This window comes from Vanellus vanellus (assembly GCF_965231255.1).
Source record: "Vanellus vanellus genome assembly, chromosome: 4".
Lineage (NCBI taxonomy): Eukaryota > Metazoa > Chordata > Aves > Charadriiformes > Charadriidae > Vanellus > Vanellus vanellus.
In genome coordinates, this window is record NC_138909.1 from 30,367,283 (window position 1) to 30,486,418 (window position 119,136).

Genomic DNA, 119,136 nt, shown 5'->3' on the forward strand with positions numbered 1-119,136 from the left:
TAGCCTTTCTTCAGTTAAACTTAGAGGCAGGTGTGCAGGTGTTTATTGGGGTTTTGATCTTTGTGATAACTCCTTAAAGTAAGTTTAGTCACTGTGGCAGTGAAGTGTCAGTTGAAATCAGGCTTTTAAATCTGCCTGATTAAGGCACTGAAGTGTTTCTGTGTACTTAGACTTAAACACTTGCCCATTTTCTAAGAAACATATGTCAAACAGCGTATCAGACTATACCAAAAAGGTATTACATTAACTTCTGGATCATTGTTATGTCTATTTAATAGAAAAACTTACACTAAGCATATATATCTAATGATACTATGCCTTTGGTATTGGTCATTGACCAGGATGGATGTTGGATGTGGAGAGAGCTATTAGGCTGTTTGTATGCTGGTTTTTGTGGATTCTGGTGTAACTGGTTGCCTGCCCTGATTCTGCAGGTGTGCAAAGCAAGTCAGGTTTGTTTAGTAGGACCATTCATAGCTGAATACAGCAGTCCCTGCCTGTTTTCCAGCTTACTGTGTCAGCTAATCATCTTTGCAATTAAAGTAAGCTTTTTGAACTAAATTTCTTCAAACTATTTCTGTTCTAGATCATTGGCCTCAAGCTGAGTAATGTTTATAAAGGCTTTGATATTTCTGAATAAACCAGTAATGCTTGTATGCATGGAAAGGTAAAGATGAATCAGTTTCCGGAGTGGTAACCTGAGATTGTCTATGTGTATGTAATTTGGGAGCTCTGGGGCAAGGCTTGCTAAAATGAGTGTAATTCAGAAACATAGGTAGTGCTGCCCTTTTGAAAAGAGCGTTGAGATTAAACTGAGTGCTGTTGTGAGAAGTATATAGTATTGGGTTTGTTTAATTTCACTACAAGACTGACTGGAATATTATTCAGGGTAGCAGCATCTTGTTCATCTGGAAAGGTAATTGATAGTTGGGTTTTTTTTTTTTGGTATGATCTCAGGTTTTTGAGCCTGAGCCTACTTAAGCGAGCAACTGACTTGCACTGTAATATGAAAACTTCAGGTAGGTTGATTTGAGGCTCTTCACTGCTCAAATAATTGCTATGTTTCTGGAAGACTTGAGTGAAAATTAAATGACATTTACTTTATCAAATATGACCTATGCTTTTAATTCATTGCTAGAAGAAGCAAGTGACCGTGAACCCAGTGTTCTCCAACTTGAAAATCACTTTGTGCTGCATATGAATGTGCTTCTGATTATAATGGTTTAGTTTGTATTCTTATACTATGGGAGAAAGCTGAGAGCTCTCCATTCTGTTTAATAATGAAACAGCCACAGGCTCAGAAGAGGCAAAAGCGGTAAAAGTTTAACTACCTAGTTTTGGTACAAAATATTCAGTGTCGTTAAACTTCCAGCTAAATGGGTAGTCATTGTCAATGTTTGTGTTTAGTAAGCCTGATAAGACTAAAGAGTAAATGTCTGAAGCATCAATTCAGAAGTGGTTTTGTATGGTAAACCAGCAGAGGAAGGAAAGAAAGCAGAAACTTGCTGTGTCCAGAGAGGTGTAAAAATGTGCCAAAATATAGCCTGGGAAGAAGGGGTAAAAAATGAGGAATATTTGTGCATTAACAGCTTCTGGGTGTCCTGTAAGTCTTGGGCTGTGCAATGCTTTTCATTGTCGCTTTCCGTTTGTCCTGCTGTGCTCTTGCTGTCTTGCGTTTCAGGCTGTCTCTAGCTCAGGAAACTTAATTTTTAAAGTTACCCAAATCCTGGGAACTTGAAGTAGTAGCTTTTAGCAAAGCTTGGACTGAGCTACCTAATAGCATCTTTTCTGTCAGAAATGCTTGGAGATAATATTCTGGACTCTGTGGGACCCTTACTACAAGCAAAAAAAAAACAAACCCAAAAAACAACGCATTTCAGCCTAGTAAAGCGACATGGATCTTCCCTTTGATATGTGACCTCCCTTGTTTACAAGAAGCTTTACTCTTGAGTCTGGGCTTGATGGATTTAAAACTATATTTTAAGAACATGCTGTACTGAAGTAGCAAACCAAATAGTTGAGCTTAATAGTTAAAGCCCATAGAACTTTCAGACTGCCTAGCACTTAACTTTTAGATGACTTTGCCCTCTTAAGAACAGTCAGTGGTTTCTGCAGGGTTTTTTTTGTGAGAAGGCTTTAGTTAGGTCTTAAGGGATTTTTTTTTTTTTTTATGCAGAATTTGTGCCTTTTCATATTTTGCAATAAACAGAGAAATGAAAATGACATCACCAGTAAGGAAATTACTTATTTCACCTTGAGACATTTCATACCTGTCAATCCAAACTAGACTTGGAGAGCAGGAGTGCAGAGCGTATTAGCAAGCAGTGTGAAACCAGTCCCAGCCCTGGCTATCGAATGCACCTGCTGGACCTCTCCATCATCATTTCAAAGCTCCAAAAGCTGTTAAATCTTGAAGACTTTGATTTTGATGTCTTTGGAGGACACTTGCCACTGTAGCTGCTTGAGCAGACTTTCTCTGCCTTTTAGATCTTAAAGTTTTGTATTCCACCAGAACTTGTTTTCAGGCATCCAGCTCTGGCACTACAGCAAAGCCTTTAATAAGCACTTAAATTCCTTTCCCTGTGATAAAAACCATGGTCACTTCTGCTCTTGCCTGGTGGCTGCCTGGCGCTTTTCCAAAAGGCAATGGGATGCCCTACTAGCCTTCCTGTTTTGAAATAAAGCAGGTTCTGATGTCCAGAGCTAAATGTGAATTGTGGCTGAGCACATGATGACTGCTATGCTTCCGAGCGTTGACTTGTTATTTTGTGTGATGCCTTAAATGTAAAAACATCCTAGCTGAAGTCAGTCTGTTGGTATTGATTTGCCTGCTAACCAAACATAACTCAGATTTTATTTTTCTTTAATTCCCTACTAGTACTGAGCATGTGACAAGCTTAGCTGTGAATTTGTGGGGTTTATGACTGCCTGTGCTTTTCCCATACCCGTTTTTCTAAACCCTGACACTTTTCAAGCCTTATTAAAACATGTTTAATAAAGGGAAAAATTACACTGAGACTAGTCACTGCTTTTTTGGTCACTATGATACCATGGAGAATTCCAGGTGTTGCTAAACCCAGATAAAAGAGTGTGTGAATTCTATGGCATAATAATCTGCTTATGGGATTTTCACTTTTTTTATCTCTAGCCATGTAAGTATGATAATAGTGAAAACGATACTTGAAAGTATGTGTGCGAATATATCATATATAAAGCAAAAATTACTCATCTATTTTTTCTATTTTTTTCAAAGTAGAAAACTGTGTTGTTATTTCTAAAAGGTTTATTTGGATGACTTTCTGTAATGAATTATTGGATTTTGCTTACAATAGGTAGTCTAGATCAATCTTCTTTTCCGTATGTTGTGCCTATTAATGTTACCGAGGAATTGGAGCCAGCCTCATCAGTAAGGTTTGGCATTCTTTGAAGTAAAGCTAGTTTTTGAGCCTTATCTTCCTCCATATGTACAGGGTAGTTATCCTAGTGCATCTTGCCCTGAGCCGTACAAATATGCAGAAAGTATAATGGGAAATTGGAAGGTACTATATTTCTGTAGCTTGAATGAAAATAAAGCTTCTGAGGAACTGAATGTCTCAGCTTCTTGACTCTGTATGGGATGTAGAGAAATGCAAATTGAAGATAAACGAGTAAGGTTCTGCTTTGAAATGTACATTCACTCTTCAGTTTGGAGTTTGTGTGTTGCTACGGCTTCTGCTGCTCACCCACAGATCAGCCTTGTTCCAAACAAAACCTACATAACATGATGGCACAGGTACTGCTGACTGGTCTTCTGTTGTTTACCATAGCCTCTCCAGCAGAAAGAGTTGTCTAAATATGTTTGTATAGTGGTACCAGCTAGCAGATAATTGCAGGTGATCTAGTAGGAGCTCCCATGTTCCAGTTGTGCCACCCCATTGGTGTTAAACATCTGGAGGCAGTACTTTGAACTTGCAGAAGGGGTTTTAGTCTGTGTGCTATCCATTATGGGCTTTAAGGGCAGAACAAAACTGTCTCTGTAGGCATATAATTGCACAGCTGTACACTTAATACTGGAGATACTTTGGATACAAGAGTAGATGTTTGACTCTGCTGTAAACTGATCCCAATACGTGGCTTCAGTTCATCTCGTGTTTGAAGTGGGAGTGCTCCTGCATGGTGAGGAAGTGGGGACTGCTGACTTCCAGAGGTGGAGATGCTGCTTCAGAGTTTCCCAGGACCTGCAGAATTCATCCTTGAGTTCATTCCCCAGGGGCATGGGAGAAATAGCTGCAGGCTGCCATCCGGGGATAGATGCATTCCAGATTGGTTGGGTGAAAAATAAAAAGCTTGAAAGGCCTCTTAAGTCTTTCTGAATTCATGAATAGAGGTGTATTTTCCCCGTACACACACAGTGGAGGGTGGGGGTGAGGTGGGGATGAAGGGCAGAACTGAGACTTGATTTTTCTCAGGCCGTGGGGATTGTTCAAAGGTATTTTGGTGAGAAATAAAAATTGAAGGTGAGCTTACAGCACCAAGAAGCGTAGCTGAAATCAATGTAATTTTAAGGTGAATTCCCTTTGCATGGAACTGGTATTCCTTTAACTACTGCAAAAGTAGCTCCAAATCCTCAAATTAATATTCTGTAAAGTTTGTGAATGTGACTTAAGGTCATATGGATTTGTCTTGTTTTTACCTTCACCAAACTGGACATTTACCAGTGTTTTGGAGGTTTGTAGTAGTGGTGCAGACTTGTCATAAGCTGCAACAGCAGTGAACTGTGTTAGGAATGTACTGCAAAAAAAAAATCCTGTTTGGATATAGGTGACTTCTTAGGCAGCAGATGGTTCTTTCACAGTTGTGTGAAACGTGAAAATGAGGGGAAAAAAGGAAGAATTGGATTTTTCTAACATTTTTTGATAGTTTTCCTTAGGCGTTGTTTCCTTGTAGATGCAGTGCAGTTCAGGCATCCTTTGGCAGTTGCGCAGCAGTGTGTGCAGTGGGTCTCTCCCTGCAGTGGGACTGGTGGCCCTGCTGAGGGGATACCCTGACTGAGACGCAGCTGGAAGCTGCTTGTGTGTTTTACGTTTTTGCTATGGGTGCTATTGGTTATCTTCATTAGGTTCCAGGACTGAGAGATGAGTTTTTCACTTCTACGCTCTGAGCTCATCTCCTCCAACTATACTTTTATTACAGTGTAAAAACAAGCCCCGGGTTCTGGTGGACCTGATGTTATTGCACAAACCCTGTCACTTGCGTGGCTTTTCATATTGTGGTACAATCCAGGATGAGTATTCATGTGAATTCCTCGGTGTTCTGCCAGAACATGATTAATTCTGAATTGAACACAACCCCAACAACCTTTCCTCATGTATGCTTTTGAGGCTACATCTTAATTGCACTGAAGTGTATGGTTTAGGGTCATCTCTAGTAAAATTACCTTGAGGCAACTCAGTCCTCCTTCTTGTCTTTTTTTTATAGTTTCTTAGTTTCTCTAGGTTTGAACAACAGAGACTCGGCTTTTCTGAAATGCTGTAGTGCATATACCTTCATTATAATCCAGCTAAGTTTTAGCTATAGCCTAGGTATGCCTTCCCGCCCCCCAGAGGAAGCAGAGACTGGAATTTGCAGCAGAATTGGCATATGTGGGGAAGGGAATAAAATGCTTGGGCAGTGTGAGCTGTTTGCAGTGAGATCATTTGCTGGCTGTCCTGTTTCTGCCTGCTGCGCCTTGCAGTGCTGGGCTTAGAGTTTGTAAGGAGGTTTGTATGGACACTTAACTATGCTTGAGTATACTTAGAGCTTAAAAAGCGTGGTTTCTTCCCCATGTTGTCAGTTTTGAGAGGCTTTATTTTTGCCCACTTTATAACAGCTTCTAAGGATTTCTCCAGCATTGTTGAGCTGTGCTCAAGGATAATTGTATTGGCAGCACCAGAACACTAAAATATTTGTGTGGTTCTTGAACAGTGTGTTGGTTAATGCACCTGCATGCAGGCAGGGCTGGCTACAGCTGGACTTGGCTCCCTTGGGAAGGAGGAGAAGAAAAGATTCCTACCTGCCTGGTGCATCTATTTAGGGTTGGTTGAGTGTTTTCGGTTTGTGTTTTTTTTTGTGTTTGTTTTGTTGTTGTTGTTGTTGTTTGTGTGTATTTTTTTTTTTCAAAATTGAGTTGTGACATTAAAATGGAGACTGCACTTAGTTATGATAGTCTTTCAGTTGTGCCCATGAATATCTTCTTTGGAAGGTGGCCAGCATCAGGTAGAGCAGGCTCACGGGAGTATACCAAAGGGCAGGGAAACTATTACTCAGCGGTGACTGAGCTGCTGGGGCAGTGGAACAGCTCCTGCTGGATCCAAGACATCAACCCAAAATACTATTAAAAGCTGTAGGGTTTGTCCTAAGCATTGTAATTCCTCCTTTCCATAGATTTGAGCCTAAATACCTCAGAACGTTAACCTTTCAGGTAGACATTTCATACCTTGCTCTGCATGGTTCAGAGGCTGGTATAAGCTGTGCTCTTACAATTGGCACAATTTTGCTAAAGTAGCAGAAGAGCTGTTTGTGTGAGGAGGGCAGCAGCACAGTGCTGTCTTGCATGAGGGGAGCTGTGTGGAGAGCGTGTTTGTGCCAGCGAGAGTGCCTCCAGCACTGGGCTCTTACCAGCAGCCCTGGCTGTGCGCTTCTCTCTTCAGGTAGACTTTTGCTTAGTTAAAATGCAGCTGCTGGGCTGTAAGCAATAAAAAGTCCTTCACTGGACGTAAAGTTTCAAAACAGCTCAGAGGCACAGCGTCTGTGAGCTGTTCCATGCCTTGCGATGGCATTGGGGGATAGATGACTCACTGTAGCTTTTGTACCAGAGTATTCAGCACGTATCATCTCTATGTTCATTCCAGTGAGGAAACAAGTATTAATGATGGTGATGAAGACATACTGAAGGCAGCTGAGCCAAGCTGGGCCTTGGGCAGATGCTGAACCTGAAATCAGACATGAGAGAGATTGAACAAGTTTTACAGCTCGTCCTCAGTTGGCCTCAAATCCTTGTGACAGAGCAGCTGCTCTGTGAGGTCGCTATGGTGCATGGAACACTTTCATCAGTTGCTTACCTCGATGTGATGTTTCAGGTTTTTCTGATTTGCCCCATGCTGCTCCCTTACTAAAGCCAACAGGCATCAGAGTTTGTGAAATGGTTTTGTTGGACAGGGCAGTTCATATTTTCCAAGTTGCAGTCTGAGCTCTCCCTTGAGCATGAGACAATTGACTGTAAAGGCCTCTTAACTGCAGAAGACTAAATGGGGGGTGAAGGGGAATGAGGTTGCAGTTCTGTGCAGTGAAGTCCCTGTGTAAACATCAGTACTCAACCAGAAATGAAAAGGCTTTTGCTCTCTGGACAGAGCTTGCCCCAGCATTAGTCCAATGTGCTCCGCAGGTGTTAGCAGATGGCTCTGGGGTTATGTGAAAGTAGGAAAGGCAGAGAAAAACAAGTTTCTGTGACTTCCTGGTAGTCTGCCTAAGTCCATTGAGGTCTTAATGGCTGTGTGGGGAGTGCTGGGCTAGCAAACGCAATCCATGGGCTTCCCTTCCTGTCTTCTACCTGTGTCTTTGTGATATTTTACAAAGGGATAATTCAATTGAGTTTGAGATCTTGTAGAAGGGGAAACAATTCGGATAAGCTGCTACTTAAACCTTTTGTTACAGTCATTTAGTGAGACCTAGTGATTTTTTTTTTTTTTTTTTTTTTGGCAAATATCAGTGAACACTGACAACTGAGTTCTTGTTCTCCAGTAATTTCAGCCCTGTGGCTTCATGTTCATTTAGTCGGTTCTGTTCTTGCCACATTGCTACCCATGCAGAAGACAGTCGTTGGCAGCTTAAAAAACTTAGCCTGTTGGGTGGTTTTTTTCCTTTCAGTGAAGTTTTTTGTGCTTTGTCATTAAGCGACATGGGGACAGTCTACTGTAGTCTAGATTTTGCTGCAGTGGCTATAAAAAGGAGCAGGGATAGGAATGTGTGGATTAAGAATTTTGCCCTGGATAAAGGAACTCCTCAGTGGCAAAAAACTGGCAAATATTAGGAAGATCTAGCAGGACGATGTGCTCCCTCAGGGAGACGGTATGCCAGCAGCACAGGTTAGAAAGCTCCGGTCCAGCCAGGCTGCGAACTCCCTCTCTGACTCCAGTACCACCCCTCAATTTTGGGCATCCTCGCTTCCATGTGCACAGCAGAGCTGAGCTGCTGAGGGAATGTGGCCATGATATTTCCCTGCGGCTGGCTGTGGATCGCACACCAAGGAGTGTTTGAGAGCTTCACCAGGTGTGTGTATCCTTTCCAGATATGCTCTGGAAAGGCTAAACAGCTGGGCCTGTTCCCACCTCCTTCCTGGCTGAAATGATTGGATGCTAATTCAAATACTTCCAAGAGCACATTTTCCAGGTGCTGGCCTCTAGCTATTGTCTGCCCTCAAGCAGTAATAAAATAGGAACATATAAAATTTCAAGTGGTAAACACATGTGAAGGTACACATTCTGCACTGTGACAGTAGGCAGCGTGTCCAGAATGGAACTCCTCTAAAAAGCACAGACAAGGTAAGGTAGAAACCAGCAGTGCCTTGCCTTTTCCCAACAGTTGGTATTGTGTTTATCTGTCATGTGTTTAGGATCACATAAAACCTTCACTGTGTTTTCCTGTACGGCTGTTCATATCTGCCCCAGCAAGAAGGACACATTTGGAAAAATCAATAGACTTCAGCTGCAGGGGGATATGACATGAGGTAGCTTGTGCACTGAGCCCTTTAGAGAGCTTGGTTTTTTTTTTTAGTGGCATGAGATGAGCAAGAGGAAAATAGCTGAAAATGTTTTTGTGCCTTGCCACAGTCCAAATCAAGAAATGCCATAGTTACAGCACTCCTCTGTAGCTGTCCTGATTAGAAAAGTAACTTTTAAACCATGGCAGACGTTTTTGAAAATGTTGATAGCAGTTTTCAGCATTCAGTTTGATGTGACTGTTGCTCTTCCTTCAGTTCAGGAAGACAAAAATGTGATCTTTTCATTCATATGGTTAACTGTTGTCTATTACTACGGGTTGTGGTATAAGTAGAAAAAATGAACTATGTGTAACACTGGACTGGGCTGAAAGGAATTTTCTCTCATTAAACTCATGTTTCATAGACTAAAATGTCACTAAAAAGGGGACTAAAAAGTAAAAGGTTTTACTTTTCTTCATGTGGTGAAATCCAGGGCCTGTTTATCCTTTGGAGACAATTTAAGAAACAAAAAATCACCCAAACACAGGGGTTTCATTACTGCTAGTATAGCTACAAAAAAATATACTTTATTACTTAGGCACTCCATACAGAAAATTGCTTTTTTGGCTCACTTGGGAGCCAGGAGCTTTGCTGTTTGCCTGCCTTTGGCATACACTGTATACTTTACCATGCCTATTTTAAACTTGGGGCTAAAAGCAAAGGTGTTCTCCTATCTAGTGACTTGGTTAAAATATTGACCTCACTTTGTGTCCTGTTTCCAACAGTGGTTAATAACATGATTAGAAAACAGCTTAAGAAATGAAAGATCTGTAGTGTGATCTTTCCTCTGGGACACCTTGTCAACTTTTGGCAAAAAACCCTGCACCTAGATGATTGTGTTTAACAGCTACTTATTGATTTGTCTCCATTAATTTGGTGAGTCCATTTCTGAATGAATTTATAGCATTTATCTTAGATGTTCCCATGGTAACTGAATTTCCAGCATAGAGATGCATTGTGAGAAGGCAATTCCATCTGTATCATCCTCCATAGTAGCTTCCCACAAGCAAACCTGTCTCAGATGGAGCCTCCCCTTCCAATTCAGTCTGGTGGCAGACATGCCAGAACTACCACTTCACAAAAGAAGGTGGAGATACTAATGTTTGCTTTGGATTATTTTTTTATTAAACTATGCTTTCTACCAATCCTGTTTACATCTTAGTTTGCATCTCCCCTTCTGTTGGGTTGTTCTGAGTTGCTGAGTACTGCAAATCTGGTTAACAACTTAATTTCTTCCATCTAGGGCAATGCAAAACATACAGTTACGGCATGTAAATAGAAGTCTTGCAGTTTAGCAGACTGTGCCTTAAAATGAATGAAATTACAGAAGCAGAATATCAGAATTTGAATTAGAAGAAGTAACTCTCTCTGATAATTAGCAGCACTTTTCCAAAATAGTACCAGCTGCCCCCCTCCAAGTCCCCCTCACCTCATAAAGAGGACCAGGTTTGTTTCAAACACAAGCCTTATTTTTTGATCCTGGTAATAGTTGGATCATTAAGCCTGGATTTCACTTGGTAGAGCTGCCCATAGTTACTGTGTGCTTTTCACTTTGCTGCTGTTAAGTCCTCTTTCAGTTAAAAATATGCAAATTCAAATGGTGTGTACTTGCAAAGGAACCTTCTCTCCTGTGTTGTGCCTGTTGTGTTAGCTATTTTCAAACAGCCCCATGGGTTCTTGATTACTTCAGGAACCTTGTGACCCAATAAATTAGACAGCCATAAACAAAGCCAGCTTAATTTCTTCACGTCAGGCATTTTGCCATGGAAAGTCAGCATTAGCTGGCTCAACTCTGTTGTCAAACAGAAGAGGTACTGGGAGAGAGATGACTCATCATGTAAACTCATCTTTTTCTGTCACGGCAAAGGAGCTTTAAGATGTTTCCCTTTCTCTCTGCTCTGCAGACTGGGAACTGCACCAACCTGACTGGCAAGGCCCGGGTGCAGGGCAGGTTCGCTTTGAAGCATATTTGAGGTATATTTCCATGGGGGTGGCTCCCCAGGTGAGAACATGCCTGTGTCTTCACGCTACCTTCTTCCAGAGTTTAGGCTGCCTCCTCCAGAAAAAAAATGCTTCGCAGGCTTTTGAGGTAGCTACAGTAGCTCTTTCTATTAAAGCTGACCTTCAAAGGAATAAATGCTGTCAGCTGGGTCCTGTTTCATCTACTTTGTGCTATATGAAGATAGGCTGAAGTGAGAGAGATGCTTGAGGATGTCCTGATTATTGGTTTCTCTTATGCTTGCTCTTTACATCACCAATTAAGATCTTGTCTACCCTGGATGACAGAATGGTAGACCTGGAAATGTAGCAAAACTGAATTCACAAGATTAAAAATTGGATCTGCTTGAGGGGAAGGGTCTCTTCTTTGATTGTTCTAGAATAAATGAATTAATGGTGAAGCATGCAAAAATGAAGGAATTACTGTTAATATAAATACTAATATGTACAAATCCCCCACTTTCTCATAGATATTGATTTTACTTTTTAGGGAATCCACCCTGTTACTGGAGCCTGAATTTCAGGTGCAGAGTTTCCATGTTTGAGGGAGTCTATGTCTGCAAAGGAGTAAAAGCCTCAGCTTGGTCTAATTGCTACAACTCTCCTATGTAGAATTATTCATTTTTCTCTGCCAAAGAAATGTCTTATCAGACTTTGATGTATCATGTTGCCTGCTGAAATAAAACTTAACTCCTTCTTAGACAAATTTAGTTGAAGACAGAAATACTTCCAAAACCAATTGTGCTTTATTTGTGTGCAAGTTTTATCAAGAAGGGATGTTTAATTAATATCTCATCTTGCCTCCATAAAATTAACTTTCACACATCTTTACTGTAGTCTGTTAATAAAGCTTTTCTTAAGCTTACAAAAATACCAGCCATTCCACATAATAGCTTTTTTAATATATTTTTTTTATATTCTAAGGGTAAGGGGATACAAATCTTTGAAGAAGTGATAGAAGACAAGCCCAAATAACATAAAATTCCAGCTGCAATCTACTTTCCTTTGAAAACAGTGTGTGTGTGAAAACTGTAAGATTTATAGATACACCAAGTTTGCATTTTATTTCAGTTCTCAAATTTAACTGAAGTAACTGTATTTGTGTTATGGACCTAGATGTAATGCATAGGCTGTGCTTAGTGTCTTTATCTTTGATAAAGTTTCTTAGAAGAGACCTGTAATGGTAGCGGTAAACTGTGAGCACGAGATTGAAAGCTAAATGTGAAAACTGGATGTGACTGCTGCTGAGTCATGCTGACAGCTCAGCCTGGTTTGCTTTACCCAAGGTTCAAAGTGGAATGAGGCATCTTTTTGAGCACGGGGGTAAAAGTGAGGAAGTCCTGCGGGCACTACCAGTGCTCAGTCATGCTTGTTGCTGAACCTGCTGCGCTAGCCTCTGAGCCGACAATAAGGGAAAGGATTTGGCTGCTGATCCTTCGTTTTCTAGTACTGGGTGTAGGATTTTGGCTTTTTGACTCTGTGCATAACATTTTATTAAAACAATCTGAACAGTTCCTTTGCTGCCAGATATTGCTAAGGGTGTAAACAAATTTTCATTGACTTCAGGGATTGTGCCCAAAGTGCGTGGCTTGTTGTTGGTCTATAATTTTCCCTAAATGTGATTAAGCATCCTTGCACTGGAGGCTGCCGTTGCTGCTAAGGGACTCTGGGAACACATGGTATACTACTTAAATGTGAGTGTACTGTGAATGGATGAGCTTATTTTCTTCTTGCATCCAGTCAGGTTAAAACTTAGTCATGCCAATGGAAAAGGGACATGAAATCACAAGACAAAAATGTGTTTTCCCCCCGAGCAATCATTTGTGGTATCTGTCACAGCATGGTCTTCTGCAAATGTACATCTGCTATAGGAAATGGCTCCATGAAAAAGTTACATAGCGATGGATGTTCCGTGTCTTTAGGTGGGTTTACCCAAGAGGGGAAGGATGTACTGCCTGTTCTCTGACTTTATGGATGCACATTTGGTCAGGGAAAAAAAGATATTATTAGTGTGTGATAGTTCATATCCCATCAAGGGTAGAGCTTTTTGCGCTTTTGGTATGAGTCACACTGGACTAAGCACTGCATGGTGCCAATCAGTTGTTTCATCCTGTTTACTCTTGTTAAAACTACAGCTGCTATCTCACCTCCTTTGCCTTGTCTTAGATAACATAAGCTAAGATCACACCTTTTCTCACAGCCAAAGACAAGGCCCACTTTTACAGTGCATGTACCTCCTGCTGGTCTGAAGCCATACAGCAAATAACTGATCTGATCTGCAGCTGCTGTCAGTATGATTTTGTGGAAGTCCAGGTTTGAAACTCACCTGGCTGCCTGATGCCACCAGGCTTCCCTTTGGATATATTAATTGGATCTGACTTTAGCTTTATTTACTAGTAGGCTTGTTTTACTATTCCAAGTAAGTGGTAGCCCCTTGCTAGAGCAGAACATGTGGTATTTGTCAGAAAGAGACAGCTTTAAGGCTGCCAGATAACCTGACCAGCCTGCTGCTCTGCAAACAACTTTGTGGGCCCTTCTGATAAAGATAAAGCAACTGCACTGAAGACGATTAGAAGATGCTTGTGTCTGTAGGAGAGCAAGGCTCTCAGTGGCAGACTAGGACTGTTCTGGCATACGACTACCCTTAAAGAAAAGTACTTAAAACTTATGAACATTTATAACATTTCGCCCATCCATAAAAAGGGCCAGAAGGAGGATCCAGGGAACTACAGGCCAGTCAGTCTGACATCGGTGCCTGGGAAGGTCATGGAGTAGATCATCCTCAGTGCCATCACACGGCACATGCAAGAGAACAGGGTGATCAGGCCCAGTCAGCATGGCTTTGTGAAAGGCAGGTCATGCCTGTCAAACCTGATCTCCTTCTATGACAAGGTGACCCACTTGCTGGACAAGGGAAAAGCTGTGGATGTTATCTACCTGGATTTTTGCAAGGCTTTTGACACCGTTTCCCATAGCATTCTCCTGGAGAAACTGGCTGCTCATGGCCTGGACAGGTATACTCTTCGTTGGGTAAAAAACTGGCTGGATGGCCGTGTCCAGAGAGTGGTGGTAAATGGAGTTAAATCCAGTTGGTGTCCAGTGACGAGTGGTGTCCCCCAGGGATCGGTGCTGGGGCCCGTTCTCTTTAATATCTTTATCAACGATCTGGATGAGGGGATCGAGTGCACCCTCAGTAAGTTCGCAGACGACACTAAACTAGGGGGGCGTGTTGATCTGCTTGAGGGTAGATTGGCTCTGCAGAGGGATCTGGACAGGCTGGACAGATGGGCTGAGGCCAATGGTATGAGGTTCAACAAGGCCAAGTGTCGGGTCCTGCACTTGGGTCACAACAACCCCATGCAGCGCTACAGACTGGGGGCGGAGTGGCTCGAAAGCTGCCTGGCAGAAAAGGACCTGGGGGTGTTGGTGGACAACCGGCTGAGCATGAGCCTGCAATGTGCCCAGGCAGCCAAGAAGGCCAACACCATCCTGGCCTGCATCAGGACTAGTGTGGTGAGCTGGACTAGGGAAGTAATCATCCCCCTGTACTCGGCACTGGTGAGGCCTCACCTCGAGTACTGTGTTCAGTTTTGGGCCCCTCACTACAAGAAGGACATTGAGGTGTTGGAGCGTGTCCAGAGAAGGGCTACAAAGCTGGTGAAGGGTCTGGAGGACAAACCTTATGAGGAACGACTGAGGGATCTGGGGTTGTTTAGCCTGGAGAAGAGGAGGCTGAGGGGAGACCTTATCACCCTCTACAACTACCTGAAAGGAGGTTTTAGAGAGATGGGAGCTGACCTCTTCTCCCTGGCGACAAGTGATAGGACAAGAGGAAATGGGTTCAAGTTATGTCAGGGCAGGTTTAGATTAGATGTTAGGAAGCATTTTTTCACTGAAAGGGTTATTAAACATTGGAATAAGCTGCCCAGAGAGGTGGTGGATTCACCATCCCTGGAGGTGTTTAAGAAAAGGGTAGATGAGCTGCTTAGGGACATGGTTTAGGAGTGGTGGTGTTTTTATCAGGGTAGGTTAATGGTTGGACTTGATGATCTTAAAGGTCCCTTCCAACCTCACTGATTCTATGATTCTAACATCTTGTTACTGATGATGACGCCCATCTGCAGTTTTTTACTGTCACTGAATGTCGTCAAGACCCAGATGCTCATTATTTCATTGTCATCAGAATCACTGCTTTAGTTTGCAAGCCTGCAAGAAACCCTCCATGGCTCTGCAACAAAATAAACAATACCAAGCTCCTTCCAGACCTATCTGGGTGTTGCTTATCACAGGGTTACTCATATAGATCTTGCTTGTACTAGAAAAGGTGTCCATCCCTAGTACAAGGCATCAGGACTGAGTGCAGCTGGATCCATGGAACTTCTGGTTCCATTAGCTCTGTGCAATCTGTTTCAGAAACTCATTTTAAGCCTTACAGGATTAATATAAGCTTTTCCATTTAGGGATTATATGGACCTATGAGCTCATGCTGGTGCCATTTTGCTAGTACTCATGCTATTTAAAAATTGTATTGTAGATCAAACTTGAAGGGACTCAAGAGACTCAAGTATTATGTCATTCAACCTTGTACAGGTGGGCCAAGTTTATCTGGTATGCATCTATAATGAAAGCCCTGAGAAGAAGAGCAGAGATCTGTTTTCTCATTACAATGACAGCAAGAGAGAAGCTATGCCTTTAGGTTAAACCTGTCAGGTTTCACCATTGCAGAGAGGTAAGGAAAGCAACACCTTCATCCTCCCAGCAAATCATGCAAATTGAAAAGCAAAGACCACAAAGCAGATGAGGCTGAAGGGAGGATCTGGGTCTAAGGAACAAACAGGTCAAACAGAGAAGCACTGTGTCCTGCAAATATTTGCTGCGAAGAAACATGGGAAGGCATAAAAGCAGTCTGAAAATTTGAGTATTTGCCATCTGCAGAAAGAGAGAAGGGGGATCAGAGTGCAGGTATTGCTCTTTTTTCTCTGGCTCTATTGCAAGAGGGCAAAGATAGGTTGCAGATGAAGCTGCTACCTTCCCCTGTTTCCAGGGGATATGGGAAACCTAGTAGCATCTTTGCATTGCTTTCATCTCTGTACAGTTCCACTCATTTCAAATTCTTTTAGAAGATCTGTGGACTGTTCTTGTCTGCCCTTGCCTTTCCCCACTTAATTTTTGTGGGAGGAATGGATCAGTTTTTCTTGACATGAATCAGTCTGCTGCCTTTAAATCAGCTTCAACTGATGTGAGACTCAAGGGGTGACAGCTGGGAGACTGCTTAGCTTCAAGCACGGCTGGAATTGTTCTGTGACCTGAAGAGGGTGGTGAATGTATTTTGCTCTCTGGGTAGCAGAATGCCATGCATTAAAGGAGATAGAAAATAGGTATGTGGGAGGAAGCCCTTACTCAAACAGTTAATACACCTAAACGTGAAGAAAGAGGATTTGGTGTCAAAGTACATCTGTTGCCCATGGTTTGATGCAGTCAGCGTGGCATGTATTGCTAAACCTTTATTCTAGCTGTTGTGGACACCTACGTTTCCAGGATTTTTCTTGGCTGCTGCTGCTTTTGAAACTTACTGCTTCTGACATGCAGGAATACTTTTATTTCAATGTGTGTATGAACCTGCAGGATGGGAGTGTTGATAGCACACAGCTGACCATGCTGTGCTGAAAGCTTTAGGGCAGCAGAATTTCAACTCCTGGCTGTAATGGTAGTTTCCAAGAAAAAGAATCAAACTGGACAGCTCTAATCAAGTCCTCTCCTAAAGAGATTCTTGTCCTAGTCTACTTTTCTTTGCTATATAAAGGAAAACATACATACTTTTCCCTTTGTATTTAGAGAGCAGGCATGGATTAGACTTGCTAAGCAATAATCAGCTTTCACTGGTTTAAAATTAACTAAAACAGCACTGTTGTTTTTTTTTCGCTCAGCTGGTGGCAGTAGGGGTCAGAAGGTGTCTGGAGGCAGTGGCTCAGGCTTTTGTGCAGGGTAAAGAGAGAAATGACCTGCAGTAAGGTCTTTCCATTGCCAGAGGCACGGTGTCATGTCCACCCTGGATAAGTTTTACTGACCTAGTCTCTCGGCTGCCAGGATGGCTGTATGGGAGAGGTGAAGTCTGGGCTGTGGTGGGAGGGTGAGGTGTCATCCTGATGGGGATGGAAAAGCATGTCCTTAGAGTTGGTGGAGGGCCAGCAACAGCAGGTGCCCTGGGCTACTGTCCTCACCCTATTCCCTTAAAGAGAATGTCCTGTTGATGCTCTTCTTGCCTCTCCTATACTGGGCTGACAGCGAGCTATTTATTTTGAGTTGTAGTTGAAACAGGTATGTTAGGGATTTTAAGCCCCTGGCCATCGCAGTGGGTAAGGTCACCAAGAGGCTTTCACAGCCTTCATTTCCTTTGCTCCTCTGCTAAAGTGCTAAGAACTTCAATGTTTCTGACAGAGGATGCTGTACCACAGCTAGACTGAATGTTTCTCAGTCCTTCTGAAGGCTTGCACTATGCGCTCACCCTTACCCTGCAAGCCCATGAAGAGGAAATGTGTTCTTGTTACATTACCTGACCTTTTGTCAGCACTTCCTTTTAGCTCTGTGTAACCATGTTCCTATCACTGCCCATGGGCTCTGTGTGCCAACAAAAGGAGGCTGAAGCCTGTGCGTGCCCCAACACAGCTGCTCTGTAGGGCTGAGGATGTTTGGTCTTACCTGGTCTCCTCTAATTAAATTGTTTTATTTTGATTTTGTGTTTGGGTGTGGGGTAGGAATGTGTTTTAACATTGTGATATCTGGAACCCTATAGTGTATCTTTAGTGTGTATCTCCAGGCTCATGTCATGCTGTGTTTGGATTTGGTTCTTTTTTTTCCGTGGCTTGTGGTTTTGGTGGGTTGGTTTTTTTGTTGTTTTTTTTTGTTTGGTTGGTTGGTTGTTTTTTTTTTTTTTTTTTGGCAGAGCATCGGCTAAAGTTTTCCTTTTCCCACTATTAAGCAGTTGGGCCAATGACCTCTTCCCGAAATCACAACTGAGATCCATTTTCCATGTTAAAACAGCAACTGTGTAATAGTTTACACCATAGCACAAAGCTGTGCCTAGCGGGCAATGCTCACATTCTCAGTTTCTTCTGTTGGCCAAGACGTGCTGGGAGATGTAACGTAAGTCTAAAAACCTCCACAGGAAGGCCTGTCTGTGTGTGAAGCATCTCTGAATCTCCTCTTTAAGACAGCACTGAATAGAAGGCATTTTCCCTTTTCTAGCATTAGGGGGAGCACAGCTGTTAAGAGAAAAACAAAATTATAAAAAGAAAAAAAAAGATACAGAAAAATAATTTCTTAACCTTATGAGTCCAATTTCAACCCTGTCCCTATATTATGGTCTGTTTATAATCCCTGTTCCACCAGTAACAAAGCTTCTACAGATGACCAAGATTGTAGGACCTTGCTCTCAGGGACATCAAGCAGAGAGGAGGAGTATATAATTTTTCAGTCACCCAGAAAGAGGCAGATATAACTGAGTGGCACTAGCAATTGTTGAAAACTTGTTTGGCATTCCAGATGCCTTGTCAACAACAGCGCTTACAACAGCCATTCAAAAATGGTATTACACCACCAGGATTGTCTCAGAGATGTTGCATTGTATAGGCCATCCTTTCTTGTTTTAGCTTCCAGTGGTGTAATTGGTGATTGTACATAGGGTCTTGGCTGCAGAGGAGAATATTCTTCTCTTTTTCTAAGCCCTCGGCTCTGCAGATTGGTTTTGTGCTTTGGTGGGAATAATGCCCAATAAGCTCTGTGGTAAAACATCTCCACCCTCAGCCAAAATCGCAAAACTCCTATTGATCTGCTTTTAGCTGGGATTTCATGTGTGGGCTTAAAGTTTGTAGGCCTGTGTAATTCCTCTGCCTTTGCCTCCACTGGTTTGTGCTTGCTTCCTCCACGCATGAAAAGTACCTTATTGATCAGTTCTCCTTAAACCTGTGGGGATACTTGCTGGCTACTCTGTGAGCAAGGCTAGCAGAATCAGGCCCTGTAAGCATAAAAGACACCAGATAATGACATTTAGGCCAAATATTCTATAAAGGATATTTTACTTCATATTGTTTTCTATGACTTTGCACATACTTTAATCATTGGAATGGACAGGCTGATCGCTTGGCTGATTCTCCTAGATTCAACACCTAAAAATAAATGTTTAAACGTGACATAATCCTGGAGCTAAGGCTGCTCTCTGAGTGTTCTTTGGAAGCCAGAAGTCCAAGTTGGAGCTTGCTGCTTTGTGGAAGAGCAGAGCGGATCCTCTGAGAGCTGGCAATGACGTGCAAGATTTGGTTTCTAAAGAAAGACCAAAAGGGAGCATGGTAGTTTGTTTCAGCTCTTTCCAGTGATGTGATCGGTTAATTCTTGTTGATGTTACTGGTTTGGTTCTATCAGGTTCACAGGAACACATCAGCATCCATACATCTCAAGCTAGCCCATTCGCTAGCTAGCATGTTCAATTATTTTCTTTAAGAATATACTGATGCTAGTATCACCAAGAGAAGTGAAGGACAAAGGGTTTAAGAAGAACGATTCCTCCCAAGGGAAGAGTCTGGGTTGTCCAAAACAGGCATGCCCGGGTGGCAAGCAATGGTACTGCTAGCTGCAGGAAGATTATGCAAAGAGGACAAATTGTAACTGGTATATGTGGATCCTTCCTTGGTAGCATTACTCAGGAGGTAATTTCTATGAGACTTGTGATTGCAGTGCTTGGAGAAGTCAGAGACAGTTGGGAAGGGCAAGGAAGAAGGCCAGAAAGAAAAAAACTTTGTAGCTCACCCTAAGAAGGACACAAAGGCAACACGTGCCCCAGAGCGACAGTGCCATGAAAGCTATGACAGAAGTCACCAGTGGGAAGGGATACTCTTCTTTCCCCCCTCCTTTTTTTTTTTTTTTTTTTTTTTTTTTTTAATTTAGTTCAAAAGAATGGCAGGAGCATGAGGCAAACTGTTATTTATGGAGCAGGGAAGAGAGACATATGAGGACATCTGTTTTAAGGAGCTGCTTCAAAAATAACCACAGGAGAGAAGTGTGTTTGTAGAGCCCAGCAGGCAACCTGCAGAGTAGTAGAAAGTAAGACAGCAGTGGTGCTCTGAGTGCAGACAGCCCCAGATGGCTGCAGGATTGTGTACATTTGTACTTGTTGCCAGACCCCCCCACCCTGACCCCGGTGGGTGATTTACAAATTGAAGGAGGTGCTGTTTCCATGTTTTCTGCCCAAGAACATTGATCCCTTCTCTGTTGCACTCCTTCCGGGCTCCGTTTTCTTAAGTTAGCAGCTTTTAAATTCCAGTTTCAAGTCTTTAAAAAATAACCCTGTGTCAACGAATATCCAAAACGTATGGCAGAGGAATGCAGATTTGGATACTACTCTATCCAAAAGTTGAGGCCCTGTTCACCTGGAAAAAATAGAAAGCAGACTGAGAGATTTTGAAGCAGGATGCTCATGTCTAACATTCTGCCCTAGCCTCTTACTGAGTACAGGAACAGGCAGAAAACCTGGCCACTGATTTACTGAGATGCTGTAAGAAAGTCCATTAAAGCCAACCTGTTGCCTCAGCTTCCCAGTGGGTAAAACAGGGAAGTAAAAAGCAGGGCTTTTCTACTCATTTTCCTTCTGAGGTCTGTGGTTTCAGACAGCTCTGGAAGTGCTGTGGTGTAGGATTCAACACAAATATCAGGTGTGATCCATCAGTGAAATGAGAGGGGCAGAGCCAGATGGCATGAAGCAGCCATCCCACCGGGAAGCATAATGTTGCAGGCACTGGGCAGTTAATTTCTCCTTTTAGCCAGGTGAGACAGCATATTTGGTAAAGACCAGATGAAATATGAGCATAATTGCTCATTGCGAGATTCAACATCTCCACGGCACACCACTCCTTAGAAAAGAATTCTGACAAAATATTAATGATGAATTTGTATCCCTATCAACTTTCCAGTTTTTGGTAGCAGAATCAATGGCCAACACGACTTCAAAGGAACAAACAGATGTATCCTCCCTGCTTTTCTAGCTATCCACCGCAGGTAATAGAAACTTTACACAAATAGAAGTGAGAGTTTGAGATATAGTAGCTGATATCACTCTAGTAGGAAACAGCTGTATTTCTTTTCTATACTAGTGGCTGTCAGCAAGTAACACTGACTGAGCTGACTTCGGATATCCCCTGCCTCAAGGGAAGCATTATCCTCTGTACTCCCTCCTGTGTTTTCTGATAAAGAACAAATGTCTGCTAAAATCAGTTCAAGCTGCAGTAACTACTTGGAATGAAACTTTGTTTTCAATTACAAAAATTCTCACTTACAGCACAAAGTAACTATTTGGAATTTCACAGAATTATTTCATATTTACCTGGCTATGCCTGGTATAAACATGACTGTACTTTGTCCAGTGTTTTGTAGCTGAGTACGACCTGCACTGCAGTTTCATGTGTGTGTAAGCCAAGAATGGGATGTGCTTTGGACAAAATTTGATATTTCAAAATAGTTCAGTAGCAGTCAAAATAGCTTGGAGTAAAATGTAGCAATAGGGAATTTAATATGATGCTGTTACTCCATAGGTTAACAAACATAGATGGAAATCAACTGCTTGTCACTATGTAGAAGAGGCAGTATGTTTCATCTTAGTTGCTCTAAGTAAAGGACTTACATTTATAGTTGGGTAAACAGATAATTTGCTTTATGTTTTTACTAAGGTTCAATTCACGTTGAAACTAATGGTCATTTAATGTCCAGACTGCTTAGGCTATCCCACTGGATACTTTTTCTCTGTGCCTAAGCAAGTTGCATATCAGTCCATACAGGACTTGCATTTGACTGCTTTCAAGGAGACATGGACTTCCAAGCACTGAGATGGTTTTTGGAATGGGAGCCCTGGCATATCAGGCTGAATACCAAGAGGTATTCAGGCATACACATTCTATTTTTTTATTCTTTCCTTGAAGTATTTAATGGTTTACTATTTTGATGTCTCTTCAGGCCTTGCCAAGATTAAGCTTTTTCTATTAGTTTGTAACCACATAGAAAATATAAAACAGTTTACTCTCAATAAATTTGGTAGGTGTTTTATCTGAGCTTGGACTAAGCATATGGCTTTCTTTGTGTAGCCATTTGATTGCATCATTCTTGTTTCTGTTCTGACAATTTGGCTTACACCTCTCATTTCCTTGTGTGAAATGGAACCTGAATGTATTGCGCCATTCTGTTGTGCGTATCCTCTGGACATGCTGTTATCTGCTATGGAACTGTGGAAAACCATCCAAAATTGTCCCTGAAAACTGCTGTACAGGTGCAGGCAGGGTGGCAAGGACACAGATATATTCTGAAAAAAAAAAAAAAAGACTGTCAGAATAAGCACTGTAAGCAGGCAACTGTATGCAGGTGTACTTCTGTAGTACAGAACATTGACCATGGCTCCCCCTTGTCAACCTAGCAAAAGCTGACCTTGTGTTTCACATGGTTACTTCTCCTGCCAGCATTTCTCCCGGTTTGGCTGCAGGGTTCTATGCACTTTAGCTTGCTCCCTAGATGTCTCACTGCTGCTGAGTCCTGCACTTATCAAAATTTGGGAAGGGGTAGGTGAAATGTCACTTTCTCCCTCTACGGTGTACATGGAGGCCCTGTGGGCACCCCCATGGAAGGCAGACTTCAGCAAGCTGCACAGCAGTGTAATTTGCCACTAGATGGCTGGACCTCCTCTTTATCCGGTTTTGTTACCAGCTCAGAGGTACAGTGCCTAGAGCAGAACAATGGACTCGTTGTAAGATCTCTGCCCATCCCCTTTATAGCTTAACACTTTTAAAGAGCTGATGCTTTTAGCAAATTCATCTTTATGATGAATAGTTCAAACTTTTCAACGATACTGAAAGAGCAGTGCTAGTATCTGCGAAAATGATAGATGTTTTGAAAGACAAAAAGAAAAAGCTGTTTACTCCTGTTCTTTTTTCCATTCCATTGCACGTGTAATACAACTTTCATTGAGACTTTAATTCATGGGTGTCAGGGTTTTAACAGTTCATCGCTTGGGCTGGAATACAGCATAATAAAGTCCTGAGAAGTTGTGATATAGCAGCCACATATTTTGGTCTTATGAATTTGGTAACGTAAAATTTGTAAAACTTTTCGAAACTGACATTTATGTCACTGTGATTTGGGGCAGAAATGTCTATCCTGAGCAAAATTAGCTTTCCAGGTCCAAAGAAAAATTATTTTGGTCACGGTCAGTCTCTTCAAAGAGATTAATACTTCTGGGTGAAAAACGTCAACTTTCCTGATGACTGCAGACTGATAAATTAAAAATATAGAGCAAGGAGGCCTACTTCAAAAGGCAGATGTTCTCCTGCCTGAAAGAAGACAAGAGGAATAGACAAAGCAGGCATCTGTTTCTTGAAGATATCACTGTTTTTTCCCCCTGTATCTCTTCTTCACATTTTCAGGTCCATTATTTGTAGTTACTGGGTCCACATTGTGTGTTTATAGATATACTTGTATCCTTGAATTCAAAACAACAGAGAGGTACATTTTGAAATTAAAATTACTTTAGTTGTTTTTGCTATTGCAACAGTAGCATTTTGTGCTTACCACTTGCAGGAATAAAGAGGAGACCTGGTCCCTGCCTCCAAGGTAGTATAATCTAAAATATCAAACCTGGAAATCTCGGAGCACTTTAACATCTTTGTGAGAGACTGAAGATACGCTGAAGATGTGCCTGAAGATGGTGGTACATGAAATGGTAAGATGGAGATGAATCTGGAAATAGGTCTGGGGTGGGAATTTCTTTTCTTTTCCAAATATTGTCTCAGGTATGTATCAGTCAGTTCCATTTTCTTAAAGCACTATGACAGCAAAAAAGCTCATGGTATAATTAGTGCGGTAGAAGAAGAGCAGGAAATTAAAACTAACTCCACCCATCCAAACTCACAGAGAAACACAGGTAGTGAAGCATACAGCAAATGACAAGCCTCTGAAAAAAACAGACTTCAAAAGTAATTGTTCAACCCAACAAGAATATTCTTATCGGCAGGAAGGTTTCTGGTTTTGTTAATATAACAGGAGAGAGTAAAAAAGGCTTGGAAACTTCCACTTACCGGACTTGCAAACAAATAAATTGTATATTTTTCTGAAGTGCCTTCATTTTAAAGGTACCTGAAGGGTAATATGTCCAGGTTATTCATGAAGTGTAACATTGCACTTGGAAATAGTCCAGAAACAAAGTCTGGACCCAGTTTACTTGCTCTTTGAACTCTTCAAAATACTGGAGTTTCCAAGTAAGTAGAGGAAACGTGTGGCCAGCTTGAGTCTTATCTTCTGCTACTTGATCTTATCACAAATATCATGGTGTTGCTGAGCATAGAGGACTATCTGCCAAAGATGCAGCATTACTACAGGCATCGTGTATTCTTCCTGTAACACTATGGGAAGTAAAAAGCCCTAACAACACAATATGGTTTTGCGATGACTCTAGTACTGCTATTTTATGCCTTTTGGGAATGTTTAAAAAATGTTTTTTATTTACCTTGTTGCTAAGCAGGTCCACTGATGTACTATAAGAATATTGCTGTAAAATACCTGTTCACTGGTACTATTAAAAGTGCTATATTTGCTGTGACAGCTGTCTTTGCATAACATCTGAGAAATCAAAAGTGTCAATACCAAAGGTAAAGGAAACTCTGGTATCTTCGATCCTGCTATGTGGTAACTGTTGTCAGATGTGAAGAGAAGATGTGTATGAAGAACCGGACACAAAATTGTGAGGAAATCAAGTCAAATGTATTAACCACCTTCCTTTGGGATTATCAGCTCACTTGCAGAACTCTTCTACAGTCCTAATAAATGGTTAGATGGCCTGGAATACGCTCTGTCATGTAGTCTGACAGACAGGAGTCACCGATATCACAACAAAGATGGTAGTCCTTTTTGGCACTACTATTGCCATAGCTTGGATGAGCGAGCATGTTCCTGCCAGAGGTTAGGAGGTGGCTCCCTTGCAGCTGGACTGCACTGCAGATCTGGGGCCTTCTCCAGCAGGTGCTAACTCCCTTGAGGACCTTGTCACTCTCCCCAGCAGGTTTTTGGATCAGCTCTCTGCTGTGAAGGCAATGACATAGAGTCCCTTCAGATCACAGCATGTGTACAGCCATTTGAATCAAAAAACAATGGAAAAAGTGTTGCTTAGATTTAAAATGAGAGCTTGTTGCACAGTCGGCTTTTCCCACTCTGTTCTCAGCAACATGGCTTAAGGCCCTGCCTGCAGAGAGGTCTGGGGGCTGAACTCTTGACCAGGCTGGCCAAACATCTACTCCAACACCTTTTAGCTCAACTCTTGGCCAGACCAAGGCTGAAAGCTTTGCTAAAAGCTGGGCTGTGAGATTAATTGGTCTGCTAGCCTCCCGTTCCACCACTCTGACCGCAATTTGCATTTAAAGCCTACAACAACCAGATTTGTAGTCTCATGTGCTCTCATCCTACCTCCTGCTTCTACTCCCTGACCTTCTGAGAAGTTTACAGATCTGCCTGGAAAGAGATGCCAGACTGATTCCTGAGGGATTGTTCATGTGGATAACTCTGATCCAGGCTCTCAGGAAAAACAAAAATCTGCACAGGACCAGGGATGGGGAAAGGTCAGGTGGCTTAGGGTTGAGTAAAGGAAACCCTTGGAGGGAAACATACTCAAAGATTACTTAAAATGGTGGATTTGCAGAAAATCTTATCACCATTAAAAACACACTCAGAGGAAATCCTCACTCTCCTGACTGCTATTACAGAGTAAACAACATATGTTAAACCTCTGAGCTGTGAAGTGAGGGTGTCCTGTGTTATTTGATGAAGAATGGCTGAGAGTAACTCAGAGGGCCTTGAAAAACCTAATGGACCCTAACTTATGAAAATCATATGGTGCTCCATCATAGGATAAATGTTGGTTGCCCTTTTGGACAAGAATTACACCAGAACCTTCAGGTATATGCAAGCAATAGTCTGTGTTTGGAAAGGGAACAGTTTCCAAATTTGCAGAGGTTGTCCAGTGCCTTTAGCAATACAAGTTAGAAGGATAGATTTTGTATATACTGGAGTTTGAGTTTATATCCATACTGACTTCCATGGTCCTGTAGCACCAGTAACGAAATGGGAGGCGCCTGCCCATATTCTGATTGTAGCAGAAGGCCCCTAATTCAGGACTGCAAATCTGTGTCTCTTTTGTAGAATAATGCATATGTTTTATCTCATTAAGCCCCGTCACTGTCCTGTGTATAAAATGATGGTAAGAAGTGCCTTATAGTTATTGTACTTTGGAGCTGGTTTGGATGTGAGAGGGTTTGGAAGCACAGTCACTGTGTGACAATGAGCTATGGACCAGGTACGTCATACTGTTCCTGCATCACTGTTGTACAGACTTGTCAGGGGAATTAATAAGAGCTCTCCAAAAATCTCCAGAACAGGGGCTTACTGAGGCACTACACTACAGAAACAGAGCTGTGTTTCTGAATGATTGCCCCAAGCAGCCCCATGGTGCAGCTGCAGCCCCGGCTACTCCCTTGCCTCTGCACAGCCTGAGGGAGGAAGCGTGCCACCACTCCCACCCCTTCCTCTCACAAGCAGCAGAGGTATCAGCTCCTGGTTCGAGGTGCCTGGCACAAAAAATACTCTTCCTTCTCTCACAGGAAAGAAAGAACAAGGTGTATTATTCTTCCCTATGGTTTCAAAGCAGCATTTCTGGCACTAACGGTCTGCGTATCTCATTTTACATATGTTTGCTCCAAAGGGACTTCGGAGGCTGCGTCTTCATGTCTATCTGCTTAGACTGCTGCAAGACTTGGCTGGGCTAATCTTGAACAAACCAGCTTGCAGACTGCAAGCAGCAGAGCTTGGCTGAGTAGACTTTGTGACCATTATTGCTGATACTTGGTAATTCTCTTTTAAGTAATTTGCATCCCGGTTAGTAGCTCTCATCTGTTGCAAAAGTTGCCAAATGCTGGTGGGAACTGGAGTGAATACAACTTGCAGTTTCTTTATATAGTTATTTTTACTTTAAGAACACTTGAAAAAATGGATCCTTTCACCAAAAGTACAGCATTTGGAGAAAGAAAATTAAGGCACAGATACAGATTCTCTTGAGAAAGTAAAATCAGACCTAATCCAATTGGTTATTGGTTATTATTTGGTATGCCTTAACTTCAGATTCTGGCCCCTAACTCTGTAGATGTATAGACATGCTTAATGCTTTGTCAATCATCCTAATGACAATGTTGTTATCAGATTATAATTATGTTGCGTTGGTCCTCCAAGAAGACATTATTACCCAGGATTGAGAGCTAAATTCAGGTGCGAATTAGGGCTTGTCCCCCCAAGAAAGTGGCAGGACAATTAGCCCAGCTGAAGTGCATCTATACTAATGCACGCAGCATGGGAAATAAACAGGAGGAGCTGGAGGCCATTGTACAGCAAGGAAACTATGATATAGTTGCTATCACAGAAACGTGGTGGGAGGACATACACAAGTGGAGTGCTGTAATTGATGGCTACCAACTCTTCAAAAAGGATAGGCAAGGAAGGAGAGGTGGTGGGGTGGCCCTCTAGGGGCAGTTTTGAATGTCTGGAACTTAACAGTGTGGATGACAGTGTTGAGTGTGTATGGATAAGAATTAAGGGGAAGGCCAATAAGGCAGACATCGTGATGGGAGTTTGTTATAGACCTCCCAATCAGGATGTAGAAACCGATGAAGTATTCTATAAGCAGCTGGCAGAGGTCTCACGATCATCTGCCCTTATTCTTGTGGGGGACTTCAACTTCCCAGACGTCTGCTGGAAATACTACTCAGCAGAGAGGGAACAGTCATGGAGGTTCCTGGAGTGTGTGGAAGATAACTTCCTAACACAGCTGGTGAAGGAACCAACTAGGGGACGTGCCCTACTGGACCTACTGTTTGTTAACAGAGAAGGTCTTGTGGGGGATGTAAAGGTTGGAGGTCGCCTTGGGCAGAGTGATCACGAAATGATAGAATTTTCAATTCTTGATCAAGTAAGGCGGGGAGCCAGCAGAACTGCCACCTTGGATTTCTGAAGGGCAGACTTTAGCCTGTTTAGAAGCATGGTTGAGAGTGTCCCTTGGGAGGCAGTTTTGAAGAGCAAAGGTGCCCAGGAAGGCTGGGCATACTTCAAGCAGGTGCTCTTAAAAGCGCAGGAGAAGGCCATCCCCTTGTCTCGAAAAACGAGCAGATGGGGAAGACGACCAGCCTGGCTAAATAGAGAACTTTGGCTGGACCTCAGGAAAAAAAGGAAAGTTTACATTCTCTGGAAAAAGGGGTTGGCAACTTATGAGGACTATCAAGATATAACAAAGCTATGTAGGGGGAAAATGAGAAGGGCCAAAGCTCAATCGGAACTCAGCTTGGCCACTGCAGTTAAAGACAATAAGAAGAGATTCTTTGAGTATATCAATAGAAAAAGGAAGACTAGGGAAAATGTAGGCCCACTGGTGAATGAGACAGGTGCCCTAGTGGTGGAAGACACAGAGAAGGCAGAGTTACTGAATGCCTTCTTTTCTTCGGTCTTCACTGCTAAAGCTGTCCCTCATGAATCCCATACTCTGAAGGCAAGGGGGAAGGTCTGGAGAGAGGAAGATTTTCCCTCAGTTGAGGAGGACCGTGTCAGAGACCACTTGGCCAAGCTGGACATTCACAAGTCCATGGGCCCTGATGGCATGCATCCGCGAGTGCTGAGAGAGCTGGCGGATGTTATTGCTAGACCACTCTCCATCGTCTTTGAACGGTCATGGAGAACAGGAGAGGTGCCTGAGGACTGGAGGAAGGCTGACATCACTCCGATCTTCAAAAAAGGCAAGAAGGAGGACCCAGGGAACTACAGACCAGTTAGTCTCACCTCTGTCCCTGGGAAGGTAATGGAGCAACTCATTCTGGATGTCATCTCCAAACACGTTGAGGAACAGGAAGTTATTGGAAGTGGTCAACATGGATTTACAAAGGGTAAATCATGCTTGACCAATCTGATAGCTTTCTATGATGTTATAACTGGTTGGCTGGATGAGGGGAGAGTCATGGATGTCATCTACCTTGACTTTAGCAAGGCTTTTGACACTGTCTCCCATGACATCCTCATTAGGAAGCTGAGGAAATATGGGCTAGATGAGGTGACAGTGAGGTGGATTGAGAGTTGGCTGCGGGACAGAACTCAGAGGGTTGTGGTCAGCGGCACAGAGTCTAGTTGGAGGCCTGTAACCAGTGGTGTCCCCTAGGGGTCAATACTCAGTCCAATTTTGTTTAGTATATTCATTAATGACCTGGATGAGGGGACAGAGTGTATCCTCAGCAAGTTTGCTGATGATACCAAACTGGGTGGGGTGGCTGACACCCCAGAGGGCCGTGCTGCCATCTAGGGTGACCTGGACAGGCTGGAGAGCTGGGCAGAGAAGAACCTGATGAGCTTCAACAAAACCAAGTGCAAGGTCCTGCACCTGGGGAGGAAGAATGCTAGGCACCAGTATAGGTTAGGGGCGGACCTGCTGGGAAGTAGCTCGGAGGAGAAGGATCTGGGGGTTGTGGTAGACAGTAAATTATCCATGGCCCAGCAATGTGCCCTTGTTGCCAAAAAGGCCAATGGAATCCTGGGCTGCGTAGGGAAGAGTGTGGCCAGTAGGTCGAGGGAGGTCATTCTCCCCCTCTACTCGGCACTGGTGAGGCCACAACCGGAATACTGTGTCCAGTTTTGGGCTCCCCAGTTCAAGAGGGACAGGGCACTGCTGGAGCGAGTCCAGCGAAGGGCAACTAAGATGATTAAGGGCTTGGAGCATCTGCCTTATGAGGAAAGGCTGAGAGAGCTGGGACTCTTTAGCCTGGAGAAGAGAAGGCTGAGGGGAGACCTTATTATGGCATACAAGTATCTAAAGGGTGGGTTGAAGGAGGATGGAGCCAGGCTCTTTTCAATGGTTCCAAGTGACAGGACGAGGGGCAATGGGCACAAGTTAGAACACAGGAATTTCCGTTCAAATACACGGAAGCACTTCTTTAAGGTGAGGGTGACAGAGCACTGGCACAGGCTGCCCAGGGAGGTTGTGGAGTCCCCTTCTCTGGAGATTTTCAAGACCCGCCTGGATGCAGTCCTGAGTAATGTGCTCTAGGCAATCCTGCTTTAGCAGGGGAGTTGGACTAGATGATCTCTAGAGGTCCCTTCCAACTCTGAAAATTCTGTGAAATTTCATACTGAAAAGCAGCTCAATTCTCACCAGAAAGCCACTAACCAGTGATAGCCATAACAGTAATTAGTCAGTACTTGCACTTGTGAATTAATTGAAAAGATTTTTGTTAGTCTTGTGGGAAGCTGAAGTCATGTTCACAGCTAGGACATGGCATGTAATTCCACCAAGGCCAATACCACCTATATCACCACTTGAGTTTGGTACTATAAAATTCTTCTCTCGGAACTCCTTTTACACCTAAAAAATGACCCCTCATCAGTGGTCACTCATTTAATAAGCAGAAAACAAAGTGTTTTCATGGTTGCAAAACTATCAAATGAACACAAATGGCATTACAAGCTAGCATGACATTTAGATTGAAAAATATTCTGAGGTAGATAATACCTCTGACTCTATAAATCTTGTATGTCAGAAAGCTCTATGGCTTCCCAGTGGAAAAATATTGCTATCCTAAGAATTTCAACTAAAATGAAGCATCTAGGAAATAACTAGACTTATGGACATAGACATTGAACTTTTCTTAGACCACAACTCTTTATCTCACTAAATGTGGCACGTGGTGAGATTAGCAATGCGATAACTCATGGAACTACAGTCTTCAATGTGCTGCTTAGCGATTTCTCATCTCAAGTCACTCAGACTTGCATTTCTTTTTCCCTGGAAAATGTCAAAGAATTCATAGATCAAAAAACAGGAGCTGACACAAAGACAGGTGGCAGATCTAAGAAATGATTGAATTGAGGAATTGGAATAAGAGCTCTTGACTTGGTGGGGAATAAGAATTTCAGAGTCTGCAACTATATCCCTTTTAAGAAAGGAACTTCTCAAATTTCCTGCACTTACTAGCATTAGACTTGGCCAGTCTTTGGTCAGAAGTTGTCCATTGATATCTACATCTTAGAGATAGGAGGTAGATTTAATCATTCAGATGGGACTTTTTCTCAGATGTCAGTAGTAAGTCAAAGCATTGCATAGTGTTACAAAGCACTGTGCTACTAGAAATATTGCTTTGTCATTGAAATACTGTCCATTAGTACTCCTGTGACTAGTCAAGATGAATTATAAACTAACAGAATTTGAATAACTGTCTTGCCATACTGCAAGGAAAGGTAATATTACTCCTGCTTAGTATTGCCTCAGGCTTTTGTGCCAAAACATCACACAGTGAATTTAAAGTGCTGTCACAGTCATCTTACTCAGCTTCTAGACCTAGGTGGCCAAAGCATGTAAGAAGTGATCCACAAGAGATGGCACAAAGCCAAGGGATTTTTTTTTTTTTTATCTCTGTTTGTTTAGGACAGGAGACAAAATGTGTTTGTAAACCAGAGAGGCTGCTGCAGGTGCAAAGGACTCTGTTCCAGCTGGCATTCTGAAAGATCAATTACCTACATCAAAGCTGTTCTGCTGCCTTTGCTGTCTGGTTGCTCATTTCTGAGGCTGCACAGGAACCGTACACACAAAGTGAATTTAAAAGAGCAGAGCTCTATGTTCAATACCCTCTTCAGGTAAGAAGTCTAACCATTAACACCAGACATCCTAAGTTCTCCTTAAGCTGATCAGATGATGGGACAACGTGAAATGCTTTTGACTTTAAAATGCCACTTGGCAGTGACAATACTGTTCTCGATTGAGAAAGCAAGTGAAGTCATGTAATATGATGCTATAATTGAGGCAAGTTGCATTTCTTTTTAAGTTGTTGATTGGGAATGAATGGATTAATAGGTAAACCATCTGAGATTGTTACTGAATTTATCATAATATTACTTTGCAATATTTTCTTGTTGCCTATCCAGCATTAAAATGCTAGAGGGTGCCAACACGTGGTGTTAGTAGGGTGTTATGACAGTAATATTATAAATGTTTGTACAGGTTGTCACCAATATTTGAAGCCACTTGTAAAAAAGGCACCTTAATATAACACATTATTAGCATACCCTACTGTAAGTGGTGATGCGCTTTTACTCATTGGTACAGAACCTATGCATTACTAATTATTCACCATTTTCTACCCTCTTCCCATGGACGGTCTCGCAAAGACACAGTGTTAACAATACTCTTAATAGACACAGGGCTAATGTTCATGTGGTGACCTATACAGTCATAGTTAAATTGTATAGACATGTTGTATTAATTTCTCATTTATCAATATCATTGCTTATTTTCATGGATCCATTTCAGCAGATGCTTTTTCTTCTAAACATCTACCAGACCTGACAGACAAATATTTCCCTTCTCTCAAAAGAGACACATGATCAAGGCCCCATAACTGACATGAAGTGATCTTAAACCAAAGACTATCTTTTGTAGTTCTAACAATATCATACTTTCAAAATGTGTTACCTTGCAATCTTATAGAGATGGGAAATGTAATTTATTACAAAGAAGTCTTCCATGATTTGAATTAAAAGTATTGCACTTATAGCTGGACCAGGAAACTCTGAAGACTCGAAACATTGAAATGATGATATTCTTCAGCAAAGAAATCATAGAATCATAGAATGGTTTAGGTTGGAACAGACCTTGAAGATCATCGAGTTCCAAACCCCCTGCCACGGGCTGGGACACCTCCCACTAGACCAGGTTGCCCAAGACCACCTCCAGCCTGGCCTTGAACGCCTCCAGGGATAGGGCCTCAACAACCTCTCTGGGCAACCCGTTCCAGTGCCTTACCACCCTCAAAGTGAAAAACTTCTTCCTAACTTTTAATCTGAACCTGCCCTCTTCCAGTTTTAAGCCATTCCCCCTCATCCTATCACTAGATGCCCTAGTGAAAAGCCCTTCCCCAGCTCTCCTGTAGGCCCCCTTTAGGTACTGGAAGACCGCAATAAGATCTCCTCAGAGCCTTCTCTCCTCAGGCTGAACAGCCCCAACTCTTTCAGCTTCTCCTCATAGGAGAGGTGCTCCAGCCCTCTGATCATCCTTGTGGCTCTCCTCTGGACACACTCCAGCAGGTCCATGTCCTTCTTATGTTGGGGACTGCAGAGCTGGATGCAGTACTCCAGGTGGGGTCTCATGAGAGTGCAGTAAAGGGGCAGAATCACCTCCTTTGACCTGCTGGCCACACCACTTCTGATGCAGCCCAGGATACAGTTGGCCTTCTGGGCTGTGATCCCACATTGCTGGCTCATGTTGAGCTTTTCGTCAATCAGTACACCCAGGTCCTTCTCCTCAGGGCTGTTCTCCAGACATTCCCCGCTGAGCCTGTATTTGTGCTTGGGATTGCCCTGACCCAGATGTAGGACTTTGCACTTGGCCTTGTTGAACTGCATGAGGTTGGCTTGGGCCCACCTCTGCAGCCTGTCCAGGTCCCTCTGGATGGCATCCCTCCCCTCCTGCGTGTCTACCTTGCCAAACAGCTTGGTATCATCAGCAGACTTGCTGAGGGTGCACTCAACCCCACTGTCCATGTTGCTGACAAAGATGTTGAACAGTACAGGTCCCAGTACTGACCCCTGAAGAACGCCACGTGTCACTGCTTTCCACTTGGACATCGAGCCGTTGACCGCAACTCTTTGAGTGCGGCTGTCCAGTCAGTCCTTTATCCACCAAGTGGTCCATTTGTCGAATCCATGTCTCTTCAATTTAGAGACCAGGATATCGTGTGGGACAGTGTCAAATGCTTTGCACAAGTCCAGGTAGATGACATCAGTTGATCTTCCCTTGTCCACTGCTGCTGTAACCCCTTCGTAGAAGGCCACCAAATTTGTCAGGCATGACTTGCCCTTGGTGAAGCCATGCTGGCTGTCACCAATCACCTCCTTGTTTTCTATGTGTTTCTATGAGTTTCCAGGATGATCTGGTCCATGATCTTGCCAGGCACAGAGGTGAGACTGACTGGTCTGTAGTTCCCTGGGTCTTCCTTATTTCCCTTTTTGAAAATAGGGGTTATCTTTCCCCTTTTCCAGTAGGCAGGAACCTCGCCAGACAGCCACGACTTCTCAAATATGATGGCTAGTGGCTTAGTGACTTCATCTGCCAGTTCCTTCAGGACCCGTGGATGTATCTCATCAGGTCCCATGGACTTGTGCACCTTCAGGTTCCTCAGGTGGTCTCGCACTTGATCTTTACCTACAGTGGGCGGTTCTTAATTTTCCCAATCCTCGCCTTTGCATTCTGCATCATGGGTAGTGTGGCTGCAGTCCTTGCCAGTGAAGACTGAGGCAAAAAAGTCATTGAGTACCTCAGCTCTGTCTCTGTCCTGGGTAACCAGTTCTTGCGTTTCCTTCTGGAGAGGGCCCACATTTTCTCTATTTTTTCTTTTCTCACTGACATACTTAAAGAAGGATTTTTTGTTTGTCTTGATGTCCCTGGCCAGATTTAGTTCTATCTGGGCTTTAGCTTGTCTAGCCTGATCCCTGGCTGCTCAAACTATTCTGCTGTATTCGTCCCAGGCTACCTGCCCCTGTTTCCACTCCCTATAGGCCTCCCTTTTCCTTTTGGTCAGTCTAGCCAGCACATTTCAAAGCGAATGGCTGCAGGCCCTCACCAGCACCCTGTTCCTCTTTCCTTGGTACAATACCTCTTGGCTGGTCACAGGCAAACCTGATAATACCCTCTTCCCCTGTCGAATCCAGTTTAAAGCTCTGTTAATGATCCCTGCTAATTTTGGGGCAAAAACCCCTTCTCCCCCTTTGAGTGAGCCAACCCCCATCTGCTGCCAGCAGGCCTGGTGCTGCATAGGCCATTCTGTTGTTGAAAAACTCAAAATTGTGGCGGTGACACCAGCCATGAAGTCACATATTAACAGACTGAGCTCGTCTGTTCCTTTCAATGTCATAGCCCGCAATGGGAAGTAGGGACAAAAAAATGATCTGTGCTTCAGATCCCTGTAGTAATTGACCCAAGGCCCTGATATCTCTTTTAATCATCCTTGCACTCTGATCTGCACATTCGTCACGCCCCACATGGAACAGAAGCAGCAGGTAGTAGTCCGAGGACTGAACCAGGCTAGGGAATCTCTTTGTGATGTCCCTGACCCGTGCACCAGGGAGGCAGCAGACTTCCCTAAGAGTTAAATGCTGTTAATGCCAGCCCATGTGGACTCTGAATCCCAAACAGTGTATGAATACAACTAAGCCACATAACTTTACAGTTGGCAGATTCAACATAAATTCAGAGTATGTTAAAATATAAACCCAGAAAACATTGTAAAATAGCTCTTCATGGGCTCCTGTGCATGTAGTGCACACGAGTTCACGTGGGAGGTGATCTGAAGGCTCCCATTCTGAATAACCTCCACACTAGAATTATGGTCTCGCTCCTTCTCATTACCGCAGCCAACCTAGAACCGTTCTGCCCTCCTGGCTTTACTCCCCACGCATACTATGGAGCGCTGTCCTCACACCACCCAGGCCGTGTTATTCCTCGCTGCCTCGGCATTGCTCGGCCTGTGTCATCCCCTTCTGTCGGAGGGAGGGGGGCCGCCCCCCGGCCTGACACCTCTGGGTTTTGTGTAAGGCCACGGGCTGGGGCAGCCCTCCGGGGACTCGGCTGAGGGAGGCGTCGCGGGAAGAAAAAATGGAAGAAACCTCGACTCTGACTTACAAACCCGTTAAGGAGGACGCGGGCTCGTCGCATACCCTTACGGCCTCACGGGTACCTAACGCAAAACGACCGGCCCTCAGCTCAGCGCTGACAGCCGTGGCCCCTCACACCCACCCCGCCGGGGCTGCCCGCAACGGCCGCCCCAACGGCCACCCTGAGGTCCGCCGGCCCCCTTATGTAACTCAGGCGGCGGCGGCTGCTGCCACCGCCCGGGCGCCCTCCACCCTGTCGGCCGCAGACAAAGGCCGGCAGGCACAGCCCCGCGGCCATCAGCCCCTCCAACGGACCACCCCACCCCGCCGGGCCGCGCACCCCGCCGCTGGGTCGGCACCGCAGAGCCGCCCCCGCCCCGCCCCCAGAGGCGCCTCGGGCCGGCGGCCGCGCAGTCGGATTGGCGGGACGCGACGCCAACCACCTCTCCAGGACGACCAGTGGCGCGCCTTTCCCCGCCCCCTCCCGCGGGGCGGGGCGCGCGCGGCGGCCGTTGCTGTTGTGGGGGCGGAGGGGGGGGGGGTAGAGCGGAGCGTTGAGCAAGAGGGTTAGGGGCGGCTGGTGGCTCCGGCAGGGTAGTGGTGCGCCGCGCCGGCGGCCAGCTCCGCGCCTCTGCCCGGGCACCTCCGGCGGCTCTTTCCCCGGCGGTCGACCCTCTCCATTTTCCCCGCCTCCCGCTGTGAGTAGCCGGGGCCTCCTCCATGCGGGAGAAGAGGAGGAGGAGGAGGTGGGAGCTGCTCGCCGGCCATCCCCGGCGCCCGGCAAGTGGGAGCCGACCCGCCGCCGCGCCGCTCCTGCCGCATCTCCCCACGGCGCGCAGCCGGCGCTGAGCCCTGTCCGCCGCGCCGCCCCGCCCCCAGCCCCCCTTCTTTTTAGTCCCCTCTTCCCCCCATTTTTTTTTTTTTTTTTTTTTTTTTTAACTATACCTCCCCCTCCCCCCTTTGGTTCTCACCCTGGCTGCAAGCAAAGTGTCTTCATGAGCGCAGAGGATGTCCGGGAAGCACTACAAGGGGCCTGAAGTCAGTTGTTGCATCAAATATTTCATCTTCGGCTTCAATGTCATTTTCTGGGTAAGTGGGCCGGTCGCACGGCGCTTCGTGTCTTCCTCTGCCACCTTCTCCTCCTCCTCTTCCCCCGCTGCGGCCGCTCCCGGGCTGGGCATGGCCACAAATGAAAACTGAGGGACGTGTGAAAGCGGAGCCCGGGGCCGCGCGTGACAGTTGGGTGCGAGGCCGGCGGTTGGGGGTTTGAACGGGGGGCGCGAGGCGGTGGGGCCGTCTCAGTGTGTGTCGTCCCCCCCCTTCTCCTTTTGCAGCCGCCTGCTGCCCCCCGCCCGGCTCCGGGTAGCCCTTCCCCCGGGCAAGTTGGCGTGCTGCATTCCTGCACCTTCGGAGGCTGCCTCTTCCTTGTCCCTTCCGGCCCTCCTAATTGCTTTTGTTGTAGGTGTGAAGACGGTTTCTTGCCCTCTTTTTTTTTTTTTTTTTTCTTTTTTTTCTTTTTTTCCTTTCCCTTTTTACCTCCTCCCTCCTTCCTTCCCCCTCTGCTTTGTGGTGGGGGAGGGAGCAGCTAGACACCCAGGCCTGGAGAAGGAATTGATCTGCATGTGTTCGTGCTGATATCCCTGTTAAATAAAAATAATAAGAAAAGAGAATCACAGCTCAAGTTCTCTGAACAGTGCTGTTCAAGGCAATGATTACACAATGACGAGGTTGTGTACGGCACGGGTTTATTATGACTAGCTATTACCACGTAGTAGTAGGAGCAATAATAGGAGGGAGAAGGGAGAAAACAGTATTCCCACCCGTCCATAAAGTGCAAGCCCGTGGGAGGATTGGTTGGGCATTTGCAGGGATTCCTGGCTGTGCTGCCTGGTCTCCTGACTGCACGCTGTCTTGTTGCACCACTCTAGCACCCGCTATCAAGTAGGCAGAACTGTATAGTGAAATGTAACCTGCATATAATAGTATTTCTAGCATCTTCTCAATGTGTTGGTTGAAAGAGAAGCAGCTGGTTTTGGACGTGTGTGCCAAATTTTGTAACCACAGAGGGAGGGGGTGAGCATACTCACACACATACAAATGATGAGGTTTTATCACTGCGTAGAATGTTAAAATTGGATGAAGGCTCTTACATGTACAATCGTGCTCTTTTCATGAGATATTCCATTTAGCAATGAGAAACGTGCACAAACCCGGGTAGGGTGAATGTATTTTTGAAGGGCTTTGAAGGCAAGTTGAGTACGTATCTTGTATAGTGGCTTCTTTGGACTAGATAGGTGAATTGGGAGGAAAAAAAACACCTGGAAATTTTATGGATGAAGGTGAGGAAGAATAGAGGAGAGAAACCTTCTAACCAATAGTAAGCTTGTGATTATTACCTTCATGAGAATAGAGGAGAGTGGCTACATGGCTAGCAGCAGGTATTCATAGCTAACCTCTGTTCCTGGAAAGTAAAGATGCCTGAAGAGGATGTTTTGGAAGAATGGGAGTTTTGATTAATGACACTTCTACAGCGAAATACCTTTCCTTAATCGAGAAAGTCTGCTGCTAGAGTGAAGTTGACTGCAGTTTTATGTGAATGTTTATTTGGCCAAAGACTAACCTGTGGAGATGAGTGGTTGCAAGCTTTGTAGTATTCTGATCCTACAGTAGCTGTTTTCATTGTACTATTCACTCAGTTTTTAGTGGCTGAGTTTGCCATGTTTCTTTTCACGTAACGTGTTTTTTCATTTTGTTTCCCTTGAGCATATGTTGCTGTGAACACAGATGTTTTTTAGCAGCGAACAGTAGTGTGAGGAACACTTGTGTGCTGTGTCCTTGGACTAAAAGAGAGGGATTGTGGTGAAATTTACATAAACATGTTATCTTGCTTCTTCAGGCACTGTCAGTCTGTAAGAAGCTATATACCCTGTAATTTCCTTCATCTTATTCACTGAAGGTTAATGTGCAGATGGTGCTAGTGGGGAAGTGGTATCTTTTAGCTATTTTGTGGCAAGTCGTTTTCTTATTCCTGTGTAGTTGAGGCAGACGCAGCGTAGTTTTGCGTGATGGCAGATGTTCCTCTGTTGTAACTGAATGGGTTAAAGGATATCTCGCTAGGACATGTGGCTTTATACTGCTGGAATGTTAAGCTGAAGACCTGAGTGGATCGCCCACTCTGCCATTTGCTTGATGTGTGGCCCTTGCTTACAGATTTCCCCTTTTGCAAAATGCTAATGGTCTCATTTGTGTCCTTGGCTAAACTTCTTGAAATCCACAGAGACAAAGCACTTCATAAGAGTTTAGTCATTTCTTCAGAATATTGTAATCTCTTTATGAGGAAGCCTGCATTTATTACCATGTCTCTCATTTGGAGTGAAAACATAGGCAGTTACTCTTGTAGAATACATTTTAATGTTGTTTTTACTGAATTAATAGCAAACCCTTCAATAGTCTGTCATGAAACTGGGCCAGAAAAGCTATAAATGAAAATTGCAAGTTTGGTTGGCTGTTCGCAGAAAGTGATAATCAAAAATAGCCACTAATGTAGTCATTGTAAATAGACTGAAATGATGAAGATGTTATCGTATTAACCCCATGATGCTCTCCAGGGATCTTGCAAACATGGAGATATGTAGAACACCTTTGTTAAAACTTCTACCTGAGCAATATTATGTAGTGATTTTAACACAAACTTTTAAAAATTTTATGTAAACAAATGGGAAAATACTCTCCATTCTGCATTGTAAGACAGTGGACTAAAAATAAAGAGAACTGAGTTGGAAGAGTAATGGTTTTGACAAGAAAATTGTCAGTGCTTTGAACAGAGGAATCTTACAGATCTGCTGAAATTATGTGGGGAATGATTGTACCTGTTACTTAAACTGAAGATATTACAAAAAATCAGATGTTTTATATGCCAAAGAATATGGGCAAAACAAATTGTCAGACCTTTTTGTCAATTTTCTGGTTTTGTGCTGATTTGTTATTTCTTTCCTTAAAAAAACTCAACTGATTTATTAGAATAATAAATATGTGAAAGTTGCATTCTGATGCTGTATATGTAGTTGTAACTAAAGGTGACGGTACGCTCTTTAGAAGATAGCTCTTAGTCTTGCCCCACCCTAGATAATGTGGTCTTGTCTCTGTGTTTCACACTCTTGTAGAAGACAATATTATCTGCTAAGTCTATGCGTAATTAATGTTCTAGGTATATTTGCAAGCTTAAGTTTTTGGAAATTCAGTATTAAAGTTGGTAAATATGCTGGAAGTGTTTGTTTAGAAAAACTTATTTTATGAGATTACTATGGTCTTGTGGAAAAGGAAAGCTTGTTTGGCAGTCGTCAAAGTAAGCTTTGGGAAATTAGACCAAATAGGCACAAATACACCTAAATAAAAAATTAGAACTCAATATTATGCTTCCCTTTCCATTGCTCAGCTGCCATTCTTTTGCTGGTTGTTCATTAGGGCACACCTGTGCTTTAACTCTACTGGCTTGTGAAAGCACCACATTGTTTGCTACCTTTTTCAGCTGGTGGAATAGACAGTGCTTTTTTAATGAGCCTTTATGACTTTTGTCTAGGTAAACCATAATGTAATCTGATTTAGATGAGAGCTGCAGCCATAATATAAGCTAACAGAAAACATTGTTCTGTAGTTAAAGAAAGCAAACAAACAATGGCTCCTCCTCCTCCCCTTCCCTCTTAGACTTCCATGTAGAATGATGTCAAAGATACAATGCAAAAAGTAAAAGTAGGCCGCCCTGCTTCCCAAAAGGCAAGAACCATTTCCTCTTCTTTCACCTTCTACTTTTGCAAGACAGTTTTAAGATGACTTTTAGTTCCAAGAACGATTCTAAATTGCTCTCTATGCTTTATTACACTTGATGGAAACTGTGGATATATACTATTGTTTAACTCTGAATTTCAATCCATTCTTTATTCCACTGACCTTAGACTAATCGGACAGATGTATAGAAAACATTGACCCCTCAGAAATCTTTGCATTACCTGATAATTCACTGTAAGTTGTGAGATATGCTGCGATTATGGTACATCAGCATATTACAAGTCATAATTTGTGTTTTAATTTGCTCAGCATCTGCTGGCTTTGATGGCAACCATATGGGAACCTAAATAGTCCTCTGAATTACAGGAAGATATTGGAAAGAAAACTGAATAAGGTTATGTAAGTGTGTTACAGAAAAAGTGTTGGAAAAGTGCACTGACCTTTAAGGGACAACAAATAGACTATTTATTAAATTTTATACATTGTTGATAATTTGTTTTCAAAGGGGCAGAAGATCATCCTCTGATGTCAGCTGGTTTTCAGACATCCACGAAGGAGGTTCTGGTTATGTAATTTTCGCTTGCCACAGTGGTTAAAAAAAAAAATCAATCTGAAGCTTTTTCCGTGGAATTTTCAAATGCGTTCTGTAGCATTTGATATTTTAAAAATTGCATTGGAAAGATGCCCTTGCAATGGAAGTGGAAGCATTCTGTTCACTCCCCCCCCCCCCTTTATGATCAAATGATTTTTTTTTTAATTTTTTTTTTAAATTTTGTAATAGCACAGATAACTTCGAGAGCATTTCACAAATGGTCTTGACAGAAACAGAACGATGCTTGTCTTGGGAAAATACACAACTGTTTTGTAACAGTGAAAGGCGGTGATGTACATATTGATGAAATAGATGCATTGTTGTGAGCTTGGGATTCCTGAATTCCTCAGTGTCTCTTTCAGCAGACATAGCCCCAGTCTTTTAAATGCATGTAAAAATACAGTAATTTAGCTAGCTCCAGGGCACTTACTTCAGACTTGTAGAGGCCATTCTTGGAATAAAAATTTTCCTTGTCCTCGTAACTTTGTGGCAGCCTGTATCATTGGTTATACAAAAAGAAATAGATGAGGAACACAGATGAAGCTGTTTCCTTTCTCCTAAGCATTTGTTTTGCTGAAGCTAGGTGTTTGTAATTATGTTATTGTTTTAAACTGTTTGATGTTTCTAGTTTATAAAAAAAAATGAAGAAATATAAGGGCACAAGAACTAGAAAAATCTAATTGTGATTAATTGTGTGACTTCTCATGTTTGATGTCTGCGTACTTCAAGTGAATATTATTGGAACTATCAAGTGCAGCTTACATACTTTTCTTCTGTGTTAAAGATGAATTTGGGAAAGATATTTACCAGTCTCTCACCTTAATTGAATTGTCAAAGTCAGTTTTGCCTGGTGGCACATCTATCTCAAAGTACGAAGAGTTAATTTTGAATCTGGAGTGTCCCAATAGGAGAAAAGCTGATGCATGTGAATGGCACCCAGAGTACAGGGAGGCCCAACACAATACTTCTGCAAGTGAAACATTTTATCAATATTTGTATGTGCGGAAACAAGTTCTCTTTGGTCCTAGTCCCACTCCCCTTGTTGCGTGTTGATAATGTTTTCTTAATAAAGGCAACAGATCCATGATCTGTAACATTGAATTCAAAGGTAGACATGTTACCTTAATTCAGTAAGACAGTCTTTTAATGAGAAACTCTTCACTGTATTTATTATGTATGTACATATTCAACTACAGTGTATGATATAATAGGCACACAGGAAAAGCAAGCATGGCCTACACTGGGGAAGAAAGACTTTTTTTTTTCCAAATGAGAACCCAGTAAACATGTTTTTGGGAAAAAAAAAAATAGGTAGTGCAGTAGATGTAGGGTAATTTTCAAATGGAAAATGTGGGGGAGAAGAAGGGGTTTTTTGGTTTTGTTTTTTTTTTTTTTTTTTTTTTGTGTGTGTGTGGAGTGAAAAGATGAAAATGTAAGGAGGTTCTCTGTCCTCTCTAGTGGACAGGGGTTTGAAAGTATGTATGTAATCCATTCTTAAAGAACACTTTCTAAGACCTAGTTCCATAGATTACAATAATCCTGAAGTACTTCTTAGCAAGCTTTAATTTATTCTTTATTCCTTAAACTCTGTAAGACACAATAGTTAATGATTAGTAGAGGATAAGAAACTTGGGCTTACACTTAGTGAAACAACACTTCCTGTTCTTTTGAGCCTCATTTCTACAAATAGACTTTTTGTTGAAAATGCACTATAAACCGGGTTTAACCAGGCCTACTACAAGTTATAAATTTGGAGCAAGAAGTTGATGTGTTGTTAAATGCTCAGTCTAGGCACTTCAACTGTTTATACTCCATTAACCAAGGGCAGTAACCTGTGAAGATTTGCTGTAAGCATTTATAATATAATGTTTTGCTTCCAATTAAAACTGGAGGCGAGAGAGAATATTTTTGACCCAAAGAAATCTCCTGACCTAATTCTGCTGGTTAGGGAAGTCTAGTCTTAAACTATAGTGCTGTAGGATAGAATCAGTCTTCATACTTTGCTTTGTCCAAAACACACAGCACGTTTCTCAAATGCATGGCTAGTAGGCTGTCAACAGGACTGTAATTGTTTTATTGATGTAGGCAGGAGCAAGGAGCTGAACAGCTCATGAAGTAACCCAGCTCTGTTAGTCATGACCCAGAAGTCACTGTCAGCATTAACCATTAAAGTGCCTTCCAGTATGGTAATTTTTTTTAACTCTTCTAAATATCTGACTTTCATTAGCTAGCATTTCATAGTGACTTTGTACTCCTGTATGAGTTTCCATCTTTTTTCCCCATTAAAAATTAAGAAATATTGTTGCAATGCAATAAAGAAAAAAATAAAACAAAAAAACAACCTTATCCATTTTTACCATGGTGCTGAATTGCATTCTAGGTGCAAAACCCAGGAAAACATTCTTTACTGGTTTGAAGCCTAATTTGTTTCTTTTCCATTGTACTATTATTGTGAGTTTGGAAAATATCCCGTTTTTTGTGATTGTGCTGCTGCTTCTGTCAAAAAATATTTTCTCTTGGGGACCACTGTGGATGTAGGCTTCCGCTGATTTCAGCGGGACCTTGTACAGGTATAAGGGTTGATATGGGTGCATGTCACTATAGGCTCAGTGCTCTGTGTAGCTGCTTCTGTAACATATGCAAAGATCTAGAGCAGTCCAGCCTTCCCCTTATACTGGCATTTGAAAATGTCACTAACATACTGAGGCTGGCAGTCAGGGGTGCTTGATTTGGTATCAAACTCTGGGTCAGTGTGGTCTCATATAATCTCCAGATGGCCTGACTTGCAGAGATGCTAAAATCAGTCAGATCCTACTCCTTTAGCTGTATAAAATGAATTAGGCAAATGGCAGTAGCAGTATTTATTTATTTTGAAGTGCATCAGTTTTCACATCAGATTCTTCAGCTAATGTTTTAACTTTCCAGTTGCTTTCCTCTGGACAGCATTTAGAATAAGTATTTCAGCATACACAGAGGATCTTATGAATGAACTGTCAATTTCCCACAGAACTGGGAAAAATCAATATGCCTCTTCCAGGCCTTGAAAATCCCTCTGCTCCTAGTGAAGGCTCCATTACATCAAACAATATAGAAAATCATTTCAAGCAAAGTTCCTGATGTGTGGTAATGGAAGATTTTTTTTTTTCCTTTTTGCAATGAGGCAAATATGTATTACGAAAATAGTTTGTATATCCATTCCATACCTGTTGCCATCTGTTTTTCTCAACAGCAAAACTTATTATGGAAAAATCAAAGGATTGTAGGAACTTATGCCTAAATGTGTTCTCTTTCTCCTCAACAGGCAAGTAAAATTATTTCTACCAGTGTTTGGTGCTTATTTGTAGTATTGTATTCAAATAAAGAATTAAAAGGAGACCAGACACCTTTAGATATATGAAATAATTTGGGTTTATAGAGACTTCTGTTATGTTTTCCTGAATATAGTGTTACTGAGTTAAAACCTGAGCGTGTCTGTCATAGCTCCAGCAAGCTACTGTTATAGGGTAATGACCATGATACAAATGAGACTGCAAGGATGCTTGTAATAATTCAGCCTACTGTGTGTTCCCTGGTGTTAACAGCTTACATTTAATGAGAGTCCAGCTTAATTTACTTTGATATAGGGGCAAATTTTCCATAAAGCTGAACGTTATTTTATGTCAGGACTTTATCTGTATCAAGAGGGCAGACTGTCTCAACTGTGCTCTGGTGCCCCAAGCAAAGGTGCAGCACCACCGTGTGTGGGGTGTCACCCCTAGCAGATCCACCTGGTGTCTATGATTTTGTCAGAGCCTGCATCACAGGTTCTCCCTGTCGGACACCTTTAGTTTATGTACCCATGCACAGGGTGCATATTTACCTTTCTGAGGCTAGGTTCTCTGTGCTTCCCTCTTACTGAATTCTATCTCTTCTGCTGCATTCTGTTTTCCAACCAGATGTGACTAAAAAGAGCTTGAAAGGTGTTCCCTCTATGTGCTGTAAATGGTTTATATGTAAAAGCAGAGACACTGGGGAAAAAAGTTCACAGATAATGTATGGCAAAGGTTTTGTTGCTTCATGCTATGCTTCAATTGACCATCTCACCTTGTGGAAGAACTCTCTCTCAAATTTGTCCTTGCAATGCCATGTGGTTAGTGTTTCAGACTGGAGAACAGAATTTGGAAAAGGTGACAATTCAAAACATTGGGTCCTACCAGCTAATGAGGAAGAGGGTCAGCAAGTATCCTGGGCCACTGTCAGCTGAGAGCATACAGGGGTGTTCTACTATGCACAAAGCAAGCATTTCAGATTTTTTAAATTTTAATTTTTGCTACTGAAATATAAAAACAGAAGTGTTCCCTTTTCCATGTGGATAAAAGATAGAATTTTGTAGAAGTTGTCTTCCTGACTCCCAGTTTACATTGTTGTGTCTAAAGGAATGTGTGAATTCAGTCAGTCCAACAATAATTAAAAAAATATATAATTAAAATAATAAAGAAGAGGAAAAACTTTTACAATTAGAAGCCCTTTTTTCCAGAGAGTTATGTAATTCATTTCTAGATGAAAAGTCAGCCATGTGACTTATGTGAAGCCTATAAAAATATGTATATATAAATATAAAATATCTATGATTGCAGTTAAAAAATAAGGTCTAGTTTTTAAACAATGTTGCTTGATATCACAAACATCCTCTTGTTTTTTTTTTTCTCTTTCTGTGGGCATCCAGGGGGACGTGAAGCCTTGCTGCTTTCCTAATAGACTAACTCAAATTTTTTTTCCTCTCCAAATGACTGGGAGGACCTGTTTCTGTAGCAGGGCTACTTCCTGTCTTGGTTATGGCAGTGGTTTCATCTCTGATTTTGGTGAGCTGCCTTGAAAATTCTAGTGTCAAAACGAGAGCAGGGCGCTGCAAATGGCTGAGGCTGGCACAAGGCTACAGGCCCAAATGTGTTAGTACAGCTTCAGTGGACTGATAGTAGTTACTAGATCTGACTGAGAACTCTCTCATCTGCTTCAGTTTCTATTGACTTGCAGTTCAGTTGCAAGAATGAAGTGTGGGATGATAGTATCCTCCTTTCCCTGTATAGATCAACTTAAAGTGATTGTACCAGCACTGCCTGTTTCAACTCCAGGTAAAGTGGTTTTGGACTGTGGACACAGAGGCATCAGACATGATGCTGTGTTAATTAGCTCAGTTCAGTGAGGACCATTATGTAGACATAAGTGCTGCTTGGTATGCTCCTCCAGTGCACTTTGATCTTCTCTATTTTAGTAACATTTATGGTTGTTACCTGTTTTCTCTGAATTGCTCAGTGATGTTGGAGAAAGAAAGAGCAGTGATAGTCTACCATGTTTATTGTAATGTAAGCTTAATTTGAATTTAAGTGGACAGCTCCCTCATCTACCTCCCTGGTTTCTGTTCATTCCCATAAATGTTGTTCCAAACACCATGCCACTCCCTGTAATAAGGTACTTCATTGGAGCAGTCTACTGGATGGGGTGGCAAATGAGCTCTCTGAAGAGAGTTTGTCATGATTATCCATTCCCAAGTAGTATCATTTTTGATGGATTTGTTGCAAACAAAACGTTAGTATGTATTTAATGTTGGGAATACATTTATATATTATATACATATATGCATACATAGTTATCTATATGTATATAGAATAATGTGGTATTTAAAAAAAATATAATTATTTCCTGACTTCCTAGAGCAGAAGGTCATTGACTTACGTGCTGAAAAGGAGGACTTGAAGGGACTGGAAACCCATCTAACTCCTGTTACATGCAAAGAAGGCCTTTTTGCACTGATCTTCCTCTTTGTGTTCTACTGTTCTGCTGCTGCTGGGAGCTCTGGCATGGTCACTAGTAGTGTTCCCACTTCAGCTACGCAGTGTGATTTTAAAAATATTGTTTTCTTTTACACATAAGCTATGTCCTTCCTCTTACAAGATTGAAGATAGGCAAAACCCCGCTGCCTTGGTAGCCTAAAGGTTTGTAGTGGCATGTGAATCAATGTTGCGTTCTATGGGATCTTTTCCATGTAAGTAACTAATGTGTTTGACTCAAGAACACAAGCCAATTACATTTTTACCTGGTTTACATCCTTACTGGCCTCTGCTTTCCTTCATTTTTGCTAAACGGCTCTTATACCTGTGGGAGAGGAAGTAGCTCCTTGAGCAGATGCAGTTAATAGCTTTGCATATTAAAGAAAACCAATACTGATCTTGATGCAACTGATACCGAAGGGTTTTTGCCACTGTAGCAGGTGAATGAGTTGTGGCTCCCATCTGGCTGTTTTTGTGTTCTGTTGGAGGTACTCTCCTATGCCCCATAGATTCATGGCCTATCTGCTGTTCTGCAGAGCTGCTTGCCTCTGACAGAGGTAAGAAGGACAGCTGTGGGCAACAGTAGCTTTTGGCTTCAACTTTTCCCATCCCACAACTTTGTGCATGGGTAGGATTTCCAGTGAACTCGCTATCATCCAGTATTTCATTTATTTCAAATGTCATGCCTAATAAATGACGGCAATGATATACTCCACTGTTACTTGTGGTTTTCTTGTCAATAACAGCTGATTACTGCCTGGATAAACTACCATGCCTCTTGTAAACACCTAATTCTTGATAATTTTGCCCTCCTTTCAGTTTGTGCTGTACTCCAGCTTGCAGTGGCTGTTCTCCCTGTTCCGTTCGCTAAGGTAGCCCTTTTTGTGTCTCGCTATGTGTCTGTGCCTGTTCTTACTCCTGTCATCTGGAACTGAAAGCTCAGCTGGGTTCTGTGCTCTTAACCCACAGGAGGCCCTGCGTGGTCACTGCTGTGAGAGGGCTTTCTACAGGGGCAGTTTGCTGGCTGTGTTACTGGAGTCCAGCCACCAGTCCACAGTGAAGTGGGAAGGAGAAGTAAAAAACCAAACACAGCACTGGCTATTTTGTGCCATTTTATAAGGCACTTATTCCATTTGACGAACAATGTGTTTTTCATAAACATGTGCCTTTTTTCAATGTAAGGCGCAAGCATCTCCTTTTGAAACAGCAAACCTCAGTGTTGGTGCAAGGCCTCCCAAATAACACCTGCAGAGATAATGCTTCTTTAGTTGATGTGTCAAACTACAAGGCTGATGGATATCAAAACTGTACACCCAACTCTGGCTCTGATGTAAAGAATTCACATTTTAGCTTCATAATAAATTGCTGCAGGTCTGAGCTGTGTAGAATCGGGTGAGGTGGAATGGATGGGGCTATGGTAGAGACTGGCATGGTCAGCAAAGACTTGAGGGATGTGTTCTGTCTTCTGTTTGAACTACATGGAAGGCTTGTTGCTCTGATGCAGGGTCTTAGTGATGCTACTTGAGACTGGAGTACAGGACTGCAATTTAAAGAGGTTGCTGGTGGTGGCTGCTGCTATACTAACTAGAAGCATACTGTAAAGTCCTAAGTATTTTAAATTGAGAGTTGGTGGGACTCCTTTTTTGTATCTATGGAGACCTATCAGAACTTCAGTGAGTACTGCTACTTGTCAAAATCTCCTTGGTCTACTAAGGTCAGATTCTTGTTTACTCTAAAAGGCGACATTGTTCCAATTTGCCATTGTAACCTGTCCTTGAAATGAGCGCAGAGGACTCTTATAGAACAAGGTAGAACAATTTTGGTGTAGCTGTGTTGTCAAAATTGTTCCTGTGAGCAGGGTTAGACTCCTAACTTGAGGAATTTGAAGGCAATTAAAAGATGGAAGGATGGACTTTGTCTGCATTGTGGGGTGGGTCTGGACTTCTGTATAAATGGAGAAGAGAAACCTGTAACTTTTCACAGAAAGAGCAGGGCTGTGGAATACACCACTTGTTCATAAAGCAGAAGGTAATTAACTTTGAGAAGGTAATCTAAAAGTGAGAAGGTAGTCATATTTTGTCCAAATAAAACCTGCCTTGTTTTCTATTCCATCTCCATGTTGCCTTCTGGGTAGATATTTTTCTGCAGTTACTCCAAAGTGGCACTTTGGGACCTTTCTTGTCATTACTTCACTTTCTTTTGGTAACAGAACTTTAGTTTAAAAACTCTCTACCTTGAAAAAAAAACAAACATGTACATAAAGACATTTCAGAATTCACAGAAAACAAACTGTGGATCAATTATTAAGTGCCTTCCCTCTCCCTCATCCACTTTCTGATGTAGTATTAATTTTGAATGAGCCCCCTGCATAGCTTGCCTTCATCCACTTAGGGTATAGAGCACAAAGGCTTTCAGCACTGTAAATGCTTGGGTCCTTGTTACAGGCCTCTGCATAAGAGTAGTGCCTGTTAACTTCAATGGGAATCACTTGGTGGCAGCTGTATAATTGGTTTTCATGCAATGTTGTGTTTTGTGGTGGTGTTTTTTTTTTTTTTTTTTTTTTTTTTTAGATAAAAAGGGAGAGGGGTGGGGAAGCCCAAAGCGGTCCCCCAAACATAACATTGAAGAGACTTTCAAAAGAGCTAGAGCAATTACTTCAGTTGCCTAAGTAGCTAAGAGGTGACAAAAAGGGTGACATACTAATCTAACCAAGAAACTCTGCCAGAGAACAGTGGACCCTATCAGGCAGTGTTTCTGCTAGTTTGTGTCTCAGAGTAAGCATCCTGTATGACCACTTTGATCCTCTAAATGAAAACTTCCCATCAATAATAGGAGATATGTCACTCTGATACTTGTAGCACTGAGAGAATTTAGCTGTTGAAGCACACTGGGTTCATCCACAGCAGACAATTGTGACTGTTATGTCTAGTTGTAGAATAGAGGTGTGCTTGTATGAAATAGTGTGCTGAAATATCACTTTACAGTGGTTTCTGCAGGCTATGTGCCTTGCCACCAATCTGGGCAGCAAGCTGGTCACCACTGTTGTTTTTTGTAAGTAGCAACGCATAGTAACGTATCAAGTACTGAGCCCTGCTTTTGCCAGGCACGTATGTAATAGCAGCAACTTAATGATAAGGCTGTGTCCAATGGAGTTACTAACCCTCATCTGTAAAGTACCACTACTTATGTGGTCTACCATTAGCCACATAAGAAATCACCACATTTTATTAATGGCTTCTGAACTTTACAACATCTTAGGCTAAAGATAATGGCTTCTGCACAAAATACGTTCCATTACTGCTGATGGTGTCTTATTGAGTAAGCTAGTGTGGCAGATAAAAGAATTTCTGTAAACAAAGCATAAAAGAAGCTAGGTATATAAATCAAGACTGAAAATCAGTTTATAGATACATGGAAACTGAACATCTTGGACTAGTTTTGTTTATGCTTTGGTGATTGATAGAGAAAAGGTAAAAACAGTCTGTCTAAATACAGAACTTGATGAATATTGCATTTATTTTCTACTGTTAGATCGTTCCAGCAGTTTGGGGTAATGCCAATATAAGTAGATAGTTGTAGGCTATGCTAATACCAATGTTTTCAATATTATTAAAAGTAAACAGCAAAAACCACCTTTCCTTTTGCCTTTAAGGAAGGCTTTAATGAAATGTAAAACTGATTCTTATTGATGGCTTAAAAAAAAAAAAAAAGCCAGATTAACGTTCTCTACTTCTAGACTCATCATACCACCAAAGAGATGAATAACTTCTTTGAGCAATTGCACTGAATCCTTAATCTGCTAGATTGTCATGTACCTTCTAATGCAACATTAACCTACAGAACCAAAAATTGCTTCAAGGTTTTGGAGGAGATGTGCTGAGCCTTGCCTTTTGACTAGGTTCAGTGTAAGGGAGTTCCCTAAGGGAAAGAATCCTGTGGTTGTTTTTTTTTCTCTCTAGTGTGTGAAGAAACAATATATCAGTGCAACTACAACACTATTAAACCAGTTGAAGATAAGTTTTTATGGTAAGGAATTGAAAAAATGTTTATTTGAAGATTGCGTAGTCTCAATTTATGTTAACTTTGTGCATGTTGACAACTTTTAAATACCTAGAACTTTTTTTTTTTTTTAATATTAATGGACTGTGTTCTGTATGGTGTGAAAGATGTGATAAAAGGCATCTTTTTGAATATTCTTTAACTTCCATCTGGGATCCCATGCAATTCAAAGGTAGTTGGGAGGTTTAATGATTTTATCTAAGAGGGCAAGATGATGTCTTTGCCAGAAAAAACAGCTTAGAACAGTTTGTGTGCCAGTGTGCAGTGAGACATGGCTTCATAAACCAAGACACTGGTGAAGAGTGACATGGGAGGAAAACAATTCTACTCAGGTGAGGATGTTACTGAGGGAACTTGGTAGACCATTTTGCTGCTGAAACACCGAACTGGTTTAACTGCCTTGAGTTAAAGCTGTGTGGTTTTCTTTGTGAGCACTGTCCATGTCAAACACCAACCCTGCAATTAATATTTGGCATACTTAGTCATTTCTATGGACAGACTAAATCTGAAAAAAAAACCCTGCTGTAGACTGAACAATGTGTTGTCTCTTGGAAATATTTCATCTTAATTAGCTCTTGCATCTGTGGATGTGTTGTCGTTGCCCTGTTGTTTTCAAGGTCTAATACCTTTGACCAACACCGGGCTGAGTTAGGAAAGCCTAAGTAGTGAAAGGTATGTTGAAATCATAGAATGGTTTAGGTTGGAAGGGACCTTAAAGATAATCTAGTTCCTGCCATGAGCAGGGACACTTCCCACTAGAGCAGGTTGCTCAAAAGTCCCATCCAACCTGGCCTTGAACACCTCCAGGGATGGGGCCTCCACAACTTCTCCGAGCAATTTGTTCCAGTGCCTCACCACCCTCATAGTGGAAGACTTTTTCCTAATATCTGTTCTAAATCTCCCCTCTTCCAGTTTGAAGCCATTACCCCTTGTCCTATCACTACATGCCCTTGTAAAAAGTCCATTTCTAGCCTTCTTGTAGGCCTCCTTCAGATATTGGAAGGCTGCTGTAAGGTCTTCCTGGAGACTTCTCTTCTCCAGGCTGAACAACCCCAACTCTCTCAGCTGAGCTACAGTTACTACAGAAGTTATGGAAACTAAACCATTAATACAGATAAAGATGTCTGTTATGACCCAGTATGAATTTGCCTGGAATGGTATTTCTACTGTACTTTGCTGACAGGTGGTAAAGGCATGCTCTTTTCTTTCCCCCTTGAGCTTTGGGGTGAATGTATGTCTAATGAAAATTCTTCTTTCTGACTTAACCTGAGATAATGTCAGCAGTTTGGACCTCATGGTCTCTCTAAACTGTTACAAAATTTCAAACTGAGTTCTCAGTGTTCAGAATGAGAATAGGGAGAGGTTATGAAATTGTTTGTGAAAGGTTCATAACAAACTATAATTGTTGATAAAGAAACTGGGAGCAAAAGGAGTAATACTCTTAAGTTTCAAAGTGAGTATTGAAAGTCATTTTGTGAGCTTTATTAAAGGTGGGTCTGAAATTTTCAAGAAATTATGTTTAATAACAATATATAAAAGAATTCAAACATTCATGTAAATTCAGATATAGTTACAGTAATAAATCAATGTTTTTCCCTTTAATAAGGGGCACTTTGCATTGAAAATAGAGCGTTCTTGGATTGGAGACAATGCAAGACTAAAAACTTCCACAGTGCTGGACAGAAATTTGTTCTGAAGCTTTTATGGGTGATGTGCTGTGAGGTGTTCTATTTGAGCTCCCCTTCTTCTCTCCCTGACATCTAACATTACGTATGGGTGGAAGCATTTCCTGATATAGAAAGCAACTAAAATAAGGCAGCACTGTCAAGGCAATCCTCAAAGAACCTGTTTAGAAATGCAACAAAGAGAACATACCAATGATCATACTGGACCAGACAAAAGGTCTGTAAATATCCTTAGAACAGTGGCCAATGGTAGACAGTTGGTGAAAAGTGTAAGAACAAGGCAGGTAGATAGTGATAATTCTTAGGGAACATGCTCTGAATCGTCAACCCTTCAGAGCCAGAATTAGGATCTTTGTTGTACTTAGTATCCCTAGATGGAGTTTTCTTTTTCAATTTGTCTGATTGGTCCTTGAATCTCTAACTTTCTGAAGTATGTGATGTTCGGTTGTTAGTTGTACCTTTTCCCTATTAGTTTTGGCTTACTTTTGAGAGAAGTGGAGTTCCAACAGACTGGTAATAAAGCATTCTGCGGCTTGGAGTCAATTAACTTTCATGTTCATCTGCCTAGCTTCTGTGAAACCACGATGAAAATCCTGCATCTCAAGAATGTAGTTTGAAACACCTTTTCTCTGCTCCCTGCCATACTGTGCCCTGACTTTTCCACACTGTACCATTAAGAAACAAATTATGGATACCTTCATTTTCAGTAGTTTAGATGGTTGAATTACAAATGTCGGAGGTGTGTGAAGTCAATTAAGTGTACTAGTCCAAGGCAACTACAGCTGGATGTCACAGACGAAAAAGCTTGCTGCCGGGAAAAGGGAGCTATAAGTTTCCAGATGGTGACCTAGTTGGATCTTTAAACAGCTCCTCCAATTATAATGAATTAACCATTTTGAGCCCAGGCCATGTTTACCAGCAAGCTATGCAGTTGGCAGTTTTTATGCAGGATTGCAATTGCCCGCAGTTCTGTCACTTTTCATCCTCTCCCACTTGCCTCCCAAAAGGAAGAAACATGTTGTGCTAAGAGTATGATCTTGAGGGGCATGAGGCAAGTCAGTGGCCAGACAGTACAGTGGAGTTGTCAGCCTGACATCCCGCAATCCCTAAGGTTGTATTGTAGCCCAAGCAAATTCTTTAATCAGGATAAATTTATAGAAGTCATCTTATGTTATACCACAGCATTTGACATCTGATAAATAAAATGTGAAACTTTTCTTGCTTACTTGCATAATAATCATGGGAAGGGAGGAAGAACATAAGTGGCATGGACGACTACTACTATTTACTGTCTGACAAAGCAAACACAAGAGATAAGCAAGATAGCAACATAATGATGCTGGCCAAAAAATATCAGATCCTTTAAAGCTGGCTGACTGTGCAGAGGCAGACTTAAGCTAGTTTACTAGGCTTAGGAAAAAAAAAAAATAAAGAAGCTTTCAGAGGTCGAAGTCTTTTTCTTTTACAAAGAAATAATAAACAAGTGTTTCTGAATGCCTTTGTAAGTCCTTGTTCCCAGGCCCTAGGTCCATGATCTGATCTCATTGGGAACTGGATTTCCAGGTAAACAACTTCTTAGTCTAAATTCCTGTTTCTATAGGAAATAATAAAAAAAAAAAAAAAAAAAAGCCTGAGAAAACAGTTGAGTAACTTTCATCCTGAAATCTGTTTTATTTGCTGCATGAGGATCTATTTTAGAAGTACTTCAGTGAAAACTTGGACAATGGAGCAAAACGCTTTAAGGCTTAGCATTTAAAGACATTATTTTGTTTGGTTGATAGTTTTGGTTTTCTTAAGTTTTGGGGGGGGTATTTTTGTTTTGTTTTATATATAAATGTGAAGTAATTGGATTAATTCATGTTTTCTTGGCAGCAGCAAAGAGTTGTTCCCTCTCTGGACTGCCCCCTTCCCCTTGGTGCTTGCTGTATAATGGTGTTCTGCATTGTGTCCTGATCATCTTATGATAGCGTCTACTGAATGAATGAGAAACAAACCCATCCTGCAAACTGGATTTAATGCTTTAGACTAGGTAAAATCCCAAAGGTGTAATTGCTAAAAATGTGGTTCCTACTAGCATTAATAAAATCCAATGTAAGTGGTGTATGTTAGGATGTTTATTTTTTTATGTATAAAGGTATGTTTGTGTATGTATATTTATAACTTTTTGTTTTCTGGTTCTGTTTTTCCACTTCTGCTCCTTACCAATACTGCTGAGGCATGTTGAAGAGGACAGCTTTTGCTTTTGCCAGCCAGAATCTGTTTTTGCAGTGAGGGGTCCCTGCTGGGGAAATCTTTTCCTATCTTTCTTCTCTCCACAGGGTAGCAGGCATAAGGACTGCCCTCCTGTCTGCTCTGCTGACAGCCATGCGTTCTCTGCTCTTGCTGCAGCAGCTGCTGCTCCTCAGACAGACTGAGAGAGCATAAATTAAAATACAAAGGTCTCCTGTGGCCACTCTTGGCTGACACTGCAATTGCAGATCAGACCTTCCTACATCATCTTCGCTTGACTTTCTTCTTTTTCTCAAGAATTTCCTCTGCATTTGTATCAGTCACAGTCTTTTACCGCTGGGTTGAATAGGAGCAGCAATCCAGTCACTCCAAATGTTTTATGTACTTGAGTGACTGGAGCAGTTTGTGGAGGAAAAAAGAATTAGCAATGTGGGTTTCATCAGAAGCTCAAATCTTTTCCTTTCTATACTGCCTGGAGAAGAGGGTCTATTTTTGTGCTTTTTGCGGCTGCTGAAGATACAGGGCTAATTCCTGTTCTTGTCCCCCCATGAAGGCAGGCAGTGTTAGAAACAGCAGAACCATTTTGTTGCCATTGTGTATGTGTGTGACTGAGGGCACAGTCGTGAGTGGAGTGTTTTCTCCTTTGAGGTTTTTGTTTTCTTGAAACCTGGTGTCTTACAATGTTCATATTAGGGGGTCTTTAACTCCCAGAGGGTGGAGAGAGAGCTGCTTGGTGGTTGAATGCCACAAAACTGGCTGTGTAGATTTCCTGACCCAACTGTGTATGTGGTTTTTTTTGGGGGGTTTGTTTTGGTTTTACCCTGTGTGTCTCTGACAGCAGATGTTCTTTGGATCAGTGTGCTTATATATGAGGCCACTTTCTTGTAGGTGGTATGTGGTCATGATGAGGATGATTATTAGCAATCTTTTTTGTTAAAGTAACTCTGCCCACCTCTTCTCTGCTTTTTCCTGCTCTAGGCCCTGCAGGCTGGTTTGGCTTATATTGGGCACGAGCATTTGGCTCATGCCAATGGTGTTGAATGTTCTTCTGTAAGGGGAACTGCTCACGTTTTTGCTAGTCCTCTTATCTTATCTGTTTCAGCCAGAGCCTGAATTCCAACATCTTTGTGGAAAAAAAATAAACTGACTAATATTTTGTTTGACTGTTTGTTGTTGGTTCTTAAACCTTCCTTGAAAATTGTTTGTTTTTTTTTTTTTCTTTTTTCCCTCATGGAATGGAAAAACCCATGTTAAACTTGCATCCCCTTGTGCTGTAGCTCCTGTCATGATGTATTTCTCTTCAGGGTGTTGTCAGAATTGGAAGATAGGCCTAAGGAAAAGCATTTCAGTAAATGGTTCATCTTTAGTCCCTGAAAATCATGTAAGACATCAGAAATTGTTCCTTTGTATTTCCATTTATGTACTTGTCAGCTAGTCCTCAATGCAGGATTAGTCTGACCCTCTGCTCATCTGATCCACTGCTCTCTTAGATTATGGATATGGAGGTTCTCCATGATTTGTGCAATGACTCAATAGCTTCTCTTTAATCTAGATATGTTTTGGCTTCAAGAACAAGCCTCTACAGCAATGCAACCATCATTCTGATTTAATCAGATTGCCTCTTGGAAAATAGTTTAAAAACCATAATTTGAGTGTAAATGTATTGATACCTCTGTATGTGAATTTCACATCCTCTTTTAATTTTCAGGAGAGCATGTGAAGCCGTGAAGGCTTTTCCAGCTGTTTAATTTTCTTTTCTTCAAAACTGAAGTCTTCAAGTTGAGTGGACTTCCCTCTTCCTGTACGTCCCCCTGTTCCCCTCCTCTTCTGGCATGTAATTGTGAGCTTTAAGTTCTGACTGGGCCATTTGGGACATTTAATAAAAGTAGATTAGCTGCATCTTCTAAGTGGATTCTGGAGGGAACAGTCTTGACAACATTTTTCCAGAGCTCTTTCTTTAATGAAGCTAAGTGTGGACATCAAATTATTTTTTTGTGAAGAGTTATTTAGGCCTTAGCTGGACAAGGATACACTTCAAGCACTTCCTACTTGAAATCAGTGACACTGCCTTTGTGTACAGTGGAAAAAGGATCCTAATTTGCAAAGGCTTAGTTTGGAGGGAAGAGAATTTAAGACTTTCAAAAAGTACCGTAAACTGTGGCTGTCATCAAAAGTGGCTTCAGACTGATGGAGGCTGATAAGAATTTCTCACTGCTAATACAGCATACTGCAGGATTTTCTAACTCATGTAAGTGCTCTTTGAAAACTTGCCCTGTTTTAAAATTTTTCCTTGAAAGTATCATAGTAATTATGGAAATTGTATAAGTGTACAGTAATGTTTGGAAATAGTCATGGGACCAACCATGGAATTGCTGTTCTGTCTACCAATTGGACTTAACACAAACAAAATGCCATTACTACCTTCATAATCAGATTTATTTTAATGTCTTTGAATGAAATACCTCTGGAATCAACTGCTAAGTGCTTTAACTGCTTCCTTGCTGCTTAATGAAACAATGGCCTTGCCAGATTGCCTGCTAATGGGGTAGCTGCTTCTTGGGGCTTGTATTTTTCCTCCCTGTATATTAGGTATCTGCAACATCTTTAGTGATGCCTAATGCAGATGCATGCAGTAATAAGTTGCAACAGGAGCAGGGTTAATGTCTCCATATCTTTAATAGTATTTTTCACATGTGCTTATGATGGCAGACAGACAGAATCAAAAGATTCTTCTTTAAACTTTACGCTCAAGTGAACATTCTTAACATTCTTCCAAGACCAGTGGGAAAAATCTCCCCCCCCTTGGTGAACTGTCTTACTAATTAAAAAAAAAAAAGACCATCCTCACCAAAAAGTTCTTTTGCAGTTCCTTTAACTTTTAATGAATTACTCTTACAGCAGATTTCACTTATGGTAATGGAAATTTATATTCAATAACCACCAGTCAGAATAGAATTATCTTGCTCTTAGGTTAGGTGAGGAGGACTATAATGGGACTGGTGACTCCTTGCCCACTAGGAGAGTAGGAGGATTCACTACAAGGATCTGAATGGTTTTCAGGATCAAGCTGTTACTGCGTTTCTTTGTCTGATTCTCCAAATCTGGAAGCAATGAACAGGGATAATTCAAATAACTCTCCTGAATGAATACATAGGCTATCCCATTTTGTCATACTTAATTTTTCTGTGAAAACCCAAAACCAAAACATGCCTAAACTTAGAACCTTCTTATCCACAGTTGTGTTACATTAAAATGTTTTGATTTATGCAATTGACTTCATAGTTTAGGAGGGAGGGAAGTAGTAGGACAGGGCCATGCTCATGCTGCTTCTTCTATTGTGCTGATTAGGCAACAGAAAACCACCTTGGTGGTGGGGCAAGAGGACAACAGACATGCAGTAGACTACTACGTGAAAGCAAAGAAACACAGACATAGTGAAAAATGTATATGTTTGTGTTCTTCAGTACATTTAGTGCTGTTAGCAGGTGCCTGATGAATAGTCCTGTAAGCTGACATCCTGTATTTCCATGTCACGTACAGCAGAATGAGTGGGAAAGCAAGTGTCCATGCAGCATCCTTGCTGAGGAGCAGTGGCAGGGTACTTCTGTAGCCCTTGGTAGCTCTTTCATGGTAAGCCCCCCCACCCCCAACTGGTACAAACCATAGCAGGTCTGTGATGTGAACTTGCCAACTTAGTGCTTGGATTGAATAAGTCGTTTGTTCTTTGTTAGCTGCTCTTCTGGAGAGTTGCTGTTGTAACAGCATGTTGACGCCCCCCCCCCTTTTTAAACAGTAAACTTTCTCCACAGAGAGAATGAGAAGTATCCTGCACACTGATTTGCTGTTTGTGGTGATGTGGAGGAGTATAATTTTCTGCTTAATTCTGATCAGCCTAGGAATGTTTTGGTACAAAGAGCCTAGGATGTGATGAGTTACCCAAAACATTGCTGAGGACTCATAAATTTAATTGCAGGAGTTGTACCTATCCTGTGAGCTGATGGTGCATGCTTCTTTTTTTGGTTCTGAAATTGTATCATCCTTGAATGCATTTTTGTGAACTTCTGTTGCTTGGCTTTCCTGTGGGTTCAGAAGATCTGCTTTTGTGTAAAGCTCCTCCCTGTCCTTCCCTGACTGATTAAATAAATAACATTTCCCTGAACTTTTGGCATACCTTTATGTTTATGTTATCCTTTAAAGGTGAGGAAGGGGACTGAGCGGCCTATCTGCATCCTCTTCCTATTTAATACTATAACAAAACAGACGTCAAGAGTTCGTGGGGGCACCTTTGATGTTCATACTAGTGTCTTCTGCAGGCTAGAAAATCAGTGAACAGGAAGAGTACCTGAAGTACTTGGTAGACTGTAATTGCCAACCGTCACACTGTGATTTGCGAAGACTGTAGAAGCAATATAAATAGCATTGGTGTATTTCTTTCTTTCAGGCAATATTCTTTCCACCCTCAGTTATGACCACTGCACTTTTGTTACAGCTCCCTGTCTAATATGAGCTGAAAAGACTCTTCTAGCAGTAGCTCAGTGTCAGAGAGGGAGTGCGTAGCTACAGCGCAGAATTCATTATTCTGTGAACTGATACTGGTATGATTCAGCTGACAGTTTTTAAGCTTGCTGGCATGGCCCTTTCACAACATAAGGTGCTTTGTTCATTTAATATTGTGCTAGGTGATTGTCATGCTTTCAAACAGGCTGATCATGAGACGGGAGTTTTGTGATGCTTTGTTTGGGTTGACTGTACTAGCCTATGTTTTCTGTGGGTACTAGTGCAGGTGCTGTAAGAATATAAATAACTGCTTCTCCTTCTGACCAAACATATTCTTGAAAAGTCATTCCAAGTGTAATAATGAGCAACTGATGGGGTTGGTGTTGTGTTTTTTTTTTTTTTTTTTTTTTTTGTGGGATTTGTTGGGGTGTTTTCGTTTGCTTCTGTGTGTTTTTTTTGTTGTTTTTTTCTTGAGACTGACCTGCTCACCCTTCCCTGGACCCTCTCCATTTTTTTCATGGGAGCTTGGGAAACAGCTGCTGATATATTACCTTCAGGACATTGAAAAGTATTGTTCAAAAGGCTAGTTTTCTCTGTTCTGTTTCCTCTACTTCCTACTGCAGTGAGGCTTGGCCTGGTCTGTGTGTTAAGCAGCCAATTACTCCTAAGACTGGAGCTCTCTTATGGGCCATAGACAAGTATAGTGGAAACTTGCCTAGAATTTGGTAAGGTTTTGGACTAGAATAATAGGCTTTGGTTTGGTGTGACTTGCTGTTGGCACTGCTTTGCTTGGAATTTGGTAGGCTATGCAGATAGCTGGCTAGTTAGAATAGACTTGCATTAAGAATATTTTTTTGGCATTAAAACAGCGTGTATTTTCATGCTGTTAAGTAAAGCCCTTCCTTGCTGATGTTGCATTTGTTCCTAAAAAGCAGTGTACTTCAGAGGTGCCTGTGGAAAAATAAAGATCATTTAGTTTTGAGCAGTTACTGAAAAAAACAGATCCTGTACTCCAAAATATAGTGAGTTGTGGATTCTTCGCTCCATTGAGTGAAATATGACTGGTGTGACCTAGTTTATTTGCATATTTAACACAGTGGATACTTTTTTGTCCTTTTTTTTTTTTTTGCTTGTTTCCTAGGAAACAAATGCCCTGGTATAGTAGAGAACAGCTATTGTATGGAGACTGCTGCCTGTCTGAAGCATTGTTCTTTTGTAGGTGGAAGGCTTTAGAGGAGAAAGAGCTGGACTTTTCAAAAACATCTTTATTAACCAAAATAGCACAAGGGTGTGTTTCACAGTGTTGTGCAACTCAATATATTTATATTTTCTTCAGTAGGAGTATCTGTGTTGTAATGGCTTTTCTAGTAAAATTAGTATATATGCTCCCATTCAAGGCATACTAAAAGAAACTGAATGAGTAAATAATAAATGGCTGTTTTGGTCATCCATGCTGAGCACCATGCATATTTCTAACGTTATTTTGAATTATCTGGAATGGAAACAAGAATAGAGATCTTGGGTTAGAGTGAACTTCAGGAAATGGTATTTTTGTTAGTGGAGTAGGTCGAGAGGCATGGGAAACCTTTTTTTAAATGTAATAATTGTCTTCAATTTGTCAAGCTGATGTGTGTTTTTGTGTTTTAGCCCAATGTTTATCATTGCAACATTAAAAGAAATAGGTGTAATTGTTGCAATGTTAGTTTCGAAGCTGTGATGGTAGGAATGGTTTTGGAATTGCTAAATTAATCTTACTGAGTGGTGAAAGCTGAATCTTTGAGTGATGAAAGAAAACTCAACAGAAACTGCCTCACTGGTTGAACTGGCTGGTTAGTTAATGAGAATGGTGGGGGGAGTGATGTTGAATTTTGAGAATACTGAGCAAAATGGAGGGGAAAGAATAAAGGGGACCTGTGAGCTTTTGATAGTGTGTGACAGAGGACTGGGTTCTTAGCTTTCGAAGTGATGCACAGTTCCCATTTGGTCTTTCTACGCTAGCTTCAAAAACTGTCATGTAGGAACCAATGATCAATGGTGCAGGTAACTTAAAGCTGTATCTCTTGTAATTTGTGACTTACTCTGCTGTTTCCGAACTGCTTAAACTGAGCATGTAACATGTGGTATCAATCTCTTGGGGTACATAAATCACGGATGCCTGAGTTTTGTGCTGCAAGCTGTGTGGTTTGTGTGGCTCTGTGGCTTGGTGTGAGTGGGTAATCCTGCTCCTGTGTGCATGCAGGTGCTTAAGGAGATTAATAGCTTGTTTGCATCTTCACAATTTGATAGTTCATTCCTTTCTTGATGTTGTTTCAGGTCTTGATAGCTGTTCTTCTGATCATTTTCCTTTTTCTTTTAGTCCTCAGTGCATTGAGAAGGGAATAGTGGCAGAATCGGATAAATATATAGCTCCACAATTCCCTGCCAGAGCTTTATTTTGCACCAATTTATTCAGCACCTTCCCCAAGGGAAGGACAAGTAGCTAACAGTAGCACTGTATTATCATGAGCCTCCTGGAAAGGTGAGCAAAATAAAGGGATGTGCTCGAGAATGGAACTTGGTTTGTTTGTTATTGCATTTGGATTTGGAATCCAGCAGAACTAATTCTTTGTCTATATTTGCCACTAATATGGGTATAATGCATGCTTACTGCCTTCCCTAAAGGTTGTAACTTTCAAAAGGCTAAACACCTTTTAATAATGAGCTGCAGTGAAGGCACATATAAGACTTTGAATGTCTTGCCAAAGTGTGGAGCATTTGTTTTTGCACAATTTTTGAAAGCTAAGTGTGGCAATGTGGTAGTCTGCTCTAGAAACTTGGAAGGGTAATGCTGGTTCTTGAGCAGTACCAATATTGACCTCATCATCTGTTCTGATATAGTATGTAGTACACGAATTAAATGCATGGACATTGGCAAGAGAAACTCTACAAAGCTGGTGCACAGCCCTTTCACTTCTACTAGCTCTTTGAATGGGATCGGGGCATGCAAACCTACTGATGATGATGTACTATCTTTGTGTTCTGCCTGTACTTTGAGCATAGGGTGGCTGATGTTTGTCTGTGCTCACGCATGAATCACTCCCTTCCAGCACTTCCTTGATTAGCTTCAAACACTACATTCTTGCTCTGTTCTTAGGGCTGTGCTCTTCCTCCAAAAACTTGGAATGAAATATGACCCTATGCTCTTGAAGCAGCAGGTGGAAAACTTCTTGTTGCAAATGTTCTTTTGTTGCTAGTTCATCCATGATCTTGTTCCTCTTCAGATATGGTTAGGTGTACTTTACCTGCAAAACTCTCCTGTCACCCTTGCTAACCACTCTTAGCTGGTCATGCTTTTGGCAGACCTTAAGGAAAGAAGCAGCACTGTTGGGAAGAGTGAAGTGGTGGAACTTGTTTTTCATATATGAGAGCAGCAGAGCTACCTGCATGTGAAAAGGCCTGTACTCTTGGTTTTATAGTGAATGGGTTGTTTTAAGCAGCTGGAGTGAGACCACCTCATCTTAATATTTTCTCCCAGAAGCTGTACTTTTGAGTCTGCTAGAAGTTGCTTTACTGTGGGAGACATATTGGCACTGAGGCTATTGAAAGTCTATTTTATATGACAGCATAATAATCATTTTAGGTGAATGCTTTTAAAACCTTTCACAAGAGCTGAGATTCAATGCAGTATTTTTTTTTTTCTTGGGTTGTGTTTCAAAGAAATTGTTTTCCACCTTCTTTGAATAATCTGTAGGGAAGCAAAGCAATTTGAAGATCAACAAACAGATGCTGATCAAAATATGTTTATAGCACTAGTGATAAAGAAATAATATTTTTCTAACAATGGATTTGTTGCTGAATCTAAGTATTGTTCTCCAGTATTCATTTATTTGAGATGATTCTATTCATACATTGGAAATATTGCTGTGCTCCAGTCCTGTGCTTATTGATCAAGTTGGAGTGCATGTATCAGTACTGAAGACTGAGCATTTTATACAAACGTTATGCAGCATCCATTTCCTTGTCACCATAAGGGGAGCTGCCCCGAGTTGATTTTGCTATACCTTGATCATGCTGTGGCTGGGGAGAGGCAGCAACAGGCAGGGGAATAGGATTTGCTGAATTCCCCTTCCCAGACAACAGTTTCTGTTCCAGAGGCTTTGCTTTATGGGAATTCAGTGTGATTGTAATTGAGAATGAAGCCTACAGGGAATATGATTTATGACAATCATTCAATAACTGAAAAACTTTTTTGGATGGTTTTATGCTGCATATTATACCCTAAGTAGTGATGGCTGTTGCTCTGGGTGGTGTGTCTACTGCTGTGGTTCTTAATTCAGCTAGTTAACGAAAGGGGAGATTAACTTAAAATATCTTAGAAATGATGCATTTTCAGAAAGGGATTAACATGGGGAATCTTAGCATTAATAGCAAAGGTATTTGAAGACAGTGTGTCAGTTTGCAGATGATCTTTTCTCTGGGGTTTTGAGTGTGGAGTTTTTTTGCCTTGTAAGTAGGCAGCTCATTGGCAAGTGGAATTATTTTAGCCCTTTAGGTTACAGTATTGTGAAGTATTGTAAATATCTACTTTGTATCTCGGTTCTTAAGATATAACACTGTGAAGCAGTTTGCTGGCTGCACTGGATGTACAGGTATTCCCATGGACCCCCAGCCACAATACTATTGACAAAACCATAAACACTTAAAGTATAATCAGTTTGGATGATGAAACCCTGCCTGGTTACTTTTCTGTTAGATGTTGAAGAGCTCTAACCAGGGGATGCTGAAGGTTGGAGAGGATTTGAAAAACTTCTTCCCCAACTCCTGCATTTCTCTCTACTCACTCTTGGGAGTGGTGAAATGCAAAACAATTGCAAGCTGATTTGGATCTGGGAAGAGAGAAATACTTAATGGAGGTTTGCCAAAACATCTTTTAATAGACAAATTTCCTGATAGCAAACTGCTCAGTTGGTCCCTTCCATACTGCCCAATGCCATAAAATAAAAGGTGTCGTGGGGCCAAATGTCTCAGGGCTGAGTCCAGACTGATTTAGTTTGGCTGATGTGTGGGGATTGCCATGAAGGAAAACATCTCCACAGCTTGGAGGTGGGGGAGGATAAAAGACCCACTCTGTAGCTCCCTTTGCCACCTAGCTCTGTGTTTGACACAGCAAGACTTGCTGGACTGCAGCAGTAAAGGTGAGGTAAGCACTATGTGGTCTTATGCCACCTGGTACCAGTAACAAAAACTAGTGTTTAGACTTGATCAATGTTGGATGGAAAGCACTACAGGTAACCTCAGAATGCCTGAGTGTGCCTTGCTCACCCACCTGCTGCAGGCTTAGTGCCCAGACAGCTCCTGCTCCGTCCTTGGGTTGTGCACTTGTAATTTCTTTTTATTCCTGCAGAACAAAACCAGGCTGGGTGCTGTTGCCACACACAGTGTCCCTCCCTCTCAATTGAGGGGAATGCTACTTCCGAAAATAGCTATTAATCATGTATGTGGCTACATAAAGTAAGTGCTGTGTAGTTCTCAGACCTGAGGCTAGTGGCACATGGAGATGATTTTCACCAGTATTGGTTAGCATGTGTGGCTCTGTATAAGACACATTTTGTAGCCCTTGCCTAAAGGGTCCAGTGTTGGAATCAAGTTACTGTTGTTTCTTCTAATTTATATACTTTTGGTGCATTGCATTGCACAGTTTTGTTTAAAGGCTTATAGCCAATTTTCTATATGGGGCTTAAATTTGGAGGACTTGTCATCAATTCTAACATGGTAATGATTCAAGTATAGTGCCCAATCAACAGTTTATTCAATTCTTAGTTAAGATTATTTTATATCTGGCAGTTTTTTTTAATCGCCAGTCATAACTTTAAAAAATAGTCATTCTGCAATGTTTTTAAAATTAAATCTGACTACTTTGGTTGTACAATTTCTGAGGTTATTGCTCCTTCTCTAAGCACTTGGAAAGAGGGACAGCCCACTTCAGCTAATTGTGTTATAATTGTCCTAGTAGCTATGACAAATTTTATCAACTCTCCTGCACCTGTGTTTTTAAAAACAGAAATATAAACATAGACTTGATGCAAAGGTCTGGCTTTATTTGATAAAATGCGGTTTGGTTTGAACTTTCACTTGATATCGGCAGCACTGTTATCTTGATGTTTTGCTGCATAGTCTGTTTTGGAAGGCTCTTGAGTTGAATCCTACATGCAGGTAAGGGTAAGGGATTCTATTTCATATTTTATATTGGATGTGACCTTGCTTGTGGAGAGTTCAGCCATCTCTTCCATGCAGTTCCTCGATTCAACCACTAGTTTTGTTTTGGCTTGTTTTTTTACACTGGTATCCCAAAATAGCAAGGCATATGTGAACAGCCAGCATAATTTGAGACTACTTAAAACTGGTTGGGTTGTTTTGTGTTTTTTGTTTGTTTGTTTGTTTTGGTTTGTTTGTTTGTTTGTTTGTTTGTTTTTTAGGGGGGGGATATTGAATTGTGCAAAATCTTGGTCCTGTACTATCCCCCACCAGTGGGCCGAAAGATGGCATTTCTGTGTGACAATTCTTGTACCACCACTCAAACAGTAATCTTCAAACCTTTGCTGGCCTGCTGGCAGGAATACAGAGGAAGTACAGAGTGCTAAATGTGTTATCCCCTCCTCCTTCCTCTATAATAATTGATACCCTTTGTCCCATATCTGCAATATTTACTGGGATGAAAATGAATATATACCTCTTACTATAAGCAGTGTTGGTAGTTCTCATAGTAACACTTTTCCCAAAGGGATGGCATAGGAACCTGCTGCAGAGGATCTTGTTTTATAGACAGGAACTCTTTGAGCAGTTAAAGCTCTGAATTGTCCTCTCCCAGAACTGGAAAAAAGGGAAGGGGGGAAACTGAAGCATCTCTTAATACTTAAGATCATAACTGTTGCCAAAGGAAAGCTTCAGGAAAGCAATGAGCAAAGCTATGTATGATGAGTTAGTGAGAAGTCTACATCCTTGAGTTATTGGTTGAACATGAGAGGAAGCGGCCTGGCTTTCAAAAGAAACTGCTAGTGGAGCACTACTTGATATTTGGCCCTGACGTATTCCCAATGATATGAATAGACTTCTTATGTTGCAGCACGTAAGCAGGGGGAGAATGTGAATCTACTACAACAGTTGGTGAAAACAACATATGTTGAATTTTATGAAGACTTAAAGACAGATGGTGACCCATAGGATAATTATATAACAGCCAAAATTCTCTTAACAAATCTTTTTATAATAGCTGTGATAATTACTCATAAGTAGCCAGTCATTTAAGTCTTTCTGTTTCATAAATAGTACAGGCATGCAGTTTAGCCTCACATAAACTCTTGGGTGAATTTGTTCTTTAGTCTTTTTCACGTGCCTTGTTGTTTCTAGTCCTCCCTTCCTCTCAAGAAAAAGCCCAACTGATGTGTTCTTCTGTCCAATCAAGTGAAATAAAACTGAAAATGTCACCTTTCCATTACATCTGCCTCTTTCAGGGTTATTTTCTTTGCCTCCATGGTCTCCCTGTGTTTTACTCCTCCCAATCTCTGTCTGAAGGGATTAACATTTCCCTAAGAAATTGTTTACTGTATGTTGCCCTATAGTCTGTCTTGGAATGGAGTACAGAATTAAGTTGTTTTCTGGGAACTGCTGGCTTTCATCCAAGTTTTTACCCTCATTTCTTCAGCTGTCATCTTGGCTGTTTCTTGCATGACTCTTGAGTGGATTGGGAAGTTGTGGAGGTTGCTGGAAGAGTTTTTAGGACCAGGAATGAGCTGGACAACTACTTCTGAGGCATCAGTGCAGCAGCCTTTGAACCACCAGTGGCCCTGATTGATCTGACATCAAGACGAGCTGCCTGCTAGCAAGGACAGTTGCCTTTTGTTGAGGATTTTCAGGGCTGGATTTAACAAACAATGTCCTTTCTTCCCTCTCTAAGTCCAAGCCTTTCGGTATCTAGTAGCTCATAACCCATCTGCTTTCTGTGTCCAAAGGGCAATTTGCCAGCTCCGTACACGCCACAGGTTGCTCCTTGACTGGCATGATCTTAAGGGGAAGAGACAGAGAGAAGCTTTTTTCTAGCTTGTTACTTCTATCATGTTCATGCTGATTTTTACTTTTTCTAGTGAAGGTAATATGCAGGGCAGGGATTCATATGCAGGTGATATTAAGTAGGCTGGCCAAGATTAGAGAGATGTTAAAGTGAGGAGTGACAGAATTCTGCTAACACAAAATTTTTAGTGATACTAACCAAAAATAGAAGCATGTATTGAGCACCGGCCAATTTGTCTGCGAAGTGCACTTCTTATTTAAAGGCCTTTTTGTGTGAAGCTGTGTGCCTGTGGTCCCCAAAGGAAGCATTGATAGCTTCCTTGCTAGCCATGGAGCTATACCAATCAAAACAGATTAGGGTTTGAAGAAGTAATTATAGGAAATACAGCAGCAGAAGTACTTCTGTAAATGCCACTACAGTTTCTCAGTCTGGAGAAGTACTAATATTGAGTTCCTTTGGGACACCACACTTTATTCTCAGTGGTAGATGAGTCAGTTTTGGCCCTTGACAATTTTACTTGAGTAAGTAACAAGAAAGTTCCTCATAGCAAGAGCAGCTCAGGACTGCAAAGTAGTAGAGGGAGCTTGTGTTAGCCAGGTCATTACTCTCTGAAAATGAGTCTCTCATGTGACCCTGCGCACAAAGTAACTTACTTTCATGCTGATTTACAGCAGCAAGAGTCCAAAACAAATCCTCTTGAGCAGTCAGCTGGAAGCTGATCAAAGGCTTTTTCTTGCCGAGGCTGTATCTGTCCAGGCGAGGATCCCGGAAATTGTGCATCCACCTGTGAAAGCACAGATGGGAAAAGTTTTGGGGGGAGGGAAGGGGGGAGAGGCTCTTCGGTAACCTTTATAGGTTAACAAATTAAATAATTTCAGTAATAATAAATTGAGGAAAATTTCCCTTTCTAAGGTCAGCCAACTTACTGAGACTCTATTAATTAAGAAATGCCAGTTTGTTAAAGTTTACCAAGAAAGTGTCTAATTTTTATTTTTTATTTATTTTTATGGGAAAGTATTTCCCCAGATTGCTTGTTGTTCCAATATAGAATTATTTGGTTGGATGGTAATGTGTTTAATTTCCTCGCTCTGTCTGCAGAAGAGATTCAGTTCAGATTCAGCTCCTGGCTCAGATAAATTGAGAAATTAAACAGAATAGGACCTGTAGCATACTAAGCAACTTGCCAAGCAACTAGACTCTTGATTACTCTATGGTGATAAATTTCATTATTATCCATCAAAGAAACCTGTTGATTTCTTGATCTGGATGGGAAAACTTTTGTTAAGTTGCTAGGACCCTTGCAGAATAGTAAAATGTCTTATTTTCTGTGTCTAATGTGTTTTTTTTTGCTTTAAAACTTCAAAATGTTCTCTTACATTATCCATTTGAATCTTTAGCTCCTTTCTAAACAGTTGGTCTCTGACAGTGTACGACCTGAGTGTTAACTGTAGAATCATCATGAAGCAGCAATGTCAGCTACTCATGAGATAGCGGCAGGGTGCTGTCTTTGCTCACCTGCTTTTGATGCAGTTGACTGGTGGTTTACCCTTGAAGCTCTCCAAATGCTTGCTAGTTGGCATAGACTTCCTTCTTGCTTCAGAGCTCCTGGCTATACAATTGCAGTTTCTCGTGATGGGTCTCAGCTTTTCTGTTCATCAACCCCCAGCTTCTTTCCTTGCTCCCAGTGCTCAGTGTGGCTTGTTGTCTGGCTTGTTTTTAATTTGCGTCTACTAAAAGCAGTCTGATGGATAGTGGGTATTTAATATACATACTAAAAGATTAAAAATTGTATTCTGTGGAAAGGCAGTGAAATTTCAGTCTTGGGCCTAAATTATTTTGTATGACATTTTTTTCTGTTTTTTTAGTTTTTTTTTTTTTTTCCTCCCCAATTTGTTGTCAGGACTGATGGGTTTTTAATTGGTATTCTGAGATGATCAAAATAAATATTTCTAAACCAATGGTATAAGTAATTGCATTCCCTTTTTAAATGAGAGCTGTTCCTGATCTTTTTTCCGTTTCCTACTTCATTTTGGCCTATTAAAATGACTCCAGTGTTCTCAGTCTTGTCCTTCTTTTACATGGATATCTGGTTTGTGCTTGGACAGATGAGTATACAAATCTTGCATTAAAAATTCTCATAGTCCTTTTTTTTTTTTTTTTTGGTGCACATCTTATATGAAGCCCATCTAGGAATGGGATGTACTGTGTTCTGTATTTGATTAGTTGGTCATTCTGTAACTTAATTACTGTTTGTGTATAAATCAAGTTGCAAAGGCACATAGTTTATATTTGAGAGACTACATAAATGCTTGTTTACTTGTTTTTGGAAATGGTTGGAACTCTTGTTTTTGTTTTTCACCCTAAAGAATTCATGAATTACTTTTGAATTATTTGCCTGTTCAGTTTCTTAATGTCATTTGTTGTAATTTGTTTTATTTACTCTGAGAGACCTGTGGCTGGGAGTAGGACACCTCTGATGAGCAGAAATCATTGTCACTCTTTCTAGTTAGTTTACAGACCCTGCTGCAAGACTGGGGAATGCAATAGGATCGCTAGGGATCCAGTAACCAGGAACGTCTTCCCAAACTTCTAAGCATGAGCTGTCTGCTCTTACAGCTTTCAAGTCAATGACATTTTAACACAAAATGGAAAATTGCACATCTTCCCTTGTTGCTTAACATGTTACACTTACGCATACTAATTACGTGCTTATTAATTACTTAGTTATTGTACATGTCCTATAAAGAGCTTTGTGATGCTGAGACAGGCATTGCTTATGTTGGCAATTGTTTGCCTTTCTTAAGACGTGCTATACAAGTTCAAGAGAAGATCCATCTCTTACACATAACAAGATTGCATTCTTATCTTTTAATAAAAACATTAGCTCCCCGGTAAAATAGTGATAAAATACACTCACAGCAAGGTGATTTCTGACATTGCTAGTGCAAGCCTTGAAAAATACTAAGGCTCCAAGATACTAGACTTAATTTTTAGTCATAATTTAAGGTAATATTATGAGAATTTTGGACTACTAATTTTTACCTTTTTCTTTGTCTGTGAAAACTAAGGAGACAAAACTGAGAATTTCAAGTAATGAATAACAAGTTAGCTAGAGCTAACAAAGTGTAGCTAGAACTTTGCAGAAAAACAAAATTATGAGGTCCATAAAACACCTTTAAGAGCTGATGCCTCTCTATTTTGAGGATTTTCATTTTCTAGTACTGAGACTTGAGGAAAGGCTTTAAGGCTTCAAGTAGTATTGCTCCTTGTTAATCAAAAGAAATTGCGTGGTGGTGACCTGAAGGAACAGGCTCTTTCTCAATCAGTAGGAAACCCCACTGGCATTCCTGCTGAGCACATGGAAATGCATTTGTTTCTTGCGTGAAGGAGTCAGATAAAGTGCAAACTAATAGAAGTTTCTGTTTTTGCGGAGTAGTCTGGGAAGGTGTCACTCCTCTTCCTCTTAAAAGGTTCTTGAGCATTAAATCCTATCTGGAAAGGTGCTACTATTATTCCCACTATTCGGAGACTGTTGCAAATTCTCATTAATGAATGTTGGAATAACCAGACTTATGCTAAAATAATGCATGCATCTGTATATGTATTTGTACACACCTGTGTATATACACACATTTTTAATTTCTTTATATCACAGAAATTCCTCAACACTTCTTATTCTTGTGTTATTTGACCTGTTTTGCTTTGCCTTTTGACTAGGCTACAAAATGTTTTTTTCTTTATAAATTTCCTTTTTCATTCACGTGAGGGGAAAAATCCTGATCATTCTGTTATAAATGTAACTAGCAGGCATTTGTTGTGTTTGCAAGTTCTTTTATTCCTTTCTGTTAATTTAAATGTGACTTTTTGTAATGTAACTTTCCTAATGGAAGTGGGGACTGCATGCAAAAGAAAGGAATTGGGGGATAAAGCAGTGCTATGTTGCAAATAAAATTTAATGGTAATATTTGTGTATCTTATGAGCTCCTTAAAAATTGTGACTACATTCTGTTGATCCTTCTGGGGGAATGGCTGAAGAGGATTAGAGTTCATAATGTTGATATTAATTATGGTGATGAGTGTGTCAGTTGCCAGCATTTTGCAATAGCGTATTCTCTCAGATTTCTCCAATTGGTGCAGCTTCTTTGCCTCTTTACCAGTAGGAGTCAGATCTCTCTCTAAAAAAAAACCACACAAACAACCCCCCCCCCCCCCCAAAAAAAAACCAAAACCCAACCCAAAAATCTGTTACTACAATGCAAAACTACACTAATATTTCTTCTATTCTAGACCATTGCATTGTGTGGGAAGTACAAGATTCATGAGAAAAAGCTTATAAATGGAAGGTAGTTGGGATGTGATTTACACACTATGAAAATCTATTTAACAATTTTAGGTCTTTAGTGCCCATGATTCTTCAGCAGATCAATTGCCTGTCACAACTGTAGGACAGAGGCACTTACATCATCAGGAAGATGCTAGTTTGGAGGAGTGAACTAGCTCCCTTTCCAACCTGGGGACAGAAGTAGGATTGTCCTATTTCTTGAAGTGATCCTTTGCAGCATGGTAAAAATTTATTCTTTTATAGTGAGGAAAAAAAATATGCAACCTTAAACAATAATACTGAGCGTGTTGAGGTGTAAAGTAGTATTATCCTTAGTGTTTACTGCTAAATTTGAGGTCTTATATTAATTTTTTCAGTTTGCACTGGTTTGTCTCTCACAAAACCTTTCAATACGTTCAACTTATTTTTGCCACAAGAAAAAAAGCTTTCAGCTCAAAAGCAAAGAATGTGTATTCATCGAAGGCATGCGAGATGGGGTGAGAGATGGTAAAATAATTACAATGACATCTTGTAAGCTGGTGTGTAGTAGCTTCAGTTATAACTTATTTTTACAAGTTGGGGTGGGTTTTCTTTTTCAATATTTATCTGTCTAGAATTTTTAACCCCATCTTGTAACTTGTCACTCAAATCTCAGGAAGATGCAAAAAAGATTTTGAAGCCAGATCAACTTATCATATTCTTTTGTTGCTACTTGATAACAGAAAACTGCTAATAGTTTGATTTGATTGAAGTCTTTAAAAAAAGCTTATTGAGAGGTCGGGAGCAAACACTGCAGGGGGAACTAAGAATTTCAGGAGAAAGGGCGTTTGGCTAAGCAAGAATTTCTAATGAACTCAAATGTAAAAAGAGAGCATAGAAGGAAATAGAAGCAAGGACAGGCAAGACACAAGGTGCATAATAGCATCCTTTGGGCACTAGGCATGCTATCAGGAAGGCCAAAGCCTAGCTGCAGTGCAAACTGGCTAGGGACATTAAGGTTAACAAGAAGGGCTTTTACAAGTACACCAGTGGCAAAAGAAAGTTCAGTGAAAACACAGGTCTGTTGTTGAATAGGGAGGCAACTTAATCGATCGTACAGGGAAGGGTGAATTACTTGGTGTGTTTTTTGGCAGGAAAGCAGTAGGACAGGAACTCATCAGAGAAACTGAAGTGTTTTACTGTCCTCCTATTAGAAAGCCTTACTTGGTATCTCATCTGCATCCTGCTTGATTAAATACCAGCCTGTTGCTGTTTGTGTTGTGAATGCAGACTACAGGTGATTCCTTTTTCTCTGTACAGTGGTTAAAGGCTATTACCAGTTTGCTATCCTTTGTGTTTGTAAATAGAGATCCTAAGCCTGTTCATTTTTATTTTTTTTTTTTCCAGGCTGGCAATCATTTCTTTGCTTTCTCAGATACTCTAAATGATCCATGTCTTTGTAGAAGTTAAGTGCCTAAAACTAGATGTAACATCCAGCTAAACCTTACAGGAACTAAATATAGCATAAGGATTACTCCCTGTATTTTGCAGGCTACATTGCTTCATTTTTAAGCTCCTGTATGAAGCTTGTGGTTTTTGTGTAGCAGCTTTTTATTGTTGACTCATTCAGCTTACAATTTACCACAGGTCTTTAAAACACTTATTGTTTTTAATCTTTAATTTTATTAATTATGCCCTCTCAGTAAGGAAGTAATGTGTGATTCTGGATTTACCAGAGAGGCTCATAGTTATTGCGGCTGAAATTGCAGCAGTTCTTTGCTATTGCTGTCCTGGATTGAGGAGAACTATGGGAAGTGGGCAATCCTCCTGAGAAATGTGGGGGGTGTGTGTGTATGTGTATATAAAAAAAATATATCTGGGACCTTGAAGTCTAGGCAGAATTTACTTGCAATGGGAGGCTTAACAAGCATCAGCCATTTGAGTAATCCCATATTATATCCTTTTCTGTGAGGAATTGCTGCATGCTCAGTTGTTCCTGTGCTGCACTTCTGTGCTTGACTCTATTAGCTTTCAAGTAGCTCCTTGTATGTTGTCTCCACTGAATGGATAATTTCATTCTGTCTAGATCTCTGTACTCTGTTAAAATAAACTTGAAGTCTCATTCTAACTGCTACAGGAAAACTTAATAAATGTGCTATTTTCCTTTATCCTGATTGTTGACAAAAATATTGAATGATATTAAACATAGGACAGGCACCTGGAAACTTATTTGTCACATCCTTCCATTTTGGCAGTGAGGTGTTGGTAATTACTGGCTTAATTAGCTTTTTCTCCTCATTTTATGTTGTTGTCCTAGTAGATTCACTAAAGCTACTTCCTCCAAACTTGATTATAGGAATGTCTTAATTCAAATTCCTGCAAAATCCTCAAGACAAACTAGTCTTCATGGAGGTAATGGGTGAATATTGCTGTAAGAATAGGATTTTTACTTTGTATGTTTCAACTGTACATTGCACAGCTGCAGTGTCTATGTCCTCCAGGAAAATTTTTTGATCAAAATGCACTGGGTGTCTTGTAAGAACACCGAAGGGGCACAATGGAATTGCAGTCTTGGGGCATGAAATAATGTCTTCCTAACATCTGGTTGGTTTTATTTTATAAAGAATAGAAAGACAGCTGTCGTTTGCTTATCTTTTTTTTTTTTTTCTTGCTAGTTATGTTGGCCTTCCTCTGAAGGGAGGAAAAGAAGCCACTATTCATTATTTGATTTGCTTCAGAGCCATTATTGATTTTGGAAATTTGATAAATATCTGAGTTAATGGTTACTCTGGTGCTTTTTCAAGGGGATCAAGACTTGGCAGAGGTTTGCCTTGGTACATGGTAAACATGATAGAGCTGGTCACCAGGAGCTTGTGTTTTGATTCTAGTCTACTCTGTAAGCTGAAAGGCAGCAGCAGGAGCTGCTTTTTTTTTTTTTTTCCTTTTCATACTGATTCCCAAAAATGTTTTAAAGGACTGTAAAGAAAAAAAAAAAGTAAGAATATTTAAGGAGATACTGCCTTCTGAAGCTTTCAAGCTTTTCAAAATTGAGTGTTAATTCATGTATCTGATATGTTTTAACTACCCTGCCAATTTTGATGTAAAATTTACTTTGTCTTGTGATTACTGACAGTCTATGGGAAGCAGTAAAAAAGTGTTTGAATGAACAGAGTCAATGTTTTGGAAGGAAAAGTGAAACTTCTAAAAATCCTTCTATTTTTAAGTGTAACTTTTTCTTAATAAATAAAACAAAAACACTACACCAAAAAAACCCAGCCCTAAAAATGAAAAGATTAAGAACATTTGAATTTGAAATTATCCTTTAAACACAGTAATCATTGGGACTGCACAGCAAATATTCAGTTAAGATGATAGGAAATTAGTAATAGCTGCTTAAAGTTGATAATTCATCTGGAAAACTCTAGGTATATATGTTTCACAGTTTTTAAAAATGATTTGAGGCAGTGAATGCAATCTGCAGTGGAAATGAAATGGAAGAAAACTGCTGTCCCTTGGATTTTGTTCCAAGCCTCATTTCATAGCCTCTTCTGAGAACTGGGTGGACATGCAAAACAGATGAGGAAATCTGGAACAGGCAAGATAACGGGTAGCTAGTACTGCCACAGAGAGAAACGTTAACAGGAGCTTCTGCATAATTTTGGAATTTTGGTTTTTTTTTTCTTTTGTTTCCACACTGTTGCTAGTATCCTTTCACTGACTTGTTTGGGTTCCATCTGTGATCTCAGCTTGTACCAGCTTGGAGTTCCCTGATTTTTTATTTGTGATGTCTGAAGGTGGCAAAAATACCACAAGGGGCAGTTCTTGGTCTAGTCAGCACTTCAGATTACTCAGGCAAGGCCAGGGACATGCAGCTTGTAGCAAACAAGCTTACTGCCTTTGCTCTCTTAGGATCCTCTGTGGCATTATTAGACTTAATTGTGTTGATCCCAAATGCACTTTAATTAGGACAGGCAAGGACAAAAGGAACTAGACAGCACGAGTCACATGAACCCCCTCTATCTTCCTTTTTATGTTTTTTGCTTTATTTTTCTTTTCTCTGTCCTTTGACTCTCAGGCTTTTATTAAGAAAAAAACATGGCTGGCTTTGTCAGACAAGGTAATTGCATCATTTAAAGTATAGCTGTCTGCTGTGACTAAATGGTATCAAAACAGCCTTTAATATCCTGATGCTGATGAAAGTTTGTCAGGTGTGCGCGGTTGATAAGGCTGCTGTTAGGTTTATTTTCTAGTGGTGTTTAGGACAGGCCACTAGAAAAGATGGGGCTCTGCATCTCTCTTGTGTTTCCATCTCCTCTGGGTTTTTCCTAGATGTTTTTATGGTATGACAACAGTGCCACTCCATTACCAGCTGCATTTATCTCCTTTTTTCTCTCCTTCAGTATTGTCTTTTAGACTTCTTAAAATCTATCAAACAGTGGATTTTTAACCCATTGTAATAGTATATGGCTAAAACTAAATGAGTGTTAGCAGTACTGCTAAAATGAAACCTTTGCTAAATGATTTTTCTCGTGCTGTTTTTTCTTGTACATCCAGTATGTTGAAGTGGAAGTGAACCAGCAATAATCCGTCATAAAACCCCAAATCCAGTCTTGTTTAATTGAACAATAAGAAACTACTGTTTCATCAACACTTTTACCCTTTCTGAGCCTGAGAAACTACTCTTTTTTTTTTTTTTTTTTTTTTTTTTTTCCCCTGTAGAATAGGGATGGTATTGTACTTGACCATCAGCTTTGAGACAGGCCTTGTCCTGAAGAATTCAGTCTATTTAGACAAGACAAAAGATGTTAGGAAAAACTGAGGCACAGAAGGGACGTGACCTGTTGTGGGGTCTTGTTGCAGGTCACTGGCAGAACCATGGTGAGAACTCGGGTGTTACAGCTGCTGCCTCATTGCCTGGTCAGCCAGCGCTCACTGCAGGCTGCTACTTCCCAGGCACTCTTGCTAATCAACTTGTGACGAGTGTACTGAAGGTCATGCTTCTTGTTAACTTTGTGGTGGTGATGCTGTCATCTCTATTCTCTCAGTTCATCTAATATATAGCTTCAGGTACTTTGGTCTTGTTTCTAATAATCTTCATAAATTTGAAGACTAATTTGGAATGAGAAAGAGTTAATTTGTTGGAGTATCTTACACCAGATAATAATAAGCCGGTCATTAAGCTGTCACAGTCTATCATGTCTGTGGTACTTGAGAGACCTTTAATCAGCAGATTATTGACACTATGTGGCAAACAGTCTAGTATTTCAATAAAAGTTCATGACCTTAGGAAACACTAATAAAAGTTCTTGATTCTGGTTACTACTGCTAAAAATCAAAAAGGCTTATATATGTGTTTGCAGTTGTTTTTCTTGTAGGTCAGTGAAAGGTGAAAAAAAGAGCACCTTGTAGTTCAGGCCCAAGGCTTTTTATCAGCAACTGTAGCATTGCACTGCTGCCAATATTCAATTTTGCTAAGCATGCAACAGTTTCCCTATGTTGTCCTTTTTTTTTGGTGATTTAATCTTCCAAAGTTGTTCCAAGTTCCTTTGACATAATAATGGTTTAAATAGTATGAGTGTAGTTTTAAGTACTTTATTGTTTAATGGTAGTGAACTCTTACACTTTTTAAATGTACAGTATAAGCACTGTACAGAAGTTGCAGTTTAACTGCATGCATCTTTGCATATGTAAAACTGAGTAGCTCTCACTTTGTAATGTGTTAGATGGTCTTAGATAAAAATGGAGAATTCTCATCTATACATCAAAACAAAATGCATTTTGCTGATCAGCCCTCTCACAATTAAAAGCTTGAGAGCATCTCAATTGAAAACATTTCAGTGCCCTTCTCTTTAACTGACGTTCTCCACCAAGCTCAGTGCTTTGGGACCGAGGTAGGTCGTGATACATGACACAGAACTGCAAGGAACTCCTGGATTGCGTGTGAGGTGTAGTAGCTTGGGTGCAGAATACAAGTACAGATGGCCACAGTTAATATAGCTCCCCTGGAACTTCAACAGCAGTCTGTCCTTATGCGGTTGCCATCTTCTGTGTTTCATACCACAGTGAAAATTAAAACAAATGTTTGGAAACAGTGACTCTCAAACAGAAGAAGCTACAGCCTTGGTCCTGGATGTCTGTAACTGACCAGAAAAAGAAAATAAACAGAACTGACTGTGCTTCTGTGTTCAATAAATTATCTACTTAGGATTTACAGAAGAAAAAATTAGTCATAGCTTGAAGTTTATTTTTTCTCATGTTGTTTCAACTTGTTGCAAGTGGTGAATTGTCTGTGCTACTCTTATTTTGAAGGGAAATGCATTTACAATTTATTGGCCTAAATCCCCAGTTAGCTGAATTTGGTAGAGAGAGAAAACTTTCATAATGAAAAGGATTGCAAATTAATACCAATAGATAATACTTTTTAATATCGCATAAAGCATTCTACATGTTAAATGGAACATGGGAATGTGAAATCAGCTTATTTTTAGTTCTTTTCTTCATTCATCCAGACATAAATTTATTAGATATTGTATTCCTTGTCTTATAGTGGTTTTGTCTTTCACATTGGGTTTACCAGAACCTTAGCTGTAACTTTACTAACTCTGACAAGCCCTCTTATTTCAATGATAAAGTAATTATATATAATGAAATATATGTTAAGTGTTACACTTTAACTTCTCAGGAGAAATATTACACTTGTTAGGTGTTTTTCTGTGATTTCTAAAATATAGTAAAAGGTCTGATTATCATAAGCTCTTTTTTCTTCTTCTCTATCATGGCACCAATCTATTGCTCCTAATCCCTCTTTGTGGAAAATCTATGGAATTAAGAAAAGACATACTATACAATTTCACTGAAGCGTGTCCTATTTTTTGTATTTTGTAAAGAGGTACTGTATTCATTCAGTAATAATTCAGTGAAGAATTCCCCATGTTAATTAATCCTTATTAATTATATTAAATGATCCTTATTAATTATTGTCCAAGTTGCAGCCTTCCTCTTGTGGAATGAAATTGAGCAATTGCTAGGAAATGTTAATGGAAATGAGTTTCTGTGATGCATGACACATGGCTTGTTCAAAGAGTAGTCACTGAAAATGGATCAGAGATAATTTGACTTGTGTAAAAAAATATGGGTGACTTTGAGCTCATAGACATGCTTCTGGCAAAACTGTTGCTTTTATATAAACGGAGGTGTGATAGGGACATGAGGGTGCTTCTGTATAAACATTTTCATGGCACGTTTTTCAGTAGAACCACCCAGTTGATGTTCACTCTTGGGGTAAAAAAACTTTTACTTCCATAAGGGATTTTTTTCTATGCAAAATGAATAGTGGTAGTCTTATCAAAAATATTAACAATAGCTGTCTGTCTTTAATTTGAATGGTAACAATTTATATAGTTTGGTTTATAAGGTGTTCCTCAGTGCCCTGTCTTCAAGGCATGGAAGGGATAGATGAGGGAATACTGGTTAATCTGTATCAGGTTTGATAACATGACATTGTTACTGGATTTTTATTCTTTTAATAATGAATGAAAGCATTTTCTAATGTGCAAGTTCAGAGTAAAAGTCTAAAAGTGAAAATTGTGGCACAACAAGAATGCATTTTTATTTTTTTTTTTTTTTTTAAAAGAACTCATTTCTAAATCATGAGACAGACTGTGCTGCATGTAAAGTCAGGAAGGCATTGAGTGCTTATGCACCATCTCAGAAAACAAAGGGCATCCAAGATCCTGCTTTGGGACAGGCAGATGTTGTGTGTAGGACTTGTGGCAGATCATGCTGGTCTTAAGCAGCAGCACAGGGGCCTGCACGTTGGCAGCCTTACCATAGATGTGGAAAAATGGAACTGCATTATTTCTTGAGGAACAGGGCCAAGCGCAGGGTGTTGCTCAGTGTAGAAGTCACTTATTGAGCACAGCTCATCTTTTCAACTTCTAAAATCAGATACTATCTTTTTCATTGGTATTTTTAATATCATTTTGCAAGTTATGACAGGGTGTGTGTTAACTTTTAATAATGAATGAAAGCATTTTCTAATGTGCAAGTTCAGAGTAAAAGTCTAAAAGTGAAAATTGTGGCACAACAAGAATGCATTTTTATTTTTTTTTTTTTTTTTAAAAGAACTCATTTCTAAATCATGAGACAGACTGTGCTGCATGTAAAGTCAGGAAGGCATTGAGTGCTTATGCACCATCTCAGAAAACAAAGGGCATCCAAGATCCTGCTTTGGGACAGGCAGATGTTGTGTGTAGGACTTGTGGCAGATCATGCTGGTCTTAAGCAGCAGCACAGGGGCCTGCACGTTGGCAGCCTTACCATAGATGTGGAAAAATGGAACTGCATTATTTCTTGAGGAACAGGGCCAAGCGCAGGGTGTTGCTCAGTGTAGAAGTCACTTATTGAGCACAGCTCATCTTTTCAACTTCTAAAATCAGATACTATCTTTTTCATTGGTATTTTTAATATCATTTTGCAAGTTATGACAGGGTGTGTGTTAACTTTCATTATGAAATGATGTATCTTGTTAATGAGAACTTACCTGGATGCTTAGCGTGGTGTATGTTGTAAGTGCTAAGAATAGCAGTAGTTTAGTGTAATTCCAAGGGAACTTCTTCCGATGGGCAGTTTTAAAGTTCATTGAACACAGTAAGAAAAGAACCCAATTTGTGAGTTTAACTGCAGCGTAAATATTAGGAAGGAGTCAGAGCTACACAGTCTAAAGAAAAGAAAGGAAAAAAAGGAAGGGGGGAGAAAAGTCGGAGGTACAGGAATTACTTGTGTCTGATTATGTTTTATCATTTAGAGCTAGAGGAATATTCTGATCAATATGAAAAATCTTATTCCTACAATAATGTACCAAATTTCTGATTTTGCATTTATTAATATCTCTCATTAATGTAGAAGACTGTGTCACGGAGAAGTTTTGTACAGAGTTCTAAGTGCATGCATGTGGTCAGTATATACCTGCATATATACATGTGTGATGATTTTATAGTCTGTATTATTGCCTTTCTTCTATATATCTGGAGTAGTGGGGTGGCTGGATTATTCATAAAGCCCTAGGTGACAGGATTTGGAAGAGTGAATTAAGTAGAAAGTGTATGCCAGAGCTTAAGCTGAGCTCTTAATTGTATTGCTTCTGTCAGTTGAGATGGACCCATAGAGTAGCTGTCCTCTTACTTTAGTGCAAACTTCCAGTGCTTTCAGTCCTGAATTACGGAAAGACTGCATAGCATTATAGTTAAGTAGCAAAAAAAAAAAACCCAAACAAACCCCCTTTTCTCTTTGTTTGTTTCAGTGTATAGGACGTGCTGTTAGTGAGCTTAGGGTCTTTGGTTTTGCTCCCACAGTTATTGCTGATTCATATGGCATAAGCATGAATGTCTCTAGGGTCTCTGTTTAAGTATGTGTGAAATTTTTGAGAAAGAAATCAATGTATTTAATAAGCATATATGAGTATTTTGGGCAACCTGGTCTAGTGGGAAGTGTCCCTGCCTATGGCAAGGGGGTTGGAACTCAATGATCTTCAAGGTCCTTTCCAACCTAAACCATTCTATGATTTTCTTAGGACCCCAAATGGATCAAATTATTTCGTATTTACCAGGAAAACTGTGATCTGTAAGATGCCTTAACTGGATTTTTTCTCCAGGAAAACTGTGATCTGTAAGATGCCTTAATTTTGCAAGGGAGATAACCATTTAAAAAAGTAAACTGGACTGATGCACTCTGCAGGAGAAATAAAAATACAGATAGCTGTTCTTGGATGGAGAGGTGAAACAATTTCAGTTGCAAAAATGATTGCATTTTAAAGTGACAAGCAGATCTCATAAGGCTGGTAGGTATTCTCTTTGAAATTGGGCTTTCGAAAATAAAGAATTATTTTTAAAGAGGAGATGCAGCAGGTAGCTTCAAATAAAGTGGTCCTATTTTTAGCCTACCGATTCTGTGATATGAACGGAAGGCATCTGGATTAAGGAAATGTTACCAGTTTACCATTATCATGTGGGTTTTTTTCCCCACTTCTCAGTTTAACTACATGTATGGTAATAAATTGTTCTCTTAAGTCAGATACTATGGACATCATGGAGAGAACTTTCAAAAGCCTTCAGTAGTTCTTGGCTACTATTAAAGCAGAAAAGGAAATCGGAACTGTACCACAGTTTAGTATGTTTGTATATCCTGATTGTTGTACATCCTTTGCCTGGGGAACTAATGATTCCTAATTTTTTCCTAATTTTTTTCCAACATTACAAAATATATTTTCTTCAAACATTTTTTTTCAGTTCTGTTTTATACCTCTAGATTGATAATAGATGCAGCATCTTATGGGGACAGACAGTTGGCTCAGCCAGCAGCCAAAACCAATCTCTCTTAGTCTCTAGAAACATTGTGGAGTGTGGGCTTTCTCCTTCTGCTGCTTCTTTCACAGCTTCAGCCTCCACACGGCCTCATGGCTGATCAGAAGCTCTTTGTTTGTGCATATATATGATTATGTTGGTTGAGAGTGCAGGGGCTCATTTTACAAAATGGGGCTTGTTAAGTTCCTGTAGCACATCCTCAGAGATCTGTGTCTTGTCAGGAGTTGTGTAGGAGAGGCAAGAGTAGGAGCACCGAACAAGTTGGTGATAGACTATACTGACAATGTAGAAAGCTATGGGATAGATTTGTTGTCCTGCATTGTTATATAAAAATCATATATATTCACTGTAATGGCAGGGCAAGGAAGCAACCCCCTTCCTTAATTTGGGGCATATCACTTCAACACATACATACGTTTTCCTTCTGCTCTGCCTGAGGCAAGAGCTGGTAGTGCTAATTACTGTATTAACTGAAGGGAAGACGAAAAGCTATTGGTGACATCTCTTGGTCTTCATGCACGCTGTTCCCCTTTCTATCTCTTTTTAATGCCCTGAGGGTGACTGCTGTAGAGTATAATTGCTTGATTTGGTGCATCGAGAGAGAGGATCTGACGTGCCACCCTGCACTTGTCTGTCACTGCCAAATGGGCAGAGAACAAAAACCAAGCAGAGGTCATGTGAGTGCAGCCAGAATAGTGCGGCAGCACTGGGAATGCAGTTACTGTACACTGAACTCCTTTCATGCCTTCTGTGTGAATAGGGATCAGCGCTGTACCAAATGTCATGGAATTAATTTGTCATTTTTAGGGAGATGCATCTAAATAGCATACACTGAGGAACCTCACCTGAAGCTGGAAATACAGTGTGGTGTGCTTTCAGGGCAGGTGGGAAGGGCTGACTGTGGATGGTTGAACAAAGGTTCAAGTGAAAGAGTATTGTTGAGAGTGACTTTGGGGCAAAGCAATTATGGGCCCAATCCTAGAAAACCCTGCACCTGCTGTTTGTATGATACAAGCTGGGTGGTCTACCAGGGAGACCCAAGTTTAACAGTCATGCAAGGAGTTGTTGAAGACATGTTCCCTAATACAAAAACCTGACGCCCTAGAGAGTTGAGAGTGTCATCTTGTATGTTTCTGTTTGTGTGTTTGCACTTAAGCATATGTGTGCTGGGATGCTTCATCTCCTCTCCCTAGCATTGTTTAGGTAGAAGTACAGTTAATGAACCTGCCTATGCTAACAGGCCCAGCTACATCCTAGGTGTTATGGGTCCATGTGCAAAAATCCTGAGAACCAAGTTTTGTTGCTTGAGTATTGATGGGGCACAGCGGGACCTCATATAGGGGTTGTAGTGCATGCTGTAACTTGTATGGTTGGAAACTGCCAGTTTTGATGTGACATTTGAAAGAAGAGCCTGCAATCATTTAGCAGGCTACAGTCATGCTAGTCATGTGGGCCATTGTAGACCTTTGTAGAGATATGGAATTGAGGGAAAGCTATAGAAATTACATTCTTTCTGAGAATGTTTTATTAAATGTCACAAAATCTTGTTTTGCCTTTCTGCATATTCCATCAACCTGCTGGCTCACAGACTGATGCATACAATTCCAAGGCTGTCTTCTGTTGTGTTTCCAGTGAATAAATTTTCAGCTTATAGCAGATATTTCCTTAGTCCTTAAGTATATGATACTGTGTCTGCATTGTTAAATTCCATTCCATCTGTATGTCCCATATGTTCAGTCCTCCTACTGTTCCATTTTGTTTGTGGTCACCTTTCTTCACTATGTGAAGGAAAGGACATGAGGTACTAGTGAAGGATCCTTGCTGATAGCTCCACAGTCGTGGTGACAGTTTGTATGGTTGTTTATTGCTGAAGGTCTTTTCTCTCGCTCTTTCTCTGGGTAGCCCAGTGCAGAATTAATTGCAGTATTTATGCAGCAGGGGAGGACCAAATTTAAAGGTCTCTTCCTGTCTCCTGATGTTTCAGCTTAAATGAAGAAATACCTAAAAATATGCAAATACAATTAAAGGAAAATAGTTCACGCTGTGAAAGGTTTCTTACATCCTTGTAATGGATGAAATACAGCACAGGTTAATGGGGAAGTTTCCCAGGCTGAAGTGTTCTGAAGTGGAAGAGAAGGCAAGCAGAGCATTCTGGGTTTTCCTGGGCATGTTAATTGAGATACAAATAGCTTCAGTTATTTCAAAAAGAGGTCAGTAGATGAAATTATTGAGAAACAGGAAAAAGATGATTGATATTGCTTTTCCTTGCTCAATTAATTTTGTTTTTGTTTTTTTTTTTTTTTTTTTTTGTTTACATTTACTTCTTGAGAGTTTAGAAGTCGCTTCCAACTATACTTGCTCTTAAACAAAAGCAGGGCTGAAAGCTGGAGAAGCTATGTTGAGAGTGGTTCCCTTTCCAAATCCTTCTCTAGGAAAGCATGCCATTGCCTTGCAAGTTGTATCCTCTCCTGTTGCCTGTGTGTTTGTAAGGGTTAGTGGCTGGGAAGTGAAACTCTGACACTATTGCCTTTGGGTAAAACTTAAGCAATATTTTTCAGATAAGTTGGTTTTTTCTATGTAGTGTTATGCTTGTGCTTTTGTGCTGTAAAATGTTTATTTTCTCTGCTAGCTTGGATTCTTTACACTGGTGTTTTTAGCAGGAATTAATCATCTCTGGTTAGCAGCTGAGATGCACCTTCTTTGCTGTATAAATGCATCATTAGAATAAACTGTTATGTTTAGTTACTCCTTTAGAAGATGAAGCTTTTTAAGCAATGTTTAGAAAACTTTTTTTTGTGCTTTTGCTGCTGTTTCTATCACAGGTTTCTTAGAACACATTACTCGATCTCCTTCTATCCTTGATGTTAATATTGGGGATGAGAAGTCTGCTATTGGTGTGGTCAGGAGGCTTTCTGAGCCCCGCAGTCTGACAGATGTCTGCTTAATTGAGTTTGTGCCCTAACACCTGGCTATTGTGAAACATGCCCAAAGCAACGCTGTTCCAACAAGATCTTGTGGGGCTTTTAAAGGCAGAGGTCTCAATATCTGTGTTACCTTCCAGTTGATCAAGCCCAATGTAGTGGGTTTTGCCTGGAAGGCTGGAGTTGAGAGTCTGTGGGTTGCAGAAGTCCCTTTTGAAATTCTGCGTAGGGTGACTGTTCCACAGGAAACAGCTAAAGTTGTTTAAATCAGTTTTACTCCTGGTACTCCATAGTAAAAACTAAGTGCTTTCTTCTTTTTTATAACAATGTCCAGTTGGGCATGGAAACTTACCCAGTGTTCATATTTTTGTGACTAAATGCCTGCTTTGTGCTGCACATATACCTTGTACTATGAAATCTTTCTGTGGCTGAGCAAGAAGTAAGGCGATAATTTTCCTATGTAAGGAGGAGTCGCAGTTGCTGGACCAAGTTAAAATGATGGATGAATCCATGTCCTCAAACCAGGACAATGCAGAAAGTCAAACCAAATCCAGTTCTTTGTGTATGGTGGTTGTGTTTTTTGTGGTGTTTGTTGTTAGGTTTTTGGGTTTGTTTTTTTTTATGTGGGACTCTTTGGAAACTAAGATGGGACACAAAGACTTTATTTTAAGGTCATTCTAGTGTTTCCAAAGCTTTCTTAGAAACTTTCTCGAGGTACTGTCCTCCTTGGTAATGACTATTTATAAGTAAATAAGGTGGGACATTAAAAGCAGCTGCTCTGCTTTTATGCATTAGGAGGACAATGAGATTATCTGGTTGGCACATGCACTCTCTCGTAAGTCATCTTCACGATACCAGAATACCTCCTTCATCCTGGAAGAGGGGTAGGCAAAGACTGACTGACTGCAAGGGCACAGCTGTGCAGCAGAAGGATCTTAGGGAAGCAGCATCATTTGCTTTTTATAGCTTTTCTCTTAGGGAGCCATCTGTATGTACTACAACTATGCTTCCATATCCCTCAAAGAAACTTTCTAATCCTTGTTTTCCTCATATGTGTTGACAAGAGGGATCAAGCTATTAGTGTTTGTGCAAACCAGAGAAGTGTAATGGTAGCCAAAGGTAATAGACTCATCAGGAACTACAGTTTATGGAAATAATGTAGTTCAAAGTGGCAATAAAATCAGGAATAAAAGTTTGCACTTAGCATATGAGCATTTTATATGATTAGGTGATATTGCTCACACTGTTAGTCAAGCTGAAATTATATGAGAAGATTACGCTCTATCGTAGTGAACTGGAAATCTTACCATATAGTTCAGTTTCTTCAATGCATTTATTCTTAAAACAAGTTTAACACCCTCTAATTAGATTGCAGCAATAGCATTGTATATATCTCCAGCACAAGTCCAGCAAAGGTATTGGCAGTAAAACCTCCCCAGACTGCCATATCACATTAAGCAGCTGTGATTTGAAGGGGCACCTTTACAGAAGTGAAGAGCATTCTGCCTACATGTTTAGTCAAGTCCCCGATGCCTCTTTGGAGAATGACAAATAACAGAGGTGCTTTTGATGCTGTCTGAAAACTAGACAAAGGGTCAATAGTCTGTTTCATTTAGGCAAGCAGCTGTTTTATAGCTGCGCTTTTTTTTTATTTTCACTGCCAAACAATGGAACTTTTGCCTAGGAATAAAACCTTCAGGTAAATAGCATTGTGACCATTTCTTGCCTCTGGTTTGTTCCAAATAGCTTTTGTTTGAAAAGAAATTGAAATCATGGTTTTGTTTGCTTTGCTCCCTGCCAAGTAGTGTTATTGAAGAAATGACAAATTGATATCAGCTCCTGCAAACTTTAATTTTATTGGAAATTAAAAAAAATCTTGTAGTATAAAGACAGCCAATAAAGCATTGGTTAATTTTGACATAAGTAAAAATTTGGCTTAATTTTGTGAATAACCTTGTATATTCAGGGGCATGTACAGTAGCTTCTAAAGTTAGTAAGAAGCAATGCAATGCAAGACAAAATGCAAGACTGAATGACCTTATTGCCTCGAACAGAATTTTTCAAAGCTCCGGTTCACAGACCTTCTGGTGCCTCTGGAAGCTGCACTAAGAAGTCCACGGAACCATTTTTAATACACAATCTGAATTTTTTAGTACTGGGCAGTTACAGTATAGTACACAGGAAATGTTGAGGGTTGACAGTGGCTAAAACCACTACTGTGTTTAGAGATGTTTTCCTCTTATTGCGAATTTTGTTCAGTATTTACAGAACGTGTCTTATTTGGCTTTGTGCATCTGGATTGCTGACAGTAATTGTGTGTGGGTATTGGAAAATAATTTTGATACCTATCTAATTAGTGTTTTGGCTTTATTTCTTTTCCCCACATCTTTCTGAAAAAACAAGGTATGCACAGGCATGCATGAACACAGCTGGTATGACTTTTGAGGTTATGCTTTTGTTTGTGTTGACAAAGTAGTACTGGTCTCTGTACTACGATTTCTTCATATATGTGGTACCATTTTCTTTGTGAGTGGCTTTGAACATCTTGCTGTGGGTACCCCTAAAAAAGAATCAGGAATGAGCATTTGGTGAAAGTAAGAGGTAATAAAGCTATTGTAGGGTTTGCTGGAAGAAGTTCTGTGTGCGCTTGCAGGTTGAGTGTGTGTTCACAGTTTGCTCTGTATCCATTCTCTTTTTCTGTGCTGGTTGCTTTTTTTAAGTAGAAGCAGAGCCAGATTAAACTGTTTGGCCCAAGTTTGTCTGTAAAGCTGGTGGTGTTCACTTAGTGTGCATCTCTATCCAGGCTGGTTCAGTCTTTTTATGCCTCCTTCATCTTCCACATGCATTCACTTCTCTGCAAAGCGAAGAGAGTGGATCTCTGAGTATAGTCCATTGGAATGGCCTGGGATACGGCAGCTTATGTAGCTGGGATAGAACATTTTGGAAGTCCCTCTCTGTAGGCTACAAGCACAGCTAGGAGTTGAGACTGCTTTCTGAAAAGCAAATGCTGAGCGTTCAGAGTATCATGCTGTGTTGACAAGCCTACCTATTTGTGTTTTCTGGCTCTGCACTCTTTACACTCTCAGCTACTTAAATCAATTGTGTAGGCAATGTAATTGCCCATTTGTTAGGAAAAATCTAGCTTGGGTCCTTTCTGTTTGCTGTGTCAAATGCCTGAATTGGATGTTACAAATTCACTGCTTGTAGCTGAAATAAGTGAGCATTTGTGTATCAGTTTCATAGTAAGAATTTCCATGTATGCTCTGTTTTATGTGATTTTGGTTTGTGTGTTTGTGTTTTGTGTTTGGTTTTTTTTTTTTTTTAAACTTCTGCTTTTAATGGAACAGTAGCTTCAGAAAAAGAATATGAGGAAGAGTCATGAAGGGGCTGCACCTCAATAGCCTGAAGCTCAGGTAGGGTGGTTTCAGACGAATGAGATCAGCACAGCACCAGGAAGAGAGCTGGAGGAGGTCTTGCTGTCCTAGGGTAGGAGGCTGCTAGCCCTCAGCAGTGAGACAGACCTGGAAAATGACCCATTTGCAATACTGCTTCCAGGCACTCTGCTTTACCACAGCTTGAAGCAGAACATGCTTTCTTTGCCTTCATGCTTTTTCTTACTTGCAGGCCAGAATGAGAAGACTTATTTCTTTGCATTGTCAAATTGGCTAAGAGAAATTATTAGCGTACTGATACAGGATGTGGAATTCGGGTTTGGTTTTTTTCCGATCTCTTATTTTCATTTTGTACTCTTCTGCTGCTTGTAGTTGTGTTTTAAGCCCATACTGTTTTCATATGCTGCTACAGCACCACTTACATAATTTTTTGGATGGTTTTAAAAATAGAAACTGACATTAGGCAGAGAAGCTGCAGTGGAGAGGACTGAGCCAGAGATGGAATGGTATTGATGAAAAGAACAATGCTGGATAGGAAAAGTAGAGGGACATGGAGCACTTAATGGAGTTCAGAAGTGAAGGCAGGGAAGGTGTAGAGGTGTGTGCAGCAGTTTCTCAGTCTTTCCGCATAGTCTTGTGGGCTCAGGGAGAGCAGAGAAAGAGAATAGTGAAACAAAGACCAATAGAGAGTGTAAAGAAGAGTAGAAGAAAAGAGATAGGTTCTGTGAGAGATGAGTGTACCAAAGTGACAGTGAATGGTGATTATGTTACTTCAGCTCTGTAGGCTTTTTTAATGTTTCTGTGTGGTAGTGGTGGGGTATTTACCTTAAAGGTCTTTGATTTTTGTATGGGGAAAAAGGTACTGGTTTTAGGAAACTAGCTAGATCTCACAGAAACAAAAACTTTAAACTCCAAAAAGCTTTTATTGAAGAATCTTACAAAGCGACTGCTATTTATGTTTTGTGTGCTTTAAAAAAATCTGCACCAAATAAGGTATTTTTTTTTAAGGCAGCAGGACCTGAGTTAAGAGAGTCTCATTGTGAACTTGCAAAGAGTTAAATTTATTTCATCTAGGCTTGAGGGGAGTTGTTCAAAAGTTGGAGCAGGGGAAATAGGGTCTAATTCATCCTTTTTCTGTTTTCCAGTATATCAATTTCTGTGGACAAGAGGAGAGGGACTTCAGTCTTTGGGGACTTTTGCTCCAAGCTGATTGGCAGTGCTTACAATTGCACCACCAGAAAGCAATAAAATAAATACATAGAGCAACAGTAACAGAAAGCAGATGTCTTGCTTTTGCAATTAAAGAACTGGAGAAGGCAATAAGAAAATAATGGCAACTGACTGTGCATTTGTGGGAGGGAGGGGGGAGGTATACATGTTGTTTACTTATCAGACAAAATTGAAACCCCCAAATTGGTGAAAATGAAAGATAAATTAACACGTGCAGTATCTTGCTTTGAAAATTGGGGTCATACAGGCTTAATTTTTCATTAGAAAGCATCACGCTAAGAGTCCCGCAAGATGGAGCAGACAGCTTTTCTCATTGTGTTTTTGTGTCTGTTTTTCTACTTTGGATGATTCTGTAAAATCAGTTGAGTCTCTGATTCAGTTGAGCAAAATGTGTGGAAGCTGGGATCTTTTTTTCTTCCACGTGTATGTGTTTTGTGTTAGGAGGGAAAAGGTATTACTGAGACAGTTATCTGTGAAATATAGTTAAATGTGTTGGTTTTTTTTTTAAAGCTGCATATAAAACGGGAATAGATTTGATGTCTTCTAGTCTATCTGACTGTTGCTGTGAACCAAAATGATAATTAGTCACCTACGCAGTATCTTCGTTCACTGACTGTAGTACATGGAGTTTTCCTGCTGATGGTGTCTCAAGACAAAAAAAAACAGGGCTTTAGGGGAATACATTCTTTGTAAGCGTTAGGATAAATATGTAAACGTGCTATATGCTTTCAGCCATTTGCCTTTTCCATGGTCACCACATACGTTTAGCCACATGAAAATGAAATGCTCTAACAGTTTGTGTTGAGAATGGAAAAGTTATTGGAACTGGGGTGCATGGAAGAAGGAACAGGACAGACTTCTGGTAACTTCCTTCCTTGTGATACTGGTCCAGGCGAAAACTGGAGAGTTGAGAGGATGTCCTATTTTTTTTGTTTAAAAGAATGTGAACTGATGTATTCAAAACGGAGTACACATCAGTGGCATGAAGGGAAGAAGAAACTGTGTGAAATTTCATTTTAATTTATGTTTTGGTGTCCTTTTTCTGCCAGGGCTACTAAAAAACGAACAAGCAACAAAACCAACAACAAAATCTTGCTCAGAGCAAAATGGCTTAAAAAGCAAAAAGACTGATTTGGCATAAAATAATTTAAAGAAAGCAGTGTCTAGTCTGACTTTGAAATATCTCTGAGTGAGTCTGAACACAGAGTGCTGCAGAGGAATTGCTTAGGGAAAAATTGTTCATCTGGGGTTTTAGAGTTGTTAGGAACTTGTCGGTGCTGCTTTATATATGTACAAAACTCAGATGTCCTGTGTTTGTATTTCAGGATGTGATTACACTTCACGTTGTCCTGATCACTGCTGTGCTTGTCAGTAAAATACTGTACCTTGCATTCCCATGCTGTGCTGGCTTGAATCACACAGAAGGAAATCTCACTCTGTGTATAACCTACAGCATATTGCCATGGAAGAAACACTGAAGTGCCCATAAGAATCCTGATAGTCTCCTTGCTGACGCTGTGCACAGAGTTCTTGTGGCAGCTCAAAGCAAGGGCAGGTGGGAGGTTTTCACACTGCCTAAATACAAGGGTCAAAAAGAAAAAAGCGGTTGTGAGGAAGCTCTAGTTCTGAACTCTGACAATTTTGACATGCTTCCGCTTGTGCATTCGTATAGTTGCGGTGAAGGTAAAATTAGGCAGCTGCACTATAGTTCTTTCTCACACAAGTCTTTAATGTACCCACATGTGGACATACACTGGTTTATGCACACGGCCAATTAACTAACCTTTTACTGCATGGCGTGCGGCTGTCATACTTTTTGTTGAAAACTTGTGCCAAGTTATTTCAGAATGTCAGCTGAGATGAAAAATTCAGTATGCTAAGTAACATCTGATCACTCTACAATTAAGGTCTTCTCTCTTGCACACTTTTTCTAGTATTTGCATTAGTATTTACCCCATCGGCCTTTAAATGAAATGCTGTGCTTCATGATGCTGTATCCCTAGCAACGAAGAATCATTTTCCACTGTGCAGGAGAGACTGGGAATAAGATATGTGCAGCTTGAAACACTTATCGATCAATCCACTTTTGAAAACTGCATGTGAACTTTACGAGTAGGGCAACAGGACAAGTACTGCTACACATTCTACTTTTAAAAATATATAATCATTATAGAAGAGAAGTTTGAACATATTTGATGTTTGTGAATAGAAAGCCTATGGCTGAGAAAGTACTACTATGCAAGTTTTTTTGTAAGGCTGTAATACTCCAGAAGAATGTTTTAATGTTCTCCTGCAAATTATTTTTTAAAAAAGAAAAGTATGAAGATTTTACAAGCTATGCCTCAGATCCAGTGACCGTTTATAATCGGGCTAAATGGTCTTTCTAGATGTCTGTGGAGAATTGAGACTGTTTTCTCTGTAGAGTGCTTTGTGGATAATGAGGCAAACGTCCACCTTTTTATTACTCATTGGAATAATTTAATGGATGTAAATTAAATTTTCCAGACTTAACTGAGATGATATGTATGCCATCTCACCCTCTCCTCATTTGCTTTAGATGTGAAGAGATTTTCTTTCTAGTTACAAGCAAGCAGAACAAGACTGTCTTGGAGACATCCACAGAAGGGCTGCAAGATAAGCAGGATATGTGTCCCATTTTACTTCTGATTCTAACAAAAATACAGATGGATTTTTGCTAAGCACTTCCATCTTTTTTTTTTTTTTTTTTTTTTTAGGATATGCAGGAGTATTTCATAATTGTCAAGAAAATCCAAAGTTAATCCTGGTGAGAGGTGTAAGTCTCCTCATGAACATCTGTCTTCTGCCAGTGGGGATTAGTGAGAACATTCTTGTATGCTTCATCCCCATAGCAGGCTGTTTGTGCAAGGGTGGGCCTTTCTAGGGCATGATTGTAGGGGTTAGGTCGGTGGTCTGCCTAGCTCAGTATTTTGTCTCAAGTAATGCGAGTGGAGTTTGTCCAAGGAAAGAGACATTTAAATAACAAAGCATGTGTGGAGTGATCTTTTCCCAATTATGTTCTCCCAATGAGCAGCAGTGTAAAAACTTCCTGAGCCACAAGCTGTATCAAAATTACTTGTCAATAGGTATGGATCCTGCATTAATTTTTCTAATCTCTTTTCTGAATGCCATTAAGATTTTGATTTCCACAGCAACCTGTGATAAAGACTTTGTGATTCCATTATGAACCTTTTTCTCCTAATGGATCTTGTCCATTATTCCTGTTTCATCAGCTGCTCAAAAGGCAACTGGACAGAGATTTCCATTTTGGGATACGGAGAGGACTGAGCAGCATGTAATTCTTTGATCCTCTTGAAAACTCTGAGAACTAAGGTTCCTGTTTTTTTTCCTTGACAAGCCTGCCAGAAGCTTGACAATCTCAGGTTTTTTTAGGTGCTTCAGCTTGGTATAGTACAGTCTTATTCCCCAATCTGTAAACTGAGATGAGCTTGGCCTGGTTTGAGACCCATATAGTCTACTGTAAGTCACCTTTTGCAACCCCTGAGGTAATCTTACCCTTAAGTCCCAACTTCTTGTGAAGGATCAGGATGCTCAACTGGATTAAATTTAATAAAGCTAGTGGATCTGAGCCAGACTTGCAGCTGATGCATATGGCTGTTAAGTTATATTTGTATCTCCTGATCAAATTCTTTCATTATAGTTTTCCATGCTTATTCTGTTTAAAACCATATTAAGCTATTCACAAAACATAATGTTTTGTACCTCTCTACAAATAACAATTTGCTACTTCCAAATGCAGCTTATGGATTTTAATAATAATGTAGCTTTTTTTCCTCACTCCTCTTCCTTTAACCTTGATGTCTTTGGCTGTGTAAGAAAGAAGGAAAGGAGCCTGTTACTGCAAAAAAGAACTTAACTGCATTTGTCTGAAAGTGATTTGGAAACTTGTAGAGCTTTATCTCAAGTTTCAAATAATCACTGCAGTCAGAAGGATTACACACACTCTTCTGGCAAGCTTTATAACCATAGAAAAAGAGCAGTCTTGATACAGGTGAGATGATGTTTTTTGGCACACGTGGTGTATCTCAGGAGGCTGTACTGACATTCTCAAACCCATCTCTTGTACTTTATAGACAATCAAGGCTGCTGAAATAACAGACTTTCTTGGCCTGCAGTTGAGTTTTTCCATCTAGGAAAAATTTCCATTCATCTTGTGTTTAGTATAGCCAAGCCTACGACAGTTCCCTTTGAAGAATACTGTCTTTTACTGTTGTTTAAATTTACACTCATAACTCTTCAAGTCAAAAAGGAGAGTTTAATTCCCAGTTAGCATAGATGGGCTTCTGGGTGAGCTGGCTGGGTGTAGTATGCACAGTCCTTTGCTCAGCTGGCAAAGCACGTTTGGAGGAGAAGGTTATAGAGATGAGGGGTGTTGGGAAACTTCCGGGTATTGCAGTGAGCATATTCTACTTGATACTGAGTTATGCTTTACGTGGATGTGGCTGGACGTGGCCTTGGGCAACCTGATCTAGTGAGAGGTGTCCCTGCCTATGGCAGGGGCGTTGGAACTCGATGATCTTCAAGGTCCTTTCCAACCTAAACCATTCCATGATTCTATGACTTATAGATATTCTTGTAGTATAAAACTAAAATTGCCAGTTAAAAAAAAAAAAAGCGCATATAAGGAAGAAGGAATCTTGCTTTGAAGCTATTGAAATCACTTCTGGGAAAGCTTTTTAAGTTGATATTCCTGCCTCCTCCCATTTCTCAATAGAAAAACATTTTTGTTCTTTTTTTTTTTTTTGCAAAAGAAAAAATCATTAGGAAACTTAACTCTTTACACAAATCTTAAGAGAAATCATCCTATGTGCCAAAAATAATCTGTACACTGCATTGTGGAGAAAACACAAAGAAAACCGGAGTTTGATGTTCAAGCAACATTCCATCACATGCCCTGAAACTAGGGGGAATATAGTTTCCTTTTCAGCCAGCACTTAGGTTTAAAAAAAAAAAAAAAAAAAAAAAAAACAGATTAAGGTTGGAGAGATGGATATTTAGAGATGTGCTCAGACACCCATAATATGTTTGTTGTTTTTTTTTTTTTTTAAACATTCTACATGATCGGTACTGTATCATGCCGAATACTCAGTGGTGATGTTGGGAGACAGTGCTTATTCTGCCTGTCTGCTTGTTTCACTGATCTTTAGCATGTGGTTTGTATGGAAACCCTGTAGTATTTAGAGGGAAATGATGCACTCTATTCCATGGAACGAAGAATACAGGGACGTAACAAAATCACAGGTGTTGTTCCCTTTTCCGTCATGGGGGAAAGACACTGTCTTTTGAGTTTGGTGGTTTTGAGTCCCTTGGAGGAGAAAGGGGCTGTAACTTCCATTACAAAATACAGAAACTTTCAGTATCAGAAAGGTCATAAAATGTTGGCTTCAGAGTTTTTAAAAATTCTTACTCTTTTAGACAAGTATTTTTTTTTTTATTATTTCCTCCCCACCCCAGAAATCATGGGTTATATTATATTAAAACAGTTTTCTGTGTTTCTGTGGACAACATTGCTAAAACTGATTGTGTGTGTATTTAGGACTTTATTTTATTCACTTTCACTGGGGGAGAGCTGCGTGGACAGTTGTTTTGTGCAGGTGGTGGTAATAATGTATCGCTTGACTGGAGTTTGCTTTGAGTCTGACAAACTGAAAAAGAACCTTACTTGCTGGATGCTGAGAAAGTGACATTCATTGCACCTAGTATTTCTATGTGGACCATCCCTGAATGAGCTGCGCAAGTCTTTCAATTCTTCCAGTTACAATGGTTGAGTTGTAAAATAAATACATATTTTAAAACTCTTTGTAAGCCCCCAAAGTCCTGATAAAATTGATTATCCTAAAGAGGATGAGTTAATGTGTGTTTAAAATAAATCCATAAACTTACAGTTCCTGCACTGATTTTTTTTTTTTATTTTTTTTTTTCTTTTAGTTCCTTGGCATAGCATTTCTTGGGATTGGATTGTGGGCATGGAATGAAAAGGTAAGTTGAATATAGCACCAAACTCCATGGTTTTCCTCTTTCTCGCTTTTTTCCTGATGAAATATTGGAATAGTAATATGCTGCATGTTTTGTGTCCACAGAGTTTCTACTGAAACAAAATTAAGCTTCTCTGTCAAATAAAACCTTGGCTTGGCTCACCTAGAGGAAGATCCTTGGCATGTTTCCCAAGAATGCCTTGGCAAGAAATCATGGCTGACACTTGCACATAAAATAAGCATTTCAATCCATGCACGCTCAAACTAAAGCTCAGATACTAGAACAGTCAACTGAAGGCAATATTGGCAGTGTGTCTCTGCTGCATGTGGCCCTAGGAATGGAAAGAGAGCCTACATGTCTCAGAGGGCAGCTTCCTGAAAATAAGCGTCCTCGGCTTTGTTGCCTTAACATAGCACGCTAATTGCTGTTCCTCTTAAACAACAATGGTGCGCCCCCCCCCCGCCAAAACCAAAATGAACCCCCAAACCCTGAGACAGAGTAACTCTTTGTTTCTTCTTGTGCAAATAAAACTGTCCACTGGAACTCTCTGTTGCAAGACAGTAAAAACTTGGAAAAGGGAAGAAATGGGTGGTGGGGAAAGAGAACACTTGTGAACCATAGCCTAATTTTTTGTTTGCTTGCTGCAGAAGTTGGGAAGAAGATAAAATATCAAGCGGTAATATACAAAACAAGTCAGTATATGTTGGGTTACTGAATGAAGCTCGCTAAAAGACAACAGCTAAAATTAAAGCCAGAGTTTCCTTTTCTTATTTGTTTAAAAGATTGAAAATAGTAAAACCTGGCTGATAACAATGGTGCTATGATACTCAGTTACATAATGTTTTTTTCTTCTTTTAATGGAAAACACTAAGTTACAAATTGATGTTCACTTAAGGCATAATAACTGCTGCTTACAGCTGAACAAATAACACATTGGGAGCACTGGAGTTTTACTACCTAAATTCAGGACAAATTTTGCTGTTTCAGAAGTGAGATGTTAACTTGGATTCTGATTGCTCTGTGCATGTGCCTTCGATGTAGATAATTACAAATAGTAATGGGATATTATTTAACTCACTGTATACATCCATACATATATATGTATATTTACATACCATATGGTACTCATGTTGGATGGCTAGAATAGGCTTGGAAAGAGGTGCTGTGATTTTTTTCATTCAGCAAAGATGTAAAAACATGTTTCATTTAATACTCTGAGCATGCTTGCAGAGCTTACACCTATGTCTGAGCCCTGGAGAACTTTATTTTGGAGTAGCTTTCTAGAAGAGATTTTAACTTTTTTATTTAACATTTCACTAGATAACACAAACTATAGTCCAGTGTTTGAAATTTAAAATATACCAGTCCTATATACCAGCTAGAGAGTGTTCTGGCATAGGTTTTACATATTTTCTACACAGGAAAGCATATGTCTCCTTCCTAGAAAAATGCATTCAATCCATAATTGATAATAGCCAGAAGCCAAAGCTCATGTTTTTACTTGAGATTTGGACATCTGTTATCAAGTCATCTTAAACCATTTTTAACCTTGAAAGTGGGAAAAAATGCTGTGTTGTTTCTAAGTCAAGCAAATAAAACCATGTCGAGCAGTTTAATATGCATTAGCTCAGGCTCCATATATAGTAGGTTTTTCTATAGAAATTAATAAATAAAATACTGTTTATTGTTTTAAAGCACAGGTCTTTACTTGAAAATGAGCATCTCTCCCCAGCTTCTCTGTCTGTTGTGTCCTGTGGTGCTTAGTGTGGACTGTTTCAGCTTCATGGTTGTATCAACTAAAATATAGTGTAAGTATAGCTGAACTGTAGAGCTCTTGAGCACAGACTGACTTGATTTTTGTAACAGGAATTATGGAAAAATGGACTTGTGTCAAGTCAATTTGAGACCTTTCTTTCACTCAGCTCTCTAGAGGACAGGCAATGGCCAGAAGCTGCAGTCAGCAAGATCAAATTCCAGATACTCCTAGGCCACATGCAACTTAGTGGGGGGCGCATCAGTTACATCCCAGACAGAGTTGTTCTTGCTGCAGCTGGGGAGTTGGAGGCGGAGGCCTAAGATTTGACAGAGCTGTAACTTAACTGAAAAGCACTTCTCTAGCTAGACTGCTTCTTGCCTAAGGCTAGCCTGGATATCCAGTAGGCATTATGGATTGTTGTAACGGTATTCTGTAAGACAGCAAAGCAGCTTTGCAGAGAATGATCTAGGGGTCCTTGTATACACGAAGTTGAAAATGAGCCAGCACTGTGCCCTTGTGACAAAGAAGGCTAACAGTGTCCTCAGCTATATTGGGAGTGTTGCCATTAGGTTGAGGGGAGGGGATTCTTCCCCTCTACACACTCGTGAGGCTACACCTGGGCTGGTTCTGGGCTCCTCAGTACAAGAGAGAGACTGACGTACTGGAGCGTGCAGTGAAGGGCTGTCTAGATCATTAAGGGACTGGAGCACCTCTCCTACAAGGAAGGGCTGAGAGAGCTAGGACTCTTCAGCCTGGAGAAGAGCAGCCTTGGGGGAATTTTAGTGTTTATAAATACCCAAAGGGAGGCTGCAAAGATGATGGAGCCAAGTTCTTTTCAGTGCTACCCAGTGGCAGAGGCAATGGGCACAAACTGAAACACAGAAAGGTCCCTCTGAACATCAGGAAGCACTTTTTTTACTGTGAGGGTGACTGAGCACTGGCACAGTTTGCTCAGGGATGATGTGGAGTCTCCCTCATTGGAGATGTTCAAAAGCAGTCTGGACATGGTCCTAGGCAGCCAGCTCTAGGTGGCCAGATGACCTCCAGAGGTCCCTTCTAACCTCAGCCATTCTGTGAAGGCTGCTGCTGTCCAAATGAACTAAGTCTTTATCAAAGTTGAACTTGGTGCTGCTGATGTATAATAAGTAAACATAAATTTGTAAATTTTTTTTGTAGGCTTGGGTCTTCAGAAGGATTTCTACTGTAAACTGATTTGGTGGGGGAGAGGATTTTGATTTACTTCTATCTTGAATTGTATGGCTGTGTTGTTTTATAAACTGGCCATCAACTTGTACATACTTTTGCTGCTTCACAGCATCTTTTGAAGATAAAAAGATAACGTGCCAGGCCACGTTAAAAACGCGGAATGTAAAGAAATAATCCGCATCTTACAGGAGTCCCATTTGCTGCTGGCTGAAACAGTTTGGGGTGGGTTTGTGGCTTTGATAGTTAGTTTATCTTTTTTTGCTAAGTTGGTTTCAATTGTCCCTTTTCAACTTTGTTTTAAAGAAGAAAAAAGCATACTACCAGTGTTGTGACCTTCCTTACAGGATTTGCAGGGAGGCAAAAGAGCTCATTTGTCAAATAGGCAATAGAATTGGCTTGACAGCCAGTCAGCCAGCCCTAAACAAAAACTGGGCAATTAGCATTCTGAGTCATGAACCTGAAAGAGAGCTAGGGGGCTGGGGGGGAAGGGGAGGGGGCAATAAACTCGGAGGACGAATAAAGCTAGCTATACATGGATGCACTATATAGTTCACAATCTCTCAGTGTTTTCAGGCATGCCAGACTTGGGCTTGTACCATAAAAAAGTTCGCCCATTGCAGCTGATTTCACGCTCCCCCACCCCCCTGCAACAGTGACATGAACATTGTTAACATATAAAGAGTCTGTACTGAGCCCAAGCAACTTATAGTACCTTTGGTCAGCAGCAGAGGAAATGTGGTTATATTTCACTGGCTTTTTTTAACCACTTCTAGCCATTTCTTCTGTTGACTTTTTTAAAAATAAACTAGACTTTTACAAAATGTCTCTTTACCCCCTTGGTTGTGTATATTAGATAATGTGGTCTTAAGGCTCATTGGAAGTGTTCATGGTATGATGCCACTAGATACTTGGGAAAATAAGCTTCCTGATTCTGTCGTTAGCTGCAGGAGATTTATGTTCAAGAGTAGTAAGACTAAGCGATGAATTGCTGTTATGTCTTCTGAGACCTTAAAAGATTGTCTGTGGAGGCCGAGCTTTTAGAAGAAAGCCACTGTGGTTTTGGGGTATACTTTAAGTAGGAGGTTGCAAAGGTAGAGATACTGAAATGGGGAAAAAGAACCTGCAGATCCTTGCAAAATTTGTCGATTAAAGTTAGTTCATGTATAAGGTTGACTGAATTGAAGAGGGAGAAGCGTGTGTAAATTTGGTTTCTAGGCTTTTCTTGTTAAATCTTGTTAAAACTAGAAGACACTCCAGCTCAGAAGTTGTGTGCAGTTTGGGGTGCCAAGATGGTACCTCTGTTGTGCCAGCATAGTATTCTTGGCAAGCAGGAGCTCTAAATCTGGATCTCCAGTTTTAAGCTAGACTTTTACATGTTGATATAGGGTGATTTAGGCCTGCTTTGGTGTTCTGGGACAAGCTAAACTCGCTACATAGAAGCAGTCACAATTTGTCAGACCAAATCTGTCTCTCCTTGCCCTGAAATGAAAATTACAGTTGTTTTCAGGAGAAAATTCTTACTTTCTTTACTGTCCCAGTGAGTGGCAGACATCAAGAGGGAGTGATACACTAGTCACTCCATAATTGTTGTGCATACATGTCTATTGTGTAGTTCTTTTAAAGACAATTGCTGACAAGGAAATTTTGTGCATATCCTGTGGGTCCTTGTGGGCTGAAGGATACCCAAAGCGTATATCTTGCTTCTAAGCCAGGACTCTGTGGGTGTATTTTACAGGACTGGGGAGGAGAGAGAGGGATACTAATATTCACTATTACACTTAATTTAAATTTCAATACATCCAGATGCATTATCTAAACAGGCTCTTAAATCATTTTACTAGTGTTCCAACACCTTGTAACCATTAATCCTAAAAAATGTAAAAATCTGTATCTTGCACGTATTTATGCCAGCTATTCACCTATTGAACTCTGCTTTGTCATGACAAGAAAGCTAGACTAGTTCTTCACTAAAATTGGAAAATAAAGTTCTGCTGCTATTGCTGTTTGCTGTGGGAAATGCAAAACCAACAAAAATAAAGGAAGTAAGATGTGTAAACATCCCCCACCTAGTTTCTTGCTTGCAGAGGCAAAATTCTGGAGTGGAATTGATTTGGCATGTTTCAATGACTATTGTTCTCTGTCCTGTGCTCATTCAGATGCACAGCATGGAGAAACTGCATGGATTTTATGACTAACAAAGTAGAGAGACATTTTTCCATTTTAAAATCATGCATTTGGAAATACTTTTTATTTCCCATCAACCCCGTGTATTCCTGTTTGTCAGTGATTATAAGTCCTGCAGACAAGCTTGTGGAAAGGCTAATCCTCTGTTAGCAAAGAAGAAACGTTACAGAAAATCTTGTATTGTTGAATCTTTTTCTGACCATCTGCTTTCTTTTTTTTTTTGTTCCCCCAGTAATGGGATTCTGTAGCAGAGAAGGTTTTTTCCCCCCATTTTGGAGAAAATGTAAAAAAAAAAAAAAAAATTAGCTGGTTTCTCCCATCCTACTGGTGTTGTTTTTTTCTTTTTACATTTTAATGGCCCTCTGGGATGGTGTTTGTTATGGGGACTGTTGTGTTGAGCCCTGTTTTTACATGCACACCTATGGGCCAAATTCCATATATTTTCAGTGTATCCCTTCTTTATTTCCTAGGATGATGAGCCTCTTAAGGTATCTCTGACTCCACGTTTTGAATTTTCATTACTGGGTCAGCTTTTCAAAATTGCTGCTGTCTAGAGTGTTTCCACTTAGAACTGTTCTCTCTTGCTCTGCTGTATGGTACTGTGCCTGTGAAATCAACTGTTCCAGATAGAAGCAGTGGTCTAGCAAACTTCTGGGAACATTTCTGAGACCTGAATGTGGCAGTGGATTCTCTACACTAACTACAACCACAGATGGTCTGGAAATCCTGCTAGTTTGTTAATGCACTTGTGACTCCCTTCTGTTTGGCCTCATTAGGAACCAGGAACACAATCAGATTGTATAGGTGTGCCAACACTGGAGCACTGCTTCAACCAAGATATCTGTGTTGGCATTCATACATTTGGGGGAAATTAAAGTAACTTTCTGGGTTCAGCATGCAAAGGCTATGCCTGCTAAATGCAAATAGTGTGGACTAATAGGAGAGGAAATGGACCTGGAAATGGATTCCTGGATCTGACCTGAAATGCTACTGCAGATGTGCACGAAAGGCGGGAGCTGGAGTCAGAGATCTGTCTCTGCAAAGTAGTACAAATTGTCCTGATGATCTTAAAGAGTACAAGATTTCTAAGTGACTGTTGCTTCCTTATTCTTTATTAATGGGATAAAGGCAAACAAAATGTGCAGCGATAATATCAGGATGAGCCTTCTTGAGTTACTGTCTTCAAGAGCAGCATTCGTCCTTTGCCGCCTTCTCCCTTGAACTATGCATGAGATCCAGCTGGTAGGGTGGAGGACTCTGGCCACAGGAAAAAAAACAGCATGACAACAGAGGATCTGTCACTGGATTCAGGCATCTCTCAGACTGTTTTTCTGCCTGTGCTCACATGCCATAAGGAGAAGACTCTTGTTTTGCAGAAGCTTCTGGCTGGCCTGGCTTGGTTGTCTCATGTTTCTTGGTGTGGTGGAAGGCACCAACGCCTCTTCCCCCCACCCTTTTGTTGGAAAAAAGAGCAGGTCCTAGTGTTTCACTTCCTCTTCTGAATTTGGGGTGGGATAGGAATATGAGGTCGATCTTTCCTGTTCTATGCCTACATCATTGTATCTTAGTGATTGAAGTACATTTCACAAATAAATTAACTTTTTTCATAACTTCACCATTACTGATTTTAGTTCAATTATGGATAATACTTCTGTTCGTTCACTACCACAAACAAATTTTGACTTGTGGTAGATTAAAAGGTTAAATAATAACCTGGGTGCTGTAATGTACAGCAGGCAAGGGTGGGGGAACAGAGCAAACAGATGAGCTGGAGATCAGCCAGGGAACACGTCCTACTGGCTCTCCTTGGGGGACTACAGCAGAGCCCTGGGTTGATGCCATTGTGAGAAGAAAAGTATTAGACTATGTAGCTTTGTGCAAACAAAGTGTTTACTGCCAAATAAAGATTACATACATGCCTAAACTACCAAGAAAGTGATGTGTGTATGTACCCCAGAGAAATAACAATACTTCCAAAATGAGAATGTGGGTTTAGGGAAAAAAAACTTATTTCCTCTTTTCAGATGCTAAAGCATCAGTAGTACTTACAACTATTTAACAGTAAAGGTTGGAATGGACTACTGCAGTAGTGTTGCTGAGAAAAAAACTTTGCATTTGTAGAAAGCCTGACTTGACTTTAAAGGATTTACAGGTGGTTTGTTTAGGTCTTGCATTGATGGAAGAATTTAGTTGACAAACAGTCACTGTATATTCTGTGACTTACTGGTCAGACTGTGGATTCAGAGCATGTCACTGAAGGATGCAGTGTTAGAATATGAGATTCCTGATCCTCTACTCAAGCACCTCTGGAAACATTCCCTTCTGCTTTTGGCTAAAGATGGGATGAAGACAGAATTGGTCACTACCAGCCATTTGTACATCTCTGCCAAACTTTCCCCAGAAGTAGCCGTTACAGCCAAAACCCACTGAATACTGTGGTAGTAGACATTATAGAAACTTGCTGTGTATAGGAGAAGTATGTGCCCATAGGACTGTACATTTAGTTCTTCTTAACAGTATAGAGTGAGATAATATTCCCCTGTCGTTGACCTGCTGCTTGAAGCAAAATATGTTTTTCTTTAAAGTATTGCACGACTATCTCTTCAGAGAGCTTATTTGAAAGTGTTCAGAAAAAAAGATGACTGGAAAACCGTATTTCAGCAGTAAGCAGCAATCTTCTATCAGACTACCTCTGTGCATCTCTAGCTGTAACCACAGAGCATTGCTTGCATTTGTCGTTCCTGTTGCTAGCTATTGTTTTATTGCCAAAGCTTCTCCGAAGATTGTATATCCTCAGATGTCTCTCCAGAATACTGATAACTTGGGATTCATATGCAGAGAGCACACAGAGTACAAACGAGAATTACACAGTATGCGCTTTGCGCTCTCAGGATGTATTATTTGGGCTTTATCCAGGCTAGGCTTATGATTGCCATATGTGGACTAGCAAAAGATGCCCATCAAGGTGCTTTCCAAGGAGAGCAAACAACGGCAGATAAAGCTTGTGTTGCACTATTTCAGTATGTTTGAGATCACAGATACCCTGAGGATTTAGAGCCAGGAGGAGACCGGAGATTAGATGAGTGACTTTTGCTGGGTGACTGGCCAACATGTTGCATGCCAGGGTGCTAAGAGCCTGGCAGTACTAGAAAATCAAGCAAGGTGAGAAATGGCACAATCAGAAATGCAATATACAACTGATTCACTAGATTTTATTGTCATTGACTTTAATGGGTGTGTGACAAAATGCTACTTTATATTATGACTAGCTTCTCTAAAAGCACTGTCCATAAATGTGAGCTGAATTTCACTTGGATTTCTTCTTCCATTTGAATTTTACTACTTTGCTATGGAAAGAACTTGATTAAACATAGTTATTTGCTGATGTTTTTTTTTGTTTTATTGTTTGGTGTGGGTTTTTTTTAAAGAAAGACAAAGTGTCTTCTGAAGAGAGACTTAAATGACCGTTCATCCTTCTTGCAGTTTTTTCTGAGGTAAAATAATTATAAGACAAAAGCAACATCTTTTCTCCAGTGACTGTTTTCTCACTGTACTACGCTGTAGTCCATTAATGCCAAAATCGGCAAATATTATAAGAAATGAGTAGTAGTGTTTGCTTTAAGGCAGAATTTCTTTTCAACCTATAATGACTATGTAGGCACAGAAAGGGAAACATAGAAAGGAGTTAAAAACTGCATGAAGAAGTCATTTTAACAGTTGTCTTCCCTTGGGGCAGAGCTCATGTTTCCTGACTTATGTATGGCCAAGGCCATGACTTTTCAAAGGTTTGTGTGTTATCAGATTATGCTGTTTATTTTGCTTGTCATTCTTAGCCAGAAAGTTATGATTTCTTTTCTATGACAAATGTAATGAAGCAAAAGTAGTGGAAAACTTTTGCACAAATTGATATAAGTGTTAATGATGAATAAGCATTCATTTCAGCCTGGCTTGTACCATCTCGTCACTAGTTAGTTAGAAAAAGGGACGTGCCAACTGGTCTGCTTTGATAGCAATACTGGCTCTGAGCAGCGTTGTGTGTTATCATGCCTTACATCTATTTTTGTCCTTTTAATGAGTAACAATAAAACTAGTACTATATGTATTGTAGGGTGAAAGTGATGAATGTGATTTCTTTTTTATTATCACTCTGTCAGGCAGTAGCCTTCTGTAGTAGGAGTGAGAGGAATCTGGTTTGAGAATGTTGTTCATGCTGTTGGTTTATTGTTCATACTTAGGATTGGGTTGTAGTCAGGTTTTTCTTTTGCTTTTAGCATGCTGGCCTTTTCCAAGCCTCTTTGCTGTGTGCATTGGAGAAATTCATGTGTGTGTTTTATCCAGTCTATTGTGGTCTGCAGAATTAAAAGTTTTGAGTACTGTCTTTGTTTACTATTTACTCAATGTTAGTTTTGCTTGGGGAACTGGATGTGGTTGCAGACTATGTGGAGTACTGTATTAGAGGTATTGGTTACATGACTTTTTATGTGTTCTGGGTGGTCCAAACTGAGTATAGATATAAAAAAAAATAATCACAGGTCTAAATCCATAGTTGTGAAGAGTCATCTGTGAATAATATTGCTAACAACTTTGGGAAATGAGGTTATGATCACTTCCTTAAAAATTATTGCTGTTTTGGGACTACTTCAAAGAAGCAAAGGGACGATGAACAGGTAAAAGGAAAAGGATGAAGAACTAAATAATTCTGCAAATAAGGAGCTGTAGAGGTAAAGGTCTATATTGTTGCTTTTCAAGCCACAGCTTCATTCAGGAGTTAATAGGGAAAGCAATAGTCCGAAGCACTCAGCCTGGGTTCAGGCTTCTTTGAGGAAATACATGGAGAAATGTCTGCTACAGGAGAGTGTGCTTTGCATTGACCTACAGCACTGGGGAGGTGAATGAAGAAATAGTGATACTTCAGCTTTTTTTTCTGCCAAAAGGGTTTAGGAAACTGTAACTGTTCCTGTACAAATTCACTGGAATAAGGAAGACTTTGTACTTGCTTCTTGATATGACCCATCTGTTCAACATCAGCCAAACTGTGGTTAAAATGTGTTCAAAAAAATAAAATAGTTCGTCGGGATTACTGGCATCACAACCCAAGCTCTGCTTCTAAGGGGGCAATGGCATTACAAGCAGACTGTTCCGACTATCATATCTAAAACACAGCATATGCGGTTTACCATATGATGTTTAACCTGTTAGTGCAAACCATCTCCCAAGACAAGTCCTTAAACTGCCTTATGTCCTCCTAAGAGACTTAACATTATATTAAAAATTTTCCTGCTAACTGGTTATTCAGTAGCCATACTTTATTTATATAATGAGGATCTGGCACTGTAGATGCCTGAACTTGAATTGGCCAGGCATCTAGTTTGTCAAAATTTGGTTTAAAAGTCGTTGTTGCATGATGCTGCAACCTAGGAGCTCACTTCTAATTTCTGTCGATTGTTGTAAATACTGAGCATAAATGCTAAATTCAAGGTGGTGTTCTTGCTATTGACTGCTTTTTCTATCATAATGTGTAACTGCTTATATAAACAATATATGATACCTAAAATGCATCTTGGCATGGGTAATAAGATTGAATTAAGTTTTGCTCAAATATTTATTCTGACTTTCTGGCAGACTATTTCTCATAGCTACAGAAGTGGCAAAATGCACTGTGGGTTTCTCTCAGAGGAGTCTAGAGGCACATTTTGTTGTTCATTGCACATGTTGATTCAGAAATATTATACATAATCAGCCTTTTTATCTCTTTTTGAATGCAAAGATTTTCTTAATTGTATTTTTTTCTGTACTGCAGAACGTTTGTTTGCTGTGTTTTTTTTTATCTTTTTAAAAAGAAAAATGCAACCGGAATTTGTACAACTGAAAGCTTGAACATATTTGTTATTCCTTGGCACTGTTTCTTTCCTAGGGAGTGCTGTCCAATATCTCCTCCATCACTGACCTGGGCGGCTTTGATCCAGTTTGGCTCTTCCTAGTGGTAGGAGGAGTTATGTTCATTTTGGGATTCGCAGGATGCATTGGAGCTTTGCGAGAAAATACCTTTCTTCTCAAATTTGTAAGTAGCCTTTGCAGCTCTGGCATTCTTTAGTTACATAGCATAAGTCATGTTCTCTGTTCCTGCTAAGCTGTGTAAAGATTTTAAGATGTCTTTTGGGGAGAGGAAGGTGTTATCTGATGTGAGAGTACTGTTCTGTGAATTGCTTTTGCTTAACTGTTAATACTTTACAGCTCTTCAGTCTCTGGTGCTTACTGTTTGGTGGTGGTTTATTTTAAGGTTCGGAATTATTGATTGTAAGAATCACAACGTGAAACTACTGCTTTTCATATTGATATAGCTTAACGTTCTGCTTTCCTGTCATGAAAAGAGAAATTTCTGCGAAGAATCTATGTTGAACTTTTGAATCCATAGCAAGCTGCTTATGAAACATGAGGAATGCAGATATACCACTGAATGTGACCTGTGTGATTTCTGCTGTGCAAGTGCCCCTCATGGTACAGAGGAGACAGGACTGTTATGAGGGGTTGCTTGCTGATACCTCAGTTCTGTGCCATTTAGCTAATGTGAAAAGGCATCATTGCTTACTGTCAGTGCTGGGCCTGAGAGGGAGAAAGGGAGGAGAATGTGCCCAGGGTAGGTAAAGAAAATAGGAGTTGTCGTCTTGAACTTTGGGCTGGACTGTTTGGTAGGGAAGGAGCTGCAGATACACAAACATACCTTGGTACTCAAAACTCTTTTAACTAAGTAGCCTGGTTCTTTTTTTTGAAAGCCTTTGTCCTGTGAGCTTTGAAGATGAGGATAACAGTATCATGCTCCATTTTAGATTAATTTAAGATTTATAATAGAAATTCAAGATTCTTTCCTCTACCACCCCAATTTCCAGACGTGGGCACAGCCTGGGTAGTAGTTGTGTCTTCATAACTATTAACTGTTAAATATATACATGATGAGGCTTCAAGAGAAACAATGGCCTTCAAGTGAAATATTTGGCTCCCACGGACGTGTTGTTTAAGGGGAGGAGGCAGCTGAGAGTTATAGTTCTTGAGGCATTTATGAAGCAGTTTGGGGGGTAGTTCTAGCTTGCTCTTGTCTTGCTTTAAAAAAAAAAAAAAGGAAGGGAAGGTATTGTAACACTTTTTTTTTCCTTTTCCTTCTCTTAGCTTGCCTAAAATGAACCCATCTGCTGTACCAGAAATAGCTTCCTATACAGCAGCTGCAGGAGAAATTAAAAATGCATCTGAACAAACACAGAGAGCATATTAAAATGAAACTTAAAGGCGCAGTTGCAAAAGGGATGGACTTCCAGTATATGAGGACCCCTGTGTGTTTTAAAACAGTGTAGACTCAGTGGAGATGCTTAGAGAAAGTGGCAGATCATTAGTAATGCCTTTGGCATCCGTTGCATTTGCATTAATCATAGCAGCCTCATTTGGTTTTAATGTGGATGTGAGTCATTCCATAGACATTCTGCTCCGACTTAGTCATTAATTAATTTCTGCTGTTACCAATTTTTGCTTTGTCTGCTTAGGCAAAGCTTTACCAATGAGGGTGTCTAAAGAAAAAGTCACTTAGAAAACATTTCACTGGCAGTATTGGGGGTTTGTGGCTACAGAGAAATTAAAGATGAGTTTTCAAAGGGCCCTACAGATGGTGAGTAGCCATCTCTGTTGAAATTTACAGTGAATTCTCTTGGACCTCTTTGAAAATCCCAGTGAAATGTCCAAAGTTTGAATTTGTTGGCATTTTTATTATTTTTTAGAATATAATTAAGATTCCTGTACTACAGTCCTAATTAAAAGTGGTGTATTTTTAATTTAAAGTTTCCTGTGTGCTGAAATAGCTTGAACTTGCACGAAAACAGATAAAGTCCTAACACGAGACATAATTGTGAGCCTTGAAAAATAAGTTTTTGATGAAAAAGCAAAATAATGTTAACCTTTTTCTCTTCATAGTTTTCTGTGTTTCTTGGAATTATTTTCTTCTTGGAGCTCACTGCTGGTGTTCTAGCATTTGTTTTCAAAGACTGGATAAAGGACCAGCTGTATTTCTTTATAAACAACAACATCAGAGCATACCGAGATGACATTGATTTGCAAAACCTCATAGACTTCACACAAGAATATGTAAGTTGGACTATGTTTATTTTCTGTAAAGCTTACTTTAAAGAAATACTTACTGTTATTTTCTTACTTCCATCTGTTTGGTTTCTTCAAGGAACAGCAGAAATATTCTAGCATATAATACTTTTGAATATATATATATATATGTATATGTCTCTATAGAACTTCTACAAACACACAGCACCTGTGAAAAGTGGCTTATTTGTTGATGTATGACTGAGCAGAACAAGGGGAAGAGTTGGAGTGACTTATTCTTGAAGACTTAGAAATAGTGTGTCAAATCTACAAGTTCACAATCAGTGTCTTGTGTTCAGTTGTTTGGACCATATTCTATATGCATATGAAGATATTTCAGGGTTCTTGGGAGGAGGGGTGTTCAAAATATTGTATTGTAGGAGCTACCACATCCTTTTCTAAATAATCAAATTCAAAATAATCCTTTTTCTAAACTTAATTTCATTCTGAGATGAATGTTGGTGTAGTTTTAGCAAAGTTAGATGTGCTACACCATGCTGCGGAGTGACGGAGATGTTTAGCTGGTCTGAGTGAAACTACAATGTTATTTCTTTTTAAGTAGACTTAATGCAATTAGCCTAATGAAGTAGTCAACTCATGAAGTTCTCACAGGAAATCTCTAAATGATGCTACCTCTGCATTTGGGAGGGAAGGATGAAACCAGAGATGCACACGCTTGTGCGGGTTAAGTTCTGTAATTTATCAATGTATGGAAAGGAGTCTAGTGCTGGCTTTTGCATACAAGTTATTTGCCAGTACCTTCCTGCTCCAGTCCTCTTTGAATTTGGCCCTGTATAGCTAACAGGGTTAAGCGTTGGTTGAAATCATGTTTACTAGTTTTTGTACATTCTGCAATTAAAATAATTTCATTCAAGGTTTGATTTGCTTCTATATACCTTGGCGGAAAAAAATGACGAGTGAGTTAAGTAACAGGATGTGGATCCTTGCAGTGGTTTGAATCTTGTCTAGTTGGGAGAAGGTCAGAGGTCAACACAGTCTGATAGTAAGCAACCAAATGGCTACAGTCCAGTTCTGCAGGCACTACATAAAACTTGCTCTCCTAACTGGATTTAGCAACCTTAGCAGATAAGTCAGGGACAGCAAGACTCTGGAGAGCAAGCTACTTTTTCGGCTAGTAGAGATAATGCTTGAAAACATGTTCAGGTGTTGCCGAGGGAACTGTGCTACATCTAGAAAGAGAGAATTGCCATTCCAACACTTTTAAAAAGGTAGTCTGTTTGGGTTTATATATATATATATTTTTTTTTTTTTAAGTTGATGTAGATGGGTTCATCAGGTTAGATCTTTAAATGCTGTAAACCATCCACCGATCTCCAGTTTATTCTTTGTATGTTCAGCAAGTTTTAACAATTCTTTGTGTTCAGCATGTTTTGCCAGAGACTAAGCCTGCCATTTGGCATATTTACTTTTTGAAGGATTCTGCCTGCCCTCAGTAAAGATGTTATTCATGCAATGTGTGATGCTTAGGAAACAATGTGTTCATACTGTCTGATGTACAGCCAGGCAAAGATTCCCCCAAACTGGCAAAAGGATTAGGTATACCAGTGTAGCCCTTGGAGCAGATGAGTTTTGTTGAGAACCCAGGGCACATTAGACTGAGCAGAATATCATATTTTGGCTCTGCTATCCCTGGGGCCTGAGCTTGTAGGCCTGTGCAACTCTGTGGTGTTGTGTAGGTTTATCAGCTCACTTCGTGTGTTTCTCTCTAGAGCACAGCGTTGCAGGGTATTTTTTTTTTTTTAAATACAAAAATAAGCCAGCTTCAATGAAATCAGAGGGAATCTCAGGTTTTGTTTCAAAAGCTAGAGGGAAACTGGCAGTGATGATGCATGTTACTAATGCTGAGATTTGTTTGTTCTGAAAGTCAAGAAGCTCTCCTTTCTTTGTTCTAGTGGCAGTGCTGTGGGGCTTTTGGAGCTGATGACTGGAACCTTAATATTTACTTCAATTGCACAGATTCCAATGCAAGTCGAGAGCGCTGTGGTGTGCCATTCTCTTGCTGCACTAAAGACCCTGCTGTAAGTGACAGTCAAGAGGGTAGGATGGGTCTGCTGTTCTGATTTAAATCACTCTAAGGTTATCTTTTTTTTTTCTGGAAGTCATGGATGATCATTACCTTCTCACCAACCTGTATTTTTTTTTTTTTTTTTTATACTTGCAGCTCAGCTTAACCACTAACTTTTCTACAGTCAGCAAAAATCCTGAGCTAACTTAAACCTTCATTGTATGCTGTTGGCTGCTCTTCATTATAATGAGAGAACCATGAGCTTGGCTGAACGTACATATTAATTTTAGCAAGTATAAAAAGCAGAAGCCCTTAATGAGTTGAAGGATATGAGCTTTCAATTGAATATCATCAGGATATTTCATTTGCTGCCTTAAAGCACAGCAACTCTAAGATCAGACACTCTAAAGCAGGTATTACTCACTATTTATGCAGTGTCCAGAGCTTGTGGCCAGTTTGACCCAGTTTGTGCTAGATATGGTAATGAATGACAGTGTGTGCCCTGGAAAACTGACGTTTTTGCATTAGAATCTTGAGTCGGGTATGGACATCTTTATGTGCTCTTGTTTTCCCTTTAAAATTACCACTTGTTCTACAGTCACCTGAGATCAGACTTGAAAGGTCAGAAATTGTTTGAGGGAACAGCTTTTTGGTAAATTCCCATGTCTCTTTAAATAGTTATAGTTCTGGACCATCAAGCAGAAAATGTTGGAGCCATGCATTACTAGTACAGACATGATCAAGAATGAAGGGTAAAGCATAGGGAAGCAGTTTACTGACAGCGAAAGGCTTGGAATAGGGATGGGTGAGTGCATTGAAAGTGTTATGTGGCTAACACTGTGTACGTTTGACTTTCATATAGCTTAAAAGAAGCAGCTTATGTGCGCTTATACTATCTAGTAGTTCAGCTGTGACTTTTTCTCCACCTGGAGTGACTTATAGTTCCCTGAATGTATGAGCCTGTAGCACTGACTAAAGTTAGGCAAGTGGCCAACAGGCACCTCAGGTGCTTCCTGACTTGCTAATGCAATACAGTCGCTGCTCTTGGTGTCCAGTCCCTACTGCTGCTCTCTCCCTCTCCTGACAAGGCACTGCCGCTTGCACAAGCTGCGTTCTGGTTCCTCTGTAATGAACATGTCTTCACAGTAGTTTGAATCTTTCTCACAAACATCGCTGAAAATGTTTTAATGAAATATTAAAACAAAATGTAGGTTAGGCTCAAGCATTATATTATGCTTAGGATTCCCCCTACTGTTTGCGTATCTGCCCACCCACCCACACAGAGAGGTCATTACAACCCAGTTTTAAAAATATAGTTGTTATAAAACCAAACCAGTGACAGCAATACAAGGTAATCCTATAAATACATAATCCATGCTAAAGTTATCTCTCTGTGTTATGCAGTTTCTTAGGGGGTGGTGCAGCAACCAGAAATTTAAAGATAAGTCACATTCTTATTCATTGCAGGGCAGCAACATGCTTTATTATCTTTAAAAGAAAGACTAAAAATAATAATATTTCTAAAATATTAGAAGTCATGCATATAATGGATATAATTATAACCAAGCTGTGACTGGTTCTATTGCAGTGATAAACACAGGTTTATTGTATTGGAAAGCTAATTTGTCACTTTTGGAATTAGGATGCAGTGTTGGACCGATGCAAAAAGTTATGTGGATGTTTTATTGAACAGGACTTACTTTTAGTTTAGCTTTTAGTTTGGCTTGAATTGGGAAGTGGTAAGTTTAAGGTAGGCCAGAATAAGTCTCCTTTAAAATGAATTTGGACTCCTATAGTTCACTTTGCTGTAGTTTAGCAGGTTGAAGTGTTCCAAATTCCTGCACAGGTGAGGCCTAGAAATGTTATTTATTTCCATTTAATTCTTCACGCTTTCTTTTGGTTAACAAATTTCAAGGCTAAAGGCAGAAGACACTGGTGATAAAGCAAGTAGGGATTCAGTACAAAGAATAAAGTTTAAAATCCCTCTGTTGGAATTTTATCTACTTCTACAGCCTTGAAGAGCATGACACTGTTATATTTTAGATTCTGGAACAGAAACGTTCATTTCATTAAAAGATACAAATTACTCAAATCTTAAAGGTCCATTGAGGAAACCCAACTTGAGCAACTGACAGGATGAGACCTGTTGATGTACTTCCTGCAAAGTGAGGAAGCACTTAAAGGAGCTTTTAACTGCTGATAGGAGGAAATATCTTTTTCCAAATGGCTGCTATTTAAAATCTATTCCTCTGCTGGCTGCCTTTCTCACTTCCCACAATTTGATTAAATTGTGGTGTTCAGTACACCTAGCTAAGAGTGGCTGATTTTCTCACTTTCCTGAGTAATTCCTTCTTCTTCTCACTGTTATTGTATGAGCCAGTAACTTAATATTTTGCTGCCATTGTGGCTGACACCCAAAGTAGTTGCTTCATGTTATTGCCCTGAAATAACTCTGCATACAGAGTAAATGCAGCTTCAGCTTCCAATAGGTAGCACTTCTTCACTAGGAGGAGTATTCCATAGCCTGTTTTATTACCTCTGCTTTGGGAGTACTAAAGCAGATGCAGTAGGAATAAAACGCCTTCTTTCCTATTGGTGTCAAGCTCCTGTAAGAAAGAATAGGCAGTAAGAGCACATTACCCCATCTCTTCTTTTTCCTCCCTAGTTTTTCGAAAGGAACTAGGTACTGCATATATTTCTGCACACATCCAGTTTCTGCAACAGAACTGCCCCGTCTCACCTCTTCACGCTGCACAGTCCAAATCCTGAAAATGTTAACAGTAGTCTTGGCATATATTTCAGTGTAGACAAAACCTTTTCAGCAGAGGTTCTTCCACTTAAAATAGATATTCCCTGATTCCTTCACTTTGACTTCTGAATGCTTGCATCTGGAACATGGAGTTCACCCAGGTGGAGGGCCAGTTTTCCCAGCTGCTGCCCTGAGAGCTTGTAAGCCCATGTGCTTTTGTTGCAAATAATTAATAGCACTGAATGGAAGAGGAAGGGATTTTAAGAAGCAATATGGTAACCAAAGTTAGGGTGATTGTCTTACTGCATACAGGACCAACTCTGGGGAGAGTGTTTGGGAAACACTTAATTGATTGCCTCTCTTCTCTCTCTCTCTCTCTCTCTTTCCCCTAGGAAGATGTTATTAATACTCAGTGTGGCTACGATGCAAGGCAAAAACCAGTAAGAATTTTTTGTTATTAATGTGGTATTTTAAGGATTTGAATCCCTCTTGCAAGAGCAGGTTATTCTACTGATGGAATAGATGAATGTAATTATCTATTTTCTTCCCTCTTCTCCTTGGCAGGAAGTTGATCAGCAGATTGTTATCTACACTAAAGGCTGTGTCCCTCAGTTTGAGAAATGGTTGCAGGACAATCTTACCATAGTTGCTGGTATATTCATTGGGATAGCATTACTGCAGGTAAACATCACATTCCCTGTAATGAGTTACACAGAAGAGCAACAGATAAATAGAATATATGAGTGGAGAACTGTATATAGGAACTTGAAATACAGTGTCAGTTGCACTTAAAGGTATAATGTCTGTAGGTTTTAGTGAGGGGGAGCTAAATGCATGAGGCTTTCTTTGTGTTAAGGAGTATTTAATATACTTATATTTAATTATTTAATTTATATAAAAATATATATAAATATATAAAAATAAATATATTTAAATATATATTTAATGTACAGATTTAATATCTGTAGGGATGCATTTTTTTCTTTTCAACTGCCTGCAGGTCAAAACTAACACTGTGTTAAATAAAGATTAGGTAGAGGTTTTTAAGCCTGTACAGACCTACTGTTTCTGCTGGTGCTTAAATAGGCAGCAAAAAGCCTTTACAGTTGCTTTTGTGAAGCAAGTTTAGAATGGTTCAATTTCCTGGAACCCTGTGGCACTATAAAAATACTGGGGTTACAGGAGTTTTTTTGATATTCGTCCTTCTTCCAATACTTACTGTTAATTTGTTTTTTTTTAACTTTCTGTTGCTTGTTTTCATGTCGGTCCTTTATAACCTAAGGAGTTTGCCTGTGTGAAGAGTTGTCTGATGCTCCAAATGAATAAACTGTTGTGTCTTCCAGATATTTGGGATATGCTTAGCCCAGAATTTGGTTAGTGACATTGAGGCTGTCAGAGCCAGCTGGTAAAACTGCTGAAGTAACCACAAGAAGACACTGGACAACCGAAACCCTCTGAAACCTCCAGTGTGTCGCTCCGACACCAAGCTGTACGGACATGGGTGACAGGGAAACCTTCTCTCCCAAGTAGTCTCAAGTCTAAGTTCCTGATATTGCAGTGAACTCGTGTTTCTTTGGGGTGGGAGAGAGAAGAGTGGGCGATTTAAAATCTGCTGCTCACTGACAATTTTTTTGTTTTAAACCACCAGTTTGAAAGCTGTTGAGCTGTGAATCTCTACTGTATTCTTGATCCTGAGTAACAAGTGGACACTTTTTAAAATTGGTGTATTCAGTGGGACAGGTTTGCATCGTTGTAGTCTGTGGATATGCTGTTTATTCTTCATGTCATGAGGTCTTCGATAGCTGCCAAATATTCCTGAGATGGTCTCTCTCCTCACCACTCTATAAAGGAACAATCTTCTTGTTTTCACAGCTAAACATAGCTACAGGCCTAAACCCATCAAGCAGGAAGCAACTTTCTATGCATCTATTGTACAGTAAAAGAAATTGTTTTTAAAACAAGGGAAAAAATTTTTTACGCAAGCTTCCAACCACCTCCCTGTCGTACTTTGAGGTTGGAATCAGCAAGCTCACAGGGAGAATTGCCTAATTTTATGAACATCTTTCTTCCTTTCTTCACCCTCATATGAAGGGAAAGGAGTTTTATATTTTACAAACAAGGGTTGTAGAGCCTTTGGTTGCTGCCATACCTTAGGACATCAGCCTCTTAAGGCAAGGATGGGATATAACTGTATAAATGTATGAAAGCAGTGTGGATGTTGGGTCCAAGTGAATAATATTATTCAAAGAATGAATTATATATTAACTTAAAAAAATCAAAACATATGTATCTGATATGGCTAAATCTTTTGTTTCTCTGGAATTTAGTGTAACCTAATGTATTTAGGGATCTCACTAATATTAGTGATTTGATATACTTGTACAAAACTTCTTTTAAGGTAATTCCTTGGTCTGTTCCTAGCTGAGGCTTTGTTCTTTGTTCTTTTTATTTTTTTTCTTTAATTCTTTTTACTTGCATGAGCTGTGGAGTAAGAATCTGTGACACTCCAGCGCTTTAAATCTGTGCACATGTTTTATTACAGTCTAATCCAAACTTATTTATTGGTAAATGCATGTGATTATGGAAAGATCATATCCCATTCCCATGGAAGTTGGAGAGAACAGCTTTTGCCAGAGTAAATGCTTACCTCCAGTCAACAAATCCTTGCTATGGAAATGTCTCCCTTTGTTGCTCTAAATGCAACAAAAAGCTTTCCTGAAGCAATGGAATAAAAGTTTTAAAATAGAAGCGCATATTAGGATCAGCCGAGACAGACTCTTTTGAGTTGGATGAAAGAGTAGAATTTGGAACAAAGCACAAATAGTGGAAGAAGAATTAGATCAGACTCCATCTGGCTTAGAGTTTTTGATTCATTCTTCTTCACTAATAATAGTGAACTTACAAACCTGACCATGGCTTGGGTAGTTTTATTGCACTTTGTATAAATTTAGCTTGTTTTATGACCCTTCTCAGTATCTGCAGAACCAGTCCTGAAAGTTGTGAGCTCTCAGGTCCTGCTTTGGTCAGACAGTGGCAAAGGGTGTGTAGCACCTCTTAGTAAGAGCTTAGCATTTTTCTGAGATGAGTTTCCTAAAATGAAGTACGTGGAGTAGAAGAGATGAATGCATTGCTTTCAAATCTTCCCAAAGCTTATGGATAGAAGGCTGGTCTGATGACCAATTAAGGTCCTTTCTGGTCCTATGACTCTTAAACGTGTCAATATATGTACCCTTGCATATTTTGCCTTTCTGTGCTTTAGGTGGCCATGATTTTCTTCCCCTCTGAAGGCTGGTGGTAGGCACACTGGCGCTCCACAGATGCCACAGGCAGTCCTGTTGTCCTCCTGTCTTTGAGTATTACCTCATCCTCTGCTGGTTAACTCCCACTGACTGGCTCTGAATCAGGCAGCCTCCATATCCCTTGGTATCTGCTGTTAAAGGCCAGCCGTGACTCAGAGTAATATTTTTTTAAAAGCCTTTGAAAGCAATTATAATTCACTGTCCTTAATAAAGTTGGTTCCACCTCACCACAGTGTAATGTTTTTCTTAGCCACTTCTCAACTTGAGGAGTTACTGGTGTTTTGTCTCCCACCCCCCAAAGGGACACACCGTTTTGCCTGATAGCAGCAGGACAGACAGTTCATCAGCACCAGTGTTGCTGCACTGAGACAACATGGTGCGGGGAGAAGTCAGGGAAGTGTTGTTGAGGAAGTAAACCCTCCACCCGAGAGCCTTGATTGTGACCCAGTGGAGAAAAAGGAAGAAAAAAAAAAAAAAGCCTACATCACAGAAACATTCCTTGTTGCCACTGATCTTGAATACTGCTGTTGCTGCTGTGGGCTTCTGAAGACAACTTCATTCTTCTACTTGAATTTCTGCAGTTGTACTGTATTGGCCTTCTGTCTTGTCATGCTGTTCTGAGTTCCAGTCTGCTGGACGTGCTGGTGGCAGTGTCAGACTGATAGGAAGGTAAACACTCTGAGGTGAGCCAGTCTTGTTCTCACTACTTGCACGTGTACACACAAATGTGCAACACTTCTGCTGTGTCCCAGAATGACTGACTGTTCTTATAAAAACCACTAAATAACTTATTTTTCTAGAGCTTTGTCTATTGCTGCAGATGCTGATCCTCCCCCCTTCCTTGCTCCCAAGAGTTGCTCTTATTTTCCTCATTTTTGCAGTTGTTTGATAGATGCATACTCAATGCTCAGGATTATCTGTCTATATTGCGCATTTCAATCCTGCATTTTTTTGTCTACAGATTGGGTAACATGTTCTAGAAATGCCCCATCAACAGCTTAGGTGTCCAGTTTAGAAAGCTGTTGGCAGGCCTTGGAAATCAATCTATTATTGTCAGATCCTGCCAAATGCAAGCAAGCTTTCTTTCAGAAAACTTTGTGAAAACGTCAGGTGAGCTGCAGCTAGAGCACAACGGCTGGCTACGTGGGCTCATTTTCTAAAGCAATAAGATATAGTGGGCGGTAAGACTTCCTAGCAATTTCTAGTCTGCCTGATGTGGTGGTGGGGTACGTGTGAGTTCAGAGGTCAGTCTAATTATCTTTAATGTGTAGTAGTTGTTCAGAAACTTGTTGGCAGGCTTATGGCCCTTATGGCATGTGAAACAGCTGTGTTTGGGCAATACGTATGGGATGGTGGCATTGCTAACGAGAGGTCTGCTACCTTCAGCAATAGCCCTGGCTTTACAGCCACTTCCAAATTCCCCACTGAGCCCTGCCGAAGGGCATCACAGTCCTTGCTCCTCTGCTTTCTAAGTACTCTCCATATTCACAGGCCTTTCTGTTGTTTGATCTTGCTTTTTTTTTTTTTTTCCCCACTAGTAACCTAATGGACAAATGTTTGATTTGTCTCTGTGTGTCTTTTTCAGTAGCAGTAGGATCTCTTTGCTTCAAAATCCATAATTTTGATTGTGCCCCTTAGAGTTTGAAGCTGTGGAGATGCTTGCTCAAGTGTACTCTGTCCCGAAAGCCGCCTTCTCTCCCCTTTGAGAGAGGTGCTAATTGTAGTTCTGGTGTGTAAATAGTGTTTGAAATGTAAATAGCAGCATGCAGATTAAATGATTCTTGCACATGACTGCGTTTCACCATAAAAGTGTTTATTATAGATGTGAAAGGTGTCCACCGCGAGAGTTTGCTGATGAAAAGCGAGTGGTCGTTCAGGCTTTCCCGCTCCCTGGAGGTGAGGCGGGAGTGCTTTCATCGCCTGCCCTCTAGTGTCTGCCCAGCGGCGTGCAGCCGGCACCTGGGGAGGTGAAACCCTGGCCGGCCGGTCGGGCTCTGCTTAGTAGCAGGACCTCCCTTGGCTTTTCCCGTTGCTACTTGGCTTTAGAACATCCTTCGACTGTAAATGGAGGGTCGGAGTCAGCACCCCCTACCAGTTATGGGAGGTTGCCATCACTTGCAGCAGGAGTAAACATGGTGCTACAAGAACTGTCCTGGACATTAATCTGTGTTTTTACTATTTCAGAGATGCCCTTGGTAAAACTGGTTGTGATTAACAATGTTGGTTACAAGAGAAACTCTTGTGTGAATTTTTGGTTCCGTTTCCCTTCTTGCTGTGTGTGCCTTTTGGGTGCATTGAAATGGCAGTTCTGCAAATACCTAGGAAGGAGATTAGATCTT

General features: G+C 40.5%; 1 protein-coding gene across 1 annotated transcript; it reads left to right on the plus strand.

Annotated features, from left to right (window-relative positions):
• The first annotated feature begins 35,948 nt into the window (after nucleotides 1-35,948).
• On the plus strand, nucleotides 35,949-117,024 carry TSPAN5 (tetraspanin 5). Its single transcript, XM_082482046.1, has 8 exons — nucleotides 35,949-36,607; nucleotides 95,391-95,441; nucleotides 106,499-106,645; nucleotides 108,541-108,711; nucleotides 110,637-110,762; nucleotides 113,891-113,938; nucleotides 114,063-114,179; nucleotides 114,842-117,024. The coding sequence occupies exons 1-8, from the start codon at nucleotides 36,527-36,529 to the stop codon at nucleotides 114,905-114,907; spliced, it is 807 nt and encodes a 268-aa protein (XP_082338172.1). The 5' UTR covers nucleotides 35,949-36,526; the 3' UTR covers nucleotides 114,908-117,024.
• Nucleotides 117,025-119,136: the final 2,112 nt, after the last annotated feature.

Coding starts and splice junctions, on each gene's coding strand:
- TSPAN5 (XM_082482046.1), top strand. CDS start 36,527: ATGTCCGGGAAGCACTACAAGGGGCCTGAAGTCAGTTGTTGCATCAAA. Junction 36,608..95,390: donor GCTTCAATGTCATTTTCTGG/GTAAGTGGGCCG, acceptor TTTTTCTTTTAG/TTCCTTGGCATAGCATTTCT. Junction 110,763..113,890: donor GCTGCACTAAAGACCCTGCT/GTAAGTGACAGT, acceptor TCTTTCCCCTAG/GAAGATGTTATTAATACTCA.